At 38.3% G+C, this 144,179-nt stretch overlaps 3 protein-coding genes across 4 annotated transcripts; 2 read left to right on the top strand and 1 right to left on the bottom strand.

Moving 5' to 3' along the window:
• Window positions 1-30,402: 30,402 nt before the first annotated feature.
• Window positions 30,403-41,398, top strand: anxa1a (annexin A1a). The gene is made up of 12 exons (XM_062051190.1): window positions 30,403-30,543; window positions 31,533-31,616; window positions 33,611-33,701; window positions 33,899-33,993; window positions 34,079-34,192; window positions 34,420-34,510; window positions 35,616-35,695; window positions 37,725-37,869; window positions 37,938-38,033; window positions 38,125-38,183; window positions 38,276-38,398; window positions 40,918-41,398. Exons 2-12 carry the CDS (start codon window positions 31,557-31,559, stop codon window positions 40,975-40,977), a joined length of 1,014 nt encoding a protein of 337 aa, XP_061907174.1. The 5' UTR covers window positions 30,403-30,543; window positions 31,533-31,556; the 3' UTR covers window positions 40,978-41,398.
• Window positions 41,399-43,366: 1,968 nt separating this feature from the next.
• On the top strand, window positions 43,367-92,769 carry mfsd3 (major facilitator superfamily domain containing 3). 2 transcript variants are annotated; one of them, XM_062051188.1, is made up of 6 exons: window positions 43,367-43,501; window positions 45,417-46,182; window positions 78,597-78,744; window positions 84,174-84,274; window positions 85,545-85,654; window positions 88,928-92,769. In XM_062051188.1, exons 2-6 carry the CDS (start codon window positions 45,483-45,485, stop codon window positions 89,132-89,134), a joined length of 1,266 nt encoding a protein of 421 aa, XP_061907172.1. In that variant the 5' UTR covers window positions 43,367-43,501; window positions 45,417-45,482; the 3' UTR covers window positions 89,135-92,769. The 2 variants fall into 2 exon arrangements, with proteins under 2 accessions (XP_061907172.1, XP_061907173.1); XM_062051189.1 differs by having other exon boundaries at window positions 43,441-43,517.
• Window positions 92,770-131,118: 38,349 nt separating this feature from the next.
• Window positions 131,119-135,052, bottom strand: LOC133652747 (zinc finger BED domain-containing protein 4-like). Its single transcript, XM_062051799.1, has 3 exons — window positions 134,763-135,052; window positions 132,114-133,498; window positions 131,119-131,956 (listed from the first exon to the last, which is right to left on the bottom strand). Exons 1-3 carry the CDS (start codon window positions 134,942-134,944, stop codon window positions 131,556-131,558), a joined length of 1,968 nt encoding a protein of 655 aa, XP_061907783.1. The 5' UTR covers window positions 134,945-135,052; the 3' UTR covers window positions 131,119-131,555.
• Window positions 135,053-144,179: the final 9,127 nt, after the last annotated feature.

Genomic DNA, 144,179 nt, shown 5'->3' with positions numbered 1-144,179 from the left:
ATGTCCCCATCTGATGAACAGGCTAGCGGTCCACCCCGGGTTTGGAGCAGAGTAGAAAAGAAAAGAAAAGAAACGGCAGATCAACTGGTCTAAACAGGGAGTCTATTTAAAGGCTAAAGTATACAAATGAGTTTTAAGATGAGACTTAAATGCTTCTACTGAGGTAGCATCTCTAACTTTTACCGGGAGGGCATTCCACCAGGTGTGAATGAATGATGGGTTTTTAACATGTAAAGCGACTTTGAGTACTTAGAAAAGCGCTATATAAATCTCAGGTATTATTATTATTATTATTATTATTCCATAGTATTGGAGCCCGAATAGAAAACGCTCTATAGCCCGCAGACTTTTTTTGGGCTCTGGGAATCACTAATAGGCCGGAGTTCTTTGAACGCAGATTTCTTGTCGGGACATATGGTACAATACAATCGGCAAGATAGGCAGGAGCTTGACCGTGTAGTATTTTATACGTAAGTAGTAAAACCTTAAAGTCGCATCTTAGGTGCACAGGAAGCCAGTGCAAGTGAGCCAGTATAGGCGTAATATGATCAAACTTTCTTGTTTTTACTTGTTTTTGTCAAAAGTCTAGCAGCCGCATTTTGTACCATCTGTAATCTTTTAATGCTAGACATAGGGAGGCCCGAAAATAAAACGTTACAGTAATCGAGACGAGATGTAACGAACGCATGGATAATGATCTCAGCATCGCTTGTGGACAAAATGGGACGAATTTTAGCGATATTACGGAGAGATGAAAGAAGGCCGTTTTAGTAACACTCTTAATGTGTGACTCAAACGAGAGAGTTGGGTCGAAGATAATACCCAGATTCTTTACAGAGTCACCTTGTTTAATTGTTTGGTTGTCAAATGTTAATGTGGTATTTTTAAATAGATGTCGGTGTTGAGCAGGACCGATAATCAGCATTTCCGTTTTCTTAGCGTTGAGTTGCAAAAAGTTAGCGGACATCCATTGTTTGATTTCATTAAGACACGCCTCCAGCTGACTACAATCCGGCGTGTTGGTCAGCTTTAGTGGCATGTAGAGTTGGGTGTCATCAGCATAACAGTGAAAGCTAACACCGTATTTGCGCAGGGCCAAGAACCGAACCCTGGGGAACTCCGCACGTTACCTTAACATAGTCCGAGGTCACATTGTTATGGGAGACACACTGCATCCTGTCAGTAAGATAAGAGTTAAACCAAGACAAGGCTAAGTCTGTCATCCCAATGCGCGTTTTGATACGCTCTAATAAAATATTATGATCAACAGTATCGAAAGCGGCGCTAAGATCAAGAAGCAGCAACATAGATGAAGCATCAGAATCCATCGTTAGCAATAGTTCATTAGTCATTTTTGCGAGGGCTGTCTCCGTAGAGTGATTTGCCCTGAAACCGGATTGAAAAGGTTCACAGAGATTGTTAGACGCTAAGTGTTCATTTAGCTGCTGTGCTACAATTTTTTCGAGGATTTTCGAGATAAACGGTAGGTGGGACACCGGCCGGTAGTTTACCAGGAGATCAGGATCGAGGCTAGGTCTTTTGAGTAGAGGATGAATAACCGCTTTTTTGAATGCTAGGGGAACAGTGCCAGAGGAAAGTGATAAGTTTATAATATTCAATACTGATGGACCGAATAATACAAAAAGCTCCTTGATAAGTTTCCCAGGAATTGGGTCAAGTAAACATGTTGTTTGTTTTGTCCCATTTACACATTTTGACAATTCCTCCAATGTTATTTCATCAAAGAGAGAGAAACTATTTTGGAGGGCAGTGTCCGTCGTATATACAGTCGTATTTGTGTTAATAGAACCCAGTTGTAGCTGAGATGCATTGTCTTTAATCTCTTTTCTAATGACTTCAATTTTCTTATTAAAGAAATTCATAAAGTCATCTGCTGAGTGGGTGGAGCTACTGGGAGGAGTCCCTTGTTGGGTTAGCGATGCTACTGTACTAAACAGAAACTTAGGATCATTTTTGTTGAGGTGGATGAGATTTGAGTAATATTTAGCTTTAGCTGAGGTAAGCATGCGTTTATAAGTTATTAAACTATCACACCATGCTTGATGGAAAACCTCAAGTTTAGTCGCACGCCATTTGCGTTCCAGCTTTCTACATGATAATTTCTGGGCTTTAGTTTCTTCTGTAAACCATGGGGTACGCCTTTTAGGGGCCCTTTTTAGCTTTAGCGGTGCTACAATATCAATGGTGTCGCGCAGGGCGTCATTAAAGTTGTTAGTGAGGTTATCAATAGAGCCCACATAATTTGGGAATGGTGCCATTACCGAAGGCAGTAGGTCAGTAAGAGTCGTCGTTGTGGCAGCATTAATGTTGCGGGTGCTATAGTAGTTATTATTATTATTATTAGTTTGTTGACAATGAGTCAGAACTTCGAATTTTATAAGGTAATGGTCGGACATTACTTTAGTGTACGGGAGTATCGTAACTTTAGAGGTGGTGACACCCCTGACAAGCACTAGATCTATCGTATTACCGTTGCGATGCGTGGGTTCATTTATTATTTGTGTAAGACCACAGCTATCAATTATAGTCTGGAGCGCCACGCATGGAGGGTCCGATGGGGTATTCATATGGATATTAAAGTCCCCCATTATGATTATATTGTCGGCGTGTGTCACTAGATCGGCAAGAAACTCTGAGAATTCACTGATGAAGTCCGAATAGGGCCCAGGGGGGCGGTAGATAACAGCCAGGTGGAGAGGCAGCGGTGTGACAAACCTCAAAGTGAGCACCTCAAACGAGTTATATTTATTATTTAGGTTAGGTGTAAGATTATAGTTTTCATTGTATATTAGTGCGACACCCCCTCCCCTTTTAAGAGGTCGGGCAACATGTGTATTGGTATAGTTAGGAGGAGATGCTTCATTTAGCGCAAAAAAATCGTCTGGTTTGAGCCAGGTCTCGGCGAGACCAACGACGTCAAGTTTGTTGTCTCTAATGACTTCATTAACTAATAGCGTTTTGGAAGATAATGATCTTATGTTTAAAAAGCCCATATTATAGGTAGTGGGCTGTTTTGAGGATTGTTTATTGAAATTATCCGAAGTAGCAATATTAATAATGTTGCGTTTATTATGCGTATTGCACTTTAAATAGTTTCGACCATATCTAGGAATTGATACGACGGGGATATTCAGATTGTTTGCTTGATGTTGCGATAAACTGAACGCATCATAGTTAGCTACCTCAGTACAATGTATGTCTGCCTCTGACACGGTCACAAAAGAAAAAACATTATGTGAGTTGTGTTTTATTCTAAGAGAATTGCTATGTGTGCAGGGATTATCCAGCCTGACGCCGGCTAGTTCTAGTTTAAATGGCTTCTTACCCGGAGACTCCACATTTCTTTGGTTAGCTTTTCTCTTTGTTGTTAGCCCAGCTCGGCATCCCCGCTTCTGCTTCCGCTCGCACCGCTTATGTCGTCTCCATTGGCGGTCACCGCTAGCACTTGACTCCGCTGCTACAAAGGCCGCTCGATGTAGCCCACGAAGTATTCCCATGCTAGCGAGGAGGTCCACCGTACATGCATCTTTCAGTCTATAACGACCCGATCCATCCACATCCAGAATTGTCTGTCGGTCGTATGTGATCACAGAGTGTTCACGCTTTGAGCCAGCCATGAAATTGACAGAAATGACGGGTGTTTTTTGCCAAATCGCTCTACACTCCCAAGAGCGTTAGCAGAGCCGCTGCATTCTCATGCGCCGCCATTTTTGTAAAAAAAAAAATATATATATATATATATATATAAATATATATATATAAATATAAATATATATATATATATATATATAAATATATATATATATATATATATAAATATATAATATATATATATATATATATATATATATATATATATATATATATATATATATATATATATCTATGATACTAATTTAACATTAGACAATAGAAGTAAGGGAATTTGTCACACTTAAGAACATATAGGCCACCCTAAGAGTGTACTCTAGATGTTGTTCTTACCTACGAACAAATCCCAGCTAAGACATTGGTGAATACAAAAATCTCCTTAAAAACTTCGTAAGTGGGCCTAAGAACAAAATGTGTTCTTAAGAACGGTTGCTGAATGGGGCCCATTGTTCCAAACCTTTGTCCACTCACTGATCAAGCAGTAACCTACTAACTTCAACAATGATTTCTGGAAATGTTTCTGACCCCATACAATGATTTATAAGTAGAACACTACTTAGCGTTTACTACCCTCTAGCGGCAGTTTAGATCACTACAGACAAGATATATTGGCATTTAAGGTTAAAAAAAGGTTAAAAAATATACTAAGTCCCTATTGATCACATGTTTAATATCCAATGTTTACCAAAACTACTATCCAGACAATCTATTTGCAGATTAAAGACACTTTTAATGTTGTATGATTTATGTTGTTATAAAATAACTGAAATGGCGAACACCAGTTATAAAGGTACAGCATAAAGCCACAAGGGGGTGCTGTTGCCAGGTCGAGGAAGTCATGAGACACGTCCAAGAACATTTTTCTGTCATTGCGTCTCCTCCTCTTTTTCACTTTTTCCATTTGTATCATGTCCTGTTTAGTGACATGACAAATATACTGTACACTGCTTTCAACATTAGGTGATAAGACTGGAGATACACTTCCAATCACACGGATTACATTACAAAACAATTCCAATCGATCATCTAAGTGTATTCCAGAAACATGTTTTACAGACAGTATATACCATACATGACTGTTTCACATATTTCATAGAACTATCATTACTATGAACCTAATATAATTATTGTTTTACTACAGCAAATGTATTACAGCAAATGTCTTTTTAATTATGTAGAATACTTTTGCCTAAATGCTTTACTTTAAGTATTCACAATGGAAGGAATTGTGTGTCTAAAATTCAGTGGCGGGCCGTTAAAGATAAAAGTGTTTCGAGTTAAGAGCTCCACCGCAGCTCGAAAGTTGAGTTACTACCATTGGCGTTGTTAGGCCTATTTTAGGGGGGCTCAAGCCCCCCTAAAATGTTCTTAAGCCCCCCTAAATAATTTGGTGTTAATATATATATATATATATATATATATATATATATATATATATATATATATATATATATATATATTTTACAAATACATGCCGACATATTTATTATAAAATGGCCCGAATATGAGTTTAAATAAATAATCATATAACCTGTCATTATTCACTCAGTTTCCCCTCACTTCATAGCGTAAGGTAGAGAGCCCCTTTAGTGCGTCGGTATCCAATCCATTCCACTTGTTCATATAGAAAATGCCCACATCACTCAAAATCCAGTCCGCATTTTTTCTCTGCGAACTTGCTTGCGGTCCTGCAGGTGTATGAAGCACATTAGCACACAGCACTGCAGAACAACAACCTTGTGTCTGCAATTGTAAATAATTTAGTTTTTAAGTTTTGTGTTTCTTGTAGAATCTATATAAAGTAATATACATTAGCCTATTGTTAAAATAATGAAAAAAACATCATTAAATATATTTGTTTTATTTTATTGTTACATTAATAGCTGTTGTATTATTATAGGATGGCTTGTTAAACATTTCATAGGAGTTTCAGAGGGTGGAAAAACCAAGATATTTAATATAAAATGTAAATTGAATAAATACATAAAAAGAAAAAAATGGTTAAAAGTCATCATCCTGGGGAGCATTTAATTTCGTCCCGTGCATTTTTTTTTTTACCATCCCCGGGACGACGTAAATCTCAAACCCTGGAAGTTACATTTTATTGTTTGCATTATTTGTTTCAGCATTGCACTTTGAAGATGGTCCCTCAGCTCTTTGACAGCTTTGGCTCTTTTTCAGATCAGCAGACGGACTCTAAGTCTTTCTTATTTACAGTATATATAAAAGTTTCCCATTTCTATTCAGACTTCCATATATGTTAACGGCTTGCCATAATATATATATATATATATATATATATATATATATATATATATATATATATATATATATATATATATATATATATATATATATATATATATATATATATATACAAGCCAAATTATCCCGATCCAGATATTACTTTAATTCAAGTAATTAAGTAATATTTCCAGGGCTTGAATTTACAACCATTTTAGTCACATATGTGCCCAAAATGTAATCTGTGCAACTTCAAAATATTTGGGAACAAACAATTATTGTATTGTGAGCTAATGTGGTGGCATTAGCCTCTATGTTGTGAATTAAGAGGCTAATGCCATGACTTTCATTGTGTTTCAGTGTATCTTGAAGGATCATGCAAGTAATTGTTTCTTGTTGATGCTGTAAACAAAATGTCACTGTGCAAACCCATGTTTGTTGTTGTACTGAACACAGATTGAAAATAAACCGACTGAAATAATAATAATAACAATGATTAATTTCTAAGTCTTTGTTAGCCGTTTGTGAAGTTTTGTGCTCGTGCATGCGCTGCGTTTGCTCGCATCCTGTGCATCTCCTGGGGGCTAAGCCCCCCCTGTCCTTAAAAGCTAGTGACGCCCCTGGTTACTACTGTATTTTTTACGTGACAACCTTTGCAAAACTTCATAAACTCTTCCTGATACTTGCCTGTTATAGGAATGTTCTGAATTGCACTGAATTCACATCCACTTACTGCAATTTCAATTCAACATCCTGCAGGGTGGATTGAATTTAAATTCTGAATTTGGCACAAGCCTGCTAATACAATTAAAAAAAAAGTGCTCTTCTGTGGCTCTCGTCTTCCAGTCAATACAGCTCCATCTTCTCTTGGTAAATGTCCAGAAGTCCTCTCAGAGTGTATCGTGTCCTGGAAATGATATTTGATCCTCTCCGCAGCCCATCATCATTTATCTGTGCATATATTGTAAATATTCATTCAGCCTTAAACCAGCCTCTTGCTTTATTGTGGAAATCCTCAGTTCTCTGCACTTTGTGAATTTTTTCTTCTCAACACATATAAACTGCCTCTGCCTGCATGGATTAGCGCTCAAATAGGGGCAAAACCGGATAAGATGCCACAAAAGGCCACACAAGCAGCATCAGGGTAGCCATGTGAGTATCAGCAACAACACAACAGTACCGCTTTTGTTTGTACAATGAACACGGCTCATTCTCACCCTAGCAATATTGAATTAATCATTATGTTTCTAATGCTCTGCTGTCATATGTGCTGACCTGCAGTCATGTAAAAAAATCTCCTCATACAATATAGTGTTTCTTAACTGTATGGCCGGGGCCTATTGTTGGGCCGCAAGTCCCCCCTAAAGGGCCGCCCAAAAATAACTGTTTCTCAGCTGTGGTCTGTATGGGCCGCAGCAGTACTCAGTTGCAATACACTTTTCCACCACTTGTGGCAGTAAGGAAAATATCAAACAAACAGTCTGGAGAAGTTTCTTGAGGCACAAAAATTATGACTAAATTGCTGAAGCTGTATTTTCATTTGTACTTCAATCTTATTGACAGTTTAGTTAAGAAACATATTCATTAATAATTTAGTATCTTTATTTTAGCACAACATAATTGCAGGTAGATTTATTTTTTGAGTCGTTTCTTATGCAGTATGTTTGGTTAGTACTTTTTTTTCGAATCAGCCTGACCTAAACCTTACGTTTATGTGTTCAATAAACAATCATCTTTGTGATTAACACATGGTTTCATATTATTTGACAATATTGTAAACTGTAAGTAGGTTAGATATATTTACTGAATATGATTAAAATAAAAAGTAATATGACTAATTCATTGTTGATATTTGATATTCGAGTGGGCTCCGGGACCCCCTGTAGTGGAAAAGATGTGCCCCGAGGTAAAAAGTACAAGAACGCCTGCAATAGAGTATAGCTCTCAATTATACTGTAAATAAAGCATATTATATTGATTGATTTACTGAAGGGTAAAATACTCAATTATTTTTTTGAATGTATTTTCCACATTATTATTATTTTTATTATTATTATTATAATTTTTTTAAATTAATCAATCCAACAAAATAATAGACAACAATACCATAATAACACAATTCCAATTCCAAAACCAAACCCGGCCCAGCAACATTCAGAATAGCAATCAACGGAGCTACTGAGAGGACACACATACATGACAAAAAACAATCCAAAAGTACAGTAGTCAAACAAAAATTAATAATGTCAACAACAGAATCAATATTAATAACAATTCCAACATATCAGTGATTAGAACTCCCTCATTGATATTACCATTACAGCCATTTATTAAAAAAATAAAAGCATTTAAAAAATGAACAATAGTGTCATAGTGGTTTACTCTTGCATTGCATCTCATAAGCTTGACAACACATTGTGTCCAATATTTTCCACAAAGATAAAATAAGTCATATTTTAGGTTCATTTAATAGTTCAAACAAATTTAAATAATGGATCCCATATTCCAATATATGACTCATTATTATCTAAACTAAATGCAGTTTTTTCTACTGATATCATCTCCATAGCTTGTGTATACCAGTCAGAATGAGTTGGACTATCAACATCTATCCATTTTTTTTAGTATTACCCTTTTTGTTATGAAGCATATTGAAAGAAATGCATTTTTACTCTTTGATGACACGTTACTAAATTGATATTTTCCACATTATGACTGTTTAGCAATACAGTAAATTAGGCTACTGCTGTAAGTACACGCCTCCAAAATACACAAAGTAACATACTGAATAATTAGTCAATCTGGCAAACCGCCAGAAAAAACAGTCAGAAAAATCCCTCCTGTGTTGCAACTGTCCTGATGCATCATAATTGTGTCATTTCTCCATGCATGTGTGCAATAAAGCAGTAAATGTGATATTTGGTTATTTGGTTTCATTTGAGCATTTAATGTCTCTTTACTGTCTGCTGCATAGGGATGGGTAGTGTTTACATTTGAACCAATACAGTACCAATTCCTGGTAACTGGGAATATATACCGGTACTCAACGATACCAATTTAGGTGCTTTTGTGTGTATTGTTAAATGCTGATTGGTTGAAAATACACTTTTATTTTTTTAATGTGACACATTTTAATCATTGTGCTGTCCAGTTGTTATATCTTGTTTTCCTATCACATTTGAGTCTCATTTGCAATGCAGTTACACTTCCTAGATATTAGATGGCAGTACTGTATGGACTATCTATGTATTGTCTAACTAGGAAGTAGCTTTTTCCATGAAGTTTTGTTGCGCCCTACAAAGTGTTTATACTTTAAGTATTGTTCTTATTATTATAGTTTAAATTTTCCTGAGTGAACTCTCCTGAAGGAATCAATAAAGTACTATCTATATATCTGTCTATCTATTACTCACCAGCTGTTTGATTGTAACATTCATCTTAGTTGTAGTTTTCATAACCAAATTTGGAGGTGTTGAAAAACCGCTAATGCAAATAGTAGCCTGTCTATGGCAAATCTAATTATTAGCATCAAGCTTGCGAATTTTGGAAGAGTGGAGCCTTACTTTACGTTCGAGCGTTTTCTACTAATCATACTTGCTTTTTTTGGTGTCTAAATTTGCAAGATTAATTAGAGGGAGTTTGGCTGAGTCCGCCCTGAGTGCTGCATGAGTGATTGTTTACTTGAGCCTGTGTTTAGTCTGCAACCGAACGCGACGTCACGTCCGTTGTATTTTATGTGAATCGACGGGATTCGGTCGGTGCCTATCTATAAAAGTACCAAATTCAGTGCCCATGCTGCAGCAAACCATTAAAAAAAAAAAAAAAATAGACAAAAATTGTAAATACCCATGTTTTCTTTATTTGATAAAACAAAGCTATATAGTAGATCAAAATGGTTTTAAGTGTTGTGATTGTTACACAATTTGTTGGGTATATACACTATGTTTGAAGGGGACCTATGATGAATTTAGTCTTTTCTGACTTATATATGTTGTTACAATGTTATTTACTCATGTTAAACAAAGCCAAAGCGCCAAATCATAAGGTTCATGCATTTTGCCTTCAGCTTGCAAGCAGTTTTGGATGCCTCTATTTGCGAGGTCTTGCAAAGTGGCTACGGCGTGACGTCACAGCAAGGTGGACATACTTATTTGGACATTTAATCAAGCTCTCAGCCATGAGCAAACACAAAAGAAGGTTGGATCAAGTATTATTTTCATCTACCAGCTACTTTTTTCTTACACTTTGAACCATGCGGCTTATAATATAAAACGGTTTTGATTGATTGATTGAGACTTTTATTAGTAGGTTGCACAGTGAAGTACATATTCCGTACAATTGACCACTAAATGGTAACTCCCGAAAAAGTTTTTCAACTTGTTTAAGTCGGGGTCCACTTAAATTGATTCATGATACAGATATTTACTATCAGATATATACTATCATCATAATACAGTCATCACACAAGATAATCACATTGAATTATTTATATTATATACAATCAGGGGTAGGATATGGACAGCAAGTAGTGGACATATATATATATATATATATTATATATATATATATAATATATATATATATATATATATATATATATATATATATATATATATATATATATATATATATATATATATATATATATAGAGAGAGAGAGAGAGAGAGAGAGAGAGAGAGAGAGAGAGAGAGAGAGAGAGAGAGAGAGAGAGAGAGAGAGAGAGAGAGAGAGAGAGAGGAGAGAGAGAGAGAGAGAGAGAGAGAGAGAGAGAGAGAGAGAGAGAGAGAGAGAGAGAGAGAGAGAGAGAGAGATCAGAAGGCATAAGAAAAAGTATCTGCATTTGATTGTTTACATTTGATTATTAGCAATCCGGGGAGGGTGTTAGTTTAGGGTTGTAGCTGCCTGGAGGTTAACTTTTATTGCGGTTTTGAAGGAGGATAGAGATGCCCTTTCTTTTATACCTGTTGGGAGCGCATTCCACATTGATGTGGCATAGAAAGAGAATGAGTTAAGGCAAGGCAAGGCAACTTTATTTGTATAGCGCTTTTCATACACAAGGCAGACTCAAAGTGCCTCACAGACAACAAAGTGAAATGAAAGAAAATAAAAGCAAAATTAAAATGCAGACAATAAAAAAAACAGTGCGGACGTTAAAAGTTAAAAGATTAAAAGATTTAGCTGAAAGCTAAGGTGAACATAAAAGTCTTCAGTCTAGTTTTAAAAGTAGTCAGAGTTGGGGAGAGTCTGACATCTTCAGGAAGTTTATTCCAGCTATTTGTTGCATAGTGACTGAATGATGCTCTCCCTTGATTTGAGTTTACTCTGGTAACCGCTAACAGATTGGTCTCAGAAGATCTTAGTGATCTAGAGGGCTTATATAGTGGGAGCATATCAGTGATATACTTCGGCCCTAGACCATGTAGGGATTTATATGTGAGCAGGAGGATTTTGAAATCAATTCTCTGATGTACAGGGAGCCAATATAAGGATTTAAGAATTGGTGTAATGTGCTCACATTTTTTGGTCTTTGTTAGAACTCTAGCAGCAGCGTTCTGAACAAGCTGTAGCTGCCTGACAGTTTTTTTGGGAAGACCTGCAAGGAGACCATTACAATAGTCTAGCCTACTGGTAATAAAGGCATGTACAAGTTTTTCAAAGTCTTGAGCTGACATGAGCCCTCTAAGTCTTTTTACATTTTTGAGGTGATAGTAGGCCGATTTTGTTACTGATTTGATGTGACTGTCGAAATGTAAATCAGAATCTAAAATAAACCCAAGATTTCTGGCTTTATTTGAGGTTTTCAGGGACAGTGATTGAAGGTGTTGGATGACTTTAAACCTTTCTTTTTTAGCACCAAAAACAATTATCTCAGTTTTATCTTCATTTAGTTGTAGGACATTTTGGCACATCCGGTGTTTGACTTGCTCAATGCACTGGCACAGAAGATCTAAGGGGCGATAGTCATTTGGTGATAGCGCTACATAGATTTGGGTGTCATCGGCATAGCAATGATGGTCAATGTTATTATTTTGCATGATTTGTACTAGTGGGAGCATATAGATGTTAAATAAAGTCGGCCCCAAGATTGAACCTTGGGGGACTCCACACGTTACGTTGGTTGGTTCTGATACAAAGTAACCAATGGAAACAAAATAGTTCCTATCTTGTAGATATGACTTGAACCAGCTTAAAACTGTGCCTCAGATCCCCACCCAGTTTTCCAACCTGTCCAAAAGTATTGAGTGGTCGACAGTGTCAAAAGCAGCACTGAGGTCTAATAGCATTAATACTGAAGTTTTGCCAGAGTCTGTGTTTAGACGGATGTCATTTATAACTTTAAGAAGGGCCGTCTCTGTGCTATGAAGAGGTCGAAATCCTGACTGGAAGTTGTTGTGGCAGCCAGTAGAAGCCAAGAAGTGATTTAGTTGTTGGACAACTTTCTCAATTATTTTACTTATGAATGGTAGATTTGAAATTGGTCTGCAGTTGTTGATAACAGAGGCATCTAGGCTCTGCTTTTTTAGAAGAGGTTTAATGACTGCAGTTTTAAAAGCCTTCGGGAAATTGCCCGATTGAATAGAATTATTAACTATTTGCAATACGTCTGTTGATAGGCAGTCAAAAACATTCTTAAAGAAGTTGGTAGGTAAAACATCAAGGCAGCAGGTGGATGACTTTAGAGCTGTCACCGTTTCCACTACAGTTTTAGAGTCTATGGCATTAAAGCTTGCCATGATTGCTGTGTTACTTTTGCCTAAATGGGTTGGTGATCCAACTTTTTTACTTGAGATATTGATGGCGCGTCTGATGCCTTCAATTTTATCAGTATAAAAGAATGCAAACTCATTGCATTTCTGCGTGGAATGGAGTTCGGCTGGTATTTGTGTTGGGGGTTTGGTCAGTCTGTCAACGGTTGCGAATAGGGTTTTGGCCTTATTTGTGTTGCTGTTTATGATATTGGAGAATAATGTTTCTCTAGCACTTTTTAAGACTAAATTGTAGGCCTGGAGGCTCTCTTTATAGATGTCATGGTGAATATGAAGTTTTGTATTCCGCCAGATTCGTTCAGCCTTCCTGCACTCTCTTCTCTGGGCTGTTACAGCAGCAGATTTTCTCCAGGGTGCCTTTTGCTTACCAGAAATCGTTTTAACTGCAACAGGTGCAATGATATCTATGATATTCACAATTTTGGAATTAAAGTTGCTTACAAGATCATCAGCATGACATGGGTTTAGAGGTGGTAGTGAGGGGATGGCGTTTTTAAAGAGGACATTAGCATGTTCATTTATGTACCGCTTTTTGACATTCTTTGATTCTGTTTGTGTGTCCGGAATTACAGAAATATTAAAGAAAATACAGAAATGATCAGACAATGAAGGATCAATCACAAGAACATCAGAAACATTGAGACCTTTTGTGATAATCAGGTCCAGAGTGTGTCCCTTACAATGAGTAGCCTCTTTCACATGTTGAGACAGTTCAAATGTGTCTAAAATAGTAAAAAGTTATTTTGCGCCCTTGTCATTCAAATCGTCAATATGAAAATTAAAATCACCAGTTATAACCAGGCAGTCAAAGTCAATGGAGATGCTAGACAATAATTCAGTAAAATCATCGAAAACATTTGCTGAATATTTAGGTGGCCTGTAGATAATTAACAAGAGAAATTTGGGAGAGCATTTCAACACAGCACACAGGTATTCAAATGATGTAAAATCACCAAGTGACATCTGTTTCCCCTGAAACATGTTTTTAAATATAGCAGCAACCCCTCCACCTCTTTTCCCCTATCTACATATATCAATGAAGTTATAGTTGGGGGGTGCTGTCTTGATGTTAGTTCGGAATCTGGGTTTAACGTGGTTAGTGGAGCTCCCCCTGGTGTTGTGGTTATGGCGGTCATTTACGTTAAGGAAGTAGTTTGACATGTACTTCGGTATAAGGGAGGTGTAGTGGATTTTATAGACTAGGCTCAGTGCAAGTTGTTTAACTCTGTCCTCCACCTTGAGCCAGCCCACTTTGGAGAAGTGGGTAGGAGTGAGGTGGGATCTGGGGTGGAGGTCTAGAAGTAACCTGACTAGCTTGTTCTGGGATGTTTGGAGTTTAGATTTGAGGGTTTTGGAGGTGCATGCGTAATCGAAAAAGGGTTGAACGAGAGTTCCCGCCAAAATCCTCATGGTGCTTTTGTTGACCAGAGAGGAGATTCTGTAGAGAAATCTTGTTCGTTGGTTAACCTTTTTGATGACCTTGGTTGCCTTTTTATCACAGGAAAGGTTAGCCTCTAGAAAAGAACCTAGGTAGGTGACCTCATCTTTCCTGGTGATAACAACGTCACCCACTTTTATAGTGAAGTCATTGACTTTCTTAAGGTTGATGTGGGACCCAAACAGGATGGATTCAGTTTTACCCAAGTGTATGGATAGCTTGTTGTCAGCGAGCCAGGTGCAAGTTCTACAGAGCTCAGCACTGAGGATTTTCTCCACCTGTGACTTGTCCTTGCCGGATACCAGCAGGGCAGAGTCATCCGCAAACAAAAACAATTCACAGTCGCATGCCGATGACAAGTCGTTTATGTATATTAGGAACAGTAAAGGCCCCAATATACTGCCTTGGGGGACTCCACAGCTCACCGAGAGGGGGGGGGGACACGGTGCCGTTTACCTCTACCACCTGCTCCCTCCCCTCCAAGTAAGATTGCATCCAGCTCCATGAGGTTTTGTTAAATCCGATTGCTCTGAGCTTATCCAACAGTATAGCGTGGTTAACGGTGTCAAAGGCCTTCTGAAGGTCCAGCATGACCATGCCGCAGTATTTGCCCGCGTCCACCTCATGTTTGATGTGGTCGGTCAGATAGAGAAGGCATGTGTCAGTGGAGTGGTTAGTTCTGAAGCCGGATTGGAATTTGTACATGAGTTTATTAGTGGCAAGGTAACTATCGACCTGTTCATAAACTATTTTCTCCATTACTTTCGAAATGGAACTCAGAATAGAAACAGGTCGGTAGTTGCCAGGTTCCAATTTGCTTCCTTTTTTAAAGAGGGAAGTTACTCTTGCTCTTGCGGGTAATTTATGGATTTGTTTCCTATAACCAATGGCCAGTTTAATGTAGGCACTATTTTCACGTGTTGGAGTGCAGATAGAAATGAGCCTTTGGCTACAATCTGGGACATATCCATTTTATTTGTTCAATAATGTGCATTGTCCCATGTAACAGAGAATTACCAAATATAACAAAGTTTTATTGTACGTCTATGAACAAGTTTATTGGTGTGGTCGTTTATAAATTATTTTATGTTCTGGGCGGCCCAGTAGCGGTGTCCCTGATCTAGAGCACATAGACGTGTTTTAACCCTTGTGTAATGTTCATAGTGTTGTTACTCAGCCAGCGCTGGCTGAGTAACAACAATATGAACGTTGCACGGAAAATTTCTCTGCCAGTTTCTGCATCCCACAGGGATTCCCACACAAGGTTGCAACATTGTTTGTCAACACTGTCTGCTCTCATTTTCTCGCACATTTGACCCTCTGATGTTCTGTGTACCTACACTTTGTCCTCCTCCTGTCTAGGCCTACTGTATGTGTGTGTGTGTGTGGGTGGCTGCGTGTGGTACACAGAACATCAATTTCCACACTTCTATTAGCCCCGGGTCCAGTGGATCCGGACATCTTATATGTAATAGAAATGTGTAGGGGGGTGTATGGTGTGTGGTCATTAAATATGTATTCTGATATATGTTCTTCACAGAAAATGAGTCAAAGTCAGTGAGTCTCAGTTTGAAAAATTCATTAATTGTATAATTTTTCTTTTAATAAAAAATGAAAACGTGTCCCACAGACCCAAACACCACACAAGGGTAGATTAAAATCATTATATGTCCCCTTTAATTAAATGTACAATTGATCAAAGTGATCTGTGTAATTTTTATCTTTTGAACATAACCGGACATTGTGACTTATCTTGTCTTACGTATTGATCAGTGGCATTTGATGACCTTCCCGAATCTGTCCGTGACATTTCCATTTCCACACCCCCGTATCTGTTTTCCTCAACAGTGGTTGTGACGCAGGAGGAACTTTCTTCAAGACTTCAAAGATTCTTTCTCAGAAACACCTTTCACAGGAGACACAAAACATGACAATACTGGTGATATCATTCCCTCAAAAGCGAACATTATGAATCATCACATGAGTGAGAGAGTTTAATGATCACTTTTAACACAGTTGATATTTCATGTTTTGGCTTGCTTTATTTCAAGTTGTTATGTGTGTTGGGATATGTGTGGTCTACATCTGACCTGAATTCAGGTTTACTTGTTGGAGCCTCTTGTTCAGAGACTGTGGAACGCTTCCTGGTAAATCCTGCTCGTGTGTCGTCATAGAGACCAGTCCTGGCAGTGCGGGCATGGCAGGGTCCTCCGGGCAAGTGGATGAGTTATTAACCACCCAGGCACCTTAGAGAAATGTTAAGTCAGCTTAATTGAGGAGCAAACACACCAAGAAATGCAAGTTATTTTTTCAAGTCTATGAATGGAAGTTAAATGTATTTGGCATAAGATCAGTGTTTCAAAAGCAAAAAGGGGGTTTGGACAAATTCCTTATGAAAACAAAGAAAAAACTGGTGTTAGTCTGTACTAGTCTTTGCCAGCGCCCTTTTTTCGTGCCTTTCTTATCTACCAGAACCAGCCTGGAACAATAGTTTATGTTTGTTCAGACGCGCTGAGCTCCTCATTCTTGCATTCTTGACAGCCATCTGCCTCTCACATGCACACACAACATGGACAAAGGTACTGGGACACCAGGTACAACATAGGTGGGTAGTAATGTGTTATATTTACTCTGTTACATTATTGGATAAGTTGTACTTGTCAGAGTAGTTTTATTTCAACATACTTTTTACATTTGCTTGAGTATATTTGTGAAGAAATGTTACTTATACTCAGTTACACTATGTTTCATTCCGTGAATGTCATACTTACCTATCAAGGAGGAAATTAGCAAGTTTGGCGTCAGATGAAAAAATCTTCTCCGCCTTTAATCGTCTCCATCTTTTAAAGGCATCCCCGATACAAAATCTCGTTTTGTTCCTAGCTTTGTCATGAATAAGTTGAGATTCGTAACGGCCCCTTTTAGATTTACTAAGGTCTGACATGTTTAGTAACTTTACCAGTGGCAGGAGCTCGACAAAGATGGCGGTGCGTAACTGGCAACCTGGATGTGACACACTCACAGACTTTCTAATTGGTCAAACGGTAGAGGGCAGGACTTTGAAATGAAAACAATAACAAGATTTCGGGGCTGTAAATCTAATTTTGGAATGAGCATATCCCGGCTGAACTACTGTTATCAGTTATAGAAGTATTCGAAAAGAACATGAACAGATCAGGGCCATTTAATGATGATTTGACATTAAATTATTACATATGGTTGATTTATAGCAATAACGGAGCAACATCTCCTCATCTGTGGCTCACTAGTGCAACAACAACGCCGGAAATGTGTCCTGTGAAAAAACATCCGACCGGAACTCTCTAATAACTAAAGTTCCGTGGGTGAATTTTGTAAACCCACTACTCCGGTAGTTTTTAGTGCTTCCATGTCGAGCCTACTGACAGATACAGTATAAATTAGAACTTTAGGCTACTTTATACTAGAAATAGCAACAGCAGAGGATGAATGCCCCATAACAAGAAGACAGAAAAAAAGAAGAAGCTTATCGAATACGGCGTCAGCATGAACTACAATGGCAAACACGTGCACATTTTCAGGACTTATGCAGATCCCAAATACACGTCAGCAGGTACCAGAAGGTAAGAAAAGTTGGTTTTGCATAATATTGCGAAACAAAACGCCAGATAATATGTCTTACCTTATACACACACCATAATAATACTCGTATGTTGAAGCACAGTACCTCTGGTAGCCGTAATGCGGTGCGTCTTCGTAGCTTACCAAAGTCGTACTAAAACATTTTGATATATTTTCGACCGCCATGTGTAATGTTCTATATTCTCAATGGTACATTTAAAGCTTTGGTGTTGTTTACTGGTGTCATCATGCAGTCTACACTTATCTCTTATGTGTGACTGCCATCTACTGGTCACACTTATCATTACACCATGTACCAAATAAAATAGCTTTAATGTTGGTAAGCACAACCAGAATTATTCCGTATATTAGGCGCACCGGGTTATAAGGCGCACTGTCGATTTTTGAGAGAATGAATAGTCGGAATTATAGTCCGAAAAGTACAGTACTCACATTTATTTGCCTTTCATGAGTAGTCACAGTACATAACCTCTGCTAATAGTGGGAATCTGGTAATGAAAATGTCTTATTTTCTCCCTCACTGCTTCCATTCTACTAGAAGACAAGATTTAGGAGTGTCTCATTGGGCATTTATTTCATGTCGTAGGTGTTTGTAATTTCAAGTAGCTTCCTCACATACCAAGTTCCTTTTATTTATAGAAATGCACATATTGCAAGTAGCATCATAAACAAAACATTTTGTGTATGCTCCCATGCATCTGTTTTATCAATTGTTTAGTACTCACATTTCTTGCCTGCAGGGGCCACAGAGTGATGTCTCCCCACTTTCTTTCCCAGGAAGGTCAGTGTGAAGGATCCAATCTCAGATCCAGGAGAGTTGACATACATTTTTACAACAAATGTGTAAAGTTGCCGTCACTGCTGATGTTGTTCATGTAACTCAAGCAACAGGGTCTGTGGTTAACATCCAACATAAATCATTAAAATACCAGTTTAGCTATCAGTCTGTCAATAAAATCCAGCGGAGAATAATATGTTTGCCTTTCTTTCCTTGTTACTAAGCACCGAGTCCATTGTCTCACATTCCAAAAGCTGACCTGATCATCATTATTTCAACAATTTCTGTAACAACTTTAGAATAACACAGAGAGGCTACACTGCACTGACATGTTTTCTTAAATCCCAGAAAATCAACAAATTATTGCATGAATCTTTTTAAAATGATTACCTGTTTCCTGAGCTGCTAAGATCCTTTTGTGTGCTTCGGTTCAGGTGCCTGAGTGCTGACCAGAAGGAGGAGGAGGAGGAGGAGGAGAGCGGAACCAAACTCTCCACAGTCTTTAAATATTAAACCCCTGGAGATGAGGTTTCACTCCGTAGTATACGGAGTGAAAAGTGGGTTGGTAAAAAGAAGCCCCAAATAGTCCTCACGTTACCTTTTGGGTAAAGAAACAGTGCCATTACAAGGGTTGTAGCACCCAATTCTGGGCCCCCATACCAGAGGCGCCGAAAAGGGGGGGGGGGGGGGGTAAAGGAGATGGATTCTAGGGGCCCATGATGGAGGGGGGCCCAGAGAGGCCCCTAATGATGATGAAATTATAATACAGGGGGCCCTGTAAAGATTATTTTTATGGGGCCCAAAATCCCTAGCGGCGCCCCTGCCCCATACACAAGGGTCCTGAAGGTAAACCCCATCCCACCATAAACCCAACCATGCCGCCTCATACACACACTCTTGATATGTTTACATGCACTATAAAAATGATTATTGCATGGATTTGGTTGAAATCAGCTTTTTAAAACACATGTAAAAACCTTTATTAGGTTTTTGATTTTTTTTTTTATGATAAACTCCCTAAATCCGTGGTCCCCAAACTACGGATCCGGCCCACCACCGTCCAAAATATGGCCCGCGGGAAGTCCCAAGTTAAAAATAAATCAATAAATCAATAAAATAAAATTATTTTTGTAATTATTATCATTTTTTAATCTGTCCTTTCTAATCCATTTTCTACCGCTTGTTACTCTCGGTGTGTCTTAGCCGCTCAGGCAAATCATATTGTCTAAAAATGCATTTTCCCATCAATAATGTGACACCATCGCGCTCGGAATATATAGTCGTGGTCAAAAGTTTACATACACTTGTAAAGAACATAATGTCATGGCTGTCTTGAGTTTCCAATAATTTCTACAACTCTTATTTTTTTTGTGGTAGAGTGATTGGAGCACATACTTGTTGGTCACAAAAAAACATTCATGAAGTTTGCTTCTTTTATGAATTTATTATGGGTCTACTGAAAATGTGACTAAATCTGCTGGGTCAAAAGTATACATACAGCAATGTTAATATTTGGTTACATGTCCCTTGGCAAGTTTCACTGCAATAAGGCGCTTTTGGTAGCCATCCACAAGCTTCTGGTTGAATTTTTGACCACTCCTCTTGACAAAATTGGTGCAGTTCAACTAAATTTGTTGGTTTTCTGACATGGACTTGTTTCTACAGCATTGTCCACAGGACTTTGGGAAGGCCATTCTAAAACCTTAATTCTGGCCTGATTTAGCTTCCGCCATCCTCGTTACCATCGTTGTGTCCTTGAGCAAGACACTTTACCCACCTCCTCCTAGGGCCACCCACGCTAGATTAAATGTAGCTTAAAGATGTAGATTTCGGGTTTCACTATGCGCTTGGAGTCACTAGAGGAAATATATAAATATATTTCACTTCACATCACTATGTGTGAATGCTTCAAGGTGAGCTTTTATGGCGTCATGACGTCCACGTTGAGGGAAATGTTCAAAGTTAGGTTTGCCTACCAGGTGGAACGAACCATTTAAAATTTTTGATAGGGCGTGTTGTAGGTGGTTTTAGACATTCTATTGTATTATTTTATACTAACATTCATTACATATTTTTTAATAATTTACATAGTTAAAGTATTTACTCTTTACAAAAATCCAGTGTGCTTGGGCCCCAGGTACGACACTGCCCCTCACTTTAACACGCCTGGACATCACACGCTCAAGCACACACACACATGTAAACAAAACAAACACACAACACAACACACATTTTCTGTATAATATGTTGATTTACCATAATGTAACAGCAACAGTAGGTGGACACTGACATTTTAGTTGTAGTTAATAAAAATAAATATTACTTTCTGTTGAAATATGACTAAAAAGGTACATTTTCAAAATGTGGACCATTGCTCAGACGTACTTAAAGTCAGGGGTGTCAAACTAATTTTAGCTCAAGGCCCGCATTGAGGACAATCTGTGCACACGCAGGCCGGACTATTAAAATCATGGCATTAAAACAATAAAATAAAGACAACTTCAGATTGTTTTCTTTGTCTTACTTTGGCCAAAAATAGAACAAACACATTCTGAAAATATTACAATAAAAATATAGAAAAAAAATACCGGCAGCGGTAAAGTTTAGATCCATGAAGGAAAAAAGAAAGTGAATGAATGTTTATAACTGAATACATTTACATCCATCCATCCATGTATTATTTTTTTTTTTAATGAATTAAGTAACGTTTATGACAACCTTTTTCCAAAACACAATATAAAATATGAGATATAATAGGATAATGCATACATTTATCATTTGTTTTCAAAACGGTTACCAAAAAGTGGGACCCCAAACATTTACTGTGGGACCCTATTTTTATGACTTGATAGGGTCCTTGGGACCCCATTTTGATAATTCCTAGCGCCAACACTGATGGAGTATTGGTGCGTGCTAAACAGCAGCAGGCGGTTCTAATACTAATCAAATATCACCCAGGGGACATAGATAATTCATTCGCGAGCCGGATCTGGCCCGTGGGCCTTTACTTTGACACCACTGCTTTAAGATAAACCCTACCCTCATACCACTTTAATGAAAGTAGAGCTTTGTCTTTTCTTCACAAACTAATAAAGATGGATGATTATTCAATATGCAAGGCTTGTTTACGGTCTTAAAGACAAACCTGATCAGTTTGCCAACTGAGCAGTATTTTATCTTTACACATAGAGGCTTGTGATGTTGTTATTTAGCATACTGATGAAACTCAGCTAGAAGGACACAGTTAACAGTGCTACTATATGTGTGTCATCATGGATGTTAATCTCTGTGGAATTTGTCCTATGTTGGGACATGTAGCCTGAGGGCAGAATAAACTCCTGGATGTGGACATGCCTGGAGAAAACTCATCACAACTTTTTCATGGAAGTCTTTGTGTTGTTATTCCTGAATGTTACAGGAGGCTGGGGTACTGAAGTGAATCAAGTCATCTGATATATTTCATGGTAACATTTGTATTGGCAGAATACACCTTGGGATTGTATTACATTTCTAAGAGAAAATGTAGGAAATGTAACAACAAAACACTAACATTTACAAGAAGTACATTTACTGGAGATACACAGTACAATACACATATCCACTACATCAGGTGGGCCTGCGTAATGTCAAGAACTAAATTACTTGTAGTTTATTGAGTGAGTCAAGAATTTGATATTCAAGCAACACAGAGGTCAGACGTTCATCCCAGGTTGGATTTTGGTCCACTCCTGTTTAAAGATAGGTTTTGAGGCTGTCACTTGTCAACTAAATTTTTTTTGCTACATCCACAGATTTTCTATGGTATCAAGATCCGGACAGGGGAAAAGCCACTCCAGGATCCTAATGTGCTTCTTTTTGAGCCACTCCTTTGCTATCTTGGTCTTTGTAAGGCTGGAAGACTCATTCCCGACTCATCTTTAATGTTCTTGCTGAGGCCAGGAAGTTCTCTTAGAAAAATCTAATGCATTTTTTCCAAGTACAGTGGTACCTTTGTTTTTGTCACAAATATATTACAAAGGGTCAGTTGAAAAACAAAACTATTTTCCTATTAGAAACAATGTAAATCCCAATAATATGTTCCAGACAACCAAAAATAATCTTACAAAACACATTATATAGACAATAATTGTAGATATACACACATAAAATGAATGGGGAACAAAAATGAATGGGAATGCATATAAATAAAGAGATAAATTAACATTTATAAATGATAAATGGGTTATACTTGTATAGCGCTTTTCTACCTTCAAGGTACTCAAAGCGCTTTGACAGTATTTCCACATTCACCCATTCACACACACATTCACACACTGATGGCGGGAGCTGCCATGCAAGGCGCTACCAGCACCCATCAGGAGCAAGGGTGAAGTGTCTTGCCCAAGGACACAACGGACGTGACTAGGATGGTAGAAGGTGGGGATTGAACCCCAGTAACCAGCAACCCTCCGATTGCTGGCACGGCCACTCTACCAACTTCGCCACGCAACATCACTTTTACCATTACAGTCGTCCCTTGTTTTTTTGCGACTAATTGGTTCAGGGCCTGACCATGGTAAAGGAATTTCCACAAAAAAGGTTTATTATCAATAAATCAAAAATTGTCACAGTTACGACCTTCTTAATATACATATTTTTTTACATAATTAGAGTCTTGTAAACATGATATAACACCCATATAGTCACATTTACACACATTTCATCAATATATTAGCCTTGGGTGTGTTCTACTTAGAACTGGACTTCATAGTGCTAAAACCTAAGTTATTGTGCCAAAAAGTTGGTCAGTTACACAGTTATTTAGCATTTGCGTCCGGGTTGAGGTAATATTTATTGAACAGCTGTATTTTAGATTTTATCTGTAATTACAGTTTATGGAGTTGAATCTCAAATTTAATTTTTAACCTGCTATCACTTTTCCTTTGACTGACGAACATGAGCTTGTACTGTTGCCATATGTGGTCTGTGCAATATATGTATTGGACTGGACTCTCACATTCTCATGAATGTAATAATTCAAGAACTGTACCCACTAGGCATCCATTGCCACTGGTCACCAAGGAGGGGTGTTGTCACATATGCGGCCCTTTCCCAAAGTTTCTTCTCTTTACCATTTTGGGCTTTTGGAGTTTTTCTTTGACCGGATGTGTGTTCAGATCAGGGGATATCGTTTTGGTTTGTGAAGCCCTTTGAGACACGTGTGGTAAAAGGCTGTATAAACTAGAAAATACAATTTCTGTAGAAATTTTGTCTGAATGCCTTAATTAAACTGAAATGCAGAAGGAATGTAAAATGATTGTAAAAATATGTTTAGGAATGGTTTGAAGATTTAATAATGCTCGGTGAAATGCCAGTAGAATATAGAATTCCAATGAAATTTATTACATGATTTTATAGGCAAAAAATACTTTCAAACAAGCTAATTTAAAGGAAAAACAAGTTGAAACCATGACTGAGATTAAAGCGTACTAAAACATACTATCCATCCATCCATCCATTTTCTCCCGCTTGTCCCTTTTGGGGTCGTGGGGTGTGCTGGAGCCTAAACATACTATTGTTATAGAAATTATAAATATATGTTGTAATAGTTTAATTAAACTGTATAACTCGGATATATAAAATTGCCAAAAAATGATCTATGCGTTTGGTCCCTTCCGGGACTTGAACGCCCAAGGAAAATATGTTATCCACTCTGCCAAACCTTCTAACTGTCAAAATAATGTCCAACTTTTGTTGTTAAATGGAGAGATTCAGCTGTTGAAAATGATATGTAATTACCAAGAATTATTTGCTGCAACGGCACTAAGTTTTTAGCTAATTTTGGTGACATATCAACATATTTTTTTTATAATAAAATATGTTAGGAATGGTTAGGTCATTGAAGAATGCTTGTTGAAATGTTATACAATTGATATTATACAATGTCCCAACTGTATCAAATTGAACAAAAAAGCAAACAAAACACAGCCAGAGATCGACACAATCTTGCTCCCCAACCACTTCAACTAAAAATGTGGGTGTGGAGAATAACACCCACCCAATCAGAAAAACAAACCATTAAAAACATGTCTATTCGTTTAGCAAATTTGCCGTCAGTCTGCACCACTTTGAAGCAGAATCCAACATTCGCATCAGAACAACATTTGCACAGTGGACATTAATCCATGAATACAGAGAACTTGCCGAATGGTCTGTTGGACGTGTTTTCATTTTCTTCTTTTCTCCTGACTCTACAAACGGGACAAGCGAGCATTAGCCTTGCTCACTGGGCCAGAGGTTTGTCACTCAGAGGTTTGTGTGTAACATAAACAACAATGTCCTGTTTTCTATTGTTACACGACGGAGACAGTGTTGCCACATTCCACGAGAGAAACAAGCAACCATGGCTTCCATCTGCTTTAAAGAATGACCACGCAGGATTTCGCATGCGATCACAATTACATTTATGTATCCTAAATTTAACAAAGTACCAAAGTACAATAATAGTGATAGCACTGGACAACTTAAACTTTACTTTTACTCCTGTATTGCTTATATTTTGTTGATTACATTCTGTCATTCGTATGTTGATATGAAGGAGATGTATTTCATTTTACTTAATGCTCTTGTAATTCATTTGGCAGGAAGAGAGAGAGCGATAGATTGGATGGAGGAATGGAAAGAGAACAGGTTGAAGGCAGAAGTTTAATAATTTGGACCTCAGTCTTTGTCAAATCCTTGTTACGGCCCTATGTGTCTGGTAAAATTTCAAAAGTAGTGTATTGAATAATCTTCCAGCAATATGAAATCACAAGGCAAAACAATGATGGCGTTATCCTGCAATTAATGCGGGTTCTTATTTATATTCAACTCTGTATGTAGTGTCCCCTAATAGCCTACAATAAAAAATATACATACACTGGCTGTTTTATAATACTTATAGGAACTCTTTTTAATTGCCAGTATTTTTCTTAAATAGGCAATTGCGCACTACCTACTTACCTAGGCGGAAGAAAAAGTAGTTCCCATCAATCGCGTCTTATTTAGACGAGATCTCAATTGTTTAGTTACTTTACACCAGAGCTATTCAACTAAATTGTTTTGAGGCCACTTTTCCAGAAAGCTAAGGACTGGGGGGCTTCTCCATTCACAATTAGACTTATTTTGTATATTCCGGAGAACCAACGTTCTCTGCAATTGACATTTAAATTTGGTTTATTTTTTTTGGTCAGAGTTACAGAAGCGCTTTGCTGTTTTTAAGGACCTTGCGCAAAAAAGCTAGTCAAAAATCATCTCTATGACAGCACTCTGCTGTTTTAAAGCATATTCTGCAAAAAATTTGAGTCTCCCACAAGTTTTTTAAACTGAACTCGTGGGCCACCAGTCGAAAAGCCCAAATGATGAAAAAATGAAGATCTAAAATGGAACCTTGAGGATCACCACTAGTATAACTAAATAAGTTGAACAAATGACTACTGACTGCATGCAGCTTAAGTAAACAAGCTACAGCAACACCTTACTTACAAAAATTACATAATTTTTTACATTATAACTGCCAAAAAGGAGAGGACTTAGGGGGGTGCCTTGAGGAACGCCTCAATTATGTAAATCACAGGTTTGGACCCTAGTATTCTGTTCGCTAGCAAGGTTCAAATGTCAATGCAAGGATCTGCCAAAGTGTTTACAGTGGTCCAAGCACTTAAGTGTTTTTTAGGAATTTGCTGCCAAAATGTTTGTCTCCAAAGTTTTGACCTAAACTCTAGGGGCAGTCAGGTGTTATTTCCGGGGCCGCATTTGGCCCCCGGGCCGCCTGTTGAATAGCCCTGCTTTAGACTATGTCTACACTAGGCAGGATAACCCCTTAAACGAAAAATTATTTAGCCTAAGCCCCGTTTCGGCCACACTAAACCAGCGTTTAAGGTCTCCCTCCTCGGACAATTTTTTACACGGGTAAGTACGCCATCTATTTCTTGAATCTCCGGCTCTTAGCTTTGTATTGACTCATTGATCGTTTACAAACTGAGTTCGGAAATGAAGTGAAGCCAGAAAGACCGTGCCCCACACAGGAAGTAACGTCAGAAAGATGGAGGCAAGTCATCCAGACATGACCGTGTGGAAATCGACCATGAATACCTTAAGAGAAGCAAACGCGCGATTGCAGCTATTTCAGACACAACACATCTCAGACGGCAACATAGACGGTTGAGCGACGGCTTTGGATAAGGCCTGGAAGAACGGCAGGCTGGTGGGATATGTTTGTCAACGAGTGTGTTGTGCCAGCTGAACGGCAGGAGAACTTTTGAATGTTCAGCTCAAATGTGATTCTACTTAGTGAAAAACTTTGTCCATTTGCTGAAGGGGAGAAAACGACAGACTACGAAAAACAGCGAATACATTTGGACTGGCAAAGCAGACTATTACTAGTTATTGTCCGCAATGTATATCGAGCGATTACTCAACGTCTAGTTTTGTACTCCATAACTATTGTTGCCATCGTCGGGTGCATCAGGGACGGCAGAGAGGAGGAGTTTCGGAGGCTGGTGAGGGACTTTGTTGTCTGGTGCCACAGGAACCTCTTGCAGCTCAACCCTTCAAAGACCAAGTAGCTGGTCATTGACTTTGGGAGGTCGAGTCCAAGGTCACAACCTATTGTGATCGAGAGAGTCGAGGTACAGACCGTGGACTCATTCAAGTACCTCGGGGTGTGGGTGGACAACAAGCTGGACTGGACTGTTAACACGGACCACTTGTACAGGAAAGGACAGAGCAGGCTGTACTTCCTGAGGAGGCTGCACTCCAACGTCTGTAAAAAACTATTGTGGATGTACTACCAGTCTGTGGTTGCCAGTGTTCTGTACTACATCGTAGTGTGCTGGGGGGGGGGGGGGGGGGGGGGCAGTATATCTAAGAAGGACAGCTCCAGACTGGAGAAACTGATCAGGCGGGCCGGTTCTACGATCGGACTAAAACTGGACTCACTGGTGACGGTGGCAGAGAAGAGGACTGTGGAAAAACTACTGAGCATCCTGGATGATGCCAGTCACCCTCTGCATACCGTTGTCAGTAGCCAGACGAGCCTGTTCAGTGCTAGACTGCTTCATCCCAAGTGCAGGACTAATAGACTAAAAAACTCCTTTGTCCCACACGCCATTAGACTGTACAACTCCTCTCTGGGAGGGAGGGGGGGGTATTAGAATGACGGGGGATGCAAAACAATAACAGTGTAATACGTTTTCATAACATGGTCACTAATGCCTAGTTTCTCTTGTTATATTCTTATTTCACTGTTATATTTGTATTCTCATTGATGCTTTTTGTTTTTATTCTATTGTAATATTTTTCTATTTTGTTTCCATTTATACCCCCATTATTTACTTTTTAAAATTTGATCTCAATTCTGTACACTGCTGCTGGAATTTTAATTTTCCTGAGGGAACTCTCCTGAAGGACTCAATAAAGTACTATCTATCTATCTATCTATCTATCTATTGTGAAGCCATGAAGTGGTTGCGGCCGTCAAGTACGACCGCCAATTTCAGCCTACAAGCACAGTGTCCTGACCAGACATCTATGATTGTTGTAAAATGTTCTTTATCACATTGTTTACTTTCACCCTTCCAATAAAGATATGATTCATGTATGATGGCTCAGGTGTGATTCACTACAATAGTCTAACAGCTGCTGATGGTGAGGCAACAAGGTTTACTGGTAAAAGAAATGTCGCAATAGTCTACATTGAAACACAGGGTAAGGATACACTTCCAGGTCCGAATGTCAATGCAAGGATCTGCCAAAGTGTTTACAGCGGTCCAAGCACTTCAGTGTTTTTAGGAATTTGCTTCCAAAATGTTTGTCTCCAAAGTTTTGACCTAAACTCTAGGGGCAGTCTGGTGTCATTCCCGGGGCCGCATTAGGCCCCCGGGCCGCCAGTTGAATAGCCCTACCTTAGACTGTGTTCCTTGTCAATGATATACATCAGTTATTTTCAATAGTAGGCGTGCTCCATCTAGTGGTACTTTAACGTTTATGTGCAGTGGATTTTGTTTGACTCATTATTTAAGTAGTGTTTCATTTTCCTGTATTCAAACTATGTTACCGTGTAATATTACAGTGGCCAAAAATATAACATATACTTTTAAATAAAACTTATGTCGTGTTTTAATGAATACTTAGACCTACTACGCTACTGTATTTTAATGCTGGTCATATATGCTGGTATTTGGAGAGCCAAATGTTTTCTGAGGTGGTACTTGGTGAAAAACGTTTGAGAACCACTGATTTACATAATCTCAAATAACTAAAGGTTATTTGAGTCATTTAAAGGTAAGGGGCGGTATAGCTCGGTTGGTAGAGTGGCAGTGCCATCCTAGTCACTGCTGTTGTGTCCTTGGGCAAGACACTTTACCCACCTGCTCCCAGTGCCACCCACACTGGTTTAAATGTACGGTAACTTAGATATTGGGTTTCACTATGTAAACGTGCTTTGAGTCACTAGAGAAAAGCACTATATAAATATTATTCACTTCACTTCACTAGTGGTTAGAGTGTCCGCCCTGAGATCGGTAGGTTGTGAGTTCAAACCTCCGCCGAATCATACCAAAGACTATAAAAATCGCACCCATTACCTCCCTGCTTGGCACTCAGCATCAAGGGTTGGAATTAGGGGTTAAATCACCAAAATGATTCCCGGGCGTGGCCACCGCTGCTGCCCACTGCTCCCCTCACCTCCCAGGGGGTGATCAAGAGTGATGGGTCAAATGCAGAGAATAATTTCGCCACACCTAGTGTGTGTGTGACAATCATTGGCACTTTAACTTTAAAGTATCAAAAGTATTGATATTTTGATTTGAGAATGGATATTAGAGCAAATGTCTACTACTACGTGAGTTGTGTGGTCCTCTGTGTTTTAAAATGTGTATATTTATTTATTGTTTTAATAAGTTTTACCCTTTAAAATCGTTTTTAATAATATTTATCTTTATATTGGTGTTATATTTATATATTTTGTTTGTATTCAGTCATTGTTCCACTCAGGATTGAATACGAAGTCTCCCTACTAACCCACCAGTGCCTCCATGGAAATGCCCCCCTCTACCTCAAAGAACTACTCACCCCCAAATCCTCCAAGCGGCACCTCCGCTCCGGACAGGCTAACCTCCTCCAACCTCCGAGGACAAAGCTACGAACTATGGGAGACCGGGCTTTCTGCTCCGCCGCTCCCAGTCTGTGGAATGCTCTCCCTGACCACCTGAGGGCACCACAGACTGTGGATGCTTTTAAAAAAGGCTTAAAACCCCTTCTTTTAAAAAAAGCCTTTTTATAAATATATGCATACTAGTTCTAGCTATTAGGCTGTTCTAGTCTTTTTTTAAATTTATTATCTTTTTATTATTATTATTTTTTTTTTTCAATACACTGTAGCACCTTGAGGTTGTTTGCTCAATGTAAAGTGCTTTTTACAAATGAAATTATTATTATATATTATTATTATTGGTGGAGCTAAGGATAGTATTTGAATCTTTTTATATATATATATATATATATATATATATATATATATATATATATATATATATATATATATATATATATATATATATATATATATATATATATATATTTTTTTTTTTATTTTTTTTGTGCAGCCCTTTGGAAAAAAATGTTGTTGTTTAAATGTGCTATATAAATATTCAGTGGATTGGATATCTAGTATCTGTATTTCATATGTTTTAAGGTTAAGGCACTTTTAATCTCCTTAAAACACGTACTATACACTTTTAACGCTATTTTTCTGAGTAAAGAGGAGCTAAAACTTACTGTTTTCATTCCACCGAATGCCTTTTGCTCTCTCATCGCCCCTGAAGCTCAGTGATGGCGGACAGACATTACAGGCGGTGTCAAAGTCCAAGTCATGGAGGAGGATATGGGCCGGGCTCGGTTCTAGGTGGAGTTTATCATGCGTATAAATGAACGCCCTCTGCTTGTCCGCTGCCCCTGCAAACTCACTCACACTTGAACGTCTCCTCTCTTTTTCTGCGGCGAGGTAAGTTTACAATGTAAACCGTGTCGTCTACTTCATTTTCTTTCTTCGTCATTTCAAATGTTTGCTGCTCGGTGTCACAGATTTAAGTGCGCGCTATTTCCGGTGTACGTTCAAGTTGTGTAAAAGTGAAGCCGGAAACACGACTCATAAGGGACAAGCGGTAGGAAATGGATGGATGGATGAGTACTATAGCGTTTGTGTACATTAAAGACACATTTTAATGTGAAATGTAGGAGATGGAAGCTTACAACTTATACCCGTGTTAGTGTTGGACGTGGGTGTGGCCATCGTGTCTCCATATGACTGCCATCATAGAAAACCACATCAACATAAAAACCCTCCAGGCAACATTTTTTCTACATAAATGTCGATTTATGAAAGTAAGGCCTACATTTTCTAATTGGCTTAATGGTTTACAATTATCAATCAAATATTGGAGGATGATTAAGAGTACAAAAGCCCTTAAATTGATATCTTTGTTAAAAACATTTAAAGTGATTTAAATAGCCCTTTTTGTCTTTTTTCATATTTGTTATTATTAGTATTTAATACTCTATCTGTATTTGCTTTTGTTTTCTTTCCTTGACATGTTTCACTGGTGTTGAAAGTGCCTTGAATTACCATGAATTGATTTACGTTGACCCCGACTTAAACAAGTTGAAAAACTTATTCGGGTGTTACCATTTAGTGGTCAATTGTACGGAATATGTACTGAACTGTGCAATCTACTAATAAAAGTTTCAATCAATCAATCAAACCTTGACTTTTGTGTGCATTATATATGTATGTTTGTTGTTCAATTAAAAAAACAACCTCAAAAACAACATAAAAACCTACAGGAAATTTGCAGAACTGTCTTACTTACAGATGCAAAACCAACATACTGTATATTATTGTTTATACATGGGACTTTATTCGCTGTCTGTAAACCTGCTGACTATTGTTTTATTGTGTTCCCTATATCCAAATGTGTTCCTCTGTCCTAATAGAGTCCTACAACATCCAGCCCCACCATGGCTTTCATCAGAGAGTTCATGATGCAGACCGTCTATCTGGGCATGCCCGATGAGTCAGTAAGTTGCTGCGGTTTTTCTTCCAGTTGCTAAGGCCGACCGCCCTGTTTGTTCCCTTTTTTCCTTTTCCTGTGGTATGCTCTCTTGGTGGAAAGTTTTCTTGGCAGGGTTTAGAGCAAAGGAAGAGGAGGGAATATAAAACAAGATTGCAAGGAGAAGAAGGGAGTACAGTAAAGGTTTAACAAAAAAAAGTGAGCAAGGAGGAATGATTGCATGAGACAAAGCGAGCATGGTGAAATATTTTCACTCCACAGAGGTCAAAAAATGAGCATTTGTATATCTTGTGAATGTGTGACTCATCAGAGCAAGAATTTCAGCCCCTCCCTTGTTGAAGTCTACAAATACTCCTCACTGCCTGCTTTGGAGGTTTCACAAGCTGGGATTTTTTGTCATGAAGCTGATTTGCTTCTGCTTTGGTTTAATACCACACGTGCATATCCATTTACAAAAAAATATTGTTTGTTTTTTAATCTCTTAACGCAGTGGTTCCCAAATGTACCACCTGAGAAAACACTTGGCTCTCCAAGTAATCAGAATGACCAATATTAAAACACAGTAGCATATAGTAGGCCCAAGTATTCATTAAAAACAAGGCAGAGGTTTTATTTAACAAGTATATTTAATATTTTTGGCCACTGTAACATTACACACAATTCACAAACATTATCAACAATGAAACACCATATACAGTACATATTTGGTGTACCACCAGAGGGAGCCCACATACTTCGAATCACTGTCTTAATGGATTAGCGCCGCAATATATTTCAGACCTCTTAAGAATCTACACCCCAACAAGGTCTCTGAGGTCTGAACAAATTCTCATTGTCGTCCCAAAAACCCAGTTAAAATACAGCGAGGAGCGTACGTTTTCTGCTGTGGCTCCGAAACTTTGGAACGATATCCCTCTTGTTACTCGGACGTCTCCCTCTTTAATGAGTTTTAAATCACGTCTTAAAACATATTTTCTCATTGGCTTTTAAACCAGCAGGAGATTTTTGGGAATTTGTCTTTTTTTTTTTTTTATGTATAATTTTTTAAAATTTTTATTAACTTAAATGTTTCTTACACTTGACAATCCTTAGTTTTATCCTGCTTTTAAATGTGTGTTTAACTACTGTGCAGCACTTTGTCAAACTTTTATTGTTTTTTTGAAATACTATATATGTGTGTGTGTTTGTGTGTGTGTATATATATATATATATATATATATATATGTGTATATATATATATATATATATATATATATATATATATATATATATATATATATATATATATATATATATATATATATATATATATATATATATATATATATATATACACACAGCACTTTGTCAACTTGTATTGTTTTTTTGAAATACTATATATATGTGTGTGTGTATATATATATATATATTAATATAATATAAGTCCTTAATTTCTCAAAGAATATTTGATTCATATATTTTTGTATTTATTTGCTCAAATCTCTTGTCAGCTTCAGCCTTACACAAAAATATAAAACATTTAAAATGTTGTTTTTTATTTTATCCCTCTGAAGGCCTTTTGATCAAATGATGTCACAGTTTTTAATTAGTATACATTTTACATTACCAGTAGTTATTTTCTAAATTTAAACCTCTGACTTTATCTGATCAAAAAGCCTTCAAAAGAGTCCAAATTAAAATTAAAATAAAACATTACATTTTTGATATTGTATTGAGAAATTTGAACAAAAAAAAAATAATCCAAACCCCGCGCACCCTTTCAAAAACTAGGTTTTTTTGTCTTCTTTGGCTTAAAACATAATTAGAGTTAAAGACATATATTTTTTTTACCATTAGCAGCATGGTGAAGGACAAGACACTTCCAAGAAGTAGCATATTATACATTTTGTAGAAATATACTTTACAGTTTGAACAGTGAAGTGTAAAAAGTGAAAGACTATTTGGCCTCACCGCTGAATGATAGTCACTACTTACCAAACACCAATCTGTGTTGTGTGTTAGGTGTTAAAGAACGAGGGGACAGTGAAGGCGGCACACAACTTCAGCCCCAGTGGCGATGCAACAGTCTTGGACCAGGCAATCAAGGCAAAAGGTGATCTCTCTTTGTGGTCCTCATAGAAAGGCTTGTGCTAACTTGTCCTGTCATAGAATTGTGACATCTTGGATAAAGAAGGACCACCTTTTTGTTCTTACTGCTTATAGCACACCCTGCTGGCAGACATTCATGACTGCACCTTTGTCACTAAAAAACAAAACTTGTGTCTATTTCACATGATGTCATTTGTGCAGGTGTGGATGAAAACACCATTATTGAAGTCCTGGTGAAGAGGAGCAATGAGCAGAGGCAGCAGATCAAAGAAGCTTACCAACAAGCCAGCGGAAAGGTAAGAAAGGTGGTCAAGTACTTACAGCATCACACACACACACACACATTCCCTCATACTTTCTGTTTGTATTGTTGCCTTGAAGCCACTGGATGCAGCACTGAAGAAGGCTTTGAAGGGAGACTTGGAGGAAGTGGTCATGGCTCTGCTAAAAACACCAGCCCAGTATGATGCCCAGCTGCTGAAAATGGCCATGAAGGTACGTGTACAAGTACACACTGCACCGCACCCTTCCTCTCAGTCATTTAGCTGAGTGGAACTGCTGTTATTGCACTTTGGAGGTCAACACTGATTTTAAGTTTCTGGCTCACAGCCATTTCCGCCCACTTCCATGTATTCATGTTGGCTAGTCCCAATAGGCTGGCTGTTGATGAAATTACAATACTTCTGGAGTAACACCCTTTATGCTTCAATTCATGAATTTAGGGTATGGGAACAGATGAGGACACCCTGGTTGAGATTTTGGCCACTCGGACCAACAAAGAGATTCTGGACATAAAGAAGGCCTACAAGGAAGGTGTGTTCTGCAGTGTAGGCTTCCGTTTCATCAAGCTATTGTTTGGAGATCCACATTTTTATTACACAATACAATACTGCATTTTAGTGACTTTGTTCACAGCGGTCATTTCTATGACACTTTGTGGAAAAGGGTAGCGAACACAAGCTTGTGTGCAGGACTGGACCACAGGTTACTGGTGCATTTTTTGGAGAGATTCTGGATAAAGGTGCTCATATAAGGGGAGCACTGATAAATGCCGTTTAATCCTGATCACAAACGCCAATCCCCTTTGGCTGACGATGTATTTATTTTTAGTCCTCCGACTGACCAGCGGCTCGCAGCTAATTATGTGTCTCCATACACAGTGTGGAGCGTCCCCTCCATTACGTTAAATAAATTGCATTATTTAGTATCTTAAATACTGTTATCACTGGAGCTTGAGGCTAAACATGTCACACACCGCGTCCGAGCCAGAAGCAGGCATGCTAATATCTAAGCTATCTTTAAACAACATCAAGATACAAGTACTTAATAAAGTTTAAGAAATGTAGATAGAACCATGTTTGGTGGTGGTGTCGATACCAAGAGTAGTATCAGTATCAGTTTATGCTCGATACTAGAGTGATTGGTTTGATATAATTTTTATTTTTATTTTTTAAATCGGGGAATAATTCCCTGGACAAAGGAGGACTTTGAAGGCAAAACCCAAACGATTTAAATAAGTATTAGATTTAAATGTAGTTTTGGCTTTTGTTTAGTTACTGTGGACTACTGACTTTTTTGATCAAACAATTCTATGTAATAAAAGAGAACAAGGAACTTGTTGAAATATTGTGTTGATATTGTTAAACTGGCAATAGCACTCTGATAAATACACCGAAACAATTACAGTTAACACATGTGATTTGAATTGATATTGGCTGATCTTACTCATGAATGATCGATGTCAGAATCAGCAGCATAAAACCCTGATGGGAACATCTCGAGCTCATACATAGTTGTAGTTATACTGTATGTGGTCATTACGTTATGGCTAAAACGCCTCAGACTTTTACACAGTATTGTATGAAAGGAGGTTAAAACTTTTCAGAATACACTGTTTAAAATGTTTGTCATCTGCAAGATTACAAGAAGGACCTGGAGGAAGACGTCAGATCTGACACCAGCGGAGACTTTAGGACTGCACTCCTTACACTCTGCAAGGTACGTTTGAGTCCAAATATTGCCCCTCTTTATTTTTGTTACAGGATGTTTGAGGCGGATGCTGTTTATTAAGCCTTTCTTTCAATGCTTTAGGATGGTCTTAGGTTAAAGAAACATACCACTCCCCTGTTGTTAATACTACAGTGAAAGGGTTTTTTAAAAGTACATACCACACATGCTAATATTTACATTTGACATTTAGAATGCTGACCAGTTCAATATAGTTAATTGTAAAAAAAATTACCCCGCCTTCCGCCCGATTGTAGCTGAGATAGGCTCCAGCGCCCCCCGCGACCCCAAAGGGAATAAGCGGTAGAAAATGGATGGATAAAAATAGATTGCATTGCAATGAAAACTATTTCCTATGCTCTTTACATTTTTCAGAATAGTTCCACATGCCACGTTCAATAACTAATTACAATAATGATTGATAGTCATTATCAACTAGTACTTAGGCCAGGGGTGTCCAAAGATAATTTTTTAATGGCCTGAAAACATAAAAAGTAGAATAAAAGATTAAACAGCTGTCATAAAATGAGAAATAGTTGAAATATTGGTGCTAATGGCATTAAGATGACATGCAGGCCAATTTTTTCTTTCAAAAAATATATTTATTGTATCTGTTTTGAATTGTTTTGAAGTCTGTAGCCTTTTTACAGAGAAGGTTCGTACACCACAGACTTAGACCCTAGACACAAATTATACATTCTTGGTATGATGCTTAATATTATTACAAATAATATTATTAATGACATGGGTGAAAATATAGTATGTGTACATAGTGTGTATATGTGCATAGTTGGAATAGTGGTTATTATTATTATTATTACTCATTTGAGCTTTTTTTAAAATTTATTAGGTTTTACTTTTGTTACGGCATGTAAAATGGCCACCGCAACCACAGAATTTCCATATTGTGCGGTGAATAAAGTCTATCCTATCCTATAATACTTTTAGGCCAATAATAAACAACAGAAGGATAATACAATTAAGGAAGATGTTGTATACGTCAGAAAGCATTTTTGACCCATGTAGGAAAGTCACCAAAAATGAGTAATTTGTCTCAAATCACCATTCATTGCAAAAAACTTGGACTGTCAAATGATTAAAAAAATGTAATATGATTAATCACATTTTGTAATTTGGATTAATCGTGATTAATCACAGGTGATTAATTACATTTTCTTAAGAAAAAAAACACATTTATAAACAAATGCCATTTTATTGTCAGAATGTCATTGAGAGGCATTTTTGAATAGTTTACTTGAATGCATGTAATTCATTTACACAAAACTTGGAAACAGTTCTATCAAAAGTTTTTTCAGAGTTTATTTTGGAGTAAAATTTGCCAGAGAACACATCAGTTGGAGTCTCATTAATTTGTGTACTGACTTATGCATATATCTGATCACTGACCATATTAAGCCAAAAGTGCTTGGAGAGGTAAACTAAATTGCATCATTATTTTAAGTGTGTACATGAACAATGCGATCAATTTTTGTGATTAATCACATGAGTTAACTTGTTAATTTTGACAGCCCTACGAAAACAAATCATATGAATACTAAAGCTAGTGAAACATTTTTTATATTTTTATCATAGCAATAGTTTTTTTAAGGTGTGTTTTTAAGGGGCGTGCTGCACTGTAGGAATAAAATCATACAAAAACAGCAAATATAGTTATATAGGTATATATAACATATTTTTTGACTACAAAATTACCGTATAAATATCATAGTAGCCCCTGCATTCTTTTGATTTTTCAAAAGGGTTGGACACCCACACAGAGAGTCTATAGAGGGACATAATCCTCCTAAAGGCATTATTTTAACCATTTCTTGTAAGCTTTAATACACATTAGAACAGAAAACGAACATTAAACAACTTTATAATTGGGTGAAGTTCCCCGTTTCACTATTATAAAGCGACCTCATGTCTTAAGTTATTATCACTATGAATGACCGTTAACTTTCTATTGCATTAAAGCAAAATGTAGTTTGAGCCATCTAAGATTTTTTGTTCTTCACAGGCTAACCGCACTGAGGGAGTGTGTGATCAGCTGATTGACAGCGATGCCAGGTCCCTCTATGAGGCTGGAGAGGGACGCAAAGGCAAAGACTGCTCTGTCTTCATAGAAATCCTCACCAGCAGGAGCGCCGCTCATCTCCGTCAAGGTCTGTTGGCTTGCATTGTCTATCTTCTTAGTGTACGTCTTACACGCTTCATCTCTATCATCATTCAGTGTTTGATAGGTACTCCAAGTACAGCAAAATAGACGTCGCCAAAGCAATTGACCTGGAGCTGAAGGGTGATATTGAGAATTGCCTCACAGCAGTAGGTAAAGAAAGACACAATCTTATGTTGAAACATACAATAAATACCTGAATATACATGGACACATTTTTAAAGTATACATTTTTTTACTTTAGTCAAGTGTGCTGGGAGCAGGCCTGCATTCTTTGCTGAGAAGCTCTACTTGGCCATGAAGGTATTATACCTCGTATCATGCACATTCAAAAAATATGACATCACCTTCTTATTCGCTTTGTTTTTCTCTTTGGGCTTTTCTCTGCTTTTCAGGGATCCGGAACTCGCAAAAACATCCTTACCCGGATCATGGTGAGCCGCTCCGAAAAAGACATGAAACTAATCAAGGAGGAGTACAAGAAGAAATACGGCAAAACACTCCACCAGGATATTCTGGTGAGATAATTCTCTATATCACTAAATGCACATACAGTAGTACCTCAACTTAATTGGTTCTGTATGGAAGTATCATTGTAGCAAAATTATTTGCAAACGTGTATCTTAATCTGTGCGTGTGCAATCCAATTCACATGTCTGTATATTATTGTGTGTCTGTATATCCATCTTGTGCCGACTAATGGTAAGTATAAGGAAAGGCAAGGGGGAGTTACAGACAAATCCTTTTACACGTTCAAATCGCTATACAGACAGACTTGTCGTACACGGCAAAAGTGTCGCAAAAGTCACGTGAAACACAGCCAATAAAAGGTACCTGCTTCAAACACATGTAAATACGTACACACACATTATTTTTTGCACGCACGCCAATAGAAATAGATATTTTTTTACACAAAGACAAATCACAATACGGACAGACAACTTAAAACGCACACACGTGGATCTGATCACACACACACAGATTAATATACGAACATACACACTAGTACACGCACATGTGAACTGCGTTAGACTTGTACAGATTGAGATACATGTTTTCAAATTATTTTACTACAATAATACTTCCATAGTTCTGTGACAGAGCTCTTAACTCAAAACACATGTATTTCAAATCAATGTCTCTCATTTAAATTAATTAAAATTAGGGGTCTTTTCGATTGATCATATCGATTTATATTTCTAAGATCGAATAAAAACGATCTGTGCTTGGCTCGTTGGCCTTCCAGAAGACATATCGAGCTAACGTTGATTTAAAAGGTAATTAATCAATTTTATCGATACCAGAAAATATGTTGGCTTTACGAACAGCATATTTTATGTAAAACTGTTCTTAAATAATTAAAGACCTTATACTTACCGTACTCGAAAAGAGCCGTGTAGGTGCCCGAGTCAACTTTGACTTATTTTCCTCACCTTCCTGTGGAGATGCTCGAAAGACATACTCTGAATTATTTTTTTTTTTTATGATCGGACGACCTTAATAACGTTGAGAGAGCGCTGCAATTTCTGAATTTTTAACCTAGCTACGCTGGAGTCCTTCTCTGAGCTAGCATGCTATGCGAACTAGTCGCTCGGACCGCTGCAGGCGGAGCAACAGACAACAACAAGCCGAAACAAAAGCGCGGCAGACGGGAAAGAGCTTAACATAAACTCCGGCGCATGGTAAGAAAAGGAAGGCTAACTCTTTCAGTTATACTACTGGCAAATGTTCAGTATCTGGGAAATATAATGGAGGAACTTCAACTTCATCGGCAAGACTCAAATAAGAGTGACTGCATGGATACTAACTAAGGTGATTGCAAACTCATGCTCTGAAAATGTGGAATATCTGACTTTGAAGTTAAGGACATTTTATCTGCCCAGGGGGCTGCAAAGTATTATTGTGAGTGTTGTGTACGCCCACCCCTCTGCTAAAAGGGAGGCTGCACTGAAGGAAATACATGACATGATCATGATGGGCGTGAAAATACACATCCAGACGCTGCTGTAATTATCTTGGGTGATTTTAACCACAGTAATCTACGGTAATTCCCTAACAAGAAATAACAGGAGTATAGAAAACGTCACCGGCAGTATCCAGTATTTATTTCACGGTCACAGTGGTTGAATTTTTTGCTAAAAAGTTAGGGAATAGATTTCAACTCACTGAATCAATTCGGATCGGAGCGTTCTTAAAAAAAATATTGTCCTGGAATCGTATCGGCAACCATTAATTCCGAATCAAATCGTTGATAAAACACCCCTAATTAAAATCAATCAAATAATTGCACCACACTCCAAAACAGCACAATTTTAATATTTAACATGTCTTTTGATAGGAAAAACTAACTTTCACAAAACAAATATTGTATGAAAAACAATAATATAAAATGTACTACTACCAACTGCAGTACCTTTGTTAACCTTGTGGAGCAAATTTCTACAGTATTTCCTTCTAGATGCTTCTCTGTCAAACACACCATCAGCAACTTTTCCAAATTTTCATAGATAAATGGCTATCATTCAAATATTGAAACATTTGTGGCTGGCGTTACACTCATTCTGCTTCAGTAGGGTGCGTACTAGCAGTGCTACGCTCAAATTGCTTTGCCAATTTGGTGATATGCTCTGTCAAGTTTTTGATGATTTATTTCTTTAATTCAATTAATATAATGTACTTCTTCTCAGCACGGTCTTTCACACGCTTTCTACCTTCCTATGGTTGGAAAACAAATGTATGTCGATCTCTAGCTATAAAATAATGCTAGTGAGTAAGACCAGATGTTTTAGTCGGATGTTACGGGGTTCACTGTGATATTTGCTACGCAACTAATGGTCGGGATGATTGTAATTCCAATTTTTGTGTGTAACTTAAAGCATAACGATTAGCTGAGAGACAGCTCTTATCTCAAAACACTCTTTGGTTGGGGCACTCCTAAGTTGAGGTACCACTGTAAATACTATTTTGTCCATCTAATGTTGCCAACACAGAGAGAGTATGGAGGTTCCAATATTCAAACTACGATTACGTTTTCCAGGATGACACTAAAGGAGACTATGAAAAGATTCTACTGGCTCTCTGCGGGAGTGAGAACTGATTTCTCATCTACTGACTATGAGCTCTCATACAGCTGACAAAGTCATGTAGCTGAAGAATTGCGTCCAATGCCCAGCTGTGTCAAGTAACCTGCTGTCATGCATGATGACAAATATTAGATAATAACAGCAATGAGCAAAGACTAATGCCAAATTACTGTAGTATTGCCTCAACAGACATTATCTTTTTAAGACTGTTTTAATTAATTTTAAACCCAAAGCACTCTTACCTTACCATACATTTGAGTTATCCAACCGGTTGATCATGTGTCTTGTAAAGGTAGAGTGATAACTGGTGCTTGAAGGAAAAGAAGAATTGCAACGCAGCAGCGAAAAGAATCCTCTTCATATGTGACAATTAAACTGTACACCCGTGCAAGCGAAGGAGCTTCGGCATCCTGCAAATAAAAGCTTTTTTTTCTATTTGAGTGTTTCTTGTTTTGTTTTTTAAACACATCATTTATACTTCAGGACTTTGTCAGACACAATTTAACCATTCATCTGTGTGAGCTGTAGTCTATCCCAGCTGACTCCAGGTGAAAAGCGGGCTATACCCTAAACTGATTACCACTTACCAGTCAACAGCAGGGCACATGAAGACATACAACCAGTAACGTGGAGTCTTCCACGAGCCTGACACACGTTTTTGGGATATGGGAGGAATATTAAGTAGACAGATGTGAGAGGGCAACATAACCGTACAACTGAAAAACATGCACAAAACAGCAATGAAGATGAAACATTATGAGTCCTAGATCATTTGTATAACCAGTCACTTATGACACAAGCAACCAAAATCTCTTCAGATTCCACTCACCCACTTCTCCTCAGAATGTGAAGTTCTCCCATCAGGAAGAAGACCCCGTATATTAAAGTGCAAAACAAACTGTCTCAAAATGATCATTTATCCCAGCTTCTATTAAGCTGTTGAACAATGAAAAAAAAAGCACTGAACACAAGCACTTAAGCACCTAGCACTTTTCTGACACTTTATATTGTCTCTGCATGTCCCTGTGTTGCCATTTTATATAGTATAGTTCCTGTTTTAAGCCATGCTTTGTTAATGTTTATTTTGATGTCTGTGTTTTTATGTGATTACCTTGTATACCTTATGAAGCAATAATATAACACAATGCCCAAGATACATTTCCATAACGGAACAATAAAGTTTACCCTGACCTCAATCAATCAAAGTTTACTTACATAGCCCTAAATCACGAGTGTCTCAAAGGGCTGACCCTGATGCAGATGTGCATACCACTGTCACCGTGCTGACCCCAAAACAACTATACATAACAAAATACAGTGTCAGCAATTTTTAAACACAATATACTAGATTATGTTGACACTCATTTAATTTTAGTTATTTCATCCATGCATCCGTCTTCTTCCGCTTATCGGAAGTCAGGTCGCGGGGACAGCAGCCTTGTTTTCTCAATGCATTTGTACGGTACCTACGCTCCCACATACATAAACAAATACAGTACATACCTACCTACACAGTCAAAGTTTGTACATCCACACGCACATTCACTGTACAAACATACATATACACATACTGTACAAACATACATATACACATACTGTACATATACAAGTACATATACATACATACACTCATGCATATAATCACGTTTCATCAAACATATATCAACGTTGTTGCCCCAGGGGAAACTGGGTAACACATGGCACACTGACAAAGCTTAACCTATTGTTACTATAACAATCTACAAGGTTAATATAGTTGGCTTCTCTTTCCTCCCCTCTGTTTATCTGCTTTCTTTTGTATTTCAAGTTATCATTACATATATGTATTGTTGCATTTGGACAATTGTATTGTTGATAATAGAATTAATTATTGTTATTATCCATATCAATAGTGATATTTCTATTGGTATTTGTATTGCTCCGTTTGTAGTGTAATGTTCATTGCCTTTTCTGTATTATTATTTATTTCACTAACTGCTTTTTTGCTATCAGTTTTACCATCATATTTGTACATGTCCTATTTGCTGATGTTGTTTGTTGTTATTGTTGTGTTTGCTGTTTTTGTCTCTCTGTCTTATCCCCCTCTTGTCCCCGCAATTTCCCCCTCTGTCTTCCTTTTTTTCTCTTTCTATCCCCTCCTGCACCAAATAATAATATAAATCCATTTAATGAAGTCAAATACAAATAAGGCAACAAGAGAAGTATCCTACATTTCTCTTTTGTAAAGTAAATTTGTACAGCCGATATGGGCATCTACATAACGATATGATTTGCCTGAGTAGCTGGACAGGACAAAAAAAATGCATTTGTACTAAATATAATCCACACAGCAGCCCCAAAAGCCATTATTGTCCTATGACGCATTGCATAAAATGTGAATTCTCCTCGCAGTTTTTGAAAGGTCAAATAATCAGGGTTGCCAGATTTTATAACAAAATATAACGAGGCGCCTTCTTGTTTTACATTGCAAAAGGAGAATTGCAACGTTCCCACCTGGCAACCTCGTTCACCTCCACTGTAAACATCAGAGCAGGCACGGTGAGCTAGCGCTACGGTAACGGACTTTTATGTCAACGGTGTATAAATATATAGATATCGAGTTAATGAGGGATACAAACGGAGCGACTAGAACTACGAAATCATATTTCCAAGCTGTGCGTGTGTGTTTAAAATCGACATGCGTTTTAGTGACAGAAGGCACTGCTAGCTAACGGTGGCTAAGGAAATGATACGGTAACGGCTTCGGCAAATGTGCACGGCGAGTAAAGCGTCCGAAAAATGCTAAATGTTATACATTGATAAAACACGAAATTGTTCTATGGTTTGATGATGTTTGCGCTTGTACAGTTTGACAAGAGTGTCATGTTCTATGGTAGCTCAGTGAGAAGGTCAGCGTCACGAAGCCTGCATATCACGTGATCCACTATGGACTGGACTCTCACAGTATTATGCTAGATCCACTATGGACTGGACTCTCACGGTATTATGCTAGATCCACTATGGACTGGACTCTCACGGTATTATGCTAGATCCACTATGGACTGGACTCTCGCGGTATTATGCTAGATCCACTATGGACTGTACTCTCACGGTATTATGCTAGATCCACTATGGACTGGACTCTCACACTATTATGCTAGATCCACTATGGACTGGAATCTCACACTATTATGCTAGATCCACTATGGACTGGACTCTCACACTATTATGCTAGATCCACTATGGAGTGGACTCTCACACTATTATGCTAGATCCACTATGGACTGGACTCTCACACTATTATGCTAGATCCACTATGGACTGGACTCTCTCACTATTATGCTACATCCACTATGGACTGGACTCTCACTCTATTATGCTAGATCAGTGGTTCTTAACCTTGTTGGAGGTACCGAACCCCACCAGTTTCATATGTGCATTCACCGAACCCTTCTTTAGTGAAAAATAAAATGTTTTTTTTTCAAATTCAAGACAAAGTTATATGTTTTTAGTAACACTTAAGTATGGGGAACATATTCTAAGTAACAAAGACTTAATTTAGAGTTATTTGGACACTAGGGGAACATATTCTAAGTAATAAAGACTTAATTTAGATTTATTTGGTTAGGGTTAGGGTCAGAATAAGGCCATGCCGAATAAGGCATTAATAAGTACTTAATAATTACTAGTTAAGAACCAATATGTTACTAAGTTGCTTGTTAATAAGCAACTAATTAATGGTGAATATCTTCCCCATACTAAAGGGGACGGCGTGGCGAAGTTGGGAGAGTGGCCGTGCCAGCAATCTACCATCCTAGTCACGTCCGTTGTGTCCTTGAGCAAGACACTTCACCCTTGCTCCCGATGGGCCTGGTTAGCGCCGTGCATGGCAGCTCCCGCCATCAGTGTGTGAATGTGTGTGTGTGAATGGGTGAATGTGGAAATTGTGTCAAAGCGCTTTGAGTTCCTTAAAAAGGTAGAAAAGCGCTATACAAGTACAACCCATTTACCATTTACCAAAGTGTCACCATGTTTTTTTTACTGGTGCATAAAATGAACCGTGCATGAACATCACCTTGTTCAAACAACAAAACCAACACAGTGCATAAACTCACAACAAATTAAACACCTGCAAACCAGTCAGCTGTTGCCGTATCCGTAATACGCTAATAGGGAGAAGTTTGTATTTACACGATGAGTCGGGTGTGTTTTGACCTCCGCCGAACCCCTGAGGCCGACTCACCGAACCCCTAGGGTTCGATCGAACCCAGGTTAAGAACCACTGTGCTAGATCCACTCGACGCCCCCCCCTCCAAGTTTTCTCATTGTAGCCCATTTGGTTCAGTTTTTTCTTGCCCTGATGTGGGATCTGAGCCGAGGATGTCGTTGTGGCTTGTGCAGCCCTTTGAGACACTCGTGAGTTAGGGCTATATAAATAAACTTTGATTGATTGACGTGACTGTTTCCATTTCAGGTCCTCCACAATCCAAACCATGACAACAACGTGACCAATGGACCACAGCAAGTTCGGAGCTAGATCATGAATGACAAACTAGTCTTCTTGGGCCTGCTGTACTTTGTCCAGGGTATCCCCTACGGTCTTCAATCCTCCCTGCTACCTGTCTACCTGCGTGGAGCTGGCCATTCCCTGACACGCATTGGCTTCACTAAGATCCTCTATTTCCCATGGGTCCTCAAGGTGCTTTGGGCTCCTTTGGTCGACAGGATTGGCACAAAGCGCCGCTGGCTGGTGGCGACAGTGTCTGGACTGGCACTGACATGCCTCTTCAGTTCTGTTCTTGCTCCAGAGATGCACATTTGGGGAGTAGCAGGGACCCTGCTTGCCATGAACACCCTGGCCTCCGTTCAAGACATTGCAGTGGATGGTGCCGCCGTGGGGCTGTTGAAAGGTCGCGGGGAGCTGGGATTGGGTAACACGGCCCAAGTTGTGGGCTACAAAGCTGGATCGTTGTTTGCCGGAGGCGGGCTGCTGGCTGTGATTGACGTGGCCGGGTGGAGTTGGATGTTTTTGTTGCTAACTTTCGTGTACGCAGGTGTGGCCCTGTTTGTGTGGGGAGCTCCTGTGTTGGATGAGGAAACTTTGAGGGGCCAGCAGGCTGATGGTGGCAAAAGAGGAGGACAGGTAGTTGATGCTATGAAGCCATGGAGTGTGTGGAGGAAGATGCTGGCAGTCCCGGGCACTACTTGGACGGTCCTCTATGTGCTCACATACAAACTAGGTGAGTCTGATTGATAAAAAAGCATGTATAAATGTAAATGAATAATACAACAGTACTAAGATATGATGCAATCGCTTGGTACAGCATTAGGTAAACCTGCACAATCCACGCAAATTCAACATGTACCACCTAGTGATATGCGATACCACTGATTTATTTTCCGATGCCAAGTAAAATTAAGGCTGTTATTGACGATACCAATCTGATACTTTGTGCAAATATACCTAATATGTCTGGTGAAATGTAATGAGTAGTGTATTATAATTGTTGCCGGTCTTGGGGAATGATCTTCAAACGATATAAAATCACACGGCAAAGCTAATGATTGATTGAGACTTTTATTAGTAGATTGCACAGTACAGTACATATTCCGAACAATTGACCACTAAATGGTGACACCCGAATACGTTTTTCAACTTGTTTAAGTCGGGGTCCACGTTAATCAATTCAGTCGGGGTCCACGTTAATCAATTCATGGTCACACAAGTTAATCATCATCAGAGTATATACATTGAATTATTTACAATCTGGGGGTGGGATGTGGAGAGGGTTGGGGCAGGGGGGTTAGGTTTGGTTGATATCAGCACTTCAGTCATCAACAATTATATCTGAGAAATGGACATTGAAACAGTGTAGGTCTGACTTCGTAGGACATGTACAGCGAGCAGTGAACATAGTGAGCTCAGAAAGCATAAGAACAAGTATATACATTTGATTATTTACAATCTGGGGAGGTGGGATGTGGGTGTTAGTCTAGGGTTGTAGTTGCCTGGAGGTGTTCTTTTAGTGCGGTTTTGAAGAAGGGTAGAGATGCACTTTCTTTTACACCTGTTGGGAGTGCATTCCATATTGATGTGGCATAGAAGGAGAATGAGTTAAGACCTTTGTTAGATTGGAATCTGGGTTTAACATGGTTTGTGGATGGCATTATTCTTCACCGAATATGTTGTCATATTTATCTTCAACTCTGTATGTAGTGTCTCCAAGTAGCCTACAATAAAATGTACGTCTGACAATATACTAAGTGTTTATTGATCAAATGCAGTTCAGACTTACTTACAGTTTCTGTCTGCGGCACTAAGCCTTCTGGGTGATGTAGTATATAAAGATTCAGTTCCTAGTTTTCTACACACAGTATTTGTATTTTTATTTAACCTGTATTTAGCCATGTTAAGACAGTCAGGAAGAGATTGTAATTTGCAATGCTGCCCTAGCAAACAGGCAGCATTTACATAACAGAGATGTTGAAGTGTGATGATAATCTTTCATCGTCTCTCATTTCCCAACAAAAATGATGGCCATTGTTTGCTCTCAACAATTTACAGATGTTACAATCCTTATGTAAGACATGAACACATGTTTTTTATGCATTCTAGATCATAAATCAGTGGCTTTGTAGTTAGAGTGTCCGCCCTGAGATCGGTAGGTCGTGATTTCAAACCCCGGGCCGAGTCATACCAAAGACTATAAAAATGGCACCCATTACCTCCCTGCTTGACACTCAGCAACAAGGGTTGGAATTGGGGGTTAAATCACCAAAATGATTCCTTTCTTGGCCGCCGCTGCTGCTGCTCACTGATCCCCTCACCTCCAAGGGGGTGATCAAGAGTGATGGGTCAAATGCAGAGGATAATTTCTCCACACCTAGTGTGTGTGTGACAATCATTGGTACTTTTTAAATGAACATTAGCAAAAGTAGACTAACAATGGCGCCAATGGGAGTCGCTCTATCCCCCCTATAAATCGCTCTAGAAAAAACCTCCATTAACGTTTTATATACACGCTGTGTAAGTACATACGTAATGTAGTAACAGGCACAATCATAATAACATGTTATATTTACGTATTTTGGTCATTTTAAGTATAAAGCGACATATTAATTTCACAGACACGTCCCAACGTTACCTTTTCCCTTCAACAACAACAACAAAACTTACTAATCATGACAGACTTCATGAGAGCCATCAGAGACTACTTTGGGACAAATGATGATCCAGAACCTTATCTTTTGAGCCTGAACATAAGTAGGATGAGCTACAAGTTTTAGAAGCTGAGTGCTAAATAGATCCAGCAAGCATCATGTAACAGTATTGCTCAGTACTGAATAAGAAATACAAACTCTGAATATAATAAAACAATCACTGTACAAGGTCTGCTCTCAATGGGATGTCATAAAGATGCCACAAGCAAGCGTTTTTTTTCGTGTATTTCTCGCCAACTCTGGGTCCAAGTTGGATGTCAAATTTGACTAACTTCTCGGTTTATGGGCAACTTCTTCTACTATGCAAGTGAGAGGCATGATTTATAATCTATAATTAATTTTCCCCAGCTCAGTGGCGAGGCATTGGCTCCATGTGTAAATATAGCAGCACAAGATAGTTAGCTCTCAGTGATCACAGCACCACTAAATAAAGATTGTCTGTGTTAGCGCTTATAATAACAGTATTGCTAATACTTGGTTAATATTCAAGTCACAAGCTGTAAATGGAGTATTGTTGGCGGTTTTTGATTTTTTTTTAGAGGGCTTTACAGGCAGAATAGTGTACTCTCATCAGCTGCATTATTACCCATCTTGTATTTTATGAAAAACAAAACAAAAATGTGTTCTTGTTTTACATAGGCATTGTGAATGATAGGCAAAATTTAGAAATAAGTGCAGTTCCCCTCTAAGATGGACAAACACTTTCCAAGCGTAAAACATACACGGGGAATGTCTGCAAATTGTGGATGACAAAGCGGACAATGAGGAAGCATTTGGTGTTTCTTTCTGTGTTTATGATTAATTGTTACTATTATTAGTTATAAATAAATAAAACTGTATACTAAGTCGATAATGAGCAAGTACATATGTGCTTTTACAACCATCTATTGCCTACTTTTAGGCGATGTGGTATACACCGAGTAAAACATCAATGCAGTTTTTGTTTCCCAATTTTTTCAAAATTCCTGTCCTTTTTTAGGTTAAAGGGGAACTGCACTTTTTTGGAATTTCGTTCACAATCCTGATGTAAAAAGTGTCTCGTTCTTGGTGACTAGCAATGCAGCTAATAGGAGCAATCCATTCTACCTCTAACTCACTTTAAAAATGCATTCAAAAACCGTCAATACTTCATTTACGTTCCATAATCTGTATAATAACCAAGCTGTAACAACATTATTGTTAGAGCGAACACTGAGGAACTCTTTTTCTAGCATAGTAACACATTGGCATGCTTCGGTATTAACCCTAAAAGCTAACTACGGCGAGAGATAAGCTAGCTTCTACGTCAGCACGAAATAAGTTTGACCAATCTGTACTGACTGAAATACATGAGCAATCATATTACAGTATAAAGTATTAGCCCACATTTCATGTTTTGTTTGTACACAGCTAACCAGACAGTGTATGCACTGTAGTTGTAAGAACACGCGTGTATCACGATCGATATATATAGTGACTTAGTCGATGGACAGTTGTTCGTCTGGTCCAGCTGGTCGGGGACGTTTATTTCCTATTGATTTTGGGTAAGCAATCCATTTATGTTAAAAAAGCTTGGCCTCAAGTTCCAGATTTGTAGTGTCGAAGACATTTTTACTTACCTCACTCTCTCGGCTTTTGTCTGTTCCAACATCTCAGTCTCTTCTTTGTGCTCTCTTCTATAAAAATACAAGTCCGTGATCCACAATAGAAAAAGGAGAAAGTGTGGAATCCAATGAACCCTTGTACCTAAGTTACGGTCAGAGCGAAAAAAAGATACGTCCTGCACTGCCTCTCTAGTCATTCACTCTCACTTTCCTCAGCCACAAATCTTTCATTCTCGCTCAAATTAATGGGGTAATCGTCGCTTTCTCGGTCCGAATCTCTCTCGCTCCATTGAAAACAATGGTTGAATATGAGGAGTCCTTCCTCTGGTGACGTCACGCTACTTCCGGTACAGGCAAGGCTTTTTTTATCAGCGACCAAAAGTTGCGACCTTTATCGTCGTCGTTCTCTACTAAATCCTTTCATCAAAAATATGGCAATATCGCGAAATGATCAAGTATGACACATAGAATGGATCTGCTATCCCCGTTTAAATAAAAAAAAAGCATTTCAGTAGGCCTTTAACAAATATATGGTTGTGAGTTTTTAATAAGTAGATGATAAATTGATGGTATAACAATAAAATATGCCTAAATTAATTTAATCTTAATAGCAAAACAGGTGAGGCAGACTAAGTGTTCTTTTTTGGAACTGAAATATTGCTGGGTTCCATTTTGAGGAACTCTTGTACCTTGTCCATATTGTATGCTTTTTCATAGTTTCTGTCTGCATGCAGGACTCAAACTCACCGCTAGATGTCTCTGTATGTCTATGAAAACTGGTTTTAGTCAAGTTACTGTACTGTCCAACTTCAAGTTTGGTCAGTAATGGCTCTAGAGAAACTGGCAGACTTGTCATGATTTTACAGTGGGATATATTTCCGTTAAGTTCTAAAGAATATTTTTGAAGGTAAAGCAATACTATCAATGAAACCATACTTAATTGAATGCATGTAAGTTCCTTAGAGAAACAAAGATAACAAGTTGAAAATCCTTTCAGTGAGTGTGTGTCGGAGAGAGAGTTTATATGTCTCTGACTTTGGTAGCATAGAGGGGATTATATAAGGATTAAGTGTCTTTGTGTCTGTAGCGTTCACAAACTGAAATGGAAGACAGCACATTATTCTGATGTGTGTCTGCATGTGGGTGTCGGAAATGTAATTGTGCACATTTGCATAGCATTCACTTATGCATGTGCGAGAATGCATAGAGCTTTTGTTTTTAAGTTGTGTGTGTGTCTGTGTTTGAGAGTGTTTGGGGTTGTTCTGTAATCGGATGAGCCCCAACAGACGACACTGCTAGACAAAATATGAAGGCTGGCTGGAGCCCCTAATCTGTCTAGGGAGCAACCCCCCACCCCCACAGAACTCTCTCTGTCACACGAGCCCGCGGGTGCGCTCAACCAGTAATAATTTAGGTGTTTTAAGCATTTCTACCTTTCGTAGTTGGGTTATTGACAGCCGTGCCACTTCTTGAATTTACTGTAATGCAACCCTAAATATTTATGAACTTTGTATGGAGAATGGATTTTGAAACATTTCAGGCCCAACATGCAGGCGCAATTTCCAGAGACCGTTTTGTTTTTGTTGCAGCAAAGTGGGTGTTTGTATAAGAGCGGTGATCTGCCTGTCTGGACCACCCCCCAGCCCCCTATTGTCTTTGTCGAGACACAAATATACCCCATCTTCTCAGCTCTCCCTAATGATCCCTTGAGGTTGACCATGTTGGATGCAGCGTTGCTGTGAGCTGTAACCCCCATGCCACCAGTGACCACGGGCATGATGGGAGCATGTGGTACCTAGAAGTTGCACATAGAAGGGAAGCACTGCATGTTTATTTAACTTCATTTTTAACTTGACATCTTATTGCTTGGTGTTGCCAAATTTTGATTTATTCTGCGTAACTCTGTCACTTACAACAAGTGATTTATTTGAACACTCATGCAACCTCAAGATTGACTTTACGTACTTACTCTTAGGATCCGCTCATGAAAATGTCGTAAGTCAGGAATAACATATATTTTTTTTACATTCAACACTTGAAGTCTTTGAACAACTTTAGATCTATGTTTCGATACAAGGTTTTAATAGTTTTTTTAATCGTTTTTATTTTTTATGGTCTTTTTGTCAAAAATGTCAACTGTTTTTGTATAATGACAAAATGCAAAACATACAATATTTCCAAAAAAACAAACAAGTTACAGTGTGGAATATTTGAGGTAGGGTAATTACAGAATAAGTCAATATTTTATGACAACATTGATTTTGATACAGTAGACAAAAATATTATTTTTACAGCACCTACTGAACTAGAATAAGAGAGAAAACAGAAACAACTCCATTAAGTTTAAGTTCACACAAGTCTTTTATATATATATATCTGCCATGTTATATATAACTGCCCAAGATAACTTGAATTGCATTTCAGTGGTTTAATGTCAGTTTAACTCATTAAAGCTCTGAGAATTGTGCTGTTAGTTATTTTGGCACCATTTGGTGATTAAGGGGCGCAATTACACCAAAACATTATTTTCTTGTTTTTCAATCGACAACAATGAGATTGATTCAGTTTTTATTGAAAAAGCGTAATAATGTACCAGGATTACAGTTCGTTAAAAAAATAGCTGCTAATGGGAGACAATGGGGCCGAAAGATTTCTAAAAAGAAAGTGTTGAAAGTTTTTGAATCTTCTTCTAACAATGTCACATTTAAAAACGTTCACATCGCTATCCTTCAGACTGAAAAATCATATCACTTAAGAAATACATATGATGCCTGTTTTGGGCCCAAGGGGTGCACAAGGGTTAAACATACTGTAGGTGTGTTTAGCATCCTTATATCGCCTACATGTGACATTAAGAGGCTGTTTCTTTGACAATTGTTAATGTGGATAATAAAGGTAGATGAAGAGTTAATTGCTGGTTAAAAAGTCCATTCAGAATTAGGATATAATGCCACATTTCAGCAGCTAGCACAGAATAAATGGGCCACTCTCAAATTACATTCATCACATGTCTATTTGCAGCTAATAGTCAAAATATACGGAATTATACTATTGATAATTATATTCCAGTACTGTATGATTGCTGATAATTACTCATGCACTGCACTTTTTAAAAATAATTTTGGCCATCATTCACAATCCTTATGTGAGACAAGAACACACATCTTTCTCTCTTGTGTGTTCTAAATAGTGAAAAACTGCTAGCAAATGGTGGCTAACAATACACAAGTCTTGGGGAGTCATCTATTCCGCCTATACAGTAAACCCCCCCTTCCCCCATAAAACTTCCAAATTATTCCCAAAGCTATAGCGACATTGTTAATGTAGAAGCAAAAAAGGACAAATTACTTTTCTTGCGTAGTGACAGTGCTTTGCTACTCATTCACAAATCAATGCGATATGACATCAGATTGTACTGACTGAAAAACAAAAACCATAGGAATTACTAGTAAAAGACAAACATTATCTGTAAAATATTAGCCCATGTTTCATGTTTTGTTTGTACACATCTACCCCAACTGTGTATACAACTGTGTATACAACTGTATTTCAGAATCAATATCATGGTGACTTACTTGATGGACAGTTGTTTGTCTTTTCTAGTTGATTTTGGGTAGATGGAAAAAAGTTTCTATCACTGGGTTTGTTAGCACAAACACTTTTTTATTCTTTGTGATGCAGTCTCTTAAGCAACGTCCTCCTCTGCAGGTACACAAAGCCTTTCCATCAATGTAGCGCTGTGTGCAGCAGACGCACTCAATTTCTCTTCGGCATGGCTTGGCAAGCTCTACATTTCGCCACCAAGTCATGCCAGTCCTGGCTCTCTCGGTCCCTTTCTACTACAACTTTTTCCCCTCTTTTATTGCCCACCCAGCTGCTATAAGCAATAGCCTATTCTCCATATATTCAGGCTTCAAAAAGTTCTGCGTCCTCATTTGTCCCAAAGTAGTCGTCGTCGTCGCTTACAAAGTCTGCCATGATTAGCAGTAGCAAACACAAAACACTTAGATGTTATTGTTAGAGCGTTCTTTGCCATGTTCCCTGTGAAATCAATGTGCCCAGGAAAGAAGTTTCGGTATTACTTAAAATGACCAAAATTCTGTAAATATTACGTTATTAGGTCTGGGTGTTATATCTAATTTGTCAATAAGTTCAAGTGTTTTTTGCAGACCATTTGACAAACCTGTTAGCTTTTGTAACCCTCACCTGCCTCCTTACTTCCTGAGCAGAGATTTAAAACATGGCTAACGCTATAACAAGAGCTAAACGTTTGTTTCAAAGAAAATAAAAGTATTTTCAGTACTTTGGTTTTGCGGCAACAGGCATGGAACAAATAACTGCACGGTGCAAAGTTTATTCAAAAAAGCAGCAGCAAAGCAAACTTTTTCCAGTACCTGAAACCGAAGCCTCCAGTCGTGTGCGGAAAATGCAACTCTACCAGCCGAACAAGACTGTAACAACAAACTCCAGTTAAAATGCATCTTACTGTGGTGGAATAATTTACACTAGGTATTTATGATGAGAAACAAGCACAGGGGAGAACGATTACTAAAGTAGTCGCTCTGCACACCGCCAAGATGTGTGAATGAAGGCTGCGTTTATCCATTTACTAAAACTGTTTTATAGTCTTTTCAATGTTTTACTTATTTATTTATTTGCATACAATGCATAGTACTACATTAGTATTGTATTCAAGACTAAAGTTTTAAGTTTTCACATTATTAATCTCAACGTTGGAGATTATTATTTATGTGCAATGCAACATTTTTGTTAACAGAAGTATTTTATTCAATACAGAAGAATTGCTTCACGGAGGAAGCTCTTATTTTAGTTCTTCAAAAATTATTCCATAAAAAGTACACATTTATATGTAGTCTAAAAACAAAACAAAACATCAAATTAGAATTTGCTTAGAGTAAGATGCAGTGTAAGTAGTGTCATACAACTACTCGTTTTTGATCAAATAAAAGAAAAACAAATTGTTTTGAATTATCCCTGTCATTTGTATTTAATGGTTTCTTTAAAAAGTAGGGAGAAATATCGGAAAATCTTAAGTTTTTGTGAAAAAATCTAAGATTTTATTTTTAGGCCACATTGCCTAGGCCTACTTACTACTGATGTGTCTATTACTACATTGCATATATACTTACAGCATGTATATGAAACCTTAATGGAGCTTTTGGATGTTTTAATAGTTTTTTTTTGGCAAAATCGGTCAATCCTTGCATTGTCAGCCACCTCTTGCTCGACGTTTTCACTATTTAGAATGCTCAGAAAAGAGAAAGACATGTCTGCTCTCTCTCATAAAAGGGATCGTGAATGATGGACTACATTTAAAAAAAGTACAGCTCCCCTTTAAAGGGGAAGAGCCCTTTTTTGGGAATTTTGCCTATCGTTCACAATCAATGTTATTATAAATGTGCCGTGACCACATTACATATATACTTAAATCATGTATATAAAACATCAATAGGTGTTTGAATGTTTTTTTAAAGAGCTTTGTAGGCGGAATTGGGCGGTTACAATAGGCTCCATTGTAAGCAGACTTTTGATCGCATTTATTTAATATTTAGAATGCAAAAAAAGAAATACCATCCATCGTCATATCTTTCATAATGATTGTGAGCGATAGGCAAAATTTTAAATAAAGTGCAGTTCCCCTTTAACGTACAGTTTCATTCTGAGCTTTTACTCTGTGACATACTCTACAGTCTACAGTATGTTGTACATAGTTTCAATTGAGTGATTTAAAAAAAACAAAAAAAAAACATTTAAATAATATTTTTAAACTAGTTTCAACAACTCAAATTCACAATTAGTATGAGGAGAATTGCATCAAATAATAGTCCATACTCCTGTTTTTAGTGGAGGATGGTAGTGGGGGAGGAGAGAAACTTATAGAGACAGGAGGATATTTTCCAGAGGGGAAAAGGACTTGCAGCGATGGAGGCTGATAGAGGGGATGAATTAATGAACAAGCACCACATGGTGCCCTGAGAGAGACAGAGCAACATGAGCATAGAGATAAACACATTTAGCCATGTAGAATCATACTGTGCTGGTGCATGTCATTCTTACATCATTGACCACATACTGTACGTAAAAAATAATGTGTGTCTTAAAGATGTTGCATACCCTTTAACAACAAATAAATCCATTATTGCTTGTGTAGTGGTCATAAACTGTTTCGGCCTGAATTCCTCACCACCTGTCCTCCAAGAACACTTTAAGTTACTATTTAAAGTCATTTTAACAAATTTTGCAAAATGCAGAAATAACCAAAAACAATCCTAAATATAAATCTTATGTTATGCTTAACATTAAAAGAACTAGCATTAATATATATTTGTTTCTACTTATTGCTGTAATTTTGTCTCTGTCTATATTTGGATATATTAGATACCAGCTATTTTTGGGGGTTCCATTCCAAGACCCACCCCACAATAAACTGCAAATAATGAACACGCCCATAAACAGATATTTATTAAAAAGCCTATCCAGTGATTGCCTACCCATTGATCGCGATTGCCTATTTGATCTTTATGACTTTTCATTTGACTAGAAGAATATGACAATGAATGCAGCTGAGATAGGCTCCAGCACCCCCCGCGACCCCGAAAGGGACAAGCGGTAGAAAAATGGATGGATGGAAGTTGACAATGTAACTTCTTTGCTTGTCTTATAGGCTTACAATGGGTGACAAACCCCACTAATCTACAACATTATGTTGTTACCCAAATTTTGGAGCCCCGAGGGCCACAGAGAACTCAGTGACATCTACACAGATCTGCAGTGATTTTAGGGATGTCCCGATACAACTTTTTCACTTCCGATACGATACCGATATTGTAGCCTTGAGTATGGGCCGATACCGATATCAATACGATACGATATAGGCACGAATCATACATATATTTATTCCTTATTTTGTTGTGTGGAATGTTAGAAAAGGCTTGATAAAGTGATGTTACTGTTACTGATGTTGTAGTGTTAAAACAGAAAATAATAGTCAGCAAGAGTAGGTATAGGAAAAACTGACCCATTTATTATTAACCAATTGGTTACATCAATTTTAACCTTCAACATAAGAGTATTACCTCAACAAATCCAATAAAAACAAAATGTTATATTTAAAGTGCAAAATAATCACTAATACCAACATAATTATACAATTGAATAGAATAAATTAAAAATAAATTAGAAGACCCTGAAAAATAACCTAAATAAATCCAATAAAATTTAAAAAAAAAAAACGTTTTAAAGTGTAAACAATTCAAGTTCACTTCAGTTATTTTTTTACTGTCAGCATATGTTGGAAACAACTGTGGGCAGGGACAAAAAAACAAAAACAACACAATATTGTCCACTGTCCAACTGCTCTAAGTTAAGAGTTCACAGCTCCAGTTTCACTGACTGACTGTGCCCAAAACAATGTAGTAATTACTCTTAGTCATCACTGAAGAATAGTGTAAACACAATAAACATATCACTCTAATAACAAAAGCATAAAACAAATAATAATCAGTCAGTGCTGACTACCTTTACTACTCCTCCTCCTCCTTCTCCACTTTCTGCAGTCCGAGCATAATGTGGATATTTTTTTTTAAGAAGATAAGCATTTCGGCATGCTGTGCGGCAATACACTTTTGAACCTCTTCATGCATCTGCGGTATAGTTTTGTCTACAATGTAGTGGCGGCTAGGAATAATGTAGCGAGGTTCGAGGTACTCCATTAAGCGTTTAAACCCGACAATACTCACCACCGACAGGGGCTGGTCATCAAGCACAATAAACTGGGCTATCTTTTCTGTTATGGCCATTGCCTTTTTGCTGTCCCGTGGTAGTTTGTCACGTCTTGCAAAGCTTTCGGCCAGCGTGGGATGCTGAAGCGAGCCAGAGGTTTGTTGCTTCGCCTTGCTGCTTTCGCCAAAATCTTCATGTTTTTTTTTGTGGTGTTTTTTCAAATGTGCGATGAGGTTGCTTGTATTGAACCTTCCCGGTTCTGTCCCTCCACGGGACACTTGCGCATTTAGCGGCAACGTCTTTGTCCGAGTTTACGTTAAAATACTTCCACACAGCCGACATCACTACACTTTGCACACGCAATGTCGTTGTTGTGATCACGCGGGCTGTGCATGCTGGATCAGAGACGCTCTTCTTCCGCGGCCGGCACCAATGTTAATTAAGGGGCATTGCCGCTACCTACTGTGTTGGAGTGTGATCAAACCAGAGTCACCTATTATAGACGTGCTGCAGCGGAAAATGGACAGTTTATATCGGAGCGCTTATATCGGAGTTTTTAGATTCAGTCCGATAAAATATCTAATATCGGACTGATTTCCGATATCAATATCGGATCGGGACATCCCTAAGTGATTTATCATGTCTTTATGTGGAAACTTGTGTCAACAGACTAATATTCATGTAGGATATTGTGAAAGTGATGTGTGTGCAGAGGTTTCTGAGTCCTTGCGAGCCCAAAGGGAGAAATATGCATTCTACTCAAACATGTCATATGCATGAACCTGTCTTTGTTTACTAAGCTCTGGGCCAGGAGTGATAATATTGTTGTGCAGAGTGACTGAGTGTCCTCGCTGATCTCTACTGCTCTGCCAGCTCTTTTGTCTAAGCTGCAGCATTGGATGTGAGGGTTTGACCTCACTGTCCTTGTCGACCTCTCACCCTCATCTTACCCTGATCCTACCCTGGTCTCAATCTAAACAACATCCCAACCCCCTATATGTTACACACAGGGCCGTTGCTAGGAAATCTGGGCCCCATGAAAGAATATCGGTGTGGCCCCTCTACCCCATTCATTGCCATCTTCAATATTCTTGTTTTTCAGTGTTCTTGATGGTGCCTGGTTTAATACACCCAGTTTGTTTTCGTAAGTCAGAATTTAGTTTTCTTATTCTCAATTCACTGATTTTGCAACATTGTTATTATACCTCTGATTGCAAATACATTTTAAATTAACCAATCAATAGGTTGTGGGTATTTTTGTATTTAACAATTAGGCACTCAAATGCAAAAAAAAAAGTGTCCTGCCAGGGTCCTGGCAACTGTTTGTTTATTTTGTTGACCACCGACTGAAGAAACAACATTGTTATTATACCTCTGATTGCAAGTACATTTTAAATTAACCAATCAATAGGTTGTGGGTATTTTTGTATTTAACAATTAGGCACTTAAATGCAAAAAAACAGTGTCCTGCCAGTGTCCTGGCAACTGTTTGTTTATTTGGTTGACCACTGACCGAAGAAATAATAAACTAACTGACTAGCTAAAATAGTCCACAGGTAAACATGTGGCATTTAACTTAAATGCCCAAGTAAAACAAAAAGCCTTGTTAAAAAACAAATATCAAAAACAGAAACACGCCTCATCTAATCTCAATTAAAGTTTAAGTCTCATCAGAAAGCCTTTCTGTTAACAAATTTGCTTATGAGATCTTTGAAGTCAAATTGTCGGCCTGACTGACTTTTACATGCAAGTCTAGCAAGGCTATTGCCTCTCTTGACTTGTTATGGATCTGAGATAGTTTTTAAACTAGTTTCAGTTTGCTAAACATCCTTTCTTTACCTGCAACAGTCAGGTAATGTTATGATATGAAAGTCAGTGTAAAAACTTTCCCAAATTCTGAATAGTCTTTTTTACTTTTTTGTTGTCAGCTATTATGAATGTCTTTAATTCTATATTGCTATAAATACAAACAACAAATCTGTGAATATTTACCTTTTTTGTATTTAGGTTATGTAAATGTCCCACTAATAACACATTTTACAAGACCACACAGAACACAATAAAACGTAACTAGCCAAAGACAATTATTTAGTCATTATTAATTACTGAGTAATATGTGTGAAACACACAGTCAGACAATTTACAATAAACTGGCAACTTTTTTTTTTATGAACTGGCTGTGACACTTGAGTCGCATGATGGCGATATTTGGCGTGCTCCCAAGATGCAGAAAAGCTGAGGAGGCAACGTGCATAGGGATGGCAATGCAAAACTGAAACTAAAACTGACAGACTGCAAAACAAAATTATGGAACACAGCAAAAGAAACTCACACATAGAGAAGTGCGGCAGGAGAAGCGTTCACATGAATAAGTATTAATTAAGTCCCAACAAAGAACGGTGGCTAAGACGCAACTTACAGTAAATAGTCCTAATTGAAAACACTAAACCGGTGTGGGGAACAGCATTCACAAGGCAGGAGTCAAGTGGTTACGGGAAAACACCCAACACAACTGGAAAAGATACCAAAATAAAATCACAGGACAGGAACTAAAACACTAAACACAGGAGAACACTCACAAACTCCAAATATGTGTAACAGGCTGTGCCACTGGCGACTTGTCCAGACGATAGCATGGCCAGATGACAGCTATCGTAGTCTCCAGAGTCCAACGTTTGCCCCGTCAAAGGTAAAGTTAAAGACATTAAATAAATGAACAAGTAGGCTAATTGTTTCAACCCTTGGTAGTTATACTCTCTCACCAAAACGTTTTTTGATTGGACCACTGCTGTGCTGCTCCTATTCCTGGCCTCCTACTCAAATCTTCTGTTTTGTCTGGACTTGTGCTATTTAACCAAAACTCATATCCCGATATATTTTGGCTGAACATTGATATACGATATATATCGCAAATTTTTTTTCAGAAAGTTAATATAGACAAAGTCAAACACAAATACGTGTGTCAAATTGTTTTTTTGAAACAAATACTTAACATGAGTAATTTTCTGGAAATGTTAAAGTTTCATGCATAGATAGATGCACATACAAATATTAAAAAAATCTTTTAAAATATATTTTTAAGGATTTTTAAGAACAGTACTTTTTAGCTCAACATTTTTCGAAGACCCTTAAAATTTTAAGCCAGGAACACCAAGTTGTTAACTGCAGGATGCGGTGTGGCAGGTGACAATATAAGCACTGCAGCTAAACACCCTTTCAGAATGTGTATACCGTAATTTCCGGACTATAAGCCGCTACTTTTTCCCCTCGTTCTGGTCCCTGCGTCTTATACAACGGTGCGGCTTATTTACGGCCTGTTCTTCTCCGACACCGACGAAGAGTATTTCGGTGGTTTTAGTACGCAGGAGGAAGACGATGACACAATGATTAAAGACTGACTTTTCATATACCGGTAGGCTGGTTATTTTGATAACGTACAGGCGAGCACTTTGTATTACTTTGCACCGTTGTATTATTTGTACTCTGCACAATGTTGTTCGCCATGTCAAAGATGTGAAAGTTTGATTGAATGATTGAAAGATTTATTGTTAATAAATGGGACGCTTTGCGTTCCCAAACAGTCATCTCTGTCCCGACAATCTCCTCAGTGGTAGCAGTAACCCCTATATACTACGGTAATTACACATCAAAACCCTGCGGCTTATAGTCGGGTGCGGCTTATATATGGAGCAATCTGTATTTTCCCCTAAATTTAGCTGGTGCGGCTTATAGTCGGGTGCGGCTTATAGTCCGGAAATTACGGTACATTGGATGTGACGGTGCTTCTTGAGAAAAGTAGTTGTAACTGCAAGCTCATATAACAAATAAATTATTTATGGCAGCTTCTTAAATCCGTTTTTTTCATACCGATGTAACTGGGAACATATCTATTTACACACAGGCAGAAATGTCTTCTTCATCGTTTTCATTTCCATCCATCTCTCACGCGTTGTTGATATGATAAAATTCCGTTAATTGAAACTCGCCACACTGCTGTCTTGAACGCGTGTTGACCCGAGTGATGCAGAGTGTTGCCGAGGCTTGAGTCGAACGGACCCCGATCACTTGCAACAATACTGCTCAAGATTATTTTTTCATTGAGAGCAAAATCCGGGGAAAAACGGGATCGGCAAGGCGCCGGGAAAGGAGGTCAAAATACGTGATTTCCTGGCAAAACGGTAAGGTTGACAGGTATGCTTCACACAGTCCTCGTACTGGAGTGTGTGTCAAGTGAGCGCGGCTCCTATCCCGCCTCACAGTGCGTGGAGGAGGTGGCGGGACAGCACCCAGCATAAACACAATGGGCAGAGAGACTTCCGCGTCAAGACATTGAGGATTACATTTATAGGTATTGCGATATTGTTTCAAATACATACCTCTTTCTAAAAATACCGACCAGCCCTAATCCTACACGGCTGGAGTTCGCTCGCACTCACTTAATTCAGATGAGGAAGAACCGTGGGAAGAATGAACCAAACCATTTTTTTAAGAAGGCGCCAAGGGGGTTATTGAAATGTTCCCAATTAGAATATTGTATGACTTGTAGCTTTGTTTTAATTCGGATTCATTCATATGAATATATATTAGTTCAGTGTATGCCTAATAATTTTGTCATAGAGGCTGCTGGGGGCTATGTGTGGGCCCCTAGAAATGTCATCACCTTTCCCCCCAATATGACAGTTATCCATATAGGGCCTGATCTTCTAAATGTTTGTGTGTATTAAGACACGTGCAAACTTGATAGTACACGCAAAGTTGCTTTACTAAACTGGTGCGCAGAGAATTGTGTCTCTTAAGTGAGCAAAGTAAGGAGCGCAATCTATTTAGTGTGATTGTCTTCATAAATATGCAGAAAATATGCTGATCTTTAGAATTCTAATATAATTATTTAGCACACACACTGTGATCTATCAAGGCTGAAACCTTTCTGCAACCTCTGTTTTGTATCTTTATTTAGTACATCTAGAAAGGTCATGCAAACTGGCAGTTGCGCAAACATAGCTGTGAGAAAGGAGGTCATCGCGCTGGTTTACGTATGCTTGTCAATATATGTGAGCTGTCAAAAATAAAAATAAAATTACATTGTCTATTCTGCAATATCAATGTATTTTTTATAGCTGCTCGATGACTTAAGGGGCTGATTAAAACACAATTAATTGATGCGTTTTGGTGGCTGTTGGTGTTATTTTTTTATTATGTTTTTTTTTTTTTATATAAAAATGATAACATTTCTCCAATGTAAAAAAAACAAACAAACTTGTTGCAATATGCATTTTCTTGTGTCTGGAACATTCCAGGGCACGCTCGCAGTTAGTGCCAGTATCTTCCATGAGCCCACCTTTAGCGCTAAAAAAGTGTGTTCTGTTGTAGATGCACTGCACGACTGCATTTAAAATGCTTATAAAATGTGGTACATAATGGTCTGCTGCATGTTTGAAAACACAGCAAAATGCCACAAGTAGGCTCATGATAACATGCATGTGCAATTAATAAGTGTCTCCTCTGTTAAATTCTAATTTAATAGGGCATTCTGCACCAGTTATCAATTGCAGTCTCAGTCTTTGTAGATATTACAAACCAGTTATCAATTGCAGTAGTAGTCTCTGTAGATATTATAAAGGTATTGGATCTTAGCAAATCAGGCCCATGGTGTTCAAACACGTGCCCGCACGCCATCTCTCATCACACCACTTGGAATAAAGGTTTGGTTTAGAGTATTTAAAATTCAGTGTTTTTAAAATTCAGCTCACAGTTAGCATCGGCAACTTGTCAACTGTAGCAAATGAACTAGGCTTACAAAGCTTAATCAATTAATTAAATATGAAACAGCTTTAAATTAATATCCTAATGCATCCATTAATCGTTCAATGAGTGAAACTAATAAAAATGTATAAAATCCGAACCACCTGAAGTACCTGGAATTTTAAACATGTGGACATATTTTCCGCACGGCCACTGCAATAGAGCGCACAGGAGAGCTGTGGTGAGTGGGTGCCATGATCTGTGTGGCGGCGAACAGTTTTTTGAAATTATTATTAATGCACACATGTTAAAAGTGAAATTTAAATGTTGATGATGCACATTTATTAGAAAATAAGTATGAAGGATAAGGTAAGCAGAACATTTTTGGTTATTGTAATTATTTTACTTAAAATACGTATTTAGACAATAGCATATGTTTATCTGATTGCTTGATTAATCAAGCAAACTAATCGATTACAATCCACTCTATTACTGAATAAGTACAATACTAAAATAATCAATAGCTGCAGCCCTAAAATGAACAACGACGTTTGTTCTTGATTTCCTTCTGGATATTTCAGATATGATGTTGCTGAGATTGTCTGCAAGATTTTAGCTTTGGCATGTTTGTACCGCTTATGCTGATTTTGTTTAAAAACTTTATTTCTAGTATGTATTTTATAAATTTTTTGAGCAATACTGTTTTTATAAATAGGCATGTCGAAATCACAATAATAATGACAAAACAAATGAAAGAGAGAGCACTTACAACAAAAAACAACACATGCAATAAAAACAGGGTATACTAGTTGCTGTTAAACATATTATAGCCTCAACTGCAATAGCAACTAAAAAAGGCTCTTGGAGAGTGCAGACCTATGCCAGGCCCTATCTCCCACAGAATAAGAAAAAAAGAATGAACCCTCTTGTCAGTAATCTACTCTCTGTGAGCCTTATAACATAAACATAAGGTAACATAGTAGAAATAATCTTGATCACCCCCAAAATCTAACAATATGTTCCTTATCTTATTTCTGATATTTCCAGAAAATGTCATCAAAAAAAAATAAAAATTCACCCCGTGTTCTCAGATACTTCCTGGTGAAGGTAAAACATTGTGTCCGATAAACATCTCTCTGGCAGGATCATGGTCAATCAAAACTGAGCCGCATTTTACAAAGACATATACCTTTTTTTTATCTCATTAGACAGTACAGATGTACTTTACCTAATGTTGGCTGCTTTTGAAACAGCTTGTATATAAGCATCTGCACAGCAAAGATGCCTAAGGCAGTTTTGCTATGTAAATGTTTAATTGTTTAACATAGTTATTCCATATAGCCAGATGTCTTCTAAGAGGTCTGCAAGGTTCGCACGGGGGTCAAAAGATCTGATGAAAAGAACAAACTAATTATGTTGCTAGTATTTGATATGCAGTAGAATATAACAGTGATTCTGTAACAATATAGCCAGCACAGCTATAATTACAGCTTTAATCAGTTACGTGGGCATTGTTGTAACTCATTAGCTGCATACAAGTATCAAACTCAAAGAACACATGTGTTCTGGCAATAATTTCTGTTATGAACACCAATCGAAATAATCACAGGAAGCACACTGCCTCCTCTATGTACCATTTTATGTGTTATAAAACTGTTCTTTTTCTGGTTTGGTGACTGATGAACGAGTATTGACTTTGTGGTTTCAAAATAAACTACAGGGGGGGTCGCACAAGTAGAGGCTCAATAATATGGAATGATGTAAATATTTGCAGAAGAGAATGTCTGTTTGCTCCGCTAGTATTTGAACAAGCCAATGTCGGATGAGTTAGCAAATCCAAGCCAGAATGTGGTAGAAGTCTTTTTTGGCTATTGATTTTTATTTAATCAATCTAATATAATGTATGTGTCCATTGAAGATAACGCAGATGATTTTAGCATTAATTTCACTTTAGTATAATAAAAATGTAACTATAGGGTTATGAAATAAACCCTGGTTTCCAACAGCTACTGTTTCTATTTTGGTGTCATTTAAATATTTTAAAGGGGTCATATTATGTTTTTCTTTTCTACATTTAAAACACTTCCTTATGGTCTACATAACAAGCAACGGTGGTTGTTTGGTCAAAATTTTGCAGAGATTATGTTTTACAGACTGTTTTCAAGCTGCTTTCTGACCATCTGTTCGGGATGCGTCGTTTTGTGCACCATTTTTTTTTTTACTGCGTTTTCTCCCAGTCATCAATGTTGTAGTTTTTAGTTAGTCTACTGACACATATACTGTAAGTTCGAACTATACCCTTCTTTCTATTAGAAATGGCAACAACGGAGGATGCATGTCAATATATGAGCCAGTCTGCCCCAAAGCAAGAAGACAGAGAAAAATAAGGAACTTATTTACTACAGCGCGGACTCGCGTAAAGCACTTTGGGTACATTTCTACCATATATGTAGATATCCACTGACCTCAAAATTGGGAAAAAACGTCACAAATGGGGCAAATTCCAAATGGCTCGTTTGGAGGAAGTATGAAGGAAGGCAATATTGTTTTCTAAACATCACCTCCATGCTTCCATGGTTTGATTTCAAATTTTCGGGACTTATGCAGATACCACATACACAATACACAAAGTTTGTTTTGCATAATAGGTGTCCTTTAAATCATGAGGCAATTTTTAGATGCCAAGGTGCTCTGTCATATTTAGGGACTTTTTTCATTTTATGTCACGTGAAACATTCAACATAAACAAATTAATAATTACAGTTTACTGGTTACTTGCTGAGAAATATGAGCATGGCAACATGACCACAGTCTACTAAAGTTGTATTCACACTTGTCATTATTTGTTGGGTTAGAACGAATAAATTCATTTGGTATAGTGTGAATGCAGTTCAGAACCAGAAGGACTGTGTTCCTTGGAGCCGTTCTTTGTCGAATTGTGCATCCACTAGCTACTACACATGCATATAACACCATTTAAAACCTGTTTTAAATGTTACAACCATCAAACTGTACATCCTTTTCAAGGGAATCTTTCATAGGAATCGTTGACTCAATAAGCCTCTATTGGCGTATTAGTGATTGTAAAATTATCTCATGATTTATAGTTTTTCAGCTTATTTATAAAATACATTTCTTGATTGAGATATGCTCTGGATCATAAAGGTGACAGAAATGGTACTGCAATCGCGGTCAAAATTTTGTAGTCCCCTCTCACTCTCCATGACTGAGGTTGCCAGATATGCAGCCGAATCGAATCCTACTCCAAAGAACTTCAAATAGCAATCGATGAGTCCTACGCTGTAGGATTCTCTTGTTTATGCTTCTTGCAAGATGGTTGGTTTACTAAGTAATTATGCCACATTTTACTGATGTGGATTAGCCAAATGTATTTGTAAAGTTATGCAGCAATATTTTCGTCGGGAGTCAGGACAGATTGTTGACATTACCCTGCTAAAATGTAGAGTTTGACCGCACGGACCACCACCGAAATAATTATATATAGTAATATATTATATATCGCATAGGCCTAATTTGATGGCAAGCCAAGGCCAACAGTAAAATTACAGCCACATTTCGTTCAGCATAACTCCATGTTGCATCAAACCTGACGCACTGCATTCTCTTCCATGTACGCACATCACCATCTTTCAATGCAGAGTGCAATTCTATGAGCCAACCCACGTTACCCAAAAACCACGTTACGCATACATCATATAGCCTACTACCATGTCAATACACAAAGTAGAAAATCATTACATGTAATGCATTATACTGTGCAAAGCAAATACCACCCCATGCACATACAGTACTAGAAACCGCAATTAGCTGTGCTAATGTTGGAACACATTTCCTCAGGGTATCCGCATATTGAGAACAAAATAGGCACTGACTCTACCCATATCCATATACCGGTAGGTTTTATTTGTCAAAAATATATTTTTCCCTGTCAGTTGGATGAATCATTCACATACAGGCTTACGGGCATATATTTCCCCCGTTAGCCTGTATGTTGATGTGTCATCCAACTCACAACAACATTGACCTTGCTAGCATGCTAACTAAGCTTTACACTAAGACAGGGGTGTCCAAACTTTTTCCACTGAGGGCCGCACACTGAAAAATAAAAGCATGCAGGGGCCATTTTGATATTTTTTATTTCAAAAACCAATACAATATATGTATAAAAAATATACATTTAGGCCTCCACTCAAGCTTGATCCCGGGGACCCCACAGGGTTTTGGTCAAAAAAATATAAAAAATGTGTCATTATTCAGTATTATTATTTTTATTATTATTCAAGTTTTAAATCTCTAGATCGACATTAGGTTTATCTGTCAATATAACATTTTTAAAGATTAAAGTTGTATGCTCTTTTTGTCAAAGAAAACCCATTTTTTTAATGGAAAAAATACAAAATATGCAATATTTTCACCCAATAAAATTTTTAAGTGGAATATTTGAGATTATATAATAATTGGAGCCTTAAAAAGGTCAATAACTCATAACACCGTTGATTTTAATTCATTATTATTTTTTAAGCAATGACACTTAAAAACAAATCACACTAAAATTATTGGGGATCCAAAAGGGTCCTACTCATTAAAGTGTTAAAAAATAAGTTATAATTTTTTTACTGTTGACTTTTAACACAATAATCTCGAGATCAACTTCAGATCTATCCGTCAATTATAAATTGTATTGTTGTTTATGTTTTTTGTTTGTTCGTTTGAGGCCCTTCTTTAAAAAAATAGTTAAGTTTTTTATATGGCGAACACAAAATATGCAACATTTTCCCCAAAAAATATCTCAAAGTGGAATATCTAATGTGACGTAATTGGAGCCTTGAATAGGTCAATAATTCATAATGACATTGATTTTGATTCATTATTATTTTTTAAAGAAATAAACCGCCTGCATGGCAGCTTTGTGTTATTAGAGTAAACATTGCAACATTTTCTTGTTACATTTCACCTGTTTGCTCTTTTATACCACTTTTTATGTTTTTAATTTTTTTCAATCGTATTTTTAAAATGTGCCGTGGGGCCGTTAAAAAATGACCTGCGGGCCGCTAATGGCCCCCGGGCCGCACTTTGGACACCCCTGCACTAGGAGCTGAGCATCACACTATAAGCATTAGTTGCACGAACATACTAGCTTTGTTAGACAAGATCATAGACTGTATTGGACAATATTGTTTACAGACGAAATGTCCATTTCCATTTATTACAAATAATAAGAAAACACAAATGCCTTACTTACCTATCAAGGAGGAAATTAGCAAGTTTGGCGTCAGATGAAAAATTCTTCTGCATCCTATTAATACCACTGTGGTCGCCACAGTTAAATGTAGTACATTAGGTGTAATTGAGATTGTGTTGATGGCGAAGGTATGTAGGTGTTCTTATTTAAAGGCCTACTGAAACCCACTACTACCGACCACGCAGTCTGATAGTTTATATATCAATGATGAAATCTTAACATTGCAACACATGCCAATACGGCCGGGTTAACTTATAAAGTGCAATTTTAAATTTGCCGCTAAACTTCCGTTTCGAAACGCCTCTGAGGATGACGTATGCGCGTGACGTAGCCAGTAGAACACGGGTATGGCTTCCACATTGAAGCCAATACGAAATAGCTGTTTTCATCTCATTCTGGATGTATTCTGGACATCTGTGTTGGTGAATCTGTTGCAATTATGTTCATTGCATTATGGAGAAAGAAGCTGAGCAAGCAAAGAAGAAAGTTCTCAGTGCAAAGCGGACGTATTTTGCGAAGGAAGTCAGCAGCAACACAACACAGCCGGTGTTTCATTGTTTACATTTCCGAAAGATGCAGTCAAGATCGAAGAACTCGGATAACAGAAACTCTAACCAGGAGGACTTTCGACTTCGATACACAGACGCCTGTGGAGAACTGGGACAACACAGACTCTTACCAGGATTACTTTGATTTGGATGACAAAGACGCAGACGTGCTACCGTGAGTATGCAGCTTTGGCTTCCAAACATTTGATCGCTTGACCGTACGTGCGCGTCACGTACGTAACTTTGTTTAAATATATAAGCTTTATGAACCTTGGGTTAGGTGAACTGTCTTTTGGGATGAGTGATTGTGTGTGTTGATCAGGTGTTTGAATTGTATTGGTGTGTTCTATGGAGCTAGGAGCTAGCAGAGGAGCTAGGCGCTAGCATAACAAACACGTAGGTGTTTTTATGCAGGATTAATTTGTGGCATATTAAATATAAGCCTGGTTGTGTTGTGGCTAATAGAGTATATATATATATGTCTTGTGTTTATTTACTGTTTTAGTCATTCCCAGCTGAATATCAGGTACCGTAAGTAGCAGCTGCGCTTCCAAACATTTGATCGCTTGCCAGTACGTGCGCGTCACTTACGTTACTTTGTTTAAATATATAAGCTTTATGAACCTTGGTTTAGGTGAACGGTCTTTTGGGCTGAGTGATTGTGTGTGTTGTGCAGGTGTTTGAATTGGATTGGCGGCTTATATGGAGCTAGGAGCTAGGAGCTACCATAGGAGCTAGGAGCTAGCATAACAAACACTGAGGTGTTTTTATGCAGGATTAATTTGTGGCATATTAAATATAAGCCTGGTTGTGTTGTGGCTAATAGAGTATATATATGTCTTGTGTTTATTTACTGTTGTAGTCATTCGCAGCTGAATATCAGGTCACCCCCGGCTCTCACAGCATCTTCCCTATCTGAATCGCTTCCACTCCCCACTAGTCCTTCACTTGCACTTTACTCATCCACAAATCTTTCATCCTCGCTCAAATTAATGGGGAAATTGTCGCTTTCTCGGTCCAAATCTCTCTCACTTCATGCGGCCATCATTGTAAACAATAGGGAACTTTGTGTATATGTTCAATTGACTACGTCACGCTACTTCCGGTAGGGGCAAGCCTTTTTTTTAATCAGATACCAAAAGTTGCGATCTTTATCGTCGTTGTTCTATACTAAATCCTTTCAGCAAAAATATGGCAATATCGCAAAATGATCAAGTATGACACATAGAATAGATCTGCTATCCCCGTTTAAATAAAAAAAATTCATTTTAGTAGGCCTTTAATGAAATTTGCCATACAGGCCGAATGCATGTTCTTTTTCAAATGGCCTTGGGGGTTTGACACAGGTGCGCAAGGGGGATGCAATTAGATGGTGTACGGCTCAATGGAACTCCAGCCCAAACAGGGGGCCAAGACTATTTGGGAGAAGGGTCTTAGTCTGCCTGCCAATCTGGTATAAAGGGTAAGGAAAATTTGGTAAAAAAAAAAGAAGGACCACAGCCTTCTAAGAAGCATCGTCCTCTGCAGTACACATTTGTTTTTGGGCCATTTATTTATTCAAAGTTGCACGTTTCGGAAAAGAAACATTCTTGTTACGCAAAACACAAATTTCGATGGTATTGCAGAGGACGCTGATTCTCAGGAGGATAGAAAGTAAGCTCCTACAAGTGTATGTGACCCGTAAGATGTCATCTCGGACAATTTACATGACGCGTCACATACGCTGTGCCATCGAAGCACAAATGTATGCATTTGCTTTACTAAGCATTGTTTGGTCCGCTGACAAAAATAGTTGAAGCAAACCAGTTGGTGCTTAAGTGACCACTAATTTTTTGGTCCGGACTACAAGTATGAACATCCCCTAAGATTCAAGACAAATGTAAAGACAGTGAAGGAATGTGCACAAACTAATGTGCTAACTTTGTTAGCCCAGGTGGAAATCTGTTTGTTGACTTTCCATCAACATATAGGATTGCATTTGAGGGATGGGAGAATCTCCTATTGCCATTGTCGTATGGAGCAGATGAATGTGTTTCTATGTGCCCAACAGGCACATAAGCTATACCTGCATAATAAAATGTGATTAGATCAAGACGAGACAATTCTTAACACCCCCTAGTATGATTTAGTGCTGTTATTTTACACAACGAGGGTGTCAAAAGCGCTAAGACCTCATAAGCCGACACAACAGGCGGCAGACTGTGCTGAGAAAAATGCCACTCGGACGAGCAATCTCAATAAACAGAAATAAACAAGGCAAGCAGACGTCCTTTTGTATGTCACCTACCCTCTTACTATTAAGCTGTTGTGTCTCTCTCTGAGTATTTTTTGTGCCGCCTGTCTCTAATGTAAACACAAACATTACATTTTCTTTCAGCCTGACATCCTCCTCTGTTTCCCCTTCACTAACCTCGTAACAATGTCTCTGTTGTTTTGCCCCCCCTGCTCTCCCTCTGTCTTTAACTGTCTTCATATCTGACTGCTCTCATTTCTCTGTAGTCATATTTAACTTACATTTTAAAGAAATGAATACATTGTGATTGTCATTTTTTCCATGCAGACATGTTTTTTTTTTTTCAGTTTCTCGTCTCCTCCCACCTATTTCTTTCTTTCTGACTGACTCTCCCTTGGTCTCGTTCCTTATTTTATTTTTACCTTTTTTTTTCTCTCCCAATGTGTTCCCGTTCTCGCCTGCCTTGATTCCAGCCTCTCCCCCTTCCGATCCCCTTTGCTCTGCTTGTTTAATCTTTGCACATGTCTAATGAAATCCCTGCTGAAATGGACAATTGTTGCTTTGAGAATATTTATAGTAAGGAATAATCAGCCTGCCTGTGTTAGTCTGCATATCCCCCAACCCCCCACTTTAAAGAAATAATTAGTTGAATGCAGAACTGTGGAAGCTCGAAGCGCTGAGCTGAACAACAGGCAAACATGCAGAGAAGCGTAAATCTATCATCATGGGTACAGCTGCTTTATTAGTACTAATATACGACCTACACAAGTCACAGGAGGTTTTTGTACTTTGAATGATCAAGATTTGAATGTAGATAATACACAGCGTGAGTGAAGGTCTCATTGTTATCAATTTACCACATGTTTTATCTGGTCATTAAATTGGCACAAATCACAGTACACCTTCAAACAAATGTTAAAATCAGATTCAGAAACTCCACTCCCTCGATGGTCGGTCAATTAGCCAATTTTACACTTCAAGACCTGGTGAGCGTTGGGAGAAAATATTGGTATTTACTATTTATATATGATTGCAGGAAAAATGTAAGTACAAGCTTTTTTGTAAGTCTTTCATATTGTGCAAGCAAACTAATTACAAGCCCACTAATGATGTATTTTATACCACAACACGCGTTGTATGTTATATTTGCATTTCAGCAGTACACTTTCCTTTTTCCAGTGTTCAGCGTTGTCACTTAAAAAAAGAAAGATCAGCGTTTAACGATCTCCCCCAGCCATGTCTCTTTTTTTGTCGGTCTGTTCAAACAGTTTTGCAAAAATCCCTTGGTCATGTTTCTGAATTTAGGAAGGATTTTCTCACAAAAGCTGTTTTACTCATTGAGCACAGTTTTTTCTTGTTTGTATTTTATTGATCTATATATTTTTTTCTTGTTCAATCAGATACATAAGAGTAATAAACAATAAGGTAAAAGTTTACAGTTGAGTTTTTTCAGTACAATTTACTTGATTTAAATTTTTTTTCTACATACAGGGTGACTAAAAAAACACCAATCTTCGAATAAATCTGTTAATTTCTCAGAGAGGCCGTAGGGGCATATTGGCAGCAATGTTCCCGTCAGTCTACCCCAGGGCATCTGTGGCTACAAATGTAGCTTACCACATGATGGGTTCTCAGTGTAACGCGCTTTGAGTCACTATAAAAAAGGACTAAATACATCTAATTTATTATTATTGATTCAAAGGTTTCTTCTTTTATTTTTCATATCGGAACTATAGTCTTCCCCAACATGTCTTGGTCAACGAAGGAAAATACATTTTGTGTGGAGCCCTATTTCTCCAACAAATCCTACACTGTAGCGCAGACCTTTCAGAGAAAAGGTTGTTGGCATAATGCTCCATCAAAAAATATATTTTTTGACTGGGTTCGTAAATTAAGAGAGTACGGAACTCTGCAAAATCTTAATTCTAAAATCCCAAAGAGGAACACAGAGTAATTGACAACTTTGCGCAACGTATGCAAGTTTGCCTCTAATGCTGCTGAGCCTATTTGGACATATTTTGGGAGAAAACATGGCTTGTGCAACACAACCAAGATAAGTACAATTTTGGGAATTATTTTACACAGGTTTAGGGTCAGCAAATTACTGGACCTTTGTAGGATACCATTTTTTATGGGTTTTATTTTTTGGGGTAACCTTTTACATAACATACACAAACAAAAATGAGACATCATATACCTGTATAGGAAATGCTTTTGTTTGATTTATTTGTATCTAAAACTAACAATGCATTTAAAATCCAATATAAAGTGTGCCAAATGCATTTTATTTTATTATATAATTTTTCCCCAAAAGATTAAGTAATTTAAAAATGCTGATTCATCCAATCTTACGTTAGCTAGTTTAAATAGAATTCTGACTATAGTTTTGGTTATGTTTTTAATTACATTTCAAACATGGATACAGTTTCAATATGGTACATCACATATTCACAGATTAAAACATGTCAGAAAATGAGTAGGACGAATCCTATCCCTTTTCAATTTCATAGCAATTTCATACACTTTTGTTTGTTCACTTTCTTTTTCCATTACTGAAAAACTATCCACAAAGGGTTAATATTTCTATCACACTTTCTTATTATTGTATTTCCATATTACAAATGATCACATGTGAAGATGTTAACCACAGGAAGCGACTTGTGCAAGTGTAAATGTGATGTTCTTTATTGTAACTTTGTTAAGCATGTAGCAATAAATAAAACATTACCATATTTAGTAATAGTCATTAGTGTGCCGCCACTCATTATGACTATTGACTGATTTGTCACTTTTAGAAAATACCCGTCTATTGCATTGGTAGCTTGTTTTTGTCCCTATAAACCTGTCTTGTTGGCTAATCATTATATTTTTTTAACCTGAATATAGTGACTTGTGGCTGTGATAACTGTGTAAACTGCCAGTAGGGAAACATGAGTGACAGAAGTGAAAGAAAGACATGTGTTACCAACACAGCAAATTCACATTTCCTTCCACACGTTTCTTTTTGTTGGTTTGTCACACCACTGTTACAGCAGTGACACTCATTCTACTCCAGCACTCCCGATCATTGGGAGCGTCTCAGATTCTTTTTTTCCGTGCAGTCTGTTTCATCTGTCTCTCTTCCTTTTTCTCTATTTTTGTTTGTCTCCTGGCTGACTGAGTGAGCGAGTCGTTGGTTGTGTTGTGCGTCTTTGACAGCAACCTGGGAGCCAAGCTGTCACTCTCGCAGCTCCTTGGTCCCACTGTCTTTCTGAAGTCAGTCTCCATTAATATAATAATGGCGTGTAGTCGGCACCACTGAATATTTTACTGTAATGTTCAGCAGAACATTACCCCCACACTCAACACCACACAGAGAAAGTCTGACTGGCTGACAGAAACTTTTTATTTTGACTGAAAGGTTTGTGTGATGTGCGTTTCATCTTGGAAGTTCTGGTGTTTTTGTTGTGTTTTCCTTTTTGTGCATTAGGAAGAGTGCGAGGCCTCCGTTTGATAGATTGACTGAGGGTATTCTTTTTCTTGTCAGGCATCTATTATTGACACTTTCCAGGAATAGGCCGAGGTGCGGCGCATGCTGGTGCTCGACATGATTTTGCAGTCATCATCTCAGATGAATCTTATTGTTCCGTCTTGCGGTCTTAACAATTTGGAGTAACATTCTCGGTGCAACCACCTGACTGGATTAGGCGTGTTCTTTAAGGAGGTTTGAGTTTATTTCAAACATACAAGCATACAACATGATACATCACAATTTCCAGTTTCTCTTTTCAACATGTCCGAAAAGGAGTAGGAAGAAGATTAAGATTAGATTAAAGTACCAATGATTGTCACACACACACTAGATGTGGTGAAAGCAGAGCTTATTTAATCGTACCCCTTTTCTTTTACATAACAGTTGCTAAAACTTTTGTTCACTTGCTGTTCTCAATTTATTCACAATATACTCCATAAGTAATCACAATAAAAATAAATAAATAATACTCTGTGAAGTAAGTTACATTTCATATGGTGAGATGAGTAAGATTATTTTGAAAAAAATGAACGGATGGATGGATGAAATAAATTCAGAATGTTTATCATGGTTCTTCTTCTTTGTACTTTGTAAACACTTTAAGTTTGAAGAGTTTCTTGAAGTGGATCATATTAGTACATTGTTTGATTGCTTTGCTTAATCAATTCCATAATTTATTTCCACATAGAGATATACTGAAGGTCTTAAGTGTTGTACGTGCATACAGATGTTTTAAATTACATTTTTCTCTAAGATTATATTTCTTCTCTTTTTTTGAGAAGGTGTGTTATAAGTTAACTACTTGAAACGTCCTATTGGGATCCTATCTTTATTTTTAGCGATAGTTCCAAATGTTGCCTTAATTTTCTGTTTGCAGCAGATAGTGGCTGCCTAGAGCAGTGTTTTTCAACCTTTTTTGAGGCAAGGCACATTTTTCTCATTAAAAAATCCGGAGGCACACCACCAGCAGAAAACGTTAAAAAATTAAACTCCACCAGGTCGTCGTGCCTTATTTTGTGTTTGTTGGTGTTTTCCTGTGTGTTTTCCTAACATGCGCCTCTGTTCGTTTTAGCAGTGTCACAACGTGACCAGTACCTATATTTTCCAGAGGCAGTACCGTTTTTAATTCTTTAGTACATATACCGGTACTTTATTAGTACTGATATACCGTACAACCCCATGTCTGACCAATCAAATGCCTCCCTGCATCGCCCCATGTCTTCACTTCCTTACTTAAATTGAGAGAGCGTCATTCGTTCACTCATTTACCAAGAAAAATGTACCACTATATATCGCTCTTGACAGTTACCCAATGTTCTCACCAAAAGTGTGGGTAGACAACGTTCAATGTGTTGGAACATACCGGTAAACAACATTTTTAGATCAACTACGAATGTCTGCAACTTGTGGACGACAAAGCAGACCATAATAAGACAATTTTTGGTGGTGTTTGTTTTACAAACAATGTACGCATTTTTTTCACATGAATAAACATGTGAGCAGATGGAGTGTGCTTTACAGTACATTTCTATAGTAATCTATAGTATTTGTATTGTTTACTTGACTTCAGCATAAATGGTTTTCAACAGTAAAAGGTTTTATTTATTTTTTTCTCACGTGAAGGCTGAGATATCATGTTTAGTCTTGTCAGTAAAACTAGTAGTACTACTTGGTTCTGGCTGAATAAAGCCTATTTGGCATATTTTTGTGTGCCATTTGATAAAATGCTTTTCTCATTATTTTTGTCTGTATTTGTTCATTACAGGTAATCACTTTTTTTTCTCAACAGACGTCCGTTTATAATTACAGAGCAATAATCACAGCAATTCATTGCAACTTTCACTTTCTTCCGCAGTGTTTTTTTTTTTTTTAAACCCTGCTCCTTTCGTTGGAATTTTGGGGAAGAACTTGTGAAAATTATGATATCTCAGAAAAGGCCTGTGAGATCCTGTGGGAAAATGATAAATTGATGTCAAATTAAAAATGTTAAATTCAGAAAAACTTAGGTTTTCGCTAAGAGGCTCTGCTCAAGTGTTTCAAAGCTCATGGAGTCCTTTTTTGTTGTATGTCAACTCTCTTGACTTATGCCCATACCCAGATGAGGTATAATCTCCATTTTATTTATTATTATTATTATTATTTTCCCTTTCTCTCTCCTTTCAGCCTCTGTTAGTCTCTAGCCTCGTATGGGTGTGTGTGTGAATGTGTCTGTTTTTGTCGTCTTACTTGTTGTATGTTTGTGCCATATGTCCCTTGTTGGTTTGACCTGAGTGGGGTGGGGGGTTTGGGTTTTAAAGGCCTACTGAAACCCACTACTACCGACCACACAGTCTGATTGTTTATATATCAATGATGAAATCTTGACATTGCAACACATGCCAATACAGCCGAGTTAGATTAGTAAAGTGCAATTTTAAATTTCCCGCAAAATATTCTGCTGAAAATGTCTCGGTATGCGCGTGACGTCACGGATTGTAGCGACATATTGGGACACCATTGTGGCCAGCTATTAAGTTGTCTGTTTTCATCGCAAAATTCCACAGTATTCTGGACATCTGTGTTGGTGAATCTTTTGCAATTTGTTTAATGAACAATGAAGACAGCAAAGAAGAAAGCTGTAGGTGGGAAGCGGTGTATTAGCGGCTGGCTGCAGCAACACAACCAGGAGGACTTTGAGTTGGACAGCAGACGCGCTACCTTGAGTACGCAGCTTTGGCTTCCAAACATTTGATCGCTTGCCCGTACGTGCGTGCCGCTATGTGCATGTCAGGTACGTAACTTTGGGGAAATATATGTGCTGTATGAACTTAATATATGTGCTGTATGAACTTAATTTGTGGAATACTGAATATAAGCCTGGTTGTGTTGTGGCGAATAGAGTATATATATGTCTTGTGTTTATTTACTGTTTTAGTCATTCCCAGCTGAATATCAGGTCTCACCCGCCTCTCACAGCATCTTCCCTATCTGAATCGCTTCCACTGCCCTCTAATCCTTCACTCTCACTTTCCTCATCCACAAATCTTTCATCTTCGCTCAAATTAATGGGGTAATCGTCGCTTTCTCAGTCCGAATCGCTCTCGCTGCTGTTGGCCATGATTGTAAACAATGTGCAGATGTGAGGCGCTCCACAACCTGTGACGTCACGCAACTTCCGGTACAGGCAAGGCTTTTTTATCAGCGACCAAAAGTTGCGAACTTTATCGTCGATGTTCTCTACTAAATCCTTTCAGCAAAAATATGGCAATATCGCGAAATGGTCAAGTATGACACATAGAATGGACCTGCTATCCCCGTTTAAATAAGAATATTTCATTTCAGTAGGCCTTTAAGGGAAAGGGTATGAAGAATTTACTGACTTTAAAATTGTACTGTTTCAACTTGCAGTTTTTTCTGTCTATTTGAAAATGTCAATAAAAAGAGTTGGATTAAAACATTTAAATTCAGGATTCAAATGAAGCATATTTTTGTTAGGTTTGTTGAACACTTGTGCTTTATGGGGTTGGGTTACAAAAACACTGATTACAAATTTATAAAATTAATGCAAAAATAAAGTGACACAATCTGCGACAATGGGGTCCCCTTTTCCCGCAGGGTTAAACTTTTTTGTTTCAGATCTCTCGATTTATTTTTATGAAAAATAAATTTTTAGAATTATTTAATCGTACATTTCTAAGAAATGCCAGTAAATTATACATTTTGTAAATGTATTGTTGTTGTCAATTCTGTTTTGTCTCTCTTATTCTATTTGTTAGTTAACTGACTTTGTCCGTTGTGTGTCCACGCCTTCCCCATTTGTACTGTTCACAGGTGAGCAGGGTGCAGTCACTATGTTTCCCCTGTTTCTTTTGGATCACCACATGACCGCCAGGGAGCTTGGCTTCTGGAACGGCGTCATCGCCATGGGTTTCTCCATCTGTGGGTCATCACTGGGAGGCTTGCTGCTAGCTCAGTTCAGGTAGCCGTGGTCAACAAATCCATATCATCCCTTTTAATGTCAGCTATTAGACCATATTCTGAAATTCACTGTGCCAAGGTCAACTTTCTGTAGGCTTCAATAGGCCACTTATATTGGATGGACTTATGACTATGGACTTTGTTTTCAATTTGTTTTAGGAAATGGCCAAATAGGCTGACATGAGAGTATAAACATGACATTTTATTTCCAGTATAACAATTTTATCAAGTTTGAGCTCTAATATTTACGTGAACTGATGACATTGATTATAAAACACTGTACACTACTTGAACCATGATGCATGCTCTGCCTCACATTTCTATCTCACCCTATTACCGCATTTTTCGGACTATAAGTCGCTCCGGAGTATAAGTCGCTCCGGAGTATAAGTCGCACCGGCCGAAAATGCATAATAAAGAAGGAAAAAAACATCTATAAGTCGCACTGGAGTATAAGTCGCATTTTTTGGGGACATTTATTTGATAAAACCCAACACCAAGAATAGACATTTGAAAGGCAATTTAAAATAAATAAAGAATAGTGAACAACAGGCTGAATAAGTGTACGTTATATGACGCATAAATAACCAACTGAGAACGTGCCTGGTATGTTAACGTAACATATTATGGTAAGAGTCATTCAAATAACTATAACATATAGAACATGCTATACGTTTACCAAACAATCTGTCACTCCTAATCGCTAAATCCGATGAAATCTTATACGTCTAGTCTCTTACGTGAATGAGCTAAATAATATTATTTGATATTTTACGGTAATGTGTTAATAATTTCACACATAAGTCGCTCCTGAGTATAAGTCGCACCCCCGGCCAAACTATTAAAAAAACTGCGACTAATAGTCCGAAAAATACGGTATCCGTTTTCATCATCAGCTGTTGGTGTCACTTGAAATTATTGGTTTCCCTGCTTTTTTTTATAGGAATAACTTTCTAATGCATGCTTCCTGTTTTTTTATTGTATTTTTTATTCCACTTTCGAGTGCATGTGTGTATGTCTGGCTCAGTGTGTTCAGTAATTTAAGTAAACAGAGCCCTGTTGGAGAGCTCGGGGACCCCCCATGTGTCTGTTGTGTGGTGTGAGAACAGCATGAGGAGCAAATCTATTACAGACGTACACATTAGCGTGCATGCACAAACACACACAGCCTCCTCAGGGTGCGCGCACACATTTGTTGAATTCACAGATACAAACATGTAAAACTTTTTGATTAGTATATCAGAGAAGCTGTGTAAATTAGACTTTGCTGTTTTTCAATTCTTAAATGTGAGTACAGTGTTGACGGGTTCATGGTATTTTATTTATATTTACTCGAATACTAATTGCAAATATGATTGAGAACAACAACTGTCAGATCAAGCTACGGCTTTGTGCTGGTAAGAGGCAGATTTTGTTAGTGAATCTTTTGTGATTTCAGTATTTTGGCAGGTGTGTAAAAACTCATTTTCGCCATATCAGCATAAGGACCTGTTGTAACTCGAAGACAGTAAATGTAACTAAATGTTAAAGAGGGACTGGAATTTTGCCTACAATTCACAATCCTTATGAGAGACAAGAACAGGTAAAAAAAAAAAAAAGTTTTTTAATCATTGTAACTCGTACATAAAGGGCCACTTACAAATAGAGCCATGATGTCATTGCTTCTATTGCTTTTATGTCGACCATAAAAACCACTAAATAGCCATCCAAAAAGAAGCAACATTACTCCATTTACATTTTGTGACCTGAATATTAACCAAGTATTAGCGATATTGTTATTAAAAGCGCTAACGTTAAGGACCTATTTTAATAGTCGCATCTTTACGCTGCTGTATTGACATGATCAGCTTGTGTGCTGCTGTCTCGCCTCGGAGCTTGTGAAAGTTTATTCTATTAAAAGTAATGCATCTCACCTGGATGGTAAAACGATGTGGACATAAACTGAGAAGTTGGTACACTTTGACAGCCAACTTAGACCCGGAAATGCAAAAAAAAGACCCCAAAACTGCTTAGCTCCACCCTCCTATTTTCTTTGCGAAGGTTATGAGTCATTCTTCATCCAAACGAGAATATATCAACATCCTGACAGTCAGCATCGAAGTAAGAGTAGAAATTGTCTAATTATGTTTGAGTAATAATCAGTGATGTTGTTGAAGGAAAAAGGGAATGTTGTGATGCATATGTGAAATAAATGTGGTGCCATACGCTAAAAATGAGCAACATACGTGAATATTACATGTTACTATGAATGGGCCTGTTTCTACATTACATATATACTAACAGCGTGTATATACTGTAACATGTTGATGGAAGTGTTCGGATGTTTTTTTAAGCACAGAATAGAGCAACTCCCATGGGTTCCATTGTAAGTATACATGTGCTTGCATTTATTTACTAGTTAGAGTGCATAAAAAAAGAAAAGCATGTGTGCTTGTCTTACATAAGGATTGTCAATGATAGGCAAAATTCCACAAAAAAAAAGTACAGTGCCCTTTTAAGTAACTACTCCTTAACATATTGTTAAATAACAGTTTTTTGCTGTTTTTTGTTGTTGTAATGTTTTATTTCAAACACTAAACTCTGAAATAAACACAGTTTTATCACTACTCTGTCATCCAATGAAACATGCAGAGAAAGTAAACATCAATACAAGCATGCATACAAGTGTCAATTATGTTGTCTCAAATCACCCATTATAGTTATTCACTTAGCAGTCAGATGCTATTTACTAAATGGCACAGCTGTAATTTCACCTTCGATGTTAAAACGTCACAAACATTTGGAAAAAGCTATTATTCTTCAAGTATGTCTCTTATAACGTTAGAAGACTTCTTTCTTCTTTCTTTCTTTAGTTTATTTCGAACATGAACACACTTACATCATAATACATCACACAATTTCATATAATTTCATTTTACATCATGCCCGAAAAGGAGTAGGAAGAAGCAAGGTTTATATAATCCTACCCCTTTCCCACTTCAAAGCGTTTACAAATATATAGAATCATTTACTGACCTTTTTATATAAGAAAATAACATCTATGAATTAGTATATACAAAGTTTTGTAATATGTAATTAATTAATTCAGTCATTATTAACATACTGAGATGAAGAATATCTTATTTTCAATAAGGTTGGAAGTATTTCTCATAATTCTTCTTCTTTGTACTTTGTAAGCACTATTATTTTGAACAACCTCTTAAACTGGATCATATCAGTACAATTTTTAACTTCTTTACTTAATCCATTCCATAATTTAATTCCACATACTGATATGCTAAAAGTTTTAATGATTTGAGCGCTGATTGAATGAGGAAGCAGGGTTAAAAAAAAAGTTACTGCATGTAGTAACATGCTGTAAGCAAAAGTGCCACTTTCAAAAATAAATGTTTCAAAATAAGAGTCTCCACAAAAACACTAAATACATTTCCTTGCGGGCCACATAAAATGACATGATGGGCCACATTTGGCCCAAGGGCCTTGAGTTTGATACATATGCTGTAGAGTGTATATTTGGGTCTTGGTTTATTTAGGTTTACGGAATGTTTGGAAACCTCCTGAGCGAAATATCATACCTTACGGATGAGTTTTAGAAGCTCTTGAAATAGCTACACTAACCACTCTCTGCAAATTAATGTAAAAAAAAACATTGTCTTGATAAATGTACTTGCTCACTGAGTTGAATCTTTTAAATAGTTTTTTTGTAATCTGACAATTATATTTTGTATGATACATGTGTATGTGATGTAACTTTTAACTGTTGTGCTGCTGCCCTATTGGCCAGGTGTCTCTCAAAAAATAGATTTGATCCCTTTGCAAGTTTTTAAGAGAAAAGATAAGATGAAGAAGAGAGCGAGGGAACTAGAGGATATGTCTTTCGCCAATGTTAAAATAACAAAGTACAACTGTAAACATACGGTACCATTCTGCCGGTCGTTAATATTCTACAAAGAAATTGCTTACAAAGCTTAACTTGTATCCAAATGGACACCGTTTTGTAACACAGTAAACTTGTGAGATTGTTAACTTAATACTAAAGAGATTTCAATAATTAAACATCAGGCAAGGTTAAAGACATTTTGAGTCCTATTTTTAGCTTAGTCACATAAAAAATCACACCTCAGCAAAATATTCTTTTTTTGCATTTTAACATTTATACAATTATTGTTTCTTTTTTACACAACACACAAGCACACACACTTTTTTGAGTGGCAGGTATACTCTTGAGTGATTGGCATCACTAATCCTTGATGTCAAGAAACAGTGTGGGTTCATGTGCGTGCCCAGGTATGTGTGTGTATATTAACAGTGATTAATTATCCCTCTCATGCTGGGATTCTCGTTAGCTTATTGATTACGTCATGAACCAAAACCACAGGGGGATGATTTTCTTGCACTAACAGCGAATCAATTAGTGTCTGGGGACTTGTTTACTTAAGCACCGGCGTGTGCGTGTTTTTTGTGTGTGGATGTGTTACTTCAAAGACTGTGCGTATATTTGAGAGCCACATGAAGACAAACATGTCAAATGTAGGGCCGTGGCTATGGATTATTTTAGTAATCAATTATTCTGTTGATTAGTTTGTTCGATGTATTCGACAAAACACACTTTATACACTTTATAATATGAGTATTTTAGAGGAAATAGTTTAAATAAACTAATATTTTTCTGCTTTTTTCTAATAAAAGCACACCATCAACATTGAAGTGGCACTTTTAACTTGTGTGTTGATAAAAATTACAATTAAAAAATCTCAGTGGTTCTCCATTACACAGATAACACATACGCACGTCCTCGCTAACATATGCGCCGGCTGTGCGGAAACTATGTACGCATATTTGAAGTTCCGTGCACTCCAAGAGGTCTGGATTTCATAAATTTTTAGTAGTCACACTAATTAAACAAATAAGCGAAGCCACTTAATATAAATCTATGCTTTTTTGTAATAGATTTCATCGATTAATCGTTGCAGCCCTAGTCAAATATACGAGTGCGGTCAAACAGTTAAGATTCAGAAGTTTTAGTGATCAGATTAATCACACTTTTGAGTTTGGATTAATCACGATTAATCACATTTGCTACATAGCTTAATTCATCTGTTTTGACAACATTGCCGTGGCTATACCATCCAGCATCAAACTACCTTGTTTCTATCTAACGTTTGGGGTGTATTTTGAAGCGAAATTTGCCACCTGTCGGAGTCTCCTCACTTATCTTTGCACCTGCGTATGCATTGACCTGATCATTGACCATAGAGCAAGCCTTTGAGCTAACCGTTCACGGTTAAGGTAAAGGATGTGTGTGATTAATGCAATAATATTTGTGATTAATTGCATGTTAAATGTGACAACTGATTCAAATCTCAATGCAGGGTTCAGAAAACTTTCAGCTTTTGATTTTCATGTGACTGTTTATTTGTGTCTTCTCAGCATTGGTGCTCTGATGCGGCGGGTCTTTGTCTTGCGGACTGTCAGTATGGTCTTCCAAAGCTCTTTACTCACTGTGCTGGAACCGTCGCCTCTCATGAAAGGTGAGCCATTCACTGAAATTAACTTATTTTTACGACGTATTTCAACAGCATGCACACCCTGCATAGTCTGAATAAATACAATAGAAAACGCTCTATAGCCCGCAGACTTTTTTGGGCTCTGGGAATCACTAATAAGCCAAAGAATTTTCAGAACACAGATTTCTGGCCCGGACATTTGGTACAATACATTACAAAAGTGATTCATCTGCTGACGCAAAAGCAAGTTTATCTCTTGCCGTAGCTAGTTCACGGCTAATGCCTTAGCATGCTGTCCCAAGACGATGTCTTACTATGCGAGAAAAAGAGTTCCCCTGTGTTCTATCTTACAATAACAATGTCACTACAGCTTGGGTAAATGAAGTATTGCTGGCGGTTTTTGGATGCATTTTTAGAAATATTTTAGAGGTAGAATGGATTGTTCCCATTATCTGCATTGTTAGCCACCAGGAACGAACTGATTTTTACATATTTGAATGCAAAAAAATATATATTTTGTCTTCTTGTTTACACTAGGATTGTAAACGATAGACTAAATTCCCCCAAAAATGTATTTAAAATACATTTAGACTTACAAGTTTATAGTGCAAACAGTCAAAAGTCAAATGACTGAAAGTTAAAAGCAAAAAAAAAGTAATAATTATTCAAAGGATGTTGGTGTTCCTTCTCCAGAGAGCCATTCAGTCGTTATTGCCTGAATGACACATATGATTGTGTTGCACAGCCCGTATCAAAGCATTTGGGAATCAGATGAGCACCATTCATCTCTGCCAGTTGTCTGTTCCCCATTTCAGGCCTCACAGTCTGAAAGTGAAGGCCTCTCCCCCTCTCCACTTAAAAGCCAGAACAAAAATATCGGAAAACGGAAGCAGAAAGAAAAGAAAAAGGAAAAACATTCAGTTTCAGAATTTTCAATATTACATGATAAACTTCTACTTCCACAGCTCCATTCTGATCGGGGTGTGTGTGTGTGTGTCTTATGTGATTGAAGTGTCTTATTGTGCACAAACTCTGGCAGCTTGAGTGAATAATTCAGCGTTTGCAGGAGCAATGACAGATCAGCTCTGTGGTTCCTCTGTGTCTCCCACCATCGCGAGTCTGTCGCTTCCCCTCAGAGAATACACTACATGTGTTTTGGGGATGATTGGGGGGTGTCAGTGCGAAGAGAGTTTTCAGCAAGCAGACTTTGTGTACGATGAGACAAGCACTAGCAGGATAAAGATGATCTTTCTGTACTTGCTGTGCATCATGGTGTGCGTGTTCGCTCCTTCAGGTATGGCCATCTTGAGTATGAGCGCTCAGCACTTCCTGGGCGGTCTGATCACCACGCTCACCTTTACGACCATGATGCATTGCACTCAAAGGGCTGAGGAGAGCATACAGGTAAGACTTATGTGGTGTTCTGTGATTATGCAACAATGTGACTCTTTTGTGCCTCCCTTGTTTTTCTTGTTGTGCTTTTAGTGTGAGGTCATTTCCTATTGAGAATATAATCTCTGCTTTGGTTCCTTCATCTCACTTTAGTAACATTTTCGGGATGTTAGGTCACTTCTTGAAGCAGCCAAGCAGGCAGGTCCTGCGAGACAGCAACACACCTAACACCATGTAGCCCCCTGCCACACGCGCTGCCTGTCACTTCTCATCAGCTGTTTCCACCTGGAAAATCTCAAAAGTCTCCGTAGACCCACTTTCTATTCATCGCTTCCTCTTTGACCCAAACCCTTTTTTGTTTTCCCCCCCGAATTGGCTTTGACCCCCCTCCTCCACATCCCATCACCTCACTCTATTTCTTTGTCATTCTCTCATCCTTAAGTGCTCTCTTTTCCATTCTGACTTTTTCTCTCCTCATTCGTCTTCTCCTCTTTGACATAACTCCTTTTGTCCTTCGTCGTAACTGGGCCATCATTGCCTGGAGGTGATCGTTGTTATAGCGCCGCCGTTCTCTCAGTCAATCTCAAAGTGACAAATTATCATTTTAATTGCCATCTTAAAGCGAACAAGAAAGGAAAAAATTAAAGGAGGAGAAAATCACTGCAATGACATAAAAATTGTGTGTGTGTGTGTGTACGCAGTAGATAGAAAGCATTTGCCAGGCCTGTGCATGCTGAGAGTATGTGAGTGTCATTGAAGGTAGAGCTATCCGGTGACAGAAAGCTGATCGTGTGAGTGCTTGTTAACGATCCCCAGGAGAAAGAAACCAAATCTGTGAAACAAGTTGCTCGGAATAAAGGAGATCCACTTAGATGTGGTCACACGGGCTTTTCGGTGTGCACAGCCGCATACTCTTAAGTCACCGTCACTCATCCACGGCATTTCATTCGCAGTCTCTTAGTGAGCGATATTCTATGGAATGATAAAGTGATGAAGGCTGGAACTGTTCTACATTGTTTGTAAAGGACAATAGAATCATATCTAGATTTACAGTACAGTACATGTTCTTAATTTAACATATTGCAGAAGCGGCTCAATGTTACCTGGCATTCTGCCATGATATACTGTACATTGTGTACTGTACAGTGTTGTGATGGAGTTACCTGCTGAATGCAGCACTCTTGGGCAGAAAAAGAAAATCAGGAGAGATTAGGTAATATCTCTCACTCGCAACCCATCCTGAAAGCCTCCGGGCTGGGATTGGATCCTCTTCTTTATTTGGCCTGCATCCATCATCTCAGGATATGATCTCACATATTCTTAGTGCTTTTTCAATATTTGGTTGCTCCCTTTGTGATATGTTTGAATCGTCATACTAACAATTTGACATATGTCACATTTTCCTTTTATGTACCTATTCTGATTTTCCTCAAGCTTTTTTGTATTTTCTATCCATTGTGATTTGTATGTATCATTGAGAGAAATAGAGAGAAAATACACTGTCAATTTAATTTGTTTAAAGGTCTGTTTTGACATGCACATAGCTTTACATCAGTGGTGTCCAAGCCATTTGCGGCCAGCAGCTTGACTTTGGCTGGCCTGCAGCAAATTGCCGAAATAAAATCAAACAAAAAAACTAGTAAGAATATGAGGGAAAGGAGCAGAAGGGCCTAATGTAATGAATAAAAGCAGACATACTTATGTATATGTGTGTGTGTGTGTTTGTATATACGTGTGTGTGTGTGTGTATATATATATATATATATATATATATATATATGTATGTATGTATGTATGTATGTATGTGTGTGTGTGTATATATACATATACACACACACACATACAGTATATACAGTCGTGGTCAAAAGTTTACATACACTTGTAAAGAACATAATTTCATGGCTGTCATGAGTTTGTAATAATTTCTACAACTCTTTTTTTTTTTTTTTGTGATAAGAGTGATTGGAGCACATACTTGTTTGTCACAAAAAACATTCATGAAGTTTGGTTCTTTTATTAATTTATTATGGGTCTACTGAAAATGTGACCAAATCTGCTGGGTCAAAAGTATACATACAGCAACATACATGATCAATTTTGGTGATGTAGAAAAGTTACAATATTAACATTGCTGTATGTATACTTTTGACCCAGCAGATTTGGTCACATTGGTGATTAAAAACATCCAAAAACCTATCAATATACATGCTGTAAGTATATATGGGATGTAGTAACCAGCACATTCATATTACCATTTGATATTTACCATAGTTTGGTCATTTTGAGCATTGCCAGAACCTTTATTTTTGAGTGTAACATTTGCTATTTCCTTCAACAACTCCTACTACTAATCATTGCAGACTTTGACAGCCAACGACGACTACTTTTATACTAATGATGGTCCATCACCTATAATGTTTTAGCCTGAATATAAGAAGGCTGAGCTACAAGTTTTACAAACTGGTTAAAAAGCGGATTTCGCTATGGTGAAACATCTAGTATCAAGTAGAAGTACTGTTTCCTGCTAAGTGCTAAACAAGAAATAAGAACTATGTCAAAATAAAACAATCACTTACTGTACAATGTCCCCTCTGAGTGGGATGCCAACTGATTGGATGTTTATATTTTTCAGCACAATACTTGTGTTCCCTGTTTTGATGATGAATTGATCATAATCCTCACTCCTTAGGTTGAAAAAAAAAAAAAGGTGGGAACAAACAAGCATCTTGTCTTGTCTTCCAAGCGTTGTCTTCACGTCTAAATTGAATTTCAAAGTTGAACAACTTCTCAACTTATGGCCACAACCTTCCACTATACAAGTTTAAGGCATGATTTATTATCCAGCACAAAGTTTTACCAACTCAGAGGCAACATAGCAGCTCAGTAGATCAATAGCTGCAGTAGTACATACACCTCCATGATCAAGGCTCTGTGTTACTAAAAGTAGTTCCTCGTAGTCAGCTCGTACAATAACAATGTCGCTAATACTTGGGTATTATGCAGGTCATGACGTGTAAATAGAATATTGTTGGCGGTTTATGCAAGATGTTTTATAAGGCTTCATATGCGGAATAGATGAATCCCATTAGATACCTCTTGTTGGCATTTTTTTTCGCAATTTAGAATAAACATAAAAGGGAAAGACGTGTCCCACATAAGGATTGTGAATGATAGCCCTATCAAAATTGTAACAAAAGTGCAGATACCTTTTAACAACTTAATACGCCTATCCATACCTCCTTTTTCATCTAATATACCCAATGCTGCTGTGCTCCCTCTCCTCAGGCAACCCACTACAGTTTTCTGGCCACTCTGGAGGTACTGGGCAAGCTGACGTTCAGTGCTCTGGCCGGGTGTGTGGTGGACTGGTTTGGTTACCAAGTGGCCTTCCTCCTCTTCCTCACCCTCTCTGCTGGAACAGCCTTGCACGTGTGGACGGCGACCTTCACTGGTGCTCTCAGGGAACACCAACTCAAAGAGCAGCCAAAATAAGTATCAAGATCTGGGCTAAGTCCACACACAGGTATTTTCAAAATGTATAATGTAGTGTGTCACATCTGCCAGGTTAGAAATATATACAGTATATCGTACGGCGTGTTAAAAAATTTGAAATGTAATCATTAATTCATTAACTGCTCAAAAAGAAATTGATGCACACAAGGCAGTAACACCATTACGACAATTGGAGATAAAATCTAACTATTTAAAGATTAAATATTTAAATGAGATGATTAAAAAAGTCTTTATTCTGGCTGAAGTTGTCTGAAAGCTTTGGTCAAAATTGAATACAAATAAGTACTTTTTAAAAAATACGTGTTTGTGGACATGGTCATAACGGGTGCTTTAAAGTCTTAAAAACATGGCTGCTAGTATCCAGATGAACGTGGATATTAAAAAGAACCTTCAAAATGTTGTGACATTGAAATTAGTATATTTTTTAAAGAGACATTTCTCTGTAACCCGTTTTATTTTCTTAGCAAATTCACTACAGTGTAAAAAAAAACATTGTGTGACAAGCGTGATGATTTTGTGTGATAAGCGGAGGCTTGTGGACTTACTGTACTCACTGTGCTGACAGTTGAGATCCAGAAAATTACAGCTCTTTAACTAAGCGAAGTATTTTTATTTTTTAATAGTCTTAACATTAAGAGCTTTAGCCAAAAGCAATATTGCAAGCCTCCCTTGTGATGCTCTATGTATGAATATGCATTTATCATTTCTGTGGATTACGGTTGTAGTAATTGAGTGTACTACCTCGTATCGACAATGTATGGTAAGACACACAAAATGTGAAGTAACAGACGCACAATGTTAACAAAGCAGCAACTGTCCACCAGAGAGGGTGTGTAGGATGTCCAGATGTAAAAGAAAAAAAGAGCATTGCTTGACAGATACTCAATTTGTAAGTTAGCAGTCTGCACCTTCAGCTGTAGCACAACTCAACTTATCACACTGCATGGTGCCATCTTAGAGACATCTCAATCAACTCAGCAATAAGCCTGTTCTTTGAAACTTGAAAGACCATTGTTACCCTTTTTTGTTACCTAAGGTTTGTTGGTTTATCTTTTAAAAAAAATTAAAATAAGTGCACTGTAATATGTAAAATGTATTGTAACCCTCCATGGTACTGTATACAATGTAACTTGTCAGGCTTACCTGGGATGTTTTCCTCGGAGGCTAAAAGTAATGCAAACAAATGTATCATAGCAAAGTTAGTCTTAGCTCTGAAGCCAGGATTCATTCTAAAAGTCAACTGCTTTTACAGCACAACGTTAATGCATGTCTACAAAGGAGTATAAAGACAACATTGAAAATAAATCATATATGATGACAAAAGTAGAAATGACGTAATACTAGGAGGGGAAAGTATGACTTGTATATATTGATAATATTATGTGGGAAAAAAAATTGAATATTTGCCCACTTTAAGCATAAAGTTTCACAAACAATGAAACAGTCATGGACACAATAAGACTTGTTTAGTTTTTCTCCATGTATTGCAGCTTTTTCCCACAGTCCAAACACATGCATGCTAAGTTAATTGGAGGTACTAAATTTTCCATTGGTGTAGGGATGGGTACTGTTCACATTAGAATCGATACTCTACCAATTGTCGGTATCTTAAACTCGATGCCGGTACCTAACTGTTCCAATTGTCTGTACCTTTGTGTCTGTTCATGTTCAATGTTTGTTTAATAATACAATTTAATTGTTTTTAACATTTAACAGTGAGTTGACAATAACTGTGCTGTCCATTTGTTATATTGTGATTTCTTAGACTTCTGAATCTCATTTGCACATATTATATAGTAGACCTTGCAATTTCAAAACGTTACATGGCAGTAGTGTATAGCCTACTGTGTGTTGACTAGCTAGATAGTCTTATGTTGCACCGTAGAAATTGTTAATACTGTAAATATTGTACTTATTACTAGGGGTGTAACGGTATGTGTATTTGTATCGAACCGTTTCGGTACGGGGGTTTCGGTTCAGTTCGAAGGTGTACCGAACGAGTTTTCACATGGACATATTAAGTAACATACCGCACGTTCTGTAAACAATGCAATGCTCACCGAGGCACAACACACAGCATGCTAGCAACGACCGGGCTACGATAGACTGACCATACGTCCTCTTTCCGGGCGGAGTTTCTTAAATGCCTCAAATGTCCGGCATTTTGAGTTAGGGTTCCGTGTATTATCAATGTACGTTAAGGGTTAAGAAGGGGTTAAAAACAAAACAAATTGTGCGCGTAGCAGCATTCGTGAGGGAGGGGCAAAGACAGAGAGCGCGAGAGAGTTATGATAAACGTGCATGCGTCGCCAGGCTCTGCTTTTTAGCCATAGATTTATCAGATTACATTTTTTATTATCTATAGCAGGGGTGTCAAAAGTGTGCCCCGGAGGCCATTTGCGGCCCACAGCTAACGTTTTAAAGGCCCACGACACATTGTAAAAATACTATTAAAATCAACAAAAACATAACAAAAGTGAAATAAAAAAGCTTAAAGGTTGAATGTAATTTAGAAAAAGTTGCAATGTTGACTAATAAAACAAAGCTGTTTTTTTTTCTTTCAAACTGTCATTGCTCTAAACATAATATTGAATCAAAATCAATGTTATTATGAATTATTGACCTATCCAAGGTTCCGATTACTTCACATCAAATATTCCACTAAGAAAAATATTTTTGGTGGAAGATTTTACAAATTTGGTAAATAAATAACCAAAAAATGTATATTTTGTTGTTTTCTTCCTGTACCGAAAATGAACCGAACTGTGACCTCTAAACCGAGGTACGTACCGAACCGAAATGTTTGTGTACCGTTACACCCCTACTTATTACACATCACATGTTTGATTGTAACGTGCATCTTAGTTGTTGTTTTCATTACCAAATTTGGAGGTGTTAAAAATCACCATGAAAAATCGCTAATCAGTAGCATGTCCAATATAAATTAGCATCGAGCGAGCACATTTTGATTAGTGGAGCTTACTGTACGTTCAAGTATTTTCTATCAGGCATACATGCTTTGTTGGCATAGAAAATTACAACAACAAGAGGCAGTCCGACTCAGTCCCTCTTGAGTGCTGCTTGAGTGCTTGTTTGCCCACCAAGTGTTTGAGCCGGCCAAGTCTGCAACCGGACGGGACGTCACGTGCAACAAAGGTATCAAATACTGCACCGTTTGATTTTATGTGAATTGATACCGAGTAGAATTCTGAATTCAGTCGGTGATGATAAAAGTACAGATTGGTACCCATCCCTACACAGGTGTGAACATGAGTGTGAATTACCGTTTGTCTATGTGTTCTGTGATATCAGCTGGGATAAACTCCAGCTCACCTGTGACCTGGAATAGGATACATGGTGAAAAAAAAAAAAAGGAATTATATTTGGTCAGCCTCAGCAACTGCTCAGCTGCTATATTATTGATCTTGAAAACATAAAAACTGCTTATTGTGTTTTGGCCATAATACTTGTTTGTAGACATCACGCCTACAATTACTAGCGTTCTGTCAGTAATCCTCTGACTTGTTGCAAAGCACATCTCTTAGCTCAACTATTGTCAGGTTGGCACATAAATAAAATAAAGAAAACTGCTGGGAGAATTTTGCAATTTTGTGTTTTTTATTGTAGTGGTATTTGTGTATAGTGGACAGATCCTGTGGGGTTTTAAAGGAAGAAGACTTGAATGTGGTGTCTGTACAGTGTGGCCGCCTGAGGGCCACAGGGCTGGATAGGTTCTATGTCACAGCATCCACATCCCATGCAGCTCTAATGACACAACAAATGCTGTAAAGGGGGATTACGCAGGTTTACACGGCCCCTCAAAGCACCTCCACTTTAGGCTTGCTCACCAAGCCTCATTATCTTGGAGTTGTGTTTGTGTAGTGGGTTAGGTCATGCAGGCACTGAGAGGAAGGACTTTTTTCCCCACTTGCTATTCTTAGTACTCAAGTGCAACAGACCTACTTAGTTAGTTCAAACCACAAGTGTTGTGTACATTTTGTTTTAAATTGATACAACTTTGATCAAAAGAGACATGTGATTTTTTTAGGTTTGTCCAATGAAATAGAATATAAGTCTTCTAATTCTTAATATGATAATAATAATGCATACTTGCCAACCCTCCCGATTTTCCCGGGAGACTCACGAATTTCAGTGCCCCTCCCGAAAATCTCCCGGGGCAACCATTCTCCCGAATTTCACCCGATTTCCAGCCGGACAACAATATTGGGGCGTGCCTTAGAGGCACTGCCGTTAGCGTCCTCTACAACCTGTCGTCACGTCCGCTTTTCCTCCAAACAAACAGCGTGCCGCGGCTTTTGCACACACTTAAGTGAATGCAAGGCATAATTGATCAACAGCCATACAGGTCACACTGACGGTTGCCGTATAAACAACTTTAACACTGTTACAAATATGCGCCACACTGTGAACCCACACCAAACAAGAATGACAAACACATTTCGGAGGTCTCAAGGTTGGCAAGTATGTAATAATGTGGCGTTATTTTTACAAAATACGCAAACCTAAAAAACTTATTTGTCAATGTTTTTTTAAAAGGCTTAAGTTAACATAGCTGTATACATTTTATATAAAAAAATATATGGAGATAGTAGAGATGCCGATATTTGCCTTTTTTAACTGATCTCTACTGCGGCTGTGACCCGGTGTTTACATGTAGTCACGTGAAAGATTCCTCCAAAAGGGATGCACGCTCTGGGAGTGAAGTAAAGTGAATTATATTTATATAGCGCTTTTCTCTTGTGACTCAAAGCACTTTTACATAGTGAAACCCAATATCTAAGTTACATTTTTTTAAAGCAGTGTGGGTGGCACTGGGAGCAGGTGGGCAAAGTGTCTTGCCCAAGGACACAACGGCAGTGACTAGGATGGCGGAAGCGGGGATCGAACCTGGAACCCTCAAGTTGCTGGCACGGCCACTCTACCCAACCGAGCTATACCGCCCAACATCTTTCCATATTCTTTGTTACACAAATGCAGGAGTTGCATGGAATCCGGGAGGGTGCATGTCTTGCTGGAACACTGGCTTGAAATTGAGATTTAGCTGCAATGAACACATTTTCTATCCACGGTCCATAGGTTAGATGTGGTGGAAAATAAACTTTTTCCAAGTAATAGTATCACTGGAGGACCAGGGGAAAGGGAATGGCTAAGCATACCACACACACACCGAGCAGGACGACACAAGAAGCTAACCACTAAACTACTAACGCTTTAATGTAGAGTAGGGGTGATCGATCCAGATGTCGATACTATCGATACCTAGTATACAGGTGGACCTAAAAAATTTTAAACATTGTGCAAAGGTTTGTTTATGCCAGCAATTAGATTCACTAAGTGAAACTGATATATGGCAAAGGCTCACAATGTGCAACTCAAGATATTTCAAGACATCTATTTATTTAGTGAAGTGAAGTGAAGTGAATTATATTTATATAGCGCTTTTTCTCTATTGACTCAAAGCGCTTTACATAGTGAAACCAAATATCTAAGTTACATTTAAACCAGTGTGGGTGGCACTGGGAGCAGGTGGGTAAAGTGTCTTGCCCAAGGACACAACAGCAGTGACCAGGATGGCGGAAGCGGGGATCGAACCTGGAACCCTCAAGTTGCTGGCACGGCCACTCTACCAACCGAGCTATACCGTCCGTAATTTTGATAATTATGGCTTACAGCTTATGAAAACCTCAAATCGAAAATTTCAGAGCATTTTGAGTTTTCAAAAACTAAACCACGATCATCAAAATTATTTAAAAAAACAAAGCTTGACATATTTCACTTTGCATGTAACAAGTTTATTTTATGTATTAGTTTCACATTTGAAGTTGATTTGCTCAAATGAATGGATTTTTTTTTCCCGTTTCACCTGGCATATCAGTTTTTGTTTTGGGGCTGGAAAGGGCACATTATTTTGCAGTGCATTGTGGGTGCCGGATAGCCATTTTTGCAGGGCATAGGTTTTGTTTACATGGCTGTACTGTACAGTATCCGCGGTAATGTGAAAGAGAGCAACAAACTGGATTTAAATGGATTGTACAAATAAAAAAAATCATTGGAACGGTACACAGACAAACTGTACCCTATTACAAAGGCTCGCTACCTCAAAAAAAATAAGTACAACTGGTGGAATTGATTCGTATGAACTCGTCCAATGGACAAGAGATTTGAGTAAGCTGCTGCCATTGTCGAAGCCAAACTTGTCTATATACACTATATTGCCAAAATTATTTGGCCACCCATCCAAATGATCAGAATCGGGTGTCCTAATCACTTGGCCCGGCCACAGGTGTATAAAATCAAGCTTTTAAAGGCCTACTGAAATGATTTTTTTTAATTTAAACGGTAATAGCAGATCCATTCTATGTGTCATACTTGATCATTTCGCGATATTGCCATATTTTTGCTGAAAGGATTTAGTAGAGAAAATCGACGATAAAGTTCGCAACTTTTGCTCGCTGATAAAAAAAAGCCTTGCCTGTACCTGAAGTAGCGTGACGTCAGAGGAGGTAATATCCTCACAATTTTCCTTTGTTTACAATGGAGCGAGAGAGATTCAGACCGAGAAAGTGACGATTACCCCATTAATTTGAGCGAGGATGAAAGATTCGTAGATGAGGAACGTTACAGTGAAGGACTTGAGAGGCAGTGATGGACGTATCTTTTTTCGCTCTGACCGTAACTTAGGTACAAGCTGGCTCATTGGATTCCACACTCTCTCCTTTTTCTATTGTGGATCACGGATTTGTATTTTAAACCACCTCGGATACTATATCCTCTTGAAAATGAGAGTCGAGCACGCGAAATGGACATTTAAAGTGACTTTTATCTCCACGACAATACATCGGTGACACACTTAGCTACTGAGCTAACGTGATAGCATCGTTCTCAAATGAAGATAGAAACAAAAGACATAAACCCCTGACTGGAAGGATGGACAGAAGATCAACAATACTATTAAACCATGTACATGTAACTACACGGTTAAAAATTCTCAGCCTGGTAAGGCTTCACAATGCTGTTGCTAATGACGCTAAGGCTAATTTAGCAACTTAGCAACCGGACCTCACAGAACTATGTACTCTCTCCTTTTTCTATTGTGGATCACGGATTTGTATTTTAAACCACCTCGGATACTATATCCTCTTGAAAATGAGAGTCGAGCACGCGAAATGGACATTTAAAGTGACTTTTATCTCCAAGACAATACATCGGTGACACACTTAGCTACTGAGCTAACGTGATAGCATCGTTCTTAAATGAAGATAGAAACAAAATAAATAAACCCCTGACTGGAAGGATAGACAGAAGATCAACAATACTATTAAACCATGTACATGTAACTACACGGTTAAAAATTCTCAGCCTGGTAAGGCTTAACAATGCTGTTGCTAACGACGCTAAGGCTAATTTAGCAACTTAGCAACCGGACCTCACAGAACTATGATAAAAACATTAGCGCTCCACCTACGCCAGCCAGCCCTCATCTTCCCATCAACAGCCGTGCTCACCTGCGTTCCAGCGATCAACGGCGTGACGAAGGACTTCATCCGTGGGTTTGGCGGCAAGCATCGGCTAGGCGTCTGCTATCAGGGTAAGTAGTCCTTGTTGTGTTGCTGTAAGTATTATACTTAGCCGCTAAGACACCGATCGATCCCACCTACAACGTTCTTCTTTGCAGCCTCCATTGTTCATTAAACAAATTGCAAAAGATTCACCAACACAGATGTCCAGAATACTGTGGAATTTTGTCGAAGAAAACAAGAGGTTTTTGTATCGGGTCCGATGGGGTCCAACCACTTCCGTGGATTTTGTGACGTCACGCGCATAAATCATATCCAAAGGAGTTTTTCAACCGGAAGTGTGGCGGGAATTTTAAAATTGCACTTTATAAGTTAACCCGGCCGTATTGGCATGTGTTTCAATGTTAAGATTTCATCATTGATATATAAACTATCAGACTGCGTGGTCTGTAGTAGTGGCTTTCAGTAGGCCTTTTAAGCATGGAGACTGTTTCTACAAACATTTGTGAAAGAATGGGCCGCTCTCAGGAGCTCAGTGATTTCCAGCGTGGAACTGTCATAGGATGCCACCTGTGCAACATAACCAGTCGTGAAATTTCCTCGCTCCGAAATATTCCAAAGTCAACTGTCGGTTTTGTTATGAGACAATGGAAGAGTTTGGGAACAACAGGACTGCATTGTGTCAAGTGTGAAATTTGGTGGAGGAGGAATTATGGTGTGTTTTTTTTTTTTCAGGAGTTGGGCTTGGCCCCTTATTTCCAGTGAAAGGAACTTTGAATGAATGCTCCAGGATATCAGTTTGGAGCGGGCCCCTTCGTCTTCCAACATGACTGTGCACCAGTGCACAAAGCAAGGTCCATAAAGACATGGATGACAGAGTCTGATGTGAATGAACTTGACTGGCCTGCACAGAGTCCTGACCTGAACCCGATAGAATACCTTTGGGATGAATTAGAACGGAGACTAAGAGCCAAGCTATCTCGACCAACATCAGTGTGTGACCTCACCAATGCGCTTTTGGAAGAATGGCCGAAAATTCCTATAAACACACTCCGCAACCTTGTGGACAGCCTTCCCAGAAGAGTTGAAGCTTTAATAGCTGCAAAAGGTGGACCGACATAATCTTGAGCCCTATGGGTTAGGAATGGGATGGCACTTCGAGTTCATATGTGAATTAAGGCAGGTGGCCAAATACTTTTGGCAATATAGTGTTGTGGAGGTTGCCCTCCAGTGGGTTCCTCAGACCACCGCACACTGCCACAAGAGCCCGGATCAGGGTTACAACACTGTTTTATTTCCATTTCAAAGTGCTCGTGCTTTGCTTTTCAGCCAAATGTTTTTCTGCGTCCGTCTCTCGCTCGCTCTCTCTCTCTCTCTCTCGCTCCCACTCCAGCTCCAACAGCGTGTCTCAATCCGGTTGCTGCTAATAAAGGCGACAGGTGATTAGATAACAAGGTCCACCTGGGCCATCCACTCACCTGTCGCTGTCTTCGAGGCCGGTCCTGGCACACCCCGTTCCGCGGGAGGCCCGCAGGCCACGCCCCCCTCCACAAGTGTATTTTGTCAACGGTGAACAATTTCAGAATGAAAAGTCTGTTAAGGCTCATTGTCCTCCATTCAAATTGCGCATCATCTACGGCTTTCATCTCTTATGTGTTCGAGATGGAGTGAGGGTGCCCAGCCTCATTTCATAAAGCAGGTTTCCCGGAGAAAACAAGTCCATTATTACTTTTAAATACTTTGATCACCGTTCTACTGCTCCAAAAATAATACTGATTCATTTTTGTGCTTAATCAAGACTTGAAGTAAACAGACAACATGCTTTCTTCCAAACGACGGTACGTTTTCGCCCGCAGCTATCTTGGCTAACACTAACTGCTATGTGCGTGACTGAATAAAACATGATTTTGATTCAAAATTACCAGTCTGAAAATGCAGTGAACGAACATGCACCAGGTGATGGCGTTAAAAGTCATGTTTGATTGTCTCACGGCTGCTATCCAGACTATTCGCCGTCTCTTCATAGTCCGATTTCCTTTGGCTTTGCTTTCAAGCTGGAAATGAAAAAACATTTAACCAGATCCCTTTTTTTTCCCTGAAGCAATCGTGACCAGGATTGTGGCAGTTAATGATGTTGCACGTTCGCGCCATGTTTTGAACTTGTTAAAGAAAAAAACTAATCTCAATCACAAATAAGCGATTCAGAATCCAGCAATACAATGTGTTTCCACGTTAAGCCCTATTGTTTACAAACACAGGGAATATGTATTTGGATACAGGAAGACTATGAGGGCAAAAACCCAAATGATTTACTGTAAATGGGAACCAATAGTAGTTTTTGCTTTTGTTTAGTTATTGTGCACCAGCCACTTTATTTTGTTAAAAAAAAATCATGCAGCGTTCAATACCACATGTGATTTACGACAATACCAGCACTTGCTAAATTTAATAAGATAGGCTTTATAAAAATGTGTTATTGTGTTAATTTTAGTTACTTGCTGTACAACATTTTCAGTTCTATAACCCAGTGTTTTTCAACCTTTTCTGAGCCAAAGCAAATTTTTTTTCACTGAAAAAACACCAGGGCACACCCCCAGCAGAAAACAAACAATGAAACAATAAAATATATAGGCCAAATAATAATTTGTCGTTGCTATAGAGTTGTCCACTGCAAAAGGGCCTTACCTAAAAAAATAAATGAACATTTTCTGAAAAAAATGAATTATATTTAAATATATGTACGGGTCTCGGAAGGTTAAGTTCCATTTTAAAGCCATTTGATAAGCAGTTTTCCCAGCTCACCCATAAAAATATGTTATTCCATGTTTTGTAAGCACTTTTTGTTAAAAAATAAATACGTCTGTGCAGGTTTAAATCTATTTAAAGCCTGTGCGGACAAGAGAAAAGCAGGTTGGGTTATTACAGTTCTGATGAGAGTGAGACCACCTACTGTGGTTGCCAGATTGGCAGATATCCCCCATGGAGAAGATGCATGTCTCAAGGCCACCACCCGCACCATGGTGACCACTACTGGATTTGATGTACATGCTGAATATTCTCTGAGGGCTAATCTCAGCCATGAGAGCTGCCACCTTCTAATGGTGATCCAACATGTGGACACACGTGTCCGACGTGTTTATGGTTACAGTATTATTTCATAGTCCTTCAGTTTCTCATGTTTACAAGCTTGTATGGAAAAAAAAAACATTCACCACACTGACAACAATAACGTTTATTTAATGATATGGAGAGAGAGTTATTTGACAGCTACGGTCTGATTTATGTCAGGAGAAGGGCGGAGAAAGCAACGTGTTTTAATCTCAGCAAACAAAGGTGTTGTGTCGCTTTTTCTCCCTCTTTTGTCTACCTGTACCTGAAAGGGGGAGAGGTGTTGGCTTTTTGCACGGCTTTTGTCCCGTGGCCAGCAGAATGGCCTTCTTGGAAACCTGAGCGAGCAGGTGGAGGAGCCGTCACCAGCATCGGGTTCCATAGTACTTTCTCCATTAGTATTTACGTTTTGTTGATTTGCAGAAAGAGACATGTACACCTTTTCTCTATCATCACTCACTCATCACTACCAGCATTATGGCTTTCTTTTCTTACTGTACATTAATGGTTTTCGGTGGTGTTCATTACGTCACCATTTTTAGCCTTGAATGTACAGTTAGAGACGGCGTGGCGGGGTTGGGAGAGTGGCCGTGCCAGCAACCTGAGGGTTCCTGGTTCTACCAACCTCGTCACGTCCGTTGTGTCCTTGAGCAAGACACTTCACCCTTGCTCCTGATTGGTCGTGGTTAGGGTCTTGCATGGCAGCTCCCGCCATCAGTGTGTGAATGTGTGTGTGAATGGGTAAATGCGGAAATGGTGTCAAAGCGCTTTAGTATAACCCATAACCCATTAGTCTAAAAATGTACAAGTGTATTTTTAATCCAAGTTTGCTTGTCTTTAATCACAAAAGTCTCAAAGGGCTGCGCAAGCCATAACGACATCCTCGCCTCAGATCCAACATCAGGGCGAGAAAAAAACTCAACCCAATGGGGACAACGAGAAATCTTGGAAGGGACCGCAGATGTGGGGACCCTCCTTTGGGTGACCGGTGCTATAGATGCCGAGTGGATACAGTTAATAACGTGAGAGTCCAGTTCATAGTGAGGCCAGCTTGCATGTAGACAACAAGTCCGTAGCGCAGAGACGTCACCAACTGATGCATAGATTAGTGGTCCATCCCGAGTCCCAAATTGGACCCAGACTTAAAGGGAAACTTCGGTTTTTTTCAACCTGGGCCCTGTTTTCATAATTTTTTCTGTATATGTGAGTGCTGGATAAAACATTTTTTGAGGTCGCGCCAGTATTGAGCAGGGCAGGCAGCCTCCAGCCCAGCTAACGCTCGTACACAGGGCAACTGGCTCTCGTCAAAATTCGGCCTATAAACATGCATTTTTTTCACACTGACAGGCTCAGATAGTTACAATGAGTGTCCGACAACATACTAGAAAGGAGAAATTAACGTATGTCTCTACCTTTAGCTGGAGATCGCTGTTTGTTGTGAGCAGTGTCCAAATCTCACCACGCTACAAATCTCGTTCCGAAATCTCGCGATAACTCGCGACAAAACACCGGTGGAAAAACAGTTACCTGACTGAGGTGAAGAGAGATGACTGAAGTGATTTTCTGTTGGATTACCGAAGTAATCTTCGGTAATCCAACAGAAAATCACTTCAGTCTGTTGGATTACCGAAGTAATCTTCGGTAATCCAACAGAAAATCACTTCAGTCATCTCTCTTCACCTCAGTCAGGTAACTGTTTTTCCACCGGTGTTTTGTCGCGAGTTATCGCGAGATTTCGGAACGAGATTTGTAGCGTGGTGAGATTTGGACACTGCTCACAACAAACAGCGATCTCCAGCTAAAGGTAGAGACATACGTTAATTTCTCCTTTCTAGTATGTTGTCGGACACTCATTGTAACTATCTGAGCCTGTCAGTGTGAAAAAAATGCATGTTTATAGGCCGAATTTTGACGAGAGCCAGTTGCCCTGTGTACGAGCGTTAGCTGGGCTGGAGGCTGCCTGCCCTGCTCAATACTGGCGCGACCTCAAAAAATGTTTTATCCAGCACTCACATATACAGAAAAAATTATGAAAACAGGGCCCAGGTTGAAAAAAACCGAAGTTTCCCTTTAAACAAGTTGAAAAACTTATTCGGGTGTTACCATTTAGTGGTCAATTGTACGGAATATGTACTTCACTGTGCAATCTACTAATAAAAGTTTCAATCAATCAATCAAACAGCTAGCGCTTCCTCCGTGGAAGCTGATCTGTGGCCACATCATAACCTCTCCACGCAGGAGAGGGGGGCAGAGCAGAAAAGAGAGACGGCAGATCAACTGGTCTAAAAAGGGGTCTATTTAAAGGCTAGGGTGTATACATGAGTTTTAAGATGGGACTTAAATGCTTCTACTGATGTAGCATCTCTAACTGAGTACTGGAGCCCGAATAGAAAACGCTCTATAGCCCGCAGACTTTTTTGGGGCTCTGGGAATCACTAATAAGCCGGAGTTCTTAGAACGGGCATAATTGTATTGTCATGTTAAGTTTGGCTTTAGTTACGTTCACACTTAAGGTCATTCTGATTGATATTTTTTCATGCTTGTGTGATTTCTTTTTTAAATACGACCCAGATCTCTTTTTTATGCATATCCGATGCAACGTGGTTCTTAACCTTGTTAGAGGTACCGAATCCTACCAGTTTCATATGCGCATTCACCGAACCCTTCTTTAGTGAAAAAAAAAGAAATACATTTTTCAAATTCAAGACTCCAGACATCACATTGTTCACAAAACAAAACCAACACAGTGCATGAACTCACAACAAATTACACACCTGCAAATCAGTGTGACTTCTGCTGTTGCCTTTGAGAGACCAGTTCAGATATGCATGGCTTCACCTTGGCAAGTGCCACTAATGTCATTTTCACAGCAAAGTCTGTTCCTTTTCTTCGTTTTTATGTCCAGCATCCTCGAAAAGGATTGCTCGCAAAGATATGTTGTAACAAATGGTATAAAAAATCCCAGGGCTTTCTTGGCAATAACTGGATACTTTTCCATTTGTCGACACCAAAACGTTGAGACCGTTGTTGTTCTGAAGAGTTGCTGTTGAACCTGGCTCTGTTGAATTTCAATGATTTCGTCGAGGTATTCATCATTGACATTTGCTGTTTCAACAGCAAACATGAACGGCTGTCTCACCCATGCTGGATATGACTATCTTGTAGGGAAATATCCGTCGAGAGACTTTGCAAGCTCATCTAAGTGCGTGGCAATTGTTTGCTTCAGTTCCATGGGTACATAAATGTCTCCGATTTCAGACACATCTTTGATCTTAAAAAAAAAGTTTTTGTTATTGTCATTGTAAGTGGGCCAAAACACTTATATTAGAAAATAATCTCATGGAAATGACTGGTGCCATTTGATTATAAAAATAAAACATTTATCTTGTTATTTAGTCAGGTTTGGAACAGGTGTGTTGCTGGTGTGGCCACAGTGCATGTGCACGTCTGACGTCGCTCACATGTGCTCAACTGAATGCTCAAGGAGTTTTTGCGTTTGCTCAGACATATGGAAAATTAGAGGGAACATTGTTTGGGGGTATCCATAATACGCCGATAGGGAGAAGTTTTAATTTACACGATGAGTCGGCTGTGTCTTGACCTCCACGGCGGAGGCTCCGCCGAACCCCTGAGGCCGGCTCACCGAACCCCTAGGGTTCGATCGAACCCAGGTTAAGAACCACTGAACTAGAGTCAGAACATTTGGGCTTTGTTCATCCATGCAGACTGGACACTGGCCGAGAGTTAGTGGGCGACCGAGGGTGGAGTCGGCTCCCTTGGTTGCTTTGTTGGGTCTGCTCCTGTCTCTGGCCATGCTCCCCCTACCCCAGCAGACGATGGCGTGGGACACCGCAGAGGCCACCACAGTGTATATGTTTATTTATTTATTTTTGTAGCTGTATGTATAAATAGCTGGTTGCATCAGTTCTGCTCTTTTAATGTCCTTTGTGTTCTTTGATATTTCCCTCGTTTACACATGCTTTTTGTGTGCTATGGCTATGAGGTTTTTTTTTCCTTGGCCTCAGTCTGGACACCCTCTCCAGGGGCCCAGGCTTAGACTGAATTTTTTTTCTTTTTCTCACCCCCCCTCCCTTCCCCTGTTTCTCACCTATTTTGTAAGGGGCACCGGAAGTTGGCAGACCCGTCAGCGATCCTGTTCTGTCTCCCTGTAATGTTTGTCAGCTCTTGAATGGGATTGTGCTGAAAATCTTAATTTCCCCTCGGGGCTTAATAAAGTATTTCTGATTCTGATTCTGACGCATTTAGACATTCACACCCTTTCGATTATATTTTTTCCGCAGTCGTATTTTCAGGTTGGGGTAATCCCCTCGTCTCGTATGTCATTTTTCATGTTGCCTGTTTTTGTGCTGCGGTTGTTGCTATAGTGAATGCTATGTTTCTTCTTTGATTTGTTTGGTCACGTTTTTTCAAGCGAAATTTTGGGCTTGAAGGACTAAAGAGTCTGGATCGCTAGTGGGACAAAATAGTTGAAACGTGGAAGGCAGCTATGGCGACGTGACCCCAAGATGCAGCAGACGGGAGACAGAAAGAGAGTGAAATAATATTTTTAACATAACAAAAGAAAATGCACTCACAAGGAGGTAGGAAAACACAACTAGGAGTAGAAAAAAGGAACAAAAGAAGGCAAGTGCAAGTAATTAGGGCACAAGACACGGAACTTCTTTTGTTTAAAGCATTAGGCACAGCAAGGAAGTGCATACCAATTGACAATGAACCAACGCTGTCAGGGAAAAAGCGCCGGACTGACAGCACTAGGAAGTGAAAATACAAAATAAGAGCACAGGACAGTAACTGGGGAAAAACCAAACATAAGTCCAAAACAGTCACACAGAGGGGTCAAAACTGTTCAGTGTCTGATTTTTTGAAATCTTTAAGTGTGGAGTCTTTAACAGAAGAAAAAAATAACTTCAGATTTAGAGATGTTCCAAACATGCGTTGTACGCCGCTCTACTTTACAGTGAATGCACACTGCCTTTTATTAGGAGTGAATGCAAGAGCCGTATAATGAGAGAGGAGTTGTGGGGCTTCACTTTGCTAAAACTGACTTGTAACTCTACCTTGAGGAGCGTCGCCGCGCAGGAGAGTATTTGTACCTGTTGACAAGGCACACCTTTGTCACGATCACATGGTCAGTTCACCACTGTGGGAATGAGCGTCGCGATACAGTCAGTTAGCCTTCAGAGGATTCTATAGAGTTAGAAGGAGCCCAGAAATCCCAGGGAAGAAGTGTTTGCATTATTAAAAGTAGGGATGTTCCGACCAGGGTTTTTTGCTGTCGATTCCGATACCGATCATCAATGATTGAGATCGGCTGATACAAATACCGATATAGATCACATGTATTAACTGTACATTAAAATACAAATAAAAATACAAAATATATATATATATATATATATGTGATGAGGTGGCAACTTGTCCAGGGTGTACCCCGCCTTCCGCCCGAATGCAGCTGATATAGGCTCCGGCACCCCCGCGACCCCGAACGGGACAAGCGGTAGAAAATGGATGGATGGATATATACACTATATTGCCAAAAGTATTTGGCCACCCATCCAAATGATCAGAATCAGGTGTCCTAATCACTTGGCCCGGCCACAGGTGTATAAAACCAAGCACTTAGGCATGGAACTGTTTCTACAAACATTTGTGAAAGAATGGGCCGCTCTCAGCAGCTATTAGGCTTATTTTTTGCGGGGCCCTACACACAGCATGTGATTTTGATTGATTGAGACTTTTATTATTAGATTGCACAATTCCGTACAATTGACCACTAAATGGTAACACCCAAATAAGTTTTTCAACTTGTTTAAGTCGGGGTCCACGTTAATTTAATTCATGGTACAAATATATACTATCAGCACAATACAGTCATCACACAAGTTAATCATCAGAGTATATACATTGAATTATTTACATTATTTACAATCCGGGGGGTGGGATGGGGAGGGGGTTTGGGCGGGGGGTTAGGTTTGGTTGATATCAGCACTTCAGTCATCAACAATAATATCATCTAAAATGGACATTGAAACAGTGTAGGTCTGACTTCGTAGGATATGTACAGCGAGCAGTGAACATAGTGAGCTCAGAAAGCATAAGAACAAGTATATACATTTGATTATTTACATTTGATTAATTACAATCCGGGGAAGTGGGATGTGGTGGGGGGAGGGTGTTAGTCTAGGGTGGTAGTTGTCTGGAGGTTTTGGAGGGTAGAGATGCACTTTCTTTTACACCTGTTGGGAGTACATTCCATATTGATGTGGCATAGAAAGAGAATGAGTTAAGACCTTTGTTAGATTGGAATCTGGGTTTAACATGGTTTGTGGAGCTCCCCCTGGTGTTGTGGTTATGGCGATCATTTACGTTAAGGAAGTAGTTTGACATGTACTTCGGTATCAGGGAGGTGTAGCGGATTTTATAGACTAGGCCAGGGGTGGGCAATTAATTTTTACCGGGGGCCGCATGAGCTACCCGAGCACTGCTGGAGGGCCACATCGACAATATTTCAATTAAATTTTGCTCAATATTATTTTTGATATATACCGTAAGATAAATAATAATAATAATAATTAATAATAATAGTAATACTTCAACATAGTGTGTGTAACAGCATTCCATGACTAATATAAATAAATTAACATTAATAATAAATGACAGTAAAATAAGCACACGTATGACTGAGGAGTCATAGCGTAACTTTGTGTGGTGTTTGAGTTGTCCGACTTTTTGTGTGGCCATAAACGCACCAGTGGTTTAGTGCTATGCGTGTTGGTGACAGATGACAAGTTGGTTTTGGCCTGGTTTGTACGGCAGAAAAGGACTAGTTTTTCGAGATAGAATTGTTTTACTCATGTTTTTGGTGTGGTTATGTCCGAATATAAACAGTTTTGCTCAATAAAGTGATCGATATAATTCCTGTCCTCGAAGCATCTCGATAGACGTTACAATAATTGAACGGTGTTCAATTGAACGGTGTTGTAAACGGTGTTGACGAACACCGTTAGGGCCGCTTGTTGTCACTGTCACTCAAAGTTGCATTGCAAAATTCCATAGAATAAATATGTTTATGTTGTTTAGAATTCAGATGGGATTTGATTTGGTGCGCGGCATACACTTGCTGCGCGCAGCGGACGCTTGAGCAGTGCGCAATTGCGCAGGCACGCACCTTCAATCAATCAATCAATCAATCAATCAGCTTTATTTGTCCATTCTTACATGTACAAGACACATAAGAACTGAAATTACATTTTCGGCACAATCCCGCTAAGAGCAGACATACGTTACAGGGAGACAAGACGGGACCGCCAACGGATCAGCCTCACTTAGGCGCTCCTTAAAAAGGTGGGAAAAAGGTGACATTGGGGAAGGGGGGAAGTAAAAAAAATATCAGTCTGAGGCTGGACCCTCAGGAATGGTCCAGACTGAGTCCGAGGAAAAAAACCTCACATAGCATGGCACACATAAACATGGTACATGTAATCACAACAACTCGCAACAGAGTCATCCAACAGGGCTTTGGAGGCCGGCAGCTGCTGTTGAGCGCTGCTCAGCCCCCACAACCCCGGAGGAATTAAGCAGTGGTGAAGGCGTTGATTTGGGGAGGGGTGTGTGCGTGCATGTATGCCCAATTAACTTGGGTGAGATGTTGGAATTGTCTTTATGGGCCGAGGCCGGCCCCAAGAGTTCAAAAGTTCAAGAGTCCGACCCAGGTGCTTTTGAAAAAAAGGGAAAGGTCAAAAGCGTCCATCTTTGAGGAGTCCTCAGGGGAGTGTTTTCAAACAGCCTGTTCCTCAAGGCCATTCGAGGGAGTCAAATCGTAGATTAAGATGTTGTTTTTTCTTCGAGCAGTCAAAACAATGACATTCCTGCTCTGTATGCTGGCTCTGACAATTCCAATTTATTCTTTCTATAACTTCATCAAGATGGAATCTACCTTGCGATTCAAATCAGCAATCGCTCCAGTCTGTGATCCCACAGCACGACCCAATCCTTCCATTGCGTTGAACAGCCTGTTGGCCCCTTGAGTGGCTGCCATCGTCTTCCGAATTTGACGATACACCAGAGCAATGCCCAGCCCAATCAGCAAATGCCCTGCGATCACAGCTCCAAATAGGTAGATGTCTTCCACGTCCTCGATGGAAAGGACTGAGAGGCACATGATTCTCCAAGTATTCCAGGAATCTCTCACGTACCCCGCAGCAATGGTTCCATCAGGGCAGCCAGGCTCCCCCGAACCTCTTTTCCTTGTCGAAAAGACTGTGTCAATTGCGTCGAGAGTCCAGTTGATCAAATTCATTTTGATGTTTAGATTTGAGGACAGCTCAAGAAAAGAGGCTTCAAAATAGTTCAGACAAGACAAAAACAAAGAGAGCAAGCAGGGAAGGAGGGAGCGGAGAAAAATGCGACCGCCCTCACCAGAGGCAAGACAGAAAAAAAAAAAAAAAAATAAAAAAAAAAATAGGCCTTAGAGGGGACGTTGCTTTGCAGTTCATGTGTTGTTGAAAACACGCCATTCCTCATCAACTTTTCTCTTTTTGGCGTCTCGGGTGTAAACCGTGCATCACTTGTCGCTGCATGTGCACCTTCACTCGCAGGTTACACACGGACACACGCCCTTAAATAATACTTTTCAAAATAAAAGCAGCACAGTTGTATTGCGCGCAGGACATAGATGTTTTTTCAATTTTATTTTGTAATTGCAGCTGTTCACATTCACTCACAACCATGCACACGCATACGTCCACACGGAAGTAATACAAATAACGATTTTCAAAACAAAAGCAGCAACGTTGTATTGCACACTCGACATAGATACTTTTTAAAATTTATTTTGTAATTTATAATTGGCGTCACGCGGGCCGGACAGGGACGCACAAAGGGCCGGATGCGGCCCGCGGGCCGCAGAATGCCCAGGTCTGGACTAGGCTCAGTGCAAGTTGTTTTACTCTGTCCTCCACCCTGAGCCAGCCCACTTTGCAGAAGTGGGTAGGAGTGATCTGCATTAAAGGAGGGGCGGTGCGGTGTGAAATGAATCGCAATGTTCCTCAACTAGTTAAGCAAACAAATAGACCATGATCATTAATTATTACTCTCCAAAAATATTAATTAACGTTATTAGTCCTCAGTCTTCCAACTTTGTCTCATACAATCAACTACAGTGTTTTGTGTTTTCGTACGTTGTTGCATCTCATTATCATGTAGTTCATCTTTTGGGGAAATGTAATACGGTTATCTAACAACCAAAGCCTATTTGATAACTTTAGGATAAACTGCATGTACAGTTGCGATCAAAAGTTTACATACACTTGTAAAGAAAATAATGTCATGGCTGTCTTGAGTTTTCAGTAATTTCTACAACTCTTATTTTATTGTGATTGAGTGATTGGAGCACATACTTGTTGGTCACAAAAACATTCATGAAGTTTGGTTCGTTTATGAATTTATTATGGGTCTACTGAAAAGGTGACCAAATCTGCTGGGTCAAAAGTATACATACAGCAATGTTAATATTTGGTTACATGTCCCTTGGCAAGTTTCACTGCAATAAGGCACTTTTGGTAGCCATCCACAAGCTTCTGGCAAGCTCCTGGTTGAAATTTTGACCACTTCTCTTGACAAAATTGGTGAAGTTCAGCTAAATGTGTTGGTTTTCTGACATGGACTTGTTTCTTCAGCATTGTCCACACGTTTAAGTCAGTACTTTGGGAAGGCCAATCCAAAACCTTAATTCTAGCCTTATTTAGCCATTCCTTCACCACTTTTGACGTGTGTTTTGGGTCATTGTCCTGTTGGAACACCCAACTGCGCCCAAGACCCAACCTCTGGGCTGATGATTTTAGGTTGTCCTGAAGAATTTGGAGGTAATCCTCCTTTTTCATTGTCCCATTTACTCTCTGTAAAGCACCAGTTCCATTGGCAGCAAAACAGGCCCAGAGCATAACACTACCTTAGACTTAGACTAGACTTCCTTTTCATTGTCATTCAAATTTGTGCTCTTTTCATCCGACGCAAAAAGTGCATGCGCTGCTGAGCTCTTTTACAAGAGCTCCGGTGTGTAGGGACCAGGTCATAGTGTCAGTTATCTGCACCCCCAGGAACTTGGTGCTGCTTACGATCTCCACTGCTGTGCCGTTGATGAAGAGTGGAACATGGCTGGACTGGTGCCTCCTGAAGTCGATGATGATCTCCTTGGTCTTGTTGACGTTCAGGACCAGGTTGTTGGTTCTGCACCAGTCAACCAGATGTTTTACCTCCTCCCTGTAGTCTATGTTGTTGTCACGGATGAGGCCCACTACTGTTGTGTCGTCCGCATACTTCACAATGTGGTTAGTAGTTACCACCACCATGCTTGATGGTAGGCATGTTGTTCCTGGGATCAAAGGCCTCACCTTTTCTCCTCCAAACATATTGCTGGGTATTGTGGCCAAACAGGTCAATTTTGGTTTCATCTGACCACAGAAATTTCCTCCTGAAGGTCTTATCTTTGTCCATGTGATGTCACATGAAACAAAAATTGAGCTGTTTGGCCACAAATTTAGCTGAACTGCACCAATTTTGTCAAGAGGAGTGGTCAAAAATTCAACCAGAAGCTTGTGGATGGCTACCAAAAGCGCCTTATTGCAGTGAAACTTCCCATGGACATGTAACCAAATATTAACATTGCTGTATGTATACTTTTGACCCAGCAGATTTGGTCACATTTTCAGTAGACCCATAATAAATAAATAAAGGAACCAAACTTCATGAATGTTTTTTGTGACCAACAAGTACCGGTATGTGCTCCAATCACTCTATCACAAAAAAAATAAGAGTTGTAGAAATTATTGGAAACTCAAGACAGCCATGACATTATGTTCTTTACAAGTGTATGTAAACTTTTGATCGTGACTGTATGTGACCTCATTTCAATGAAAATACACAACTCATTTTCATACAGGATTCATGCTCCCCACCAACATAATCATCATAGTTGCCTATTTTTAGACCCTGCCTTTTAATTGGCATGAATATTCCAATGAGACACTAAGAACTGCACGGTGGACATGGCGCCGCCAGTTTGAAAAAAGCTTTATCGGAACGGACAGAAAATTATTATATGGGCTTTTTCCTCATCCTTACAATTTTCTGCATCTTCCCGCCAACATCATAACTCCAGCTCTTTGTCAGTTTGTCAACCAGATGGAGACTGTATTTCATCCTGGTTCTTTCTGAAGATACATTTTCTACCTTTTTGGGTCCAGAAATCAACACTCAATCACAGATCATTGGCTTTTCTGTCCATGGAATTCATTTCTGATGGAAAAAGACCGATATAACATTTTTAAGCAAAGTTTGGGTTGAAAAAAGGTGTAATTCACCAATCAGCAACACATTTTGTTGAAAAAAAAAGACGTGTCATCAAAGCATGGGTGATGATATCACTCATCTACTACACCTATATATCATCCCACTACCATCAGGGCGCAGGTACAGAACCATCAAATTCCGGAGGGCCCGCCTCGGGAAAAGCCTTGTCCCTGCAGCTATAGCCGCCCTAAACAGCAGGCCCGGCCAACCTGTCTGACAAGCCTGTAAATGTGTTGGTCATGTTTGATGTCTTTTTGCTATTTTTGTCCGTGATGTGTAATGTTTATTGTTTAAATGTACGGTCAGTACATTTAGACAATAAATATTAAGACCAATAAATCTAAATCTAAAAAAATCTAATCTAAACTTGAGAAAACGGCTCGTGTGTGATTGAAAATGAACGCAAAAGTTTCCCCATAGTCTCTAGTTCCTTTTGTTTTTCAATTGGCTGGGCTTTGGAGGCTGTTCCTTTGAACTATGTCGTCGTCTTCTGGCTCGAAAAGAAAACGTTTGGCGAGGAAGATGACGGAAAACGCTACAACCGGAGCCTCAAACCCGCTAATTGAGAACTGCCATGACCATACTTGCCAACCTTGAGACCTCCAGTATCGGGAGGTGTGGGGGGGGGAGGGGGCGGGGGGCGTGGTTATTTACAGCTAGAATTCACCAACTCGAGTATTTCATACATATTTCATATATATATATATATATATAAATATATGTGTGTATGAAATACTTGACTTTCAGTGAATTCTAGCTATATATATATTTTTTTATTTTATTTACATAGAAAAAAAAAAAAATACTTGAATTTCAGTGTTCCAGTGGCTATCCATTAGATGGCAGTATTGTCCTGTTTAACTTCTCCGTTCATGATGAGTATATCATTTCGGCCGCCATGTCTGTGATTTCCTCGTTCTTCTGCTTCGCCTCCTTGTTGTGTGCGCAGTTGTGCACTCTATAAAAGCCCTAGATGTTATGACGTCTTTGGGCAGGCAAGCTGTTTATTTTGTGGGAAAGCGGACGTGAGAACAGGCTGTCCCCACTCAGTCTCAGGTCCGCATTGAGCTGGAGGGGGCGTGGCCTCCAGCTCCGGCTGAATACCGGGAGTTTGTCGGGAGAAAATCTCTGCCGGGAGGTTGTCGGGAGAGGCGCTGGATATCGGGGTTCTCCCGCTAAAAACGGGAGGGTTGGCAAGTATGGCCATGACTATTACATCGGTGAGGACAGCATGAAAATTTGTCTCATGAATGAAGAAAACATTCCTTCCTTGCCAGTAACACCGGAGAAGCCTCCCACCAAAAAAGGAATTAGCGCTATCCGCGCTAATTAACGCCCGCTTGGACGAGCTGAAGAAGTCGATCCAGACCAACACCACCCAATTTGCCAGCGTGAGCGTTAAAGTGGAACAAGTCTGCAAACAAGTGAGCGAGGTTAAGGGCGGAGTTTCTTGGCTGAAACTGCCTGTGGAGAGGGATAAGAAACTAATCAGTGTACTTCAGGAACGCATCACCCAGATGGAGAGATATTCAAGGCGATGGAACCTGAGACTGAATGATGTGGCCGAGCGTGTGGAGGACAGAGATGTACGTGAAGAGGTTATCGGAGTTTGCCAGGCTCTGCTGCCGTCTGATGCTGAACGGCTCTCGAATTTTATCGACATCGTGCACCGCGTTGGACTGAAGAAGCCGAAAGGTAACAGGTGTGTTTTACTGCGGTTTTTCTCCCGGGTGCACAGAGCTGCAGTCTGGGATTCCTCTTACGTGCGAGGCAACGGGTTGCGCTTCGCTTAGGATCTCTGTAAAGCCGACAGAGAAGCACGAATGAAGGTATGGCCACTGGTGGATGAAGAAAATACAAAATAAATCCCTCTTCCAGTCTGAAGATACACCTTTCAGACATGAAAGGAGACACAAAGTATGAATGATGACGTACAGTTTTGGAGATCTCAATGGGGTAATGAGATACATTGCAATCTGGTGGAGTCAGCACACTCAAAAACAATATTACAGGGGTTTTATTGCATCACAGTGACTATGATAAAAATGCCCATTATATTTGCCAGGTTTTTGAGATATAAAAAACTAACTTTATAGTTGTTAACATTCATGGATATAACTCAGTGCCTGACAATAATATTTTATTTAGTGAGGTGGAAAATAGAATTCTCCTTTGGCTTGCCAAATTTCCAAATGCTTATATACTTGTAGGAGGTGATTTCAACACTGTCCTTGACAATTCCCTTGATAGACTCTCAAAATAGTGTCAGCTCAAATCTAAAATTATTAATGCAAAGGCTTTATTTAATTGATGCCTGGAGATCTAAAAATCCTGATAAGACATCCTTTACCTGGTCTAATAAGTCAAGCTCAAGAAAGTCTAGCATAGATATGTGGTTAATTTCTAACGCACTGCAAGACAATGTTACTGGTAAAATTCTCTCCACTCCTTTGACTGATCATAGGGCTATACAGATTCACATCTCTCTACATCCGTTTCACAATTGTCCAAATAACTAATACTGGAAACTCAATAGTTCGGTTTTATGTCATGAAGCCGTTAAAATGAGGATTAAAGAACTAATAAATATTTTTTTGGAATAAAGCTAAGACCCAAAAAATTTATGGTTCCCGGCCGCTACTGTTAAAGACAACAGGTGATTAGACAACTCGTACCACCTGGGAAATCTAATCACCTGTCCAGCTGTGTTTCGAAGCCGGCACTGACACGCCCCTGTCTGTCGGTGCGCTGTCCTCAGCACCTTCGACAGGGGCTGTGACCTCCACTCCCGCAGGCAGCGCTGGCCACGCCTCCCTCCACAATCACTTTAATCAGTGCTTGCCATTGTCCCTTTGATTCAATGAATTTCATCACCAGCGATGCCTCTAATAGACAACACTAATTTGACCAATTATCCAACTCACTGCGCGTTACCGACCTTATAATTTCCTCAGTAAAAATAACTGTATTTTCTTTCTTCTTGCATCTCAGGGAATGACATCATACACGCGACAATGCACGTTTTCAGCACGAGGACGAGCCACGTGCAACACATACTTGGCATGGAAGCAGCAAGCCGCAGGGAGAAGAGAGATTGGCATTTTCTTGCTGAAAATACTGCCGTTATTTCTAGTCCTTGTCGGCAAATGACAACAATGTTAAGGTTCGTTGTACGCTCTGTGCCGGCGACATCTTCACATCGGCCTCACATCCCACCCGTCTCGACACCCTAGTACGGCTGCACACCTTGTCTCGTAAACGTGCGTTGCATTACATGCACATCTAAAAAAGTCAAGCCAAATACCGTCCATGATTACTGCTCCAAAGTACTAATTTTGTGTTGATTTATTTTATTTATTTTAAATGTAAAACCAAGCATTTACATGTGAAAAGGCAGTGATTTGTTATAAAACAAGGCGGTCAGCTGAAGGACTCCCTTTTAAACAAACACGAAAAACCAGCCAGGTGAAAGGCTGATTTTCCTACAATACCCAAAACCAGTGAAGTTGGCACGTTCTGTAAATGGCAAATAAAAACAGAATACAATGATTTGCAAATCCTTTTCAACTTATATTCAATTGAATAGACTGCAAAGACACGATACTTAACGTTCGAACTGGAAAACCGTGTTATTTTTTTGCAAATATTAACTTATTTGGAATTTGATACCTGCAACATGTTTCAAAAAAGCTGGCACAAGTGGCAAAAAAGACTGAGAAAATTGAGGAATGCTCATCAAACACTTATTTGGAAAATCCCACAGGTGAACAGGCTAATTGGGAACAGGTGGGTGCCATGATTGGGTATAAAAGCAGCTTCCATGAAATGCTCAGTCATTCACAAACAAGGATGGAGCGAGGGTCACCACCAATAATTCCACCTGAAAAGCTTCAAAAATTGGTCTCCTCAGTTCCCAAACGTTTACTGAGTGTTGTTAAAAGGAAAGGCCATGTAACACAGTGGTAAAAATCCTCCTGTGCCAACTCTTTTGCAATGTGTTGCTGCCATTAAATTGTAAAAAAATTAAGTTTCTCAGTTCAAATATTAAATATCTTGTCTTTGCAGTCTATTCAATTGAATATAGTTGAAAAGGATTTGCAAATCATTGTATTCTGTTTTTATTTACGAATTACACAACGTCAACTTCACTGGTTTTGGGTTTTGTACTTCCAGCGCTAATGTAAAACCATCACCACCCGTATGTAACCGTACAATGAACAAATATACTACGATATTAATTTGATTTGATTTTTATTTTTTATTAAGGATCCCCATTAGCTGGTTGCCACAACAACCCACTAGTCTTCCTGGGGTCCACAAACTCAATACAATTACAAGTAAAAACATATAATTATAACTACACAATACAGAAACAATCCAATCCAATCCACTTTATTTATATAGCACATTTACACAACAAAAATGTTTCCAAATTGCTGCACAGCCATGTTAAAAACAATATTAAAAACAATATTATGCTACACCAATGACTGAATAAAAACAAAGAATAAATGAATAGAAAACCAATACAGAGACAATATAAAAAATAAATATGATTAAAAACGATTTTTAAAGGGTAAAACCAATTAAAACAGTAAAATAGACATCAAAATTTATTTAAAAAAACACACAGGACAACAGAGGACAGAAGACCACACAACTCACGTAGTGTTAAAAGCCAAAGAATAAAAGTGGGTCTTAAGACGAGACTTAAAACACTCCACTGTGGAAGCAGTTTGAACATGGAGGGGCAGAGTGTTCCAGAGCTTAGGGCCGACCACAGAGAAGGCCCTGTCTCCCCTGGTTTTAAGTCTCGTCCTGGGCACCACGAGCTGGAGCTGGCTCTCGGACCTCAGAGCGCGCGCAGGAGTGTAAATTTGGATGAGGTCCGAGATATACTGAGGTGCCAGTCCATGTAAAGCTTTAAAAACAAACAGCAAGGATTTAAAATCAATTCTAAAATGAACAGGGAGCCAGTGCAAACTCCGAAGAATTGGGGTTATATGCTCACGTTCAGAAACAAATAAAAGCATCAACAAGCAAACAATTTACAGTCACAGAATATTAATTACCGTATAAATATAACTACACAATACAAAACCAAACAAAAATCATCTACAAGCAAACTAATTTATAGATTCAGATAAAATATTACTTTCCTTTTAAGATAATAGTGGCCAGAAAAAGGAAGGGCCTCATCCATTAAGTTGCATGGATTTCCGACTAACAATTGGCATACATTCAGATCCAGAAAACTGCGTAGGCAAGAAAAAATTATGATGTTTTAAAGCCTGCGCACTCACTAACCCAAGCACATTTCTTTGTTATATCGCAATCTACTTGGATTCCGCACTCTGTGTGGCTTGGCACGCCCAGGCCACGCCCCCTTATAAATACGCAAATCACATAGCAATTAGCCACGTGCCTGAGATCTGCACACTCTCACTGCAAAAACTGAAATCTAAGTAAGATTAAATATCTCAAATAAGGGTGATATTTGCTTGTTTTCTGTCTGATTCTTCTCACTAAGCAGATTTTATGTTAGTGTTTTACTTTTTATAAGTGTTTTGGTCCTAAATCATCTCAGTAAGATATTACAGCTTGTAGCTGAGATTTTATGATCTATATTGAGTAAAACATGCTTGAAACTAGAATATCAAGTGTTGCAAAGCTGTGTCATCAACACTCACAAGTATAAAACTGCTTTTTTAAAGTAATAATTTCTTATTTCAAGCATGAAAAAAAAATCATGACGTTGACACAATTGTGTCTCATAATTAAAACAGATGACAGCCAAATGGACTTTGCTGTTTTATTTTCAATGAAACAATAGAACATACGTACTCATATAGTAGTACAGTTGGCACAGTACAGTAAACTGACAGTTAATATTTAAACATTTAACATGTGACATTTCCAACTACAGAAATAGTTCATGCACATTCAGATTAATTCTTCAAAATTACAATTTTGGCCGGGGGCCGGGCTCTATATATGCGCACTAATTGACTGAAAGAGCACGCACTTGGCGCGATGATGTCATGTTATCGATGGAAAAATGCCTTTTTAGACAATATGATTTGCCTGAGCGGCTAGGAGACCCCGAGAGTAACAAGCGGTTGCCTTGTTGCCTTTCCATTAAGAACAATAAATTAGTTTTTGGTATAAGTTTGCTGGTTTCAAAAAATGTAATGCAGAGCGCATATCATTTTGTCAAGATAATGGCACTTTTAAGAATTTAAGAATATTTTTCAACATATTGAGAAAAAAGGTCTCATTTTTTTTTCTATCAAGAAAAGTGCACTTGTTATTAGTGAGAAAATACTTATTTTAAGATATTTTTGGGTTAATTGAAGTTAGCTAATTAGGGACCGCAATGTCCCTTTGGGACTGAGGACCCTATTGAAATTGTAAAGTTTTATTCTTTATTATTATATACCGCCGCCTCTTTGAGCTGTAATTTGTAATTTTGTAACTCACCATATTTGACACACACATCAGGATTGGCAAAAATTGCCATCTAATAAAAAAACCAAACCCCAAAACTCAAAATTGCGCTCTTGTGCTCCCTAGAAAAAAACACAGACAAAACTGCTTGTAACTTCCGGTAGGAGAGACATGAAACAAAAACGTCTATGTAGGTCTGACTTAGACCTAGATTTCATACATTGACATCCTTCAGCAAAAATCAACAGGAAGTTGGCAATTCCCCCTTCAAAACAAAAGTTTAGTAAAAACAGTCCCTTTTGCCTCTTTGAGCTGTAAATTGACCCCCTTAACATGCTTCAAAACTCAACAAACTGGACACACACATCAGGACTGGCAAAAATTGCGATCTAATAAAAAAACCCAACCCCAAAACTCAAAATTGCGCTCTAGCGCCCCCTAGGAAGAAAACACAAACACAACTGCTCCTAGGAAGAAATCTCAGACAAAACTGCCTGTAACTTCCAGTAGGAATGTCTTAGAGACATAAAACAAAACCCTCTATGTAGGTCTCACTTAGACCTACATTTCATATATTGACAACCCCCAGCAAAAATCAACAGGAAGTTTGCAATTCCCCCTTCAAAACAAAAGTTTTGTAAAAACCGGTCACCTTTTTTCAAACATTATCTCCTCTGAGCGCGTTTGTCTTGTCGGCTTCAAACTAGCACAGGAGAGAGATTGAACCCTTCTGATTAAAAGTTGACCAAAGAGTTTTAATTACTGCTCCGGTTTGGATTTTATGTGCCGTCAAAGTTGGTCCTGTCCATCGCTGCTTGCAGCTTTAATTTTACTTGTTTTGGAAAGTCTTGACAAGTCAAAATTTCTTGTTCTATTGGCAGATAATTTTGCTTAGTTCAAATAAAATACCCATAATTTATTTATTTTTTGTTTTTGTTTTTGAAAACTGACTTTTTGCAGTGCTGCCCAATCAGAGTTCAGCAGTAGGTGCTTCTTTCTCCTGTTTCTATAGCGAACGAAAACAACAACAAAAACAACAACTTTAAATCTAGTGTATGTAAAGTATGTTTGTGTTTTGAAGTGATAAATGTTGCTCTGTAGTCAAAACAGTTTCTGCTATCCAGTCCCTCAATGACAGGCCGGAATGTGACAAGCTGCCAGCTCATATGGTGCTGAGTCTGAGTCACTTAGCCCCGGTCTGCCTGCGTAGACCCTAACCCTGCTAGATCCACACTCTCTCTATGTATGTCCCACCACGCCTAGACCCCCCGCTGCTCTGTCACACCCACCCCCCGGTCTCATTTGGACCATTAAGGCCAAGACAGGCGAAGCCTCCATCTTCTGTGCACAACCCGCTTCTTCTCGCTCATTTCCTGTCTGTCTCTTTTCTGGTGCCCTCTATTCTTTCATCTCGTCTCTCCTCACATGCAGACACGTCGTCTGGTTTTGTTGTGGACAACTCTTGCAAGGTCTGTCTGTCTATCTGGCTGACTACATGCCTTCTGAGGATGAAGCCTTTATAGGTCACATCTATCCATCTATCCATCCATCCACCCTTCATTCATGTAATGAATGTAAATCTCACAACAACTCTTGTTTCGACAGTGTTGGGTTAGTTACTGAAAACCAGTAACTAGTTACAGTTACTAGTTACTTTATTTCAAAAGTAACTCAGTTACTAACTCAGTTACTTACACCAAAAAGTAATGTGTTACTGTGAAAAGTAACTATTTAGTTGCTTATTTTTTTCTTATTTTTTTTAAAAAGCTACCATCAATGCCCTTTCAGCCTACATTTCAGTACTGTTATTGCACTGGAGAATAATACAATCTGTTGATCAACTTGACATGCATTTGCATCACTGAACTCTGCTAAGCAATGTGGTCTACATACAACACACAAAGACAAAGATATGTTTCAAAGGGCCAATTTGTTTCGGGCCAGAACAAATTGACAAAACTATTTTAAATAGCTGCAACATAACATACATAAGTAACAAACAGCATAATAACAACATAGCTGTAAACCAAGGAAGGCACACACTACACACACTTCTCTCAAGGAATTCTGAAATAAAATCATGTCTGAAGCCCAGAACACTACACATTTCCCCAGTTTTAGTTTAGAGATAAGGAAAGATTGGCCTGGCCCACTAGCATCCCTCTTTATGTTTGTGAACTTTATAGTCTATACATTTAGAGTGCTGTGATATTCAAACACTCTAGAAGTCTAGAATGAAAGAGCAAAAGTATATAAGAGAATTGACAGAGTGTGTGTACCTTCAGTGCACAGTGCCTCGTTAAAATCCAGCCGCTGTTTAGGAGGTGAAGTGTGTCTCTCTTTACTAGCTTCGTCTAAACATGTTGCTTTTGTAGCTGTTTCAGCAGATTTGAATTGCTAGGATAGGATCTTTGATCCAAGACACTACTTACATTTAACTAAAATGTTATTTTCTTTGTGGTCGACAAAAGAAAAGTAGTGAGAATATCTCCATGTTAAGAAACTCGGCTTCGGGCTTCGCCATGTCTTGTTAGTAAACACAGACACGCCCCCTCCCACACACACACATACACACAGACAGCGGGCGGCGTGCCTCTTCCTTGTCGCCTCTTCCGCAGCGCTCCAATAAAACACACTCAGATCTTCTCAGTTTCTAGCCGTTACTACATAAAAAATAACGTAAAATAACGCAGTAACGCATCATGTAGTAACGGTAACTGAGTTACTGAATATAAAAAAAATGCGTTAGATTACTATTTACCGCTGAAAGTAACAGCGTTACAGTAACGCGTTGGTCCCAACACTGCATAGGACGTATACGCGCAGTGAGTAAGCCATCGAAAATTTATTTTTTAATAAAAAATCTATATCCCCACCTTCTACCATCCTAGTCACGTCCGTTGTGTCCTTGGGCAAGACACTTCACCCTTGCTCCTGATGGCTGCTGGTTAGCGCCTTGCATGGCAGCTCCCGCCATCAGTGTGTGAATGTGTGTGTGAATGGGTGAATGTGGAAATAGTGTCAAAGCGCTTTGAGTACCTTGAAGGTAGAAAAGCGCTATACAAGTATAACCCATTTATCATTTATAAAAACATATATTTTTGGATTTTTTCCATAGTCTTACAACAACTCATGATTTATTTTTGATTCAGAAAAAAAATCTTGATTCGACACGCTTTTCAATTTTTAAAGATTCTTGCTATATATAGTTTGATATGATAATATATTAGCTGCTGACATATAGTTTGTTGTATAGGCACAGCAAGCAAGCCAGAGGAAAATTGATTAAAAAAGTCATAGTATATTATTTTAATATTTTAAATATATAATTTAAAAAAATATTATTAAATAAAACAAATATTTCTTAATCTATTTATCTAATCTTTTTTTTTTTTTCAAATCCATCCATCCACTTATAGGTTCAGAAAGGTGAATAAACCTTTTTAAAATGGAATTATTAACAGCAAAAATAACTTATATTTTTAAAGAAAATAGATACTAATCAAACATTCACGCATGTAGTTTTTTCGTTTAGCTGATTGGTTAATATTTTTAATTCATTAAATGAACGATATTGCAAGATGACATGACTTTTTAATAACATGTTCATTGACGAGTGTATTGAAAAAATAATAGAAATAATAAAATAAAAATAATTTTAAAAAATTAAAACATTACTGGCTTATTTGTGTAGCCTATTCTATAATATTCTATATTCTCCTGTATATTGATTAGATGCCGCAGTGATGGTTGGACATATAAAGACAATGAAGGGACAAGCGGTAAAAAATGGATGGATGGATGGAATTCATGCTTCAAAGGTTATTTTAGCCTGGAAGACAACTACATAGAGCCAGATTAACACACTGCAAAAAAGAGCTGACTAAATATAAGATAAAAGGACTATATTTTAGAAAAGAAAAATACAAACAAATTGTGCAATTATTTGTCCATGCAGTTAGTTTTTATTTATTTGATAAGACAGCCTAAATTAGCTGGACTTTTTAAGATAGAAATAAGTATTTTATTCTGAAAACAAGCATTATTCAGTTTGCAATTCTTAAATCAAGCATCCTCTGGATGTTGCAAAATCTTTAAACCAGACTTTGTAGGGAAACCCAAAATATCTTATGTGAATAGCAATGTTCTTAAATTCAACATTTGTACACTAGAATAAAAAAAATATAATTATTCATGCTAAAATGAAGTTTACGATGTAAAGTCAATGACTAAAAATAAGTAAATAGCTCTTAAAACTAGAGACATTTCTAGAAAATAAAATTTCAAATCGTGGCAAGGGGCAAATAATTTGCAGTGTAGATAATGCCAATAAATATTTTTGAATTCAACCGCTGTGTTGTAACTAATGTTGTAAAAATAGCACTATAAAGGTTCGTGGCGGGCCGTGCGTTTCCCACCTAGGCCTTCAGTGATGTCCGACTTCAAAGACTACCTCTCGAAATACCATAATTGATGTCACCACATGACCATTGCTGGAGAAATCAATCAATCAATCAATCAATCAATGTTTATTTATATAGCCCTAAATCACAAGTGTCTCAAAGGGCTGCACAAGCCACAACGACATCCTCGGTACAGAGCCCACATAAGGGCAAGGAAAACTCACCCCAGTGGGACGTCAATGTGAATGACTATGAGAAACTTTGGAGAGGACCACATATGTGAGTAACACCACCCCTCTATACTATACAGCAGTGGTCCCCAACCACCGGGCCGATTGGTACCGGGCCGCGCAAGAAATAAAAAATAAAAAAATATATACACTACCGTTCAAAAGTTTGGGGTCACCTAAACAATTTTGTGGAATAGCCTTCATTTCTAAGAACAAGAATAGACTGTCGAGTTTCAGATGAAAGTTCTCTATTTCTGGCCATTTTGAGCGTTTAATTGACCCCACAAATGTGATGCTCCAGAAACTCAATCTGCTCAAAAGGAAGGTCAGTTTTGTAGCTTCTGTAACGAGCTAAACTGTTTTCAGATGTGTGAACATGATTGCACAAGGGTTTTCTAATCATCAATTAGCCTTCTGAGCCAATGAGCAAACACATTGTACCATTAGAACACTGGAGTGATAGTTGCTGGAAATGGGCCTCTATACACCTATGTAGATATTGCACCAAAAACCAGACATTTGCAGCTAGAATAGTCATTTACCACATTAGCAATGTATAGAATGTGTTTCTTTAAAGTTAAGACTAGTTTAAAGTTATCTTCATTGAAAAGTACAGTGCTTTTCCTTCAAAAATAAGGACATTTCAATGTGACCCCAAACTTTTGAACGGTAGTGTATATATTTTTTTAATTAAATCAACATAAAAAACACAATATATACATTATATATCAATATAGATCAATACAGTCTGCAGGGATACAGTCCGTAAGCACACATGATTGTATTTCTTTATGAAAAAAAAAAAAAATGGCAAGTATGACTGGAACGAGCATAATATGACATGAGGAGAATATGAATATTTTATATATTTAGGGAAAGTAAATACAAAAATAATTGCATCTTTAATTATGATCATGATTTCTGATTATGTTAGGCCAGCAGAGAAGGCCTTGCTGGCCCTGACGGCACACCACTGATAAAGGGACACGCGTTAGAAAATGGATGGATGGAAGCGTATATCTACACTAAATGTTAAGTTGTTATTGTAACACGGTGGTTTGTGCATATGAAGGGCAAGCGGATAGAAGCATTACTATGCTGTCTGACATCATCAGCCCTGGGCAACGCACACACATACACACACATACACACAAAATGCACACTACATGCGGAGATATGAATTCATGCATGCTGCAGTGCTTGCAGCTATACAAGCAGACACATGCAAATACACTATATGCACAAACAGAGCTGTCTAATGCAATGTGATTTTCATGCATAGTTTATAATGACGAATATTATAGTGCTGACCGTACCTTATGAAGCCACGTCATGTGTTCAAATCTGTGTGCTATTTGAGGAAAAGCAATGCAAGACTGGAGAGAAAAGCCAACTCATCCCCACTAGCATTTGATGTGTTCCGCTTAATCTAATTCAAACACTACCGCCCCTCTGACAGCAGCTCCTTGTAGCGAATTAGGCAGGAACAACATTGCAAATAAAGGTGACAGCGGCAAGGAGCCAAGACGCAGAGGGTACTGCACGCAAATACGAAGAGATGGATTGCGAGAGTTTGCACTAGCTGCAGCGGCGGATCTGGTGGGACGATCAAAACTGGCAGTGTCGACCCAAGCAGACGGTTGGACTTGGATTTTTTAATCTGTCCAAATAGGATCTGCCCAATTTAAGCTTTTCTCCCAAAGATCAGGCCTGACACAGAGGTTGTGACAGCCAGACGACAGCATGAGACAGCTGTGCAAAAAAAAAAAAATACACACTATTGGTTGACATTCAGTTTGTCCCGATTTCGAAACAATAGTTCACATTAGAAAAGATGGACACATGAAAAAAAAGAAGAAGCTTTTTAACATGAATCACCCAAGTGTAACAATAAATTAAAGATGCAGTTTGCAGAGGATAGGTGGCGGTCTAAAGAGCGCTCGTATTGGAAAAGAGCTTCAGTGGTATAAACCGCCCTCTTCCTGGTCCGAGCATGTCAGCCACGCATCACTAACACACACACACACACACACACACACACACACACACACACACACACACACACACGCACACATTCTTATGTTTGTACCTTCTTGAGACCTCCGGAAAATGCCTACCTTTTTAGGACCACCCTTTCTAGATATATAAAGATTTGTATTTACAACATTAATAATACATACATACTATGCAAGAGTTGGAATTTCACATTCATTTTGGCAGTATTGTAATAAAAGTCGTAATTTTACTCAACGCAAGTCAACATTTTACAAGAAAAAATGTACATTTGTGCGATATTATGATAAAAGTTGTAATTTTACTCAATAACAGTCGCAATTTTACAATAAAAGCTTAACATTTGGGCAAATTTATGAAAAGAGTTGTAATTTTGCTCGACAAAAGTCATAATTTTATAAAAAAAACTTTAAAATTTTGGCAATATTATAATAATAATCTGAATTTTACTTGGCAAAATTATGACAAAAGTCTTAATTTTGCTCAGAAAATGTTTTACAAGAACAACAAAAAATTGGCAATATTGTGATACAAGTCAGAATTTTATATGACAAATGTCACCGCTTTGAATTAAAAAGTAATAATTTTACATAAAAAAGTAATAATTTTACGAGAAAATAATGCGCTATTACAGAAACAGAAAAAATATGAAAAATTGTTCCCAATTTTATAAGAAAAATTTGACACATTGTGAGAAAAAGACTTCTTTTAGTTAATTGTATTTTTTTTTAAATTTTTTGTTTGGAATTGGTTTTTAATCTTCATTATTTACTTAAAGTTATTACAGTATGTCTCTATATACATATTTATTTTATTTTTTTTATAAATTGTGGCCAAAGGGGGAGCACTTCAAATTTTTACACACACTTGTTATTTCATATGTTGACCAGAGATGGAGCACTTTTAAAACCGAAAGAGTCAATTAGAAAAATCCCTTCTTTTTGGGACCACCCTCATTTTGATAGATGTCACCACCAGGGGTGCAAATGAGACATTCTCTATTAGATGCAATGGTTTTCCGTATTGGGACCATGGTTTAAATGTCCTAACTTGTTCACCGGTCCTCATATGGAAGGTACTTTTCCTTGTTGATGTCTCAAGAAGGGTAGAAATACAAGCACGCACACACACTCTCACACGCACACACACACACACACACACACACACACACACACACACACACACACACACACACACACACACACACACACACACACACACACACACACACACGCACTTACACTCTTGTGTTTGTTACCTTCTTGAGACCTCCGAAAAATGCCTACCTCTTTAGGACCACCCTTTCTAGATATATAAAGATTTGTATTTACAACATTAATAATATATACATACTATGCAAGAGTTGGAATTATAAAAGAAAAAGGGCGCAATTGTACATGAAAAATTTACAATGTTGGCAGTATTGTAACAAAAGTCATCATTTTACTCAACGCAAGTCAACATTTTACAAGAAAAAATTAACATTTGTGCGATACTATGATAAAAGTTGGAATTTTACTCAATAACAGTCGCAATTTTACAAGAAAAGCTTAACATTTGGGCAAATTTATGAAAAGAGTCGTAATTTTGCTCGACAAAAGTCACAATTTTATAAGAAAACTTTTTAATTTTGGCAATATTATAATAATAATCGGAATTTTACTTGGCAAAATTATGGCAACATTCTTAATTTTTCTTTAAAAATGTCACTATTTTACAGGAACAACCAAAAAAAGGGCAATATTGTGATAAAAGTCAGAATTTCATATTATTATTATTACATATTTATTTTATTTTTGTAATCAATTGTGGCCAAAGGGGGCACATTTCAATTTCTTATACACACTTGTTATTATATATGTTGGCCAAAGGGGGAGCACTTCAAATGTTTACACACACTCGTTATTTCATATGTTGACCAGAGGGGGAGCACTTTTAAAACCGACACAAAGTCAATTTGAAAAATCCATCCTTATTGGGACCACCCTAATTTTGATAGATGTCACCACCAGGGGTGCAAATGAGACATTTTCTATTAGATGCAATGGTTTTCCGTATTAGGACCATGATTGATGTCCTAACTTGTTCAACGGTCCTCATATGGAAGGTACTTTTCCTTGTTGAAACCAATATTACATACCGTATTTCCTTGAATAGCCGCAGGGGCGCTAATTAATTTAAAACCTCTTCTCACTCCTGCGGTTACCAAAACCATGCGGAATGAGCAAGCATGCTCTAATTATTTTAAAACCTCTTCTCACTCCGGCGCATACCTTATCATTAAAAACACATTTAATAAAAAAAACGTTATTATGATCTTACCTTTACTTGTAGATGGGTCCATGTGCAGCTGCTTCTGATCAAAGGCAGTCTTTCTCATCTTTCTTCAATTTTAAAAGTCTCTGGAGATATTCCTTTAAGTATTACCTCCTGCTTCGATTGAAAGTCCAGTTTAGAAAACGGTTTTTTTTTAGATATGTAATCCTCCATGTTAAAAGTGCAAGCAAACAATTGCTGCATGCTTGCTGCTTGTTGTCTTCTTCTGCAGTACCTGTCTCCTGCAGTACTGGTAGTCGCAAGAAGGATCACTAGCGCCCTCTACCACCTGGAGGCGGCAGTCATTTAATGACTCATATTTGACCCGGCGGAAGTGCCAAGCATGCGCTAATTATTTTGCGAAACGAGTTTGACCCGGCTGTAATTCTAGGCAGGCGAATACTATATTCCCGGCGCCAATTCAAGGAAATACGGTACATATAATGTGTCATGAGACATGCAAATATAAATTAAACACACAGAGGACATAAGTAATATACCTTCAAATATACCTACAAACGAGGCATAATGATGCATTAAGTACATACAGCTAGCCTAAATAGCATGTTAGCATCGATTTGCTTGCAGTCATGCACTGACCAAATATACCTGATAACGCAAATCAATAAAATCCACACAGCTCACCTTTGTGCATTCTCGCACAGTATACAACGTTTGGTGGACAAAATGAGACAGAGAAGGAGTGGCGTAAAACACGTCTTTTTGTGGCAGCTTCGGAGAAAGTTGCACATGTACACAAACTACGACGAGTTTAAGGATCGCTGAAATTAGTAGGACAAAACGGTGCTCGCTAAATGCTCTCATCAGTGAAGCATGTTTAAAGGCCTACTGAAACCCACTACTACCGACCACGCAGTCTGATAGTTTATATATCAATGATGAAATCTTAACATTATAACACATGCCAATACGGCCGGGTTAACTTATAAAGTGACATTTTAAATTTGCCGCTAAACTTCCGGTTCGAAACGCCTCTGAGGATGACGTATGCGCGTGACGTTGCCCGGCGAACACGGGTATGCCTTCCACATTGAAGCCAATACGAAAAAGCTCTGTTTTCATTTCATAATTCTACAGTATTCTGGACATCTGTGTTCGTGAATCTGTTGCAATCATGTTCATTGCATTATGGAGAAGGAAGCTGAGCAAGCAAAGAAGAAAGTTGTCGGTGCGAAATGGACGTATTTTTCAAACGTAGTCAGCAACAACAGTACACAGCCGGCGCTTCTTTGTTTACATTCCCGAAAGATGCAGTCAAGATGGAAGAACTCGGATAACAGAGACTCTAACCAGGAGGACTTTTGACTTCGATACACAGACGCCTGTAGAGAACTGGGACAACACAGACTCTTACCAGGATTACTTTGATTTGGATGACAAAGACGCAGACGTGCTACTGTGAGTATGCAGCTTTGGCTTCTAAACATTTGATCGCTTGACCGTATGTGCGCAACTTTTTTTTGCGTATGTACGTAACTTTTTAAAAATATATAAGCTTTATGAACCTTGGGTTAGGTGAACGGTCTTTTGGGCTGAGTGATTGTGTGTGTTGATCAGGTGTTTGAATTGTATTGGCGTGTTCTATGGAGCTAGGAGCTAGCATAGGAGCTAGAAGCTAGCATAACAAACACGCAGGTGTTTTTATGCAGGATTAATTTGTGGCATATTAAATATAAGCCTGGTTGTGTTGTGGCTAATAGAGTATATATATGTCTTGTGTTTATTTACTGTTGTAGTCATTCCCAGCTGAATATCAGGTCACCCCCGGCTCTCACAGCATCTTCCCTATCTGAATAGCTTCAACTCCCCACTAGTCCTTCACTTGCACTTTACTCATCCACAAATCTTTCATCCTCGCTCAAATTAATGGGGAAATTGTCGCTTTCTCGGTCCGAATCTCTCTCACTTCATGCGGCCATCATTGTAAACAATAGGGAACTTTGCGTATATGTTCAACTGACTGCGTCACGCTACTTCCGGTAGGTGCAAGCCTTTTTTTTATCAGATACCAAAAGTTGCAATCTTTATCGTCGTTGTTCTATACTAAATCCTTTCAGCAAAAATATGGCAATATCGCGAAATGATCAAGTATGACACATAGAATAGATCTGCTATCCCCGTTTAAATAAAAAAAATCATTTCAGTAGGCCTTTAATATAAACAGTGGGATTTATAACAATCAGGAAGGTTTGTGTCATGTTTGTCCTCCTACAGAAAATATAGTAAAACAAAAAATATAGTGTGTGTAAGTGTGTGTGTGTGTGTGTCACACCCTGTTCCATTCATCTTTCAGAGAGGCAAAGCGGGTTCCTGAGATGGTGATGAGAACTCTGCTTAATTGGGGTAATCGGTGCGCTTTTAGGGACCTGCCTATTAGGGACCTGCCTATTAGGAGGAACGCGCTGCACACATGCACAAACACGCACACACACACCCTCGCTTGTCAACATAGACTGAGACAAGCAAAGTGACAGTTCTGCCTTGCCACCCAGTGCCTTTCCTCACGTCCCCGAATCAGCGTGTAGGAATGTGTGTGTGACCTCAGTTACACTAACAATCTTTTACTACACTTGAATATGACCCCCACAGTGCCTCTGCCAGGATGTGAGAGAAACAAAGTCAGTTTTGACATTTGAATAAACTTTGGGTCACCAAACGTAAACAGAAAAAAAAGCCATGTTGCAGGAGAGTGTGTGTGTGTGTGCGTGTGTGTGTCTGTGTGTGTGTGTTCTTGTATTTCTACCCTTCTTGAGACACTAACCAGGAAAAGTACCTTCCATATGAGGACCGGTGAACAAGTTAGGACATAAGTTGTAACGGCTACTCTTGCATTCAAAAAAGTTTCGAAAAAATAAAAATAAAGTAATGCAGAGTAGTCTTGAGGAGGAGGTGTTTGACTCACTAAATTCCTTATAAGCACTCGCGGAGATATGTCGAGATTTCAAATGATCATAATTTATTTTCACAAACAAAAAATATTCTCCGTGGTTGACTTTCAATATAATCAAAATAACTTATTTAGCGTGGCTTCAAAATAAATTGTTTTAGCGGTAAACAAACTGTTCCACTCCTCACTCCTTCAACATGATAGACAGACAAAGGGCCCCCAGCTGTCCTGTCTTCTTAATTATAGGAGGAGGAAGTGGCTCACCAGTAGGAGCGTAAGCAGCTGAAAACAATCAGTCAATCACAATGCAATCTAAAACATCCAATAATTCATTAACATCATTCTTGACATTATTTGATTTCATTGTCAAACACTTAATAAATAAATAATATAGATAGGCTCCAACTGGCTCCAACATAAGTCATGGTCCCAATACGGAAAACCATTGCATCTAGAATGTCTCATTTGCACCCCTGGTGGTGAAATCTAATAAAATTAGGGTGGTCCCAAAAAGGAGGGATTTTTCAAATTGACTGTGTGTCGGTTTTAAAAGCGCTCCCCCTCTGGCCAACATATGAAATAACAAGTGTGTGTAAAAATTTGAAGTGCTCCCTCTCTGGTCAACATATGTAATAACAAGTGTGTGAGAAATTGAAATGCGCCCCCATTGGCCAAAATTAATAATATTTAAAAAAAAAAAAAAGAAGTATATAGAGACATACTGTAATAACGAAGATTAAAAACCAATTACAAACAAAGGATTAAAAAAATAAAAAAATAAAATAAAATCAGTCTTTTTCTCATAAAATAGTAAAATAGTGACATTTTTTAAGTAAAAATATGACTTTTGTCATGATTGTGTGTCGGTTTTAAAAGTGCTCCACCTCTGGTCAACATATGAAATAACAAGTGTCCCATTTTGGCTAAAATTAATAAAACAAATAAAATGAATATGTATGTAGAGACATACTGTAATAACTTGAAGTAAACAATGAAGATTAAAAACCAATTACAAACAAAAAACAAAACTAAAAGCTGTTTTTTTCTCACAATGTGTCGACTTTTTTCTTATAAAATTGGAAACAATTTCTCATATTCTTTCCGCTTCGGTGATATTGCAATATTTTCTCGTAAAGTTATTACTTTTACATGTAAAATGATTACTTTTTAATGCAAAATGGTGACATTTGTCATGTAAAATTCAGACTTTTATCACAGTATTGCCAATTTTTTTGTTGTTCTTGTAAAATAGTGAATTTTTTTTGGTAAAATTATGACCTTTGTCATAAATTTGCCAAGTGAAGTTCCAATAATTATTATAATATTGCCAACATTTTTAAGTTTTCCTATAAAATTGTGACTTTTGTCGCGTAAAAGTACGACTCTTTTCATAAAATTGCTAAATGTTTAAGCTTTTCTTGTAAAACTGCGACTGTTATGGAGTAAAATTGCAACATTTATCATAATATTGCACACGTGTTTAGTTTTTCTTGTAAAATTTTGACTTGCAAAATTACAACTTTTATTACAATACTGCCAACGTTCTAAGTTTCTCTTGTGAAATTCAAACTAATTTTTCACAACAAGCTTTTTTATATTGGCATAGTATGTATCAGAGGTGGGACCAAGTCATTGTTTTGCAAGTCACAAGTAAGTCTCAAGTCTTTGCCCTCAAGTCCGAGTCAAGTCTCGAGTCAAGACAGGCAAGTCCCGAGTCAAGTCCAAAGTCAAGACTGGAAAGTCTCAAGTCAAGTCCCAAGTCCTGCATTTTGAGTTTCGAGTCCTTTCAAGTCCTTTTAACCACAGACTAATATATTAACACAGATTGTGTATGCTTTTCAAACGCTGTATTTATTTATTAAAACAAGTGCATTTTAAATTGCAGGAAAGAAAATTGTGCTGACATTGCACTTTATAATAGCACTATTAACCAGTCATTTTAAACATTTGACTCATTCCTTTACAGAATAAACACATTTGAAAAATAAAGTGCAACTGTACTTATTTGTACAAAAGTGTTAACATTGAAAAAACATGACATATAACATAACAAAAAGGTTGTACTTTTTATATGTCAGGGCCATATGCTGCATTGCATTTGCAAAAGACCAAATTGGCCAAGAGTCTGTCAGTCATTTGTGCACGATGGGGGCGTAGTATGATGCCACCATGGCTGAAAACTCGCTCCACTGGAGCACTGGAGGCAGGCACTGCCAAGACTCTCATGGCCACTCGGAACAGTGAAGGAAGAGTCTTCATGTTCAATGCCCAGAACAAAAGGGCATTCTGTCCTTCAGCTATGTCAAGGTAGTGACTTAGCTGTAGTGCTGGAGTAGTCCCAACATCCTTCTTCTGTCTCTTGTGGTAAGCAGCAAACAGCCCTTCTCCTTCTCCAAGGTCCCCTTGCTCTTTTTCATCAACAAGAGGCGCAGGTTGCTCAGTCTCTGCAGCATCTTGCAGGATCAATTCTGGTAAACATGTAAAAACAATAGCAGAAACAAGAGACCTTATCATTACCATTTGTGTTGGTGATGCAGTGTGCTAGACTGAAATACTTAGTTATTGCTGCAGTCAGTTAGATCAGATTATGAGGGGAAAAGTTACATTAGACTCAGTTACATTTACCTTTAACCTGTTGTGCCACCTCTGCCTTGACGTCACGACTGACCAGCACATGGGGCTCCACCCACAACAGAGAAAAGGCTGGATCCAAGACAGCTGCTTTGAGGTAGACTGGATCTGAAAAGGGAGCAATGATCCCATCTTGTGTCCTGGCCATTTTCACATTGATGAAGATTCCAAGAAATCTTTTGTTCAGGGATGTCTGGAGACTTCTGACCAGGCCGCTCAGAAAACAGACCTGAGGCTTCAGTTTCTCAAGGTGGTGGTTGAGGGACAAGATGGATGGAACAACAGCACTGATTGTGATGACCTTCTCTCCCTGTGTCAAATCAGTTGCTTCTCCAAATGGCTTCAAGATGTCCACCAAATCTTTCAACAGATTCCACTCCCGTGCTGTGAATGACAACTCCCTGTGCCCAGCCTTTTCTAGAACAGCACAGAGCCTTACATGATTGCACTGGAGAACAGCCTTCGCTTGCCTCAGTGTTGAGTTCCATCTTGTGTTGACTGCAGCAGGAATGCCTTTCTGTTCCCCAAATTCAGCATCAAACACATCTTTGAATGTTGTGCTTGTGTGCAGCAGTGAGCTGAGTTTAGATAACTTCGAAAGAGAAGGAGATACCACTTTTGTTTCTTTCAAACCATCTCCCACCACCAGCTGAAGAGTGTGTGCAAAACACTGCAAGCGCTTTTTCTTTGCCATAGCAACATCTACCGTTTGCTGATCTTCCACGGTTAAATCACACCAGAGCTCAGGGTCATCCAGATGATCTCCATCATCGTCATCCTCTTGTTCACTGGGGAAGCACACAGTGAATGCTTTTCGCATGTTAGCAGCATTGTCACTAATAATGTAGTCCAGTTTAGCTTTAATGTTGTATTCATCACATATAGCCTCAAATTTGTCACAGATTCGTTCAGCTGTATGTGAGCCTTTGAAGCGCTCACAAGCCAAGAGATTGGACTTGAGCTGTATCCTCTCTGCCTCTTTGTCCATCCAGTGCACAGTGACACCGAGGAATCCCCTCATCTTTCGGTCAGACCAAATGTCGACAGTCACTGAAACATGGTCAGTGTGGCTCAATTGAGTTTTTAATTTTGATCGTCTTTCTTCAGTGAGGTTCTCTGTTTTTGATGTCAGTGTTCTGCGACACACTGGGGTGTACTTGCTGTCAAGTACTGTCAGAAAGTGGCGAAAACTCTTGTTTTCCACAATAGACAGGGGCAAGTTGCAATCAATAATCAAGTCAGACAGTATTGCATTGGTGATAGCTTTCTGCTGTGGATGAGTCATACTGTAATGCCCGACACGATTGTCCAGGAACTGCGAGATTGAAGGCTGTTGTGGTCCATTTGTGATGCTTTTGTTCATCGGGTATTCTTGAAATCTGTAAGCATATTAAACAGATGTCAGAAAATCCCTTATAGCCACATATGAAAAGTACTGAAACTACTCTTTATTACTCATATTATTAATATCAATCTTAACAGTGTGTGTGTGTGGTAAACATTAGGTTACAGTTGCTGCACTAGTCATGTATTTTAAAACTTATTTCGAGTTGAAGGGATAGTTTGGGATTTGTGAAGTGGGGTTGTATGAGGGACTACACGGAAAATGGCGGGCAACCCACTCACAATAGAGAGAAGTAGACAGGCTACCAGCACACGACTTAGGCTTTACATTGCTGTGGATGGGGTCAGCAGCTATTGATTGATTGAAACTTTTATTAGTAGATTGCACAGTACAGTACATATTCCGTACAATTGACCACTAAATGGTAACACCCGAATACGTTTTTCAACTGCTTAAGTCGGGGTCCACGTTAATCAATTCATGGTACAAATATATACTATCAGCATAATACAGTCATCACACAAGTTAATAATTGGAGTATATACATTGAATTATTTACATTATGTAAATTTGTATTTTATTTTTATTTTTTTGTCATTAAAAAATACAATCATGTGTGCTTACGGACTGTATCCCTGCAGACTGTATTGATCTATATTGATGTAAAATGTAGGAACCAGAAATATTAATAACAGAAATAAACAACCCTTTTGTGCGAATGAGTGTGAATGATTGTGCCAATGAGTGTAAATGGGGGAGGGAGGTTTTTTGGGTTGGTGCACTAATTGTAAGTGTATCTTGTGTTTTTTTATGTTGATTTAATTTTTTTTTTTTTTAAACTTTTTGTTTTTGTTTTTTTAATTTCTTGTGCGGCCCGGTACCAATCGATCCACGGACCGGTACCGGGCCGCGGCCCGGTGGTTGGGGACCACTGAGGTAAACAACCAGCAGTATGTCGGAAAGCTAGCTAAAACGGTACACATATTCATAATATAGTATACATTTTAACTGACCTTTATTTTACTATTTTTGACTTTTTTTAGGTGGCTAAAATACGCGGTGCTGCTAACCGCCGTCTAACGTTACGTTACTTTGTGTGATATATTGACTAACGTAACCCTGCTTAAAAAAATCACTGAACAAAAAGTATGAATAAGGTAGTGAACTACAACAGATTCCCGTGTTTGCAATAACGTTATAACGTTAGCAGTGAGTTTACAGCCTCACTGATTTAACTACACAGCAAATAAAAGTCACGTTACTTAGCCAATGAACGCTAGCTTACATTCAAAACTTACCGTTCTTTGTGCAACTTCAAATGTCGGACGAAGTTGGAAGTTGTTGCCTCTCCATCAGTAATTTTCGAACCGCATGTGTTGCATACTGCAAACCGTTTTGTGTTGACCACCTCGTAATTTTTATACCCAAACGAAATTATTTTAGGTATCATTTTTTGTTCACTGGCGTGTGGTTTGGACATTTCTTCTTCATCGGTTTTCCTGCAATTTGATTGGATGAATGCTGTGGGACGAAAACAACGTAGATCAAATTTGATTGGCTATTGTACTGACAGCACACACGCTTGACATGCAGCACACACGCTGACACACGCAACGCTGATAGACAAGTACACGATGAAAAATACGAAGCGCTCCCGAATAACTTTTTAATCTTTGGGTTTTGGGGAAAGTAGCAAGTCATGTCAAGTCATGTCAAGTCAAAAAGCTCAAGTCCAAGTGAAGTCACAAGTCAATGATGTTAAAGTCTAAGTCGAGTTGCAAGTCTTTTTACATTTTGTCAAGTCAAGTCTAAAGTCATCAAATTCATGACTCGAGTCTGACTCGAGTCCAAGTCATGTGACTCGAGTCCACACCTCTGGTATGTATATATTATTAATGTTGTAAATACATCTAGAAGTGGTCCTATAGAGGTAGGTTTTTTTTCGGAGGTTTCAGGAATGTAACAAACACAATAATGTGTGTGTGTGTGTGTGTGTGTGTGTGGGGGGCGGCACATTATACTGCACATACTAGTCCATTATTAGAAAGAGTTAGTCAAATATGGAGCATGCCCAGTCTGAAGCTCCTATGAAACAATGAACAACACTTTCATTCATTGTTTGAAGCAACAATGACCGAGACTGTTTTATCTTGTCTCATCCCGTGTTATTGTTGTTTTAAGAGAAAGAGGGATGTGAGGATTAGGCACCGTCTGACTCTGGCTAACCCCCAACCTCTCTCTCACACACACATACACACGCACGTGCAAATTCACAAATGCAGGATTTCCCTTTACTTCCATGCTATTTTTAAGCATTTTTTTTATGCTCACATAATGACAATATGAGCACAAGTATCATTTAACCCTTGTGCAAGTTTAAGATTGACTATACACTCTTACTCTTGGGATCCCGCTCATTAAAGTTAAAGTCAGCAATTATTGATATTTTTTTTACTTTCAATGCTTTAATCTTCAAACAACTTAATGTATACATATTGATTTAAAGTTGTTTATTATTCATATGTTTTATGGCCTATTTGTCAAAAATAACTGTTTTTTTATAATGGAAAAATTAACATGCAATAATTCTAAATGAAGTTGCAGAAGGGAATATTTGAGTTTGGGTAATTATAGCCTTGAATAAGTCAATAATTCATTAAAACAATTATTTTGATACCAGAGACAAAACCAAATATTATTTTTACAGCGCCTATGGCATTAGAATTAGAAAGAAAGTTTCATTTTTTTCCAAGTTTCTTTTCTTTCATTCAGACATTTAAACATTTGACGGATAACGAGAATACTTTTTTTTAAACATATATATATAGTCTGAAATGAAATAAGCATAAGCTTTTTACACCTATCCCAGTGTATTTACAACACAGAAAAAAACTGCCAAAGTCTTGTTGCACATTTTTTAGTTTTTCCCATTCCTCACAAATAAATATAATTTCATTATTAATTTAATTGAAAACATTTAATTAAAGCAGGCACGACTCGGTTTAGTATACATCTGCCACCCGAAGGGAATAAGCGGTAGAAAATGGATGGATGGATGTTATATATAACTGCCCCCCCCCCCCAAAAAAAAAAAAAAATATATATATATATATATATATATATATATATATATATATATATATATATATATATATATATATATATATATATATATACATATATATACATATATATATATATATATATATATATATATACATATATATACATATATATATATATATATACATACATATATATATATATATATATATATATATAAAAATATACATATATACATATATATATATATAAAAATATACATATATACATACACATACATACATATATATATATATATATATATATATATATATATATATATATATATATATATATATATATATATATACATATATACATATATATATATATATATATATATATATATATACATACATATATATATATACATACATATATATATATATATATATACATACATATATATATATATATATATATATATATATATATATATATATATATATATAAAAATATACATATATACATACACATACATACATATATATATATATATATATATATATATATATATATATATATATATATACATATATATATTTATATACATACATATATATATATATATATATATATATATATATATATATACACACACACACAAATATACATACACATACACATACATACATATATACATATATACTGTATATATATATTTATATATGTATAAAACATATACATATATATACATACATACATATACATATATATATACATATATACAGTATATATATATATATATATATATATATATATATATATATATATATATATATATATATATATATATATATATATATATATACATATATACATATATACAGTATATATATATATATATTACACGGCTAACCATCAAACAGAGTAATTGTATCACATAAGGAACACATGTAATGCCCGTTTTGGGCTCTAGGGGTGCACAAATAAAGGGGAATGAAATGCTGAATATGGCCATTTGTTCATCATGTGCATTATTGGAAAATGTTGTGTCCTTCTCCTTCCATTATATGTGCATTCTTAACAAACCAGCACTATGTCACTTCCATCCAAAACGATGGGAATTCTGTTTTTCTGCTTTTCTGCATCCCCTCCTCACACGCTCACCCTAAAACAAAAGGCCTTCTATGTTTTTCCGTGTTTTTCTGCTGCTCTTACATGTTGAAATATTGCCCCGTCCCGACCGAGGGTCAGCGCATATTGTTGATGAAAAACAAAAGGATGATGACGTGATGCCATGTCTAGACTCCATGCAAATGAACGCGCTTTCCCAAAAAAAGCCCGTGCCAGCTCGCGTACAGTATTTACCCGACCCACGTGACGGCGCGCACTGAGTGACAGACGAAGTGAGAATGATTATGGTAATGATAATAATCATGGCTGTCACCGCCGTGTCCTCCACCATGTTAAAAATTAATCTGAGTTAACGGTAATCCACGTCTCCTCATTAGATTACTGGTGTGGGGAGGGGAGGCTCACGGGCCATCTGTACATCATTAGCAGAGTCTCAGTGACAGCCCACTCCCGACATCAACTTATACGCTTCCGCCTTCTCACCAGTCCTTTATTATCATTATCAGGCTTCTGACACGTCATTTCTGAGACTCCCCCCCCCCTACCCCGCAACAAGAAGTCAAAGGTCAACCATCAACTAGAGCTGATGAGAATTGACCGACAACCTCAAGGGCGGGCATGCATTTCCTGCAAAAGGACAGTCCTTTTCTGTAACCTGCAGGCTCCTCTGCTGCCCAGAAAAAAAATTAGAAAGGCAGAAAATAGTCCAAATTAGTGTTGTAATGATACCAATATTTTGGTACCGATACTAAAATCATTTCGATACTTTTCAGTACTTTTCGGTACCTTTCTAAATAAAGGGGTCCACAAAAAAATTGCGTTATTGGCTTTATTTTAACAAAAAGTCTTAGGGTACATTAAACATGTGTTTCTTATTGCAGTTAAGTCCCTTAAATAAAATAGTGAACATACTAGACCAGTGGTCCCCAACCTTTTTGTAGCTGCGGACCGGTCAACGCTAGAAAATTTGTCCCACGCACCAGGAGGGGGGGGGGGGGGGGGGGGCTGGGTTGTTTATTTATTTATTTATTTGTTTGTCATAAAAAAATACAATCATGTGTGTTTACGGACTGTATCCCTGCAGGCTGTATTGATCTATATTGATATATAATGTAGGAACCAGAAATCATTAATAACAGGTCACCCACATATGCGGTCCTCTCCAAGGTTTCTCATAGTCATTCACGTCGACGTCCCACTGGGGTGAGTTTTTCCTTGCCCTTATGTGGGCTCTGTACCGAGGATGTCGTTGTGGCTTGTGCAGCCCTTTGAGAAACTTGTGATTTAGGGCTATATAAATAAACATTGATTGATTGATTGATTGATTGAAGAAACAACCCTTTTGTGCGAATGAGTGTGAATGAGTGTAAATGGGGGCGGGAGGTTTTTTGGGTTAGTGCACTAATCGTAAGTGTATCTTCTGTTTTTTATGTTGATTTAATTTAAAAAATATATATATTTATATATTATTGTTATATATATATTTTTTTTAAATTTCTTGTGCGGCCCGGTACCAATCGAGCCACGGACCGGTTGGGAACCACTGTACTACACAACTTGTCTTTTAGTAGTAAGTAAACAAACAAAGGCTCCTAATTAGTCTGCTAACGTATGCAGTAACATATTGTGTCATTTATCATTCTATTATTTTGTCAACATTATTAAGGACAAGTGGTAGAAAACGAATCATTAATCTACTTGTTCATTTGCTGTTAATATCTGCTTACTTTCTCTTTTAACATGTTCTATCTACACTTTTGTTAAAATGTAATAATCACTTATTCTTCTGTTGTTTGATACTCTACGTTAGTTTTGGATGATACCACAAATTTGAGGATCAATCCGATACCAAGTCGTTACAGGATCATACATTGGTCATATTCAAAGTCCTCATGTGTCCAGGGACATATTTCCTGAGTTTATAAACATTTTAAAAAAACGAAAGAAGATGTTGTGATGTCAAAAAATATTGACGTAATCATAGTAGTATTGACTAGGTACATGCCTATATCATTACAGTGAATGTTAGGTGTAGCTCCACCAATGGCGTTTGTTTACATTTTGACGCCGGTGAGCTTCGGTGTGTAGTGAAGCATGTTTAGCTATTCCTCGTCCTGCAGGGATGATATTTGTAAGAAACGTACTTTGTCGCCGTGGAGACCAGGATTAGTGATTTAGAAGTCGCTAAAACACTGACGACGGCGGATAGACTTTAGCCGCTAGCTAGCTAGCCATGTCTTAAAGCACCTCTTCCTGAGGGCGTTTCAGTGTTATAACTTCACCTTTATCGTTAGTTTTTAAGCCAAAATGCATCCGTTCTCCCTTTTCTGTCTACACACTGTGTCTGCTTGTAAGTACTCTGTGATTGTGTGCTGCCGAACATGCTCCTCTGCTCGTAAAACCTGCAATGTCACGACGTGACTTCGGCGCGGGCGCGGGACCGGTACCTTTCAGAGACTGTATAGTGCCGAAAATGATTCATTAGTACCGCGGTACCACACTAATACCGGTATACCGTACAACCCTAGTCCAAATAAACTGCAGACAGGAAGAGAAGCGGAGAAAGTCGCCGAAGGGCATCATCAGGAAATGACAATGAAAGGCATATGGACGCACAAACAGGAGAACGTGCACAGCAACCGTTAATGACGCCACAAATGAGAGGGAGCTGTAATTAAAAGAGAGAAGGGGTCGTGAGCATACAGTCGATGACTGCAAGGCCTTGATAATTAATAACATCTGTGCAAGTCCATCCTGCTGTGGACAAACATTCTTGACACTACTGAGCTTCGCTATCGCAGCACATCTGTCCACGACTGCTGCACCAACAATGCATGTTCATTGTGCTGGAGGAGCTATGCGGAAACACACCCGCATGAGAGAGTAATGCTGTCATATTGGGTCTGCAGACATTAGTAAGGGGCTTCATTAAAGAGATGTGGCTATCAAAAGTTGGCACCTAAATGTACAAATGCTAGGTATAGAACATACAAGTGTACTGTAACTAGACCTGTGCCAAGCCCTATCTTTCAATTGTAAAAAAAAAAAAAAGTCCTGAATGCAGAAGGTGATCCGGATCATCCCCAAAATGTACTAATTTCAATGAAAGAAATGGAGTGAACTCTCTCGTCAGTCATCCACTGTCTTTGTCTGTGTGTTAGAATAATTATGTATATATTATCACTCAACTCTTATGCTTAAGGGCCGTTGCTATAGTTATTATCAATTGTGCTGAAGTTGTACTTTTTTTTATCTGTGCAAAGCCAGTCGTCTCGTGTCAGTGTTTGTTTCCAGAATCGGCCTGCTGACTGCCAAGGCCGAACATCGAGTACCGTGACGCAAACAAAGCAGAAACAGAGCGATATCACGAGTGTCAGCACATTTCCATTTCATTAATAGTCATATATTGTGTCTAACTGGGGCTGTTGAGATTACCCCCTTCCTTCAGCGGCAGCTTCAGTGATGTAACAGGGACCTCCCAAATAAATAGAGGAAGCACGTGGGCTGGACTTTAGAGCGTAGTTTGGATCTGAAACTAGAGTACAGCTCAAAAAAAGGTCTCTCCTCATTTGAGCCAAATTGAACTCTGTCTCTGCAAGATTCCTTGCTTCTTGTCTGTTTAATAGATGTCGTCAGTGTTTGAACCTGACACTGTGTGAGTGGAGGCGGGGCCACTTACATACAAACTCAAGTTGAAGCACGTAATGTGAGGTAACAGAATAAAATTGATCCGCATCAGCCCCAAAATGTAATGACTTGTCCCTTATGCAATTGTAGGCATTTCCTGAGAGTTAGATGAAAAACCGCCCACATTTTGCTAACTTAATAACTAACTAACAAACTAACTAAGTAACAGACGGACAACCAAAGAGTACATAACCCAAGGTAACTAGCTAAAAGTTGATGAAAGTTATGAAAATGCTTAATTTCAATTAAAACAGTCAACAAATATATTAATACAAAATTAATATATACAATAGTATATATAATATTAAGTCAACATTTTTTTCTCAAGTACTGTCTTTGCTTGTATTGTTTACATGTGGTGTTCTTGTTGAGCATATCTGAGAAAAATAAACCGTAGCATTTGATTTGATTTTATGAATAAATGTATTACCAAGATACATATATATATATATATATATATATATATATATATATATATATATATATATATATATATATATATATATATATATATATATATATATATACCACATATACAGTATATAATGTCCATATTTATACTGTATATACTGTAGATATGCATCTATATACCGGTAATACATATATATATATATATATATATATATATATAATATATATATATATATATATATATATATATTAATCAGTGACGTGCGGTGAGGTTCATGACTGGTGAGGCACTGACTTCATCACAGTCAGATTTACAAACATATGAACCCTAAAGAGTATCTTATTCACCATTTGATTGGCAGCAGTTAGCGGGTTATGTTTAAAAGCTCATACCAGCATTCTTCCCTGCTTGGCACTCAGCATCAAGAGTTGGAATTGGGGGTTGAATCACCAAAAATTATTCCCGGGCGCGGCACCGCTGCTGCCCACTGCTTTCTTCACCTCCCAGGGGGTGATCAAGGGGATGGGTCAAATGCAGAGGACAAATTTCACCACACCTAGTGTGTGTGTGACAATCATTGGTACTTTAACTTAACTTTAACTTTACACATACAAACTGTAGCACACAAAAAAGCACATTTAATTAAAAAAACGTTATTATGGTCTTACCTTTACTTATAAATGAAGTCCATGAGCCGCTGTTGTGCTGGATTAATGCACTCCCGCCGTAGAATGCACCCCCTGACGGGAGTGTTATATCAACTAAAGCCCACACTTAAACTTTCCACGTGCAAGATTGAATCTATTTAAAAAAGTTATTTAATAAGAAGCCAAAAAGTGCAAAAACAATAATGTTCGTGTTGGAGAAGTTGTGAATGAATGAAATATGAAATCCGTGCTGCAGTCTGCAGGTGTGCCTAATGTTGTGGCCCTGCAGTCATTCACAACTCCTCCAACACGAACATTATTATTTTTGCACTTTTTGGCTTCTTATTAAATAACTTTTTTAAATAGATTAAATCTTGCATGTGGAAAGTTTAAGTGTGGGCTTTAGTTGATATAACACTCCCGTCAGGGGGTGCATTCTACGGCGGGGTGCATTAACCGGCACAAGGAGGCGGGATTACTGCGAGCCTCAGCCAGTGCGTCTTCGCAGCAGTTTTATGATTGCTCAGCACAAGAAATACGTTACACACATACAGTTGTTGACAAAATACACTGTACATTATATACCTTAGCTAACTAAACTATGGAAATGTATAATATAGTTCATATAGCAATACGGTCTCACTGCACAGCAGGCCGGCAGTTAGCTGAGTCCGCAATCCATGTTGAGGCTCCAGCTCCACTGATCACAGCAAGTCTCTTCTCAGTATTTGAACGGCAAATGTGAAAATTCAGCGATTTTGAATAAAAATAATCTAAAACTGGTGAAGTTAAATGGAAAATAACTTTATAGTATAATCGCTGGATACATATAACAATTTAATTAATTTTTTTTCTTTTTACATTTTTTTTCTTTCCATGATGGCAGGTGAGGCCCCGCCTCACCTGCCTCCAGTGACTGCACGTCACTGATATATATATATATATATATATATATATATATATATATATATATATATATATATATATATATATATATATATATATATATATATATATATATATATATATATATATACACACACTCTACCGTTCAAAAGTTTGGGGTCACCCAAACAATTTTGTGGAATAGCCTTAATTTCTAAGAACAAGAATAGACTGTCGAGTTTCAGATGAAAGTTCTCTTTTTCTGGCCATTTTGAGCGTTTAATTGACCCCACAAATGTGATGCTCCAGAAACTCAATCTGCTCAAAGGAAGGTCAGTTTTGTAGCTTCTATAACGAGCTAAACTGTAATGACCCCAAACTTTTGAACGGTAGTGTATATACACTACCGTTCAAAAGTTTGGGGTCTTACGGACTGTATCCCTGCAGACTGTATTGATCTATATTGATATATAATGTATATATTGTGTTTTTTATGTTGATTTAATTAAAAAAATATATACACTACCGTTCAAAAGTTTGGGGTCACATTGAAATGTCCTTATTTTTGAGGGAAAAGCACTGTACTTTTCAATGAAGATAACTTTAAACTAGTCTTAACTTTAAAGAAATACATTCTATACATTGCTAATGTGGTAAATGACTATTCTAGCTGCAAATGTCTGGTTTTTGGTGCAATATCTACATAGGTGTATAGAGGCCCATTTCCAGCAACTATCACTCCAGTGTTCTAATGGTACAATGTGTTTGCTCATTGGCTCAGAAGGCTAATTGATGATTAGAAAACCCTTGTGCAATCATGTTCACACATCTGAAAACAGTTTAGCTCGTTACAGAAGCTACAAAACTGACCTTCCTTTGAGCAGATTGAGTTTCTGGAGCATCAC

This window comes from Entelurus aequoreus, linkage group LG06 (genome assembly GCF_033978785.1).
Source record: "Entelurus aequoreus isolate RoL-2023_Sb linkage group LG06, RoL_Eaeq_v1.1, whole genome shotgun sequence".
NCBI classification, from domain to species: Eukaryota; Metazoa; Chordata; class Actinopteri; order Syngnathiformes; family Syngnathidae; genus Entelurus; species Entelurus aequoreus.
Note: the sequence above shows the minus strand (reverse complement) of the source record. Positions and strands in the feature narration are given on the sequence as shown.

What these genes read in the sequence shown, in the direction of transcription:
- anxa1a (XM_062051190.1), top strand. Translation starts at nt 31,557, where the DNA reads ATGGCTTTCATCAGAGAGTTCATGATGCAGACCGTCTATCTGGGCATG. An exon ending in CCAGGCAATCAAGGCAAAAG is followed by an intron (nt 33,702 to 33,898) that starts GTGATCTCTCTT and finishes TCATTTGTGCAG; the next exon opens with GTGTGGATGAAAACACCATT. An exon ending in ACCAACAAGCCAGCGGAAAG is followed by an intron (nt 33,994 to 34,078) that starts GTAAGAAAGGTG and finishes GTTGCCTTGAAG; the next exon opens with CCACTGGATGCAGCACTGAA.
- LOC133652747 (XM_062051799.1), bottom strand. Translation starts at nt 134,944, where the DNA reads ATGTCCAAACCACACGCCAGTGAACAAAAAATGATACCTAAAATAATT. An exon ending in TTGAAGTTGCACAAAGAACG is followed by an intron (nt 133,499 to 134,762) that starts GTAAGTTTTGAA and finishes ATATGCTTACAG; the next exon opens with ATTTCAAGAATACCCGATGA. An exon ending in GGTGGCACAACAGGTTAAAG is followed by an intron (nt 131,957 to 132,113) that starts GTAAATGTAACT and finishes CATGTTTACCAG; the next exon opens with AATTGATCCTGCAAGATGCT.
- mfsd3 (XM_062051188.1), top strand. Translation starts at nt 45,483, where the DNA reads ATGAATGACAAACTAGTCTTCTTGGGCCTGCTGTACTTTGTCCAGGGT. An exon ending in TTGCTGCTAGCTCAGTTCAG is followed by an intron (nt 78,745 to 84,173) that starts GTAGCCGTGGTC and finishes GTGTCTTCTCAG; the next exon opens with CATTGGTGCTCTGATGCGGC. An exon ending in ACCGTCGCCTCTCATGAAAG is followed by an intron (nt 84,275 to 85,544) that starts GTGAGCCATTCA and finishes TCGCTCCTTCAG; the next exon opens with GTATGGCCATCTTGAGTATG.